Genomic DNA, 141,055 nt, shown 5'->3' with positions numbered 1-141,055 from the left:
TATCAGGCAGACTCTCCTCTGGCCTCCCTAGAGCCTTCAGAGCCTCTCCTTCCATTGATCCTGCAAACGCCACCAAACCCGTCCCCTCCCTCACTCCCAGCCCACAGGCACTGTGGCACAGCGCCACCATCGCCATCCTCCATCCTTAGAGGTGGCTCATCCTGAAAATCAGCCATGCCTAAACAGAAGGCACCACATACGGTTCTGGGTGACAAAGGCGGATTGCTACCTCTTGGAGCTACGCTGTAGGAGGGGAGATAGGCACATATATTTACCTGGTCACATACTGTATATGTTATATGACCTGCAAAAGACATATATAGATATTGTCATGTACTTATGTAAAATACATAGTAAGGGGCAGGGGGAGTCAGGAAAGGAAAGGAACCAGGCAGTCAGGGTGGGCCTCGGAGGGTGGCATTTGAGCAAAGCCCTGAGGGGCAAGCGAGTGAGCTCTGTCCTCCCTGGGGCAGAGTGTTCAGGCAGAGGCATGATCACATGGGTGGACCTCCCCACGGGGGGCCAGTGTGGCTGGAGGGGTTGAGGGTGGGGCCTAGGAGGAGAGGCGGCTGGAGAGGGGTCCGTGGCAGGCGGGCAGATAATTGAGAAGTCTTTGGAGATCTGCCGAGGGCTCTTAAAGGCCTCCCCAGACTGTGTGTGGAGACCGAGCTGCAGGAGGCCGGGGCAGGATGGGAGGCCGGCTGGGAGGCTGATGTCGTCATCAGGAGGTGATGGTGTCACAGACCAGGCTGGCGGCTGTGGAGGCGGTGGGAAGTGGTCAGATTCTGGGAACAGTCTGAAGGCCGAGCCAGCATAATCTGCTGACATATGGGATGTGAGGTGTGAGAGAGTCTAGGGAGGAGAGCCTTGCTCATACTCGCATTCATTCAGTCTGCTCTCAGGCTAGCCAACCCCTCTTGGCCTCAGTTTCCTCATCTGGAAAATGGAGCGGTTGGATAAATAACATCCAAGATCTCTTGTGTTTTGAAAAGCTTGGTGAAGCTTTTGAAAGTAGTGGAAGGCTTTGTGAATGTAGGGTGGAACTTGTGCTTAAGAGAGAGAGGTGCTTGGGGTGCCTGGGTGACTCAGTCAGTTGAGCTTCCCACTTTTGATTTCAGCTCAGGTCGTGATCCCACAGTCATTGGGATAGAGCTGTGTGCTGAGCGTGAAGCCTGCTTGGGATCATCTCTTTCTCTCTGTTCCTCTCCCCCACTTGCACATGCTCTTGCTCTCTTTCTCTAAAATAAATAAAATATTAAAAAAGAGAGAGAGGGAGAGGCATTCAGTCAGCACCACTGTAGAGGCGGAAGGGCAAGAGGAACATTCTTAGAAGGGCAGATGTGCTGATGGGGAGGCAGGGCCACATGGCCTGTGAGGGATGCTTGAGGAGCGGTGAGCAGTCACCGTGGCTGGGACCCAGTACCTTGGTAGGAAGGTGCCAGGTGGGCTTACTACACCCTCTGGAATCAGCCAGGAGTTTCAGGGGCTGAGCAGTTTTTGCAAACACAGAGGCCCTCAATTTTGAGCATTTTCAGATGGACACGCTCAGGCAGGAAGGACCAAGACTTGGCTCCCGTCTGGGGAGAGTTAACCTTCTGGCCCAGCATTGCATAACCACAGAGTCTGCTGAGTGCAAGGAGACTCTTCTGTGTGGCAGCCAGAGTGGCAAGCCTGGTGGCTCCGGGCTCTGGCACCGTCCCGAAGCAGAACAAACAGCCCTCCCTTCCCAGATAATGGCCCTCATTGAGCATTGTGTCCATGGCTAGCGCCCAGCACAGGGCCGCTCAGCCTGGGTAAGTTTCCTCTCTTGGCTCCTTAGCAAAATATTTACACAGTGCCTTTCTAGTAAGATGGTGCCTAGGATCCAGCAGGCAGAGAGAGCTGGAGAAAAGCACCCCCCGGTGACCCTGCTCCCAGTTCCCACACCCCACGTGTGAACCTGGGCTGCTCATTGCTCTCCGGGGCTCGTTCATAAAATAAAGCACTGAGCTAGAAGGTGCTTGATGCTCTGTCCAGCTCCAAAGTCACTGGCATTTTCCCTAATTGAAGAATGAGGTCCATTTTCTTATCATGTGGGGGTAGAATCTGGTTGGTCTTTTTCTCGGGGAGGCATGTGTATGGCTTGGCGGGGGCTGAAGATAAGAACTTGAAACCCCACATACTTGGATCCTACCTACCACACCACTGACATCAGAAAAGATACTATCTCTCTCTCTGCGTGTCTTTCAGTGGGAAGGAGGTCACCCCAGAAGGTGCTGTATTTTAAGAGGTATCTGGATCAGCCTTAGGGCACATGCACCCATGTTATCAGAAGAACATTTGAGGAAACTAGGGAAGAGAAGATTGTCCTCAACCATCCCAGGGATTGTCCTGGAGACGAGGGGTCAGAGGTGTGTCCTCAAGACGGAATCAAACCAGTGAGTTAAAATCACATGGCTCATTCTCAGGAAGTCATGGCAAACAATGGGCCTCATAGCTATTCTCACCCAAAACACACACACCCTTTGACCCGTGGCCTCATTTCTGGGAACCTGGCCTATAGAACAATCGCGTCCATCTGTAAAGGTATGCATGCAAAGGATGTTTAACGCAAAATTCCAGTGGCAAAAAAATTAGGAAAAGTATATGAAAACGGAGCAGTAGAGAAAGTTTGGAGGTGTTGTATCCAAACCGTGGCCCATTATTCAGCTATTAAAAAGAACGAGACAGACCCTGAATCTGTTTAGGAAAGCATTAAAGGGCAATGATTAGGAACCCAGGGTCTAGAGACAGATTGCCAGTGTTCAAATCTGGATCCCACTACTTACAAACTGCTACATGACCTCTCTGACCATCAGTCTCCTCTTTGGCAAAGTAGGGATTATAATAGTGCCTGCCCTATAGGCTTGATGCACGTGAGGTGCTTATGACTGTGCCTGGTCTAAACCAATCGCTCAAATAAATGTCAGCCTGTGGCCTAGAAAGATTGTTCAGGAGAAATGCTAGATGCAGAGAAATGTGCATAGGGTGATGCCATTTTTATAAAAACAAAAAAATCATCCCCCAACCTTTTGCAAAAAAAAAAGAAAAGAAAAGAAAGAAAAGAAGACAAAGAAAGAAAGAAAAGAAATATATATATACATATATATATGTATGTATATATGCCAAGACTTGTCTTTTGCAGGCGAAGAACGAAGATATTGGTTGATGGCTTGGTTTTACAGAAACACTCGTGCCCAGATGGGGCGCTCATCAGTGGAGCCCTTGCAAATCCAGCTCAAGTTCTCCAATCGTCTTCTCAGATCACTTCTGTTTGTGTGAGCCACACCAGTGATGCCATGGCCAGGTTTGGGATGCACCCTCTGTCTTGGTCGGCCACAGTCATGCTGATTCACCCCTTAAGTGCCACCGGCTTTAGAAGTGGAGAGAGAGGTGAAAAGCTGAGATGACCCCCAGCTAGGGTATCCATGGAAATGAGAGCCACTTCTTGGTTAAAGTCATTTGAGCTGCAGCACAGAGGATTATATTAGCAGGGGTGTGTGGGGGGGAACCACGCTTGTTAAGGGACACTATTTATTTATATATTTAACAAATATATTTAGGTTTAAAACAAATATTTCAACCAAATAGTAACAACAAAATAGACAATAATATAACAAAGAGCAGAAAATTCACCACCCCACTTGAAACATGCTTCAGCAAAATACAGTTGGAAGTCACTGCACAATCTGAGGTCCCTCCCTCCCGCCCTCCCAGAAGTGATCATCATCCTGAACTTGGCAGTGACATCCCACCAGTGTTTTCTGAGCACCTGCTATGTGCCAGGCAGAGTGCTGGGTGCTGGGTTTACCCTGGTGAACAAAATAGACATGGTTTCCACCCTTACGGGCTTGCTGTGGAGTGGAGTGAGACCCCATCCGTGTATTAGCCAGCCCCCTTCAGTGAATTCCAGTCTTCGGTTATATAAATGCTTACCCATCCATCTGGCGCCGTGGTAAAGGGGCGGCTGGGACAGGTCCTGACACTGTCGCTGGCCTTGTGATTTGGGACAAAGGCCTTCTGCTCCCTAAGCCCCAGTGTCTTCATCTGTCACATGTGGGCTTTAAGCCGGGGCCAGTGCATGGCCCGTCTCCATCACTCCATCAGGTGGAGGGGATGAGGGGAAGCTTTGCTGTCCATAAAGGGAGATGTACTCCAGTGCTTCGTGAGCTCCACTAGTGGGACACAAACTGTTAGTAGAACATGAGGTGATATTTACAGGAACGTGGGTGAAATTCTCTATGTTAATAGTAATTTCTTTAATTCAATAAAGTCCTAGAGTTCGACCTATGATCCCTATTGCTTTGGTGGAGGCTGTGTTTTAATGAGGCAAGTTCAAGTCCATGTAAATGAAAATATTACATAGATAACAGAACAGATGGTATGTGTTTCTGGCAAAACTTGGGATGATGGTCACCCGGTGGCACAGTGTTTCCCAAACAAAAGCTAATGATGTAAATAAAGGGCAAGGCCCACCCAGTGTCTTAGATTGCAGCAGACCCAGCCCAGTGCTGGCACATGGGAGCTTAGGTAGTACTAGAGGAATGACCTCATGGATGGCTCCCTGTTGAAAACAGCATGAGACAAATTCCCTTCATGCCTTAGCGCCAAGAAGAGCTGTGTTTTTTTTCTGAGCAACTGGAGTGTTTATCATCAGGACACTGAGCTGTCCATGTTGTTCTTTCCTTTCAGGGCCCTGAATCTGGGCCACCATGTGGGGTCTCCTCCCTTTCTTTTTTTTTTTTTTTTGGCAGTACTGGGGGGCCTCTCCCCTCCTTACCCATGTTCTTCTATCCTCTCTGGACTAAGCCTTGTGTCTTCTATTTCCCCTGGATTGATCTGTCATTTTTAATTCATGCTCCTATTTTGTTTTCATAAACCGTACCAGATCCCCTGTGGAATAAAGTAAGTTAAAATTGCAAACAAACCAAAAAGCAAAAAGAGAATTAACTATCAATTAATTAATCAATTCACGGACAAACTGCCTAAGACCAAAGCGTTCTTGGCTCCGCTCAGCCCGTTGGGGTTTCCTGCCAGGAGCCACTTCCCCGCTGAAAGAGAAGGTGGTGGAGCAGTTGAGCCAGCCACGCCGTGGGGACCCACACCTTTGGCTGAGCTTTGAGACCATCTTAGAAACGGGGCTCTCCAAGAAGAGTCAGAATAGCAGGTCCAGGACTGGTGGCCTTAACCCACCTCTCTCCCTACCAGAGAAGGTGATTTGCAAGTAGCTGCTCCCTTGGGCTCTCCTGAGGACACCAGAGGGGTCCCACCCCACAGGGAACATTCCAAGTATGATCCCATGCCTGACTGGTTCCTAACCACTGGTTCTGTTGCTGGCCTCAGGCTGTCCGTGCTGTGACTGCCATTCAGCTCCCAGACCTCTGCTGCCAGATCACATGCTGTCCTGATGGTTCCTGGTGGCCGGCCCCAACCAGTGTGTCACACAGGCATTATGGCCTCAGCGCCCCTGGGGCCCAAGATGCTATGAGAAACACCTTGAAATACTGACTTTTTTTTTTTTTTTNCCTATGTTTGTCACTGATCACATTGCCTCTTGTGTACTGTTTTGAATAATTTATTGTCAAGTTGGTTTCCATATAACACCCAGTGCTCATCCCCACAAGTGCCCTCCTCCATGCCCATCACCCCCCTCCCGCTCCCCCCACCCCATCTGCCCTCAGTTTGTTCTCAGCATTCAAGAGTCTCTCATGGTTTGCCTCCCTCCCTCTCCCCAACTATTTTTCCCCTTCTTCTCCCCCATGGTCCTTCATTAGGTTCCTCCTAATCCTCCTATATGTGCAAACATATGACATTTGTCCTTCTCTGCCTGACTTATTTCGCTCAGCATAACACCCTCAAGGTCCATCCATGTTGCTACACATGGCCAGATTTCATTCTTTCTCATTGCCATGTAGTATTCCATGGTATAGATAAACCACATCGTCTTGATCCATTCGTCCGTTGATGGACACTTAGGCTCTTTCCATGTTTTAGCTATTGTTGAGAGTGCTGCGGTGAACATTGGGGTACATGTGCTCCTATGCCTCAGCATTTCTGTATCCCTTGGGTAAATTCCTAGCAGTGCTATTGCTGGGTCAAAGGAGAGTTCTATTGTTAAGTTTTTTGAAGAATCTCCACACTGTTTTCCAGAGGGGCTGCACCACTTTACATTCCCACCCATAATGTAGGAGGGTGCCTGTTTCTCCACATCCTCGCCAGCATCTAGGGTCCTCAGATTTGCTCATTTTAGCCAATCTGACTAGCGTGAGGTGGTATCTCAGACATTTTTAAAGCAAACGACTGAAAACATTATGCTAAGTGAAAGAAGCCAGACACAAAAGATCACAGATTGTATGATTCCATTTATATAAAATGTCCAGGAGAGGCAAATTCATAGAGACAGGAGGTAGATAAATTAATGGTTGCCAGAGACGGGGAGGGGGGAGGGGAATGTGGAGTGACTGCTAAAAGGGACGGGGGTTCTTTCTGGAGTGATGAAAAAGTTCTGGAATTAGATAGCGATGATGGTTGCACAATCTTATGAATATACTAAAAACCACTTCATTGTACATTTAAGAGAGTGAAATGTATGGTATGTGAATTATACTAGATGCCACGTAATGTAGCAGGTTACAGAAGTTGTGTTTAGGAGAAGGACACTCAACATTTAGAAAATTTTATTCATTGGGGTGCCTCAGTGGCTCAGTTAAGCATCTGACCTTTGATTTTGGCTCAGATCATGATCTCACAGTTCATGGGTTCAGGCCCTGTGTTAGGCTACCCACTGACAGCATGGAGTCTACTTGGCATTCTCTCTCTTCCTCTCTCTCTCTCTGCCTTCCCCTCCTCACGCTCTCTCTGTCTCTCTCTTTCAAAATGAATAAACATTTTTTAAAAAAAAGAAAATTCTATTCATTAACAGACTGATAATACTAGTTTCAGAGATTAATATATGTGCTGCCGAAGCGAGCACCTAGTTTCAGAGATTAAAATACTCCTTTTTTCCAGAAAAGAATTAAGGTCACTTCTGTAAACTACTCATTAACTAAGGTTTTCCACAATTATAACTTCATTCATTCATCCATCCATCTGCAACCACCTGTAGGTGCCTACAGGGAGGACACAGTGAACATAAAGGTAATTAGAACATGGCCTCTGCTTCTAAAATCTGTAGGTAAAGATATAACAAGTGAGCTATTAGCTCAGTGAGGGGACGCAGTATAAACTGGCTCGCGCCCAGCCCTGTGCATATAGTAAGCAATCTAGAATGTGCCACTGTTGCTGCCATTGCGAGGGGAGCTAGATATGCCCGGGGCAGGAGGGCAGGGGTGTGATCCTGTCTGGGAAAGAGAAATCACTGGCTTGGGCCTGACATATTGGGAAACCCGTTTGTAGAGGATTGTAGCGTGTGTTAGAGGATTTGGAAGTTCCAGGAAGGGAGCAGGAAGTCCCTGCAGGTGAGTGAGCAGGGCTGGCACTTTGGAGACATGACTCAGCACCCAGCAGTCCTGGCTACCCTCTAGCACTCCCTCCCCGGGCCACCTCCTGGCTCCCTCTTCTAGATGCCCTAGAGCCCGCAGAGGCATGTCCTGCTGCATTTAACCCTGCTGGACTGGTGCTGGCCCACAGTAGGCCAAAGGCTACCCCATTTCTGCAGGATACACAAGAAATGCCATTGGGTCTTCTGAGGTTCTGAGCAAAGGAAAAGGCACCAGAGTCTCAAGGTCCCACCTCTGCCCACCTTCTCAGGATCAAAGGTGAAGGGTGGAGGCTGGGGCTGGCATTGTTAGGCTCTGGAAGGAGATACTTCAGAGGATAATTCTAGGCCCTGGTGAATTCATTGTTCATGTCAGTAAACCCTTCCTGGTTCTTGAGTTCAGGATACCATATTTGTCAGGGAGAATGGAGGCCAGGAGACAGAAAATTTGGGGAATCCTTGGGGTGCCTGGGTGGCTTAGTCGGTTAAGCGTCCGACTTTCGCTTGGGTCATGATCTCACGGTTCGTGGGTTCGAGCCCCGCGTCGGGCTCTGTGCTGACTGCCAGTTCAGAGCCTGGAGCCTGTTTCAGTCTGTGACTCCCTCTCTCTCTGACCCTCCCCTGCTCACGCTGTCTCTCTCTCTCTCTCCTAAAAATAAAAATAAATAAAACATTAAAAAAAAAAAAGAAAAGAAAATTTGGGGAATCCTGTGGGCACAAGTGGGAGGGAGTGGGAAGGAGGAGGTTGGGAAGCTGGAGAGGTGTGGGGCATGGGGCATGAACATCACAAGCATGTGGGAGGGTGAGATGAGGTCAGGTCCTGGGGAATAAACCTGGAATGGCAAGAAGTGGGAATCTGTCCCCACACAGGCCTTGCTGGAGGGCTGGATGTGGGCTAGCATGAGGCTTTCTGGGGTGGGCAGGCCACGGGGTAGCTGACAGACCCAGATAAGGAGCAGCGGACTCCAGAGCACCAGGGTAGGTAAGGTCCCCCAGAACCCAGCTGACAGCAATACCCTCTTTTTCAAATATGGGAATGGACAACACAGATCAGGGATGACTGTCCAGGAAGCACAGTGAGGTAGGTAGGGACAGAGCCAAGTAGCTAGATCCCCAGGCCTGAGTCCATCCCCTTCACCTTGAGCGAAATCCAAGTTTTTCCGTGTTTCCTTGATTAAATGCTGCCAGTGCCACAGGGGGAGGTGGTTAGGAGCACACCCACGGGTGCCACCTGCCAGCCTTGACTCCCAGCCCAACCCTTTATTGCATGTGTGCCCCTGGGCAAGTCATCTGACCTTCTGGGCCTGACTTGCCTCATCTGTAAAATGCACTTAAAGACATTACCTACCTCATGGGGTTACTGTGGGGGTTCAATGCACTTCAAGTTCTTAGGTCTGGTAATGTCAGCCCCCCTTGTAATGATCCCAATTGGTTCTCAGTTTGTCTTCTTGTCACAAGATGTGATTCATCTTTTTTTTTTTTTTTAAGTTGATTTATTTTGAGAGAGAGAGAGGTCTGGGGAAGGGCAGAGAGAGAGGGAGAGAGAATCCCAAGCAGGTGCCATGCTGTCAGTGCAGAGTCCAACATGGGCTCAAACCCACGAATTGTGAGATCATGCCCTGTGCTGAAATCATGAGTCAATGGCTCAAGGATGCCCCACAGTGATTCATCTTTCTTAAGTCTCCAGTCCCTTTGTCAATATATAGCTTATCTTTTCTTCTGGCTGTGTTCCTCTTTCCTGAATTAAAGGCTTTTGGTCCTGGTTTGTTCTGTAAGGAGGAACTGGTGGTGTGCTGTCCCCCATTCATTTTAGCATTTGTCTGTTCCTTCACTCATTTATTTGTTCACAATGCACTGGGTGACAGAGACCTGTACCTGGAGATCTGGGAAATGCAGAGTGGTATTTTCCCCTCCTGCCATCCTCAGCTCATGCCTTCCACCAGGGTAGAATTTCAAAACCACCTGGTTTCAGTTCGGAACGAGAAAAGGATGTAAGGAGGTATGCATTGCAAGGAGCCTTTGTTTTGTTTTGTTTTGGTAAGTCAGCCTCAGAAAATTCTACTTGACACCATCTTCTTGCTTGATGAAGACATAGCTAGAGAGATTGGGGGAGCAGGTAACAAGCTAGAAAATGCAGAGAACTGCTCCTCTCGAGGTCACAAATAGTGCATTCCCCAAGTGTTTTTGGAGCTTAGCTGTCATCAACAAAGGAAGACCAAAGTGAGAATTCCTGACAAGACATTGGGGTCAGAATTCCATAGATATGGAATGACTCTGAACTCCTGGGTAGGGCCAAAGAGGCTGGACTGGTTGTAGGCTGACTCCCCGGGTCCTCCCCTACATTGAACTAGTACAGGCCCTTTGCTGAACTGAATTTCGGAGGGGCTCTATGAGCCTGGCTTTGGGGAACTATTTCTCTTGTTCCTCTCTGGCCTGTCTTACAGGGTCCCTTTCAAGGAGTTTGACCTGATTCCCTCTACACAGTGGGACTTCCCTAGGCCACCTGCTTTAGTCTTCTCCTGTTCTAAGTATTTCACCTTCCCTTGGACCAACATTAGTCATTAAACACCATTTATTTTTGTGTCTGCCACTGTGCTAGGTGCTAGGAATATAATGGTGCATGAGAGAGACTCCTTGATCTTAAAGAAGCCTGTCTCTTTGGAGGAGAAAGGCCTGTAAACAAAATACAACACAGTGTGAGACATACAGAGGTATTTGAATGTTAGAGGGACACGGAAGGCTTGCTGGTGGATTTTTATGTTTGAGGTGGTGTTACACTCAGGGCTCTACAAAGAAGTAGAAGTAGAAGGTTGTAAATACATATATTTGGGGGAGGGGGTGCGGGGGAGAGGGAGAGAGAGAAAGATTTATTTTAAGAAATTGGCTCACACAATTATGGAGGCTTGGAAAGTCCAAAATCTGCAGGGTGGGCCAGCGGGCTGCAGACCAAAGGGAGTCATAGTTTGAATCCAGAGGCCATCTGAGCAGAATTCCTTCTTGCTCAGGGGAGGTCAGTCTTTGTTCCATGCAGGCCTTCCACTCATTGGATGAGATTCACCCACATTCTGGAGAGTATCTGCTTTACTCAGAGCCTACTGTTTTTAATGTTAATCTCATCTACAAAATACCTACGCAGAAACATCTAGAATAATGTTTGACTAAATGTCTAGGTACCATGGCCCAGCCAGGTTGGCACCCAATATTAACCATCGCAGGTAGGTTTGAAGGACATGGAGGAGTTTGTTACAGGTCTAGGAGGGACAAGGCATTTTGGGCAGTGAAACAGTGTGTGTTCTGAGAAGTCAACAGCTCCTTGTGGTGAGCACACACAGGCTGAAAGGAGAAGGGGGGAGATGAGCCTGGAGATGGCAATCAGGAGTCCCTGAAGAGGCCTTCAGAGCTATGCCATGGAGCCTATACTATGTAGGGAGCCTACAGGACCTTAGGGAAAGGAACTATTGGGGACTAGAGAGCCTCTGGGCAGGCTCCAGGGGATGAGATAGAACCCCTTTCTCCCCGCTCTTAACACAAGTAGCTACGTGACTCTCGGATGGCAAGGTACAGAGCACTGGGTGGTCAGCTACCTCCAAAGGCTCTTCCCAGAACCTGAATGAGGATGAAAGCAGCATGCTAGGTGCTCATACAGTGGCTTGCAGGCCCCTTGGGCAGTCTGGTCACTGACTACTGCTGGGTGGACCACAGGCTTCCCGGACAAGCAGTATGAGCTGTTCCAGTCCTTCATTGAACTGGTTGGGTTTTGCTGCCTCGGTGTTGGGACCACTGAATGCACACTCCACAGGGGCGGACCCTGTGGGGTTCTAAGATGATGGCCCTCAGCTGGAAGTACCCATCTTCCCTCCTGATGTGTCAGTATCCTGAAAAGGGCATTGGCCTCTCTACCAATGAACCACAACGCGTGATTTCCTAACCACCAGCACATAGGTGTCTAGCTCTACGTCTCTTCTAGAATTGTCAGATGATAAAGCCAGTTTTGAAAGGGTGACATATTATTGGTAAACAAGATAGAATGTGGACACAAATGTTGCTAGATCCTAGGAAGATAGGAAACCCAGAAAGTTGCATAGACAGAGAAATCAGAGCAGAGACCCCAAAGACCTGAGTGGTTTTTTTTTTTATCCCAGAAAAGCAAGCTTTGTTCCAGCTGAGAGCCAACAAAACAAAGGGTAGGAATGGGCTGCCAGGGTTGCAGAGTCCATTGAAGAACTTTTCAGAAGAGCAAGTACAGCTCAACCCCTCTCACTTTCTACATGGGGAAGCAGGTGGCCAGTGGCAGGCCATCCCAATATTAGAAATACTGTCTAGGTACCATGTGTTTGCACATTTAGGAGGATTAGGAGAAACTTAACAGAGGACCATGGGGGAGAAGAAGGGGGAAAATAGTTGGGGAGAGGGAGGGAGGCAAACCATGAGAGATTCTTGAATACTGAGAACAAACTGAGGGCTGATGGGGGTAGGGGAGAGGGGAAGGGGGGTGATTGGCAAGGGGGAGGGCATTTGTTGGGATGAGTGCTGGGTGTTATATGGAAACCAACTTGACAATAAACTATTTAGGAAAAAATAAAAGAAAAGACATACTGTCTAAGGAAAGTGATGGTACCAGGGTCTGAAAGAAGCCCAGCTGAGGGAATCCAGACTCCCTGCCAACCTGGTGTGGAGGCGGGGAGCACATGGGTGGCACGGGCAGCCTGCCTTCAGTGAAGTCTACCACCACACCCACCACAGGAGTCCCCTGGCTGGCTTCCTCCCCATAGTCTTTACAGGGAGACTTGCCATCATAATCATCTGCCCTCTTACATAGAACCCCGCCCTCCCCCAACAGGATGGGCTCATGATTTAACTATTATATTCAAGGAGAAACCTGTCAGAAAAATAGACCAGAAACCACACAGGAAGCCCTATCCAGTTAATTGTTTCATCAATATCCTTTTCCTCTTCTTCGTAGTGATAAATATTTGATCAGGGCACATGGCCACCCAGTTATAGACTACATTTCCAAAGGCCTTCTAGCAGTGAGGGGTGGCAGTGTAGCTAGTGTGACCTGGAATAACGTGTACAATTCCCAGGCTTGCTATCCCTTTTCCCTTTCCTGGTGACCAGAATATAGACATGATGGTGGAAGTTGGAAGCTAAATGCTGTAGATGGCAGAATAGCAAGATCAAAGATACCCACACTGAGAAGCCACCCTATCAGCCCATGGCCACTTACACTCAGACGTACACAAGACAAATAAACCCCTGTCTTGTCTAAGCCACTCTTACAGCTGGATCCTTGTTGCAGGAACCAGAACCTGTATCCTAGCACTTATACTAAATTCACAAGGTAGTCCTGCATTCACAAATATGTATGGACAACCAGAATCACCAAACATTTGTGGGGAAAAAACGAATAGCAGAAAGGGGTGGCCTAAAATGGAAAAAAGAAAAAAGAAGAGCTCATTCCAAATGAAACAGATTTGTAAAAATAAGAGAACCCTAAAATAAATAATCATTAGTATCCATGGCAAGAATTGAGATTATTTCATGTAATAGTAAGGAACCAGTTGCTTTGAAGTGGAATAATCAAAGAAAAGGAAAAAATTATTGAAAATTTAAAATACAACCCCTGAAAAAAATTCAGTGGGTTAAATGAATGACACAGTCAGTATGGATGAAGACCAAGCTGATAGTCTAGAAGTTAAAACTAATATCCCAGAATGTAGAGCAAAACATCAAGGAGAAAAAATTTAGATCCATAGAAGGCAGATTTGGAGGTTCAGTAGCCATCAAATAGGAGATCTAGAAGTAGAGACTACATACAATGGCAGGGGGAGAGGGAGGGATAGAAATAGTCAGTGATATAACAAAAGAAATTCCCCAAATTGAAGAAACACCTAGAGATTGAATTCAAGATAGGAATTAATGAAAAGGAACATTTAGACCCATCTTGTTGAAATGTCAGAATATCAACAATGAAAAACAAAATGCTTCCAGCAAAAGAATCTTACATCAGCATTTCTCATCGGTAAAACAAGATGCCCAAGGACAGTGGAGCAGTGATTTTAAAACTGTAGAGGACATTGATTTTGAACTAAGAATTCTATCCTCTCAAACCTTGAAATCAAAATAAATATTTTTTATGTGTAAGAGTTCAGAAAGTTCATTACTCAGGCATCTATATTTTTCTGAAAAAAGTAAAAATGAAAAACTCCTGAGGTTATTTCTCTCAATCAAAAAAGGTAATGACATGGAATTCACAAAGAAGTGAGGGAAGCCATGAATACTTTATAGGAAGATGTATTGGTTCTTGACTTATGGTAGACTTTTCTTGTTATGAAGTTTCAGTCATGTGGAATTACATTTCTTTTTCTTGAGTCTATTCATACTAATTAGCTCCCCAGGGAGTGGTATCTTCACAATCACATTGTTGATTAGCTTCAATTTTTAAAACTCACCTGAGTCTATAGACTAGACTTAATTATAGAAAAAATGTGCTATGAAACATCGCAATGTAAGAGTAATAATATATAACTAACAAAAATTTGAAAGTAGACAGAGGAAAGGAGGTGGAAAGAAGAGAGTGGGTACACATTTCTTCATTGTTCATAACAGATAGTGGATAGATATTGTCTAAAGTTGACAAGGAAACAGCCATTTAAGGATATTATTTGAAGATGTTAAAGGAAACTGCCAGAACAACCAAAATGTAACTGTCAAAAATGGTGAGATGGTTGAAAGGAAGTTGGGGAGAAGATACATACAAAAAGTTACTCGGCTTTCATAGCAGAGAGTCAGCACCATAATTGAGTGAGGATGATTTCAAATTATGGGGCCTGGAAGACATTAGACTTTGGGGAGATTAATTACAGGAGAAATGGACTTCATGGCCACACTAGTACTGCATCTCATCAGTACTTGCACACAAACACACCTATTCTGTGACTCCAGGCATCACATGTGTCATGACTGTGGGAAGGCTCATTCATTCAACAAATGTTTATGGAGAACTCATTGAAATAAACATATTAGAAGCCTTATTTGATTCATGTCCTCAACGGCTTCCCCCATCACTGTGCTCTGAACACCTGACACTCTAACAGTGCTGGACTGCCCGCCTCCTCACACACTCAAGGTTTACCTTAGCACCATCCTGCCTTTGCCACACTGACCCACACCTTGACTTTTCTGGTTGATCAAATCCCTTTGTCTTTCAGAGCCCAGTGTACCTTCCCTAAAGCCTATCCTCATGAACCCTTTCTCCACCCCCAATCTGTACTAAGAACCTATTACCATCATGGCATCTACCACACCTTATTACCTGGTTTTGTTTGTGTCTCTTTCCTTATTGGCTTTGTACCTTTATGTGGAAAGTCCATGTCTTTTTTTAAATTGAGGCATAACATACATACAATTATGTACGCATACCTTAAATATACAGTGCAAAGAGTTCTTACATATATACACCTATGAACATATTCTTACATATATACACCTATATATGTAATCGTATCAATATTTGGAACATTTCTATCACCCCAGAAATCTCCTGCATTTCCTTTCCTAGTCAGTACCCACCTGCACCACCAGAGCTAAACTAACCACTATCCCAATTTCTAATACCATAAAATTAGTCTTGCCTATTCTTAAACTTCAATTAAGTGGAATTATATAGTATATAGTCTATTGTGTCTGAATTCCTTACTTATTATAACTTTGAGATCCATCTATATCTTTTCTGCAGCAGAACTTCATTCTTTTTTATCGCTATGTAATCATTCTTGTATGAATATACTGCAATCTACTCATCCATTCTATTCATTGTTGCCATTTAGGTTTCTTCTAGTTTCTTCCTATAATGGATAAATCTACTACGAACATTGTTATTTGTGTTTTATGACAGATAGATATATGTACTTATGTAGGATCTCTTCTTAGAAGTCTTAGGATTCTTCTTTGGAATTTTGGGGATGGTGGGGCAGGTGTGTGTTTGGCTTGGAAGAATTTGCCAATTGATTGTCCAGGTGGATGTGTCTATTTACTTTCCCACCAACAATGGACAAGAAGAGTTCCAGTTGCTTCACAACCTTGCCAACATTTCATACCCTTTTGTTTTTTTCGTGTTAGTCATTCTGGTGAGTGGGTGGTAGATTTAATTTCTATGTCCCTAATGAGTAATGGTGCTGACACCTTTTCATAGGCTCATTGACCATTTAGATAATCTGTTTGTTTAAATCTCTGTTCAATTCTTTGGCCATTTTTAAAAGTTGTGGTAAAATACATGTAACATAAAATTTACCATCTTAGCTGTTTTTGCAGTTCAATAGTGTTAAGTATTTTCACATTGTTGTGCAATGTGAATGAATCTCCAGAATTCTTTTCATCTTGCAAAACTGAAGCTCTGTATTCATTAAGCAACAATTTTTCAACCCCTCCCCTGCCCCTGTCAACCACCAGTCTTTCTGTCTTTATGAATTTGACTATTCTAGTATTTCATATAAGTGGAATCATATAGTATTTGTTTTTTTGTGTGACTGGCTTATTTCACTTAGTAAAATATCCTCAAAGTTCATCTATGTTGTAGAATGTGTCAGAATTTCCTCTCATTTTAAGGTAGACAAGATAATATTCCATTGCATGTATATACCATTTTGTTTATCCATTCATCCATAGTGAACACTTAAGTTACTTCCATCTCTTGGCTATTGTAAATAATGCTACTATGAACATGAGTGGACAGATATTTCTTTGAGACTCTGACTTCAGTGTTTTGGAATTTATTCCCAGAAGTGGAGTTGCTAAATCATATGATAATCCTATCTTTAATTATTTTGAGGAAGTGCCATACTGTTTTATAAAAGCTATACCATTATACATTCCCATCAACAGTACACAATGGCTCTCATTTCTCCACACCTTCACCAACACTTGTTATTTTCTATTTTTTTTATAGTAGCTATCCCAGTGTGTGTGATGTGATATCACATGGTTTTGATTTGTGTTTCCCTAATGATTAGTGATATTGAACATCTTTTCTTGTGTTTATTGACCATTTGTATATCTTCTTTGGAGAAATGTCTCTTCAGATCCTTTGTTCATTGTTTAATGGTTGTTTGGTTTTTGTTCTTGAGATGTAGGATTTCTTTATATATTCTGGATATTAACCCCTTCTCACATATGTGATTTGCCAATATTTTCTCCCATTCAATATGTTGCCTTTTCACTTTGTTGATTATGTCCTGTCATGCACAAAAGTTTTAAATTTTGAGTAAGTCCAGCTTATTTTGACTTTGATTGCCTGTGCTTTTAGTGTCATATCCAAGAAATCATTGCTAAATCCAATATCATGACACATTCCCCCTATGTTTCCTTCTAAGAGTTTTATAGTTTTAGCTCTTACATTTAAGTCTTTGATACATTTTGAGTTAATTTTGGCCATTTTTAATTGGGTTGTCTGCCTTTTTAAATTCATTTTTAGGACTTTCTATATTCTAGATGAGTCCTTTGTTGAATATGTATCACAAATATCTTCTCCCAGTCTGTGGTTTGTATTTTTACTCTATTATTCTGTTCTGATGAACAGAAGTTGTGTGTTTGGCTTTGAAGATTTTGCCAATGTTCAGAAAGTTTTCTTCAGAAGTTTTTCATTTTAATGAAGCTGAATTTATCAATCATTTCCTTTATGATGATGTGATTATGCATTGTGTAAACTGTGTTAAGAAATCTTTGCTGGCCCCACGTTAATGAAAGTATGTTCTTATATATTCTTCTGTAAGTTTCATTACTTAATCTTTTGTATCTAGGCTAATCATCATTTTCACATTAACTTATGTGTATGGTGGGAGTAGAGCCCAAGGTTCATTCTTTTTCCACATAGATATTCAATTGCTTCAGCACCATGTATTGAAAAGATTACCATTTCCCCCACCAAATATAATAGTATCTTGGTTACAAATCAGGTAATTGTATATGATGGGGTCTGTTTCATTACTCTGTTGTTTTCATTGATGATTTTTCTTTTCGTCTCTCCTTATGTTGGTAGTACACTGTGTTGATTACTGTAGCTTTATAGTAAACTCTATAATTTATATCTGTTTTCATATTACTGGCCTGGCATTGAGAAGTCCCATGTAATGCTTGCAGAATGAGTGAATAAATGAACAAATGAGTTGTAAAGTGATCATTATAACTCCTGTATCACTACTAGTACAATTACATTCATTCTGCCATTTGGGCAAGAATGGTAGGGACCATAGGTAGTCCCTACTTTTGTCATTGTCCAATTTTAGAATGCACTATATATGTTGCCCAGCCTCCCTGGTCATTTTTCATTTATTCTATAATGTGTGTGTGTGTGTGTGTGTGTGTGTGTTATAGTGTATTCTATCAATTGCCCTTCATGGTAGACCAAAGAACCTTAACAACCCAGGAGGCTTGTAGACAGGAGCACCTTTTATACCATGGTCATTTGTGTAGAAACAGAAAAACCACCCAAGGGACAGCCAGAGACCTTCTGGAAACTAATGAGACACAGGCCACAGCCAAGTGTGGAGTGCAGGTGTTTCCTAAGCAGTGTTGATGACAGACTGGCAGATGCAATGGCCAGAAGACAAGTCTGCCTGACCTGGCCCAAATCTCACTTCAGACTTTGTTCTTCCCCAAGCCCTTTGACCTGCAAGTACTTCCTGGACCACTTCAATAAGCAGGTCGAGTTAAGTTCAGATACTCACCAGTTCTTACGGGCATCCAGAAACCTCTTTTGATCTTTACCAAACAAAGCAGATATATATAAATGATGAGTTAGGTAAGTGGATAGATAATTAGATCTATAACAACAGAGAACTTAGTAGTTGAATGAACTACAAGCATCTGGGGTTCACCAGGCCCTTGCAGAGGCCAGACTACAGCCCCTCACTGTGATTCATTTTCAGTGTCAATGGCAGCAAGATTTAAACATTATGGATACTTTTCTAGGTAAAGGAGGAAACAAATCTCTTAACAAGGCCAGCCCACATGATGGCAAAGAAGGCTACTAGGAACAGGGTTTAGTTACCCACGTGTTAGGACTGTGACTGGAATCTGAGTTCTGTCTGCCAAGACTCTGCTGCCTTAAAGGGTCTCTACTGCAGAGGTCACCCAATGGCCCCAGTTTAGGTTCTGGCTGTGCCATTACCAGCTTCGTGATTCTGTGCCTGTGTTCTCATCTGTAACATGAGAATGATAGCAGTCCCAGCCTGATAGAGCTATTTTGTGCAGAACACTAGGCAAGCCCCAACACACGTTAGGAGTTCAGCTGTCAGTCTAGACACAGGACATTGGTTAGGACTCATGCCTGAGTTGTCACAACCACACACACTCAGGACTAAGTCTGGCCTTCCACAGTCCTGGCGGAGCAGAGTTCTGCCTGCATTATTTCTTGGTCTTGACTGTAAAACATGTTCCAGCTTTCCTTAGGGATGTTGCTGGAGACTTTGTCTGTCCTTTGATGTCAGTTCCACCCTGGTCCCTGGGCACCCTGGCAGGAAGACGAACTGCAGCCCAATGTAACTCACCCAGGATTGTCTAGGTTTCTCTTTGTTATGAATAGCCTTTGCTCTCTGACCAGTGTGCACAAATTCCAAGCCCTGTTTGGGTCTTGGGGTTAGGGAGGAGGAGAGGGAAAAGTAGGAATGCAGAGACCACATAATCCAAGGGAAATGATTTGGGAGCCTCCCAGACAGTGAATAATGTACTACTCACTGGAGGGAAGGCATTTATCAAGAAATTCAGCCCTGAAGTTAGCAGAGTCATGCAGAATGGTTTACACACGGGAAAGAGAATTTGGTGCAAATGGAGGTGGCTTTAGTTAACCAGGGAGACTTCCTGGAGGAGTTGGGGCTCTGGAAAGGAAGATGAAATCCATCTGGGCCCTTGTGATCAAGGTCAGCACTCTTTGGGGGTTGCTACGTGGCAGCTTGCTCTCAGGGATCGAAGTCTACCTCTGCCCTTTCTTGTGTCAATGAGTATCTGAAGCAATGAGTGCCTCTTCATTGAGCCTTGGTCCTCTCATCTACGAAAATGGGGACCAGAGTAAAGATCAAAATGTTAATCTTTAGTTTAGTCTAGGGACATGGTGGATGCTCATTTAAGTATTTTGAAAATATTTTCAATATTTTACTCAGTGCTGGGTCCAGTGCCAGATACTAGAAATATGAAATATGAAGATGAATAAAGCCTAGTCTCTATCTAGTCAGGGAGAGATGTTTGCTGGGAAGATGCTGATGAACTGGTTAAGCCACAAACCTGACATCTCAGGCTTCTTTAAAAATTTTTTAATGTTTATTTATTTTTGAGAGAGAAAGAGAGAGACAGGACACGAGTGGGGGAGGGGCAGAGAGAGATGGAGACACAGAATCCAAAGCAGGCACCAGGCTCTGAGCTGTCAGCACGGAGCCTGATGCAAGGCTTGAACCTATGAACTGCAAGATCATGACCTGAACCCAAGTCAGATGCTTAACTGACTGAGCCACCCAGATGCTTTATAAGGAAGCCTCACTTCATCCCAACCTAGGCAATCCATCAGCCCCTGGTAGTGCTATTTTCCATGAGTGAATCCAAGCCAGAGCATGTGTGTGTGTTCATGTGTGTGTGTGTTTGTGCACGTGCACACGCGCATTTGTGTGTGTGTCTGTGTGTGTATGTCTGTGTGTGTGTGGTTGCTCTAAAAACTTGATCCAGCCAGAAATCACCTCTGGCCACCCAATGGAACTGACTTTGACCACCACCTGTTTTCCAAGGGCTGAGGGCCAGTACTAACCCCAGCTCACTTAGAAGATGTGTGGCACAACTGAGCCTTCACAGTTTGGGGCCTTTTTATTGTTGTTGTTATTCTAGGATGTAGGAGGGAATGTGTGGAAGCTTCTGCCTGTGCCCTGAACTCACCCCAGCACAGTGTGTGGTCCTTGCCCGGACATTTTGGGCTCAGGAGCCCCAAAGCCCTGGCTGGGGTAGAGGCCACAAACTCAACATTACCTGTGGCAATGTTTCAGCCTCCTGTGCTCTGCATATGTTGTACCTCCCCCCTGATTAGAATCCCTTCCTTCCAAATCTAACTATCAATATTTTCCCCATCTTTCAAGACCCAGCTCAAACACATCATCTTCTGGGCAGCATTCCCTAGTGCCTCTGTGGGATTAGCATTCAGATTCCTTTCTCTGTTCCCTGGGCAACAGCAGTGTGTAAATGTAGAGAGGTCAAGAGCATGCCAGTTAGAGGTGATACACAGTGAGAGTGCAGGATGGGGAGAGAGGCTGGGAAGGCGGGTGGGGCCTCTTAGAGCTGACATACCCATGGCTGAAATCTCCCTACAGTGGGGAGCTATTGAGAGTTCTTGACAGAAGGGAAGGCTGCTTGAGGTTGGCAACTGAAGACATTTCTCTTTCCACAGTGAATGGTGGGGTGGGGAAGGTTGGGAGCCTAGAGGCAAGGTGATTAGTTATAGGATACACGTAGAGGGGTTTTGCTGTAGAAAAGAACAGTGTATGTCCGATTTACATAGAGAGATTTGTAAAAATGTGGATTCTGGGCCCCTTTACCCAGAGCTTCTGTTTTGGTGGATCCAGAATGGAGTTAGAACCTGTGCTTTTAGAAAATGTCCCAGGACATTTCAGAAGGGTGGGGGTGGATTCTTCAAGAATGGTATTAGGACAACTGGATACCTGTATTGGAAAAAATTTAGCTTAACCCTTCTTCCTTCCTTATACAAAAATAAATGCCAAATGGAACCAAGATTTGGTTCCTTCTAGGGGTACCTGGGTGGCTCAGTCAATTGAGCATCTGACTTTGGCTCAGATCATGAGCTCACAGTTCATGAGTTTGAGCCTCATGTCAGGCTCACTGCTGTCAGTCTATCAGCACAGAACCTGCTTCAGATCCTCTGTCCTCCTCTCTCTGCCCCTCCCCCATTTGTACGCTCTCTCTCTCTCTCTCTCTCTCAAAGTAAATGAAATGTTAAAAAAAATGTCCTTCTAAAGGAGTTACAATGTTAAGTAAGAAAGTGTTTATGCGAGTCTGAATTGCATGCCATTCCAAGTCTGAAGCCTTCTCAGTTCTCAAAGGTTTGCCCCATGTCTGTACCCACGGTTCCAGCTGCCCCTTCCCACTGCCCCTTGTATTAAGAACCTCAGACCTATCATGAGGTGCAGATCAAGGCAGCAGAGAGCACTGGCCCGGGAGCCTGAGGGTGAGTGTGAGTCTGGACTGGTCATTGCCCAATGTGGCTCAGGTGCCCTCACTGCAGAGGGAAGGGGTGGGCCTTCCACCTCACAGGTCTCACTGACTCCACAGTGTGAACACACCCTAGTTCTTCCCCCCACAGAGGGTCCAGGCAGGAGGGCCCTCTCTGTAAGAGCACCAGGCCCAGCTCACAGGTAGAGTCTGGATGCTGACCTGGGCACATGGTATTGGCCACCTGATGACCCAACAGTCACCTGACTGTCGTCCTCATCCACCCCTCTCCTCCTACCTGGCCTGTGTGCTGCTCCAAACCTCAGCCATTGGGATGCTTCCTCACCTGCCCCTGGAGAGTCTGAGGCTGGGTGAGGGGAGAACTGCGGGACTCAGCAATGTAGTGTCCTCCTTGGCCAACTGACCCCCACTCAGACTCAATCACACACAGGTTCCTTCCATCCATCAGAAGAAGCAAAGCTTACCACTAACTAGTATTTGGGGTGGGGGTGGGGGAACTTTGACATCTTTGCATGAAAGGGTCAATAGAAACAGTAAGTATAGTAATCCCTTTATTGTCCATACATAGAACATACATATTGCCCAAGGGCCTCCACCAGGTGCAACCAGGCCCAGGAGTTCCAGCCAGGAGAATAGTTCTCTCTCTGCACTACAAATTACCTCTGCCATGTCCTACCCTAACTTAGATAAAGTGAGGCCCTGGGTATTGCCGTCATGATGGTCTTTGCAGCCTTAGCTGGACTCCCCATTTCTCCTGTCCAGCAGCCACAGTGGGGTTAGAATGTAAGCTGGGAGACTTCCTTTGCTGTTAAGCCTCTCAACACCTGCAGATACTCTCCAAGCCAGTGCTTTCCTAGAACATGCAGCCATAGACCACTGTGCCCATTGAGTTGCAGAAGCCATAGAGGGCATTTATTCATTGAGGCAGGGGACAAGCCCTGGCCGGCGGTTGGGAGGCACAGGGTGGTCTGACCCTGCCGCCATCCCTGTGCAAATTTAAAGGAAAATCACATCATCCTCCTGGCCTCAACCTCTTCCTATGTCAACTGAGGGATCTGATTAGACACCCAATCCCTAAGAATCCACTAGGAGGCCATAGTGTGACTTTAGCCTCCAGAGCAAAGCTGGAAAGTTTCTACCAGACACCCTGAGATACCATTTGTGTCTGGTTTGGGTTACAAGGTAACTGTTGATTGTAAGCGAACCCTTTGTTCCAGTTTGCCTGGGGCAGCCCTGGTTGGTTCCTGTTGCTTCTTCATAGTTGGTAGTAGTGCCTCTTTCACTCTCAAAAATGCTCCAGTTTGGGTGATATCTTACCTGGCCACCCTACTGACGGTGAGAGAGAAACAAGACTCCTCTGCCTTCCCCACACTCAGCCTGACCTGGAAGGATACCTCCTCCACCTGAGTTAAAGGATGCCTTTGACTTGCTCAAAGAATAGCCTTGACTGAATTGTGACCTTCTGTTGACAAAAGTCAGTCACTGTGTTTGCTGGGATGTCATTTGAAGATGGAGGTGACCTTGTGCACCATTCACTGCCCCTGCCTGAAGTGCCACATGAAAATCTCTTTTCAAGCAAGACTTTGGTTCCAGCAAAGAACTTAGATGTTTCTTCCTCTCTGGCTGTAGGGGCTCTGTGATGGATCACACCTCCCTTTCCTCTTTGGCTGCTGGGAAAAGCTGGAGGAACCTGCCAGTGTGATCCCCCTAGCTATTTCTTGATGGAGTAGTCATGGCCGTGTTAGGCTATGAGCTTGCACAAGCTGGAGTGGTGGTTTTAGCTTCACCATGAAACCCAGGCTTGGATTAGCAAGGGAGATGCAAGCTTGAATGGTGCCCCTCATGGCCACCTTCAGAGCCCAGGCTAGGGTTGGAAATAATGCTAACCTGAGAAAAATCTATCCCTTGGAAAGCTCATCCCTGAATAACACACTGGCATCTCCTCCTGCACTGCAACCTGCTGTCGGACGAGCTCACTTTGTCTAGTAGCATCCATATCTGTTATCATGTTGGACTCCATCATAGCTCTGAGGCACAATTGAGGCAGGACTTGATATTATCCCATTTTATAGATTGGGCAGCTGAGGCTTTGCGAGCTAAACCTGCCTCAGTTCTCAGAGGCCTCCCATCTCCAGCTGCCCTGCAATTCCCAGAATACCACTGGTGGCATTCAAGTCACCCAACACCACTGTGAATGCGGGTGAGGGAGGTTCGGACCATTGCTTGGGTACTTAAGAGTCAGGGGCTGTGACTTCAGGTCAAATCTCCTTGGTTAACCTTTTAAGGATATCAGCACATCTCACAGAGTCCAGCTGCACAGGCTGTGGATAAGTTGCAGTAACTCTCTCTTCTCTTGTGTGTGTATTTCTGTGTGTGTGCTTTCGTCAAACAGAAGAGCGTGAATTCCCCTCTGCGGCCGCTGATCTCCAACACGGGACCAAAGGGGAGCAGGGGCCAGACAGAGCTGCCCGAGGCACCCAGCGTGGCTTCTCTAGTGTGGGGACCAGGGATGATCGTGCCGTGCACGCAGATGTCTCCAGCCTCCAACCGTTCATATAGCACACAGGGGACTTGTGGGTGGCCACTTGCCACTGCCAACTGAAACAATAGGATGGCAATGTTGACATCCTTCATGACGTTTCCACGACAGACATTCAGGCAGAAAGTGCTGGCGCATTTTCTGTCTTCAAAGTAGAGGGCCATGCCTCACCAGTGTGAATAGTTTGGGCCCCGATGACCTGCTGTGAGTCTACTCGCAGCCAGTGACACTTGCAAAAAAAAAAAAAAAAAAAAAAAAAAACTCCCAAAGTCCATCTTGGGTTTGGCTTCTGCAGCTCTTGACCAATGTGGCCAAAGCCAGAGGCCTCCTTGGGAAACTTGGATTATTCATAAATGCAGCCTGCCCCAGCCCTCCCTGAATAGCATCCGAAGTCTCTGTGGAGGTCATGGATCCTGAACAAAGTGTCAAGGGCACCAAGAAGGCTGAGGGAAGTCCCCGGAAGCGGCTGACCAAAGGAGAGGCCGTGCAGGCCAGTGTTTCGTCCGGCGCCCCTTACCCAGGCAGCAGCACAGCTGCCCCCCCAGAGGGCCCCCTCCAAGAGCTCCTAGCCCCGCAGCCCTTCCCAGGCCCCTCACCAGTTCTTAGGGAAGGCTCTCAGGAGAAACCAGGCCCTAAAAGGTCCTCCATTGACACCTCTGTCCCCATCTCGAAGCTTCCACAGCACCCTCTGACACCAGCATTCATGTCGCCCGGCAAACCGGAGCATCTCCTGGAGGGGTCCACGTGGCAGCTGGTCGACCCCATGAGACCTGGACCCTCTAGCTCCTTCGTGGCCCCTGGGCTCCATCCTCCAAGCCAGCTCCTCCCTTCCCACGCTTCCATCATCCCCCCCGAGGACCTGCCTGGCATCCCCAAAGTCTTTGTGCCCCGTCCATCCCAGGTCACCTTGAAGCCCCCAGAAGAGGCGCCCAAGAAGGAGAGGAAACCGCAGAAGCCTGGCAAGTACATATGCCAGTACTGTAGCCGGCCCTGCGCCAAGCCCAGTGTGCTCCAGAAACACATCCGCTCACACACGGGTGAGAGGCCCTACCCCTGCGGCCCCTGCGGCTTCTCCTTCAAGACCAAGAGTAACCTGTACAAGCACAGGAAGTCCCACGCCCACCGCATCAAAGCCGGCCTGGCCTCCGGAGTGGGCGGTGAGATGTATCCCCCAGGGCTGGAGATGGAAAGGATCCCGGGGGAGGAGTTTGAGGAGCCCACCGAGGGGGAAAGCACAGACTCAGAAGAGGAAACAGGCACCGCGTCTGCCCACCCCGCAGAGCTCTCCCCCAGGCCCAAGCACCCTCTCCTGTCCAGTGGCTTGTATAGCTCCGGGAGCCAGGGCTCCAGCCATGACCGATGTTCCTTGTCCCAGTCCAGCTCAGCCCCATCGCTCGAGGACCCCACTCCGTTCACGGAACCCTCATCCGAACACCCCTTGAGCCAGAAACCCGAAGACACCCACACGATAAAGCAGAAGTTGGCCCTCCGCTTGAGTGAGAGGAAAAAGGTGATGGACGAGCAGGCATTTCTGAGCCCGGGCAGCAAAGGGAGTACAGAGTCTGGGTACTTCTCCCGCTCTGAGAGCGCCGAGCAGCAGGTCAGTCCCCCAAACACCAACGCCAGGTCCTATGCTGAGATCATCTTCGGCAAGTGCGGGCGGATCGGGCAGCGGACCGCCATGCTGACAGCCACGTCCACGCAGCCCCTCCTGCCCCTGTCCACCGAAGACAAGCCCAGCCTGGTGCCTTTGTCTGTGCCCCGGACGCAGGTCATAGAGCACATCACCAAGCTCATCACCATCAATGAGGCTGTGGTGGACACCAGCGAGATAGACAGCGTGAAGCCGAGGAGGAGCTCGCTGTCGAGGCGCAGCAGCATGGAGTCCCCCAAATCCAGCCTCTACCGGGAGCCCCTGTCGTCCCACAGCGAGAAAACAACGAAGCCTGAACAATCACTGTTGAGCCTCCAGCACCCACCCAGCACCACCCCCCCTGTGCCTCTGCTGAGAAGCCACTCAATGCCTTCCGCCACCTGCACCCTCAGTACCCCCCATCACACCTTCCGAGGTAGCTACTCCTTCGACGACCACATCACCGACTCCGAAGCCCTGAGCCGCAGCAGTCAAGTGTTTACCTCCCACCCCCGGATGCTCAAGCGCCAGCCAGCCATCGAACTACCTTTGGGAGGGGAGTACAGTTCCGAGGAGGCAGGGCCCAGCAGCAAAGATACAGCCTCCAAACCCGCAGATGAGCCAGAACCCAAGGAAAGTGAACTCACCAAAAAGACCAAGAAGGGTTTGAAAACGAAAGGGGTGATCTATGAATGTAACATATGCGGTGCTCGGTACAAGAAAAGGGACAATTACGATGCCCATAGAAAGTACTACTGCTCGGAGCTTCAGATCACAAAGCCCATCTCTGCAGGTGCTCATGTGTCCCCAGAAGCTGAGAAGAGTCAGGCTGAGCATGAGCCCTGGTCCCAGATGATGCATTACAAACTGGGGACCACCTTGGAGCTCACTCCATTGAGGAAGAGGAGGAAAGAGAAGAGCCTCGGGGATGAGGAAGAGCCACCTGCCTTTGAGTCGGCTAAAAGTCAGTTTGGCAGCCCCGGACCGTCTGATGCTGCTCGGAACCTTCCTCTGGAGTCCACCAAGTCACCAGCAGAACTGAGTAAGTCAGTGCCCTCCCTGGAGGGACCCACAGGCTTCCAGCCAAGGACTCCCAAGCCAGGGTCTGGTCTAGAGTCAGGGAAGGAGAGGAGAACAACGTCCAAAGAAATTTCCGTCATCCAACACACCAGCTCCTTCGAGAAGTCCGACTCTCTGGAGCAGCCCAGCGGCCTGGAAGGGGAAGACAAGCCCCCGGCCCCGTTCTCCTCACCCCCGCCCGCCCCACATGGACGCTCTGCCCACTCCCTGCAGCCCAGGCTGGTCCGCCAGCCCAACATCCAGGTCCCAGAGATCCTGGTGACGGAGGAGCCCGACCGGCCAGAGACGGAGCCCGAGCCACCTCCAAAGGAACCCGAGAAGACAGAGGAATTCCAGTGGCCCCAGCGCAGCCAGACGCTTGCCCAACTGCCGGCCGAGAAGCTGCCACCTAAGAAGAAGAGGCTGCGCCTGGCAGAGATGGCCCAGTCATCGGGGGAGTCCAGCTTCGAGTCCTCCGCTCCCCTGTCTCGCAGCCCCAGCCAGGAGAGCGGTGTCTCTCTGAGCGGGTCCAGCCGCTCCGCCTCCTTCGAGAGGGATGACCACGGGAAAGCCGAGGCCCCTGGGCTCTCGTCCGACATGCGCCCCAAACCCTTGGGCACCCACATGCTGACCGTCCCCAGCCACCACCCGCACGCCCGAGAGATGCGGAGGTCAGCCTCAGAGCAGAGCCCCAACATTTCCCATTCTGCCCACATGACTGAGACACGCAGCAAATCATTCGACTATGGCAGCTTGTCCTTGACTGGCTCTTCTGCGCCGGCCCCAGTGGCCCCGGCAGCCCCGGCAGCCCCCACAGCCCCACCAGAGAGAAGGAAATGCTTTTTGGTGAGACAGGCCTCTCTGAGCAGGCCTCCGGAAGCCGAGCCAGAGGCTGCCCCCAAGACAGGAAGACAGGAGAGTGAGGAGTCAAAGCCCTCATGCAGTAAGCCTTCCGCCAAAAGCTCATTGCCCCAGATTTCCTCCACGGCCACTTCGCATAGCGGGCACCCAGGAGGCAAGAGCCAGGTGCAGGACAGACCCCAGCTGGGGTCCACCCCGCCCTACACAGAAGCACTCCAGGTGTTCCACCACCCCATTGCCCAGCTCCCCCTGCACGAGAAACCCTACCTGCCACCACCCGTCTCCCTCTTCTCCTTCCAGCCCCTCTTGCAGCATGAGCCGGGACAGTCTTCAGAATTCTTCTCCACCCAGGCCATGTCCGGCCTCCTCTCTGCCCCGTACTCCATGCCGCCGCTTCCTCCCTCCCTATTTCAAGCCCCGCCACTTCCCCTCCAGCCTACTGTTCTGCACCCAGGCCAGCTCCACCTCCCTCAGCTCATGCCTCATCCAGCCAGCCTCCCCTTCCGGCAGCCCCCTTCGTTTCTCCCTGTGCCATACCCCACCTCGTCAGCACTCTCTTCTGGATTTTTCCTGCCTCTGCAATCCCAGTTCTCGCTTCCGCTCCCTGGTGATGTGGAAAGCCATCTGCCCCAGATCAAAACCAGCCTGGCCCCGCTGGCAACAGGAACCGCTGGCCTCTCCCCCAGCACAGAGTACAGCAGTGATGTCCAGCTGTCCCCCGTGGCTCCCCCGGCCAGCTGCTCGGCACCCACATCAGCCCCTCCACTGACTCTGCCTGCCTGTCCGGACACCATGGTATCCCTGGTTGTGCCCGTCCGCATTCAGACCAACATGCCGTCCTATGGGAGCGCCATGTACACCACCCTGTCCCAGATCTTGGTCACCCAGTCCCAAAGCAGCTCAACAACTGTGACTCTTCCCAAATTTGAGGAGCCCCCATGCAAAGGGACAACTGTGTGTGGGACGGATGTGTACGAGGTCCGGCCTGGGTCGGCTGGGGTGAGTGAAGAGCAGACCAGAGGTTTCCCGACTCCATACTTGAGAGTGCCTGTGACATTACCTGAAAGAAAAGGCACTTCCCTGTCATCAGAGAGTGTCTTGAGCCTGGAGGGGAGTTCTTCAACGGTGGGGGGGAGCAAACGTGTCCTTTCACCAGCTGGCAGCCTTGAACTTACCATGGAAACCCAGCAGCAAAAAAGGGTGAAGGAAGAGGAGGCTTCCAAGGCAGATGAGAAACTTGAGCTGGTAAAACCATGCAGTGTGGTGCTCACCAGCACAGAGGATGGCAAGAGGCCAGAGAAATCCCACTTGGGCAGCCAGGGCCAGGGCAGGAGGGAGCTAGAAACACTGTCCAGCCTGTCCTCAGATCCATCTGACCCAAAGGAAATCAGTCCCCTTCCTCACTCCTCCTTGTCCCATGTGACGGCCCCAGGCTCAGAGGCTTTGAAGGAATATGCCCAGCCATCCGCTAAGCCTCACCGAAGAGGACTTCCCTCACTGAGTGTGAAGAAAGAAGGTTCCAAGGAACAACCTGACCTCGCTCCACTGGCACCTTCAAGCTCGCTGCCTCTGTCAGAAACGTCCTCCAGACCAGCCAAGTCGCAAGAAGGTACGGACTCAAAGAAGGTACTGCAGTTCCCCAGCCTCCACACGACCACTAATGTCAGTTGGTGCTATTTAAACTACATTAAGCCAAATCACATCCAGCATGCAGATAGGAGGTCCTCTGTTTACGCTGGTTGGTGCATAAGTTTGTACAACCCCAACCTTCCGGGGGTTTCCACTAAAGCTGCTTTGTCCCTCCTGAGGTCTAAGCAGAAGGTGAGCAAAGAAACATATACCATGGCCACAGCTCCGCATCCTGAGACAGGAAGGCTTGTGCCATCCAGCTCCCGCAAGCCCCGCATGACAGAGGTAAGTTTGCCTTGTTTTCCTTCTCCTCGCTGTATACCTAAACCATGTGTTGAGCTTTTAAAGCCACATTCTCCTCAAGGTCTGGTAGCATAACTAGAGCAAAACGAGCGGGCAGATTTCCTCTCTGTCAGCTGTGACTGAACACTATATAAGAAAACGTACTTATTGGGTTTCTTTATCGTTGTGTCCCTCATCGTCAGAGTAGATACATTTCAATAAAATAAGCTTTAAAGTGATCCTGCTTTCCCGTTAGCTTCTTATGTAAAATCAAAGACACCATCTGAGCCAGGACAAAATATAAATTCTCCAAAAGACTGAATTGGAAAACTTGGCTGATGGGAAAGTCTGCAGCAATTTCAAAACTTTATGCCACTCCCCATGTTCCTCCCTTGTCCTGTTAGTCTTTTCCTGCTTTTCTTCTTCTCTACACCTGCTATTTCCAGTCTCTGGTTACCACTCCAAATCTTCCCACTCCCAGAGTTTTTAGAATTTGGCACAAACAGCTCCTGAAATATTTCTTCTTTCTTTTCCACTAGCAGGAGAGCAAACTCAGCTTGGCTGTAGTGTTCCTCCTCACCAATAGGTGGCAAGACCACTCACAGCCTGACCCAACTGTGTCATGTAGTAGCGCCTGGCCCTGACTAAGGGTTCACATTTACTCCTCCATGCCTTGCCTCTGATCTGAGGCTGCTCCATATCAGAGCTGCTCCAAGAGCCATAGAGTGACCCCCTGCAAGTTCAGGAAATTTGAAATTTGATAATTCCAACTTTGCTTCAGATACACAGACAGCTCCATACCCTGATAAGACCAGCCTAAGGACCCAGGCCGTGCTATGTATGCTGACTTGGTGTTTGTGGAATAACAGTTGGTCGTTGATTGAGTCACCTCAGTGTGCCAGGTGCTGTGCTGGGCCCTTGAATCCAGTGTTTATTTCTACCTATGAGACAGGAGGACCATCTCCATTCTATAGATGAGGGACCCAGGGGTCAGAGGGTGAGAGAAGTCAAGGCCATATGGTAGATATTTGGCAAACCCAGAATTTGAACTTAGACCTGACTCCAAAGAACCCATTTTTCTTCTTCCAAATATTTGAGAAAAGAAAAACAGAAAAGTGACTGCAAATTTTAAAATCTTCATCAGTGTGTCTTCAGACCAGACACTGATCAAATCCAGCATAAATCCACTAAACTAAATTCATATTACAGATATATGAATAAAACTGTGTTCTGAAACTTCTCCTATATTTGTGTCCTTCTCTTTTATCATTGAGTGAAATCTGTGCACTGAATTTGTCCTTACTCCGCTGGATACTCTTCACGGGATTGCTTCCCGGATTTATCCTCTGAGTGTCCTGTCAGTATACAGACATCCCTAGATGAGATGTCCACTTTTGCCATAAACACCATGACTGATTTGCTCTCCAGTGTATCTTACCAGCTACAGCTACTCCCAAGATGGTGTTATACTTATGTTCCCTCTTACAACTTTCTGTCTACCTGCTGCGGGCAAGGAGTATGCTAAACTTTACTTCCATCCTCACAACCACCTTGAAATTTAGAGTACTATATCACCATTTTATGGATGAAGGCCAATGCACAGAGAAGTTAAGTAACCTGTACAGGGCTGCACAGGACATGCCAGAGCCTGGATTCAAAACTAGACCTCACTCCAGAGCCCTTTCAAATGATCTGGACTGCCTGTCTGCTTTGATGACTATACACTAAAAGTCCATTTAAGAAAAAGTAAGAGTTAATTTAGCTTAATTGGGTTCAGCAAACTTTTGCTTAAAATGCTGCTTTCATAAAATGAACTGAAACCTGCAAACTTTTTCTTGGAATAATTCAGTAGAGTCACTGGCAGGTTTCCTACCGGAAGTGCACCAATCTGGTGCATTAGTATTAACTGTATGGCCCACTGCCTTTCTACAATTACACCTCTCTCTCTGGCCACTGCTTGAATATCTCCAGTGATGGGAAGCTCTCACCACCTCTTGATGCAACTCAACTCATCTTTGGACAGTGCTCCAAGAAAGTTCTTTACTGTACTGAGCTAATGCTTGTCATCTTGTAGCTTCTGTTCTGTTAGTGGCTCTGAAAAAGCCCTTCAGGCTATCTAAGCATTTTAAAGATCTTCCAAACTGTCTTCATATATGTCTAGGCCACCCTATCAGATTTGAGTTTGGTCATAGATTTTCTGTACATAAGCCCTGGAGAAACTCAAGCTTCGCAAAAGTTCACTTTGCAGCCATATTCCATTCACTCCCCAGGTTTCTCCTGCTTTTTTCTCCTTGGGGGTCATTTTGAAAACCACATATTGCAAACAGATTAGGAGCAAGGATTCCAGTGCCAGGTTTCCCAGATTTGAATCCCACTGCCTCATGTGGTAGCTGTGCGACCTTGTGCCAGCTACCTATTCTCTCTGTGCCTTGGTTTCCTCATCTGTAAACTAGAGATATTAAAAATACTTAGCTAGGGGCACCTGGGTGGCTCAATCGGTTAAGCGTCCGACTTTGGCTCAGGTCATGATCTCATGGTTTGTGGGTTCAAGCCCCGCATCGGGCTGTGTGCTGACACCTAGCTCAGAGCCTGGAGCCTTCTTCAGATTCTGTATCTCCCCCTCTCTCTGACCCTCCCCTGCTCATGCTGCCTCTCTCTCTCTCTCAGAAATAAATAAAACATTAAAAAATTTAAAAAAAATACTTAGCTCATAGGACTGTGGAAATAAATAAGTGGGTTAAAATACACAAAGTGTGTTTAGAACAGTACTTGGCACATTGGCACTCAATAATCATTTTTATGATTTAAAGACAATTCTATTATTGTCTTTAAAAGCCAACATAGATTCCTGGCCCCCATGCTAAGTCCAGCAGTGTTCCCTGACACTGGCTTATTGCCACCCAAACCAGTCTCCTCCAACTTAGCCCAGACATCACAGCTGGTTGTGAGAGAGAAGTCATCCATTGGCCTGTGGGAGGCCCCTTGCTCATTCTGTGGATGTCCCAGATGGCAGGCCCAGATAAGAGTGAAAACAGCATGCTCTGGGAATTCATGGGTATTGCACGAAGTCAGCTCCCTTCTGCCAAAGTGGCAGTCCATAGCCTCACTTGGTTTCCACTCCCCATTTCCAATTCTGAAGAGACTGTTTGAGTGGATTCACTGAGTCATAGGCATTGGCCCTGATGTGGATCTTCAAAATGATCTAAATCCCCTCAGAGGTGCACTAAACCCAGAAAGATGAAGTAATCCACCCAAGAGTGGCTCAGCACACAGTAGCCTCTGTGGTGCCAAAACTCAGATTCCCTGATGGCCAACCAGCTACCTTTCTGCTCAGCCCAACCCACCTTTTTAGCAACAAGTGTCATGGCTGCCACAGGAGCCTGGGGTTTAGATTGCTCCGGCACTGAGAGACATGGTGGCTTCTCTCACTGGCTGTAAACCTGAACTTGATTGACAGCAGCATAAACTAGGGTGAGAATCTCACTCCTGGCACTGCGGGCCCCAGCCCCCAGCCCAGCATCACTTCTCCCTATTCAAGGGTATGCCCACCCACTACTGCCATCAGAGGGTCTAGAGGACCTGTTATTCTCATGAGCCAGCTCTCACCACTGAGGCCTACAGCTCTGTGAAGAGATTGGGTTTCCTCAGACCACCAGCCAGAGCCTGTATACCCCCTTCCAGGTGCATGCCTATCAGTGAGCATGGTCAAGGCCCTCAGGAAACTTAAACTCTGCTCCCAGCAATGTCCTTAACTTGAAAGGTTGATTTTCTGATCTATAATAGACAACTGGTCCAGTTAATCTCCAGGATGGAGTCTTCATTTATTTGCTCAACATTCCTTACCCATCTTCTCTAAGGCAGGCCCTGTTTTGGGTGCTGGCATGACCGAAGACACCAAGATAAGGACCTATGACCAGAAGGTCCTAGACTAATGTGAAAGGAAAAGCAAACACAGCTCTTGTAGGAAAGCCTGGTCTTCCCAGGAAAAAGGACCTGGTCGGAGTCCCAGTTTTGACACCAGCTAACCACATGACTTGAAGAAGGGGCTTCACCTCTCTGGGGATCAATTTCCTTCTTTCTGTACACTGGAGCTACTAGCACATCTGCACAGGGTAGAGGGAAGAGTAAGTGAGCCCCACACAATTAAGAGTAAGCCATCAAAGGCACCGTTCTATCACTACTGTGTAACTGCAGTGATTTTGTCATTCTGCGGTGGGCCAGGTTCACCTCCCTTCGCTGGTTTCCCCGGAAGGCCAGAAAGATCTACCTAGAGTGCAGAAGTCAGAAGAGAAGCGAGGGAAGCCGGAGGAAGACGCTCCTGCCTGCAAGAGAGGGGAGCCAGCGAGGATCAAAATCTTCGAAGGAGGGTAAGAATCATGTATGCTTTGCAATATTTCATTCTGCTTCCTTGGAGTAAGAGATGGTACCATCCGTATTGAGAGGCCGTGATCATCTCTCTCGGCTGGGCTGTGCTCACAGGTGCTTGCCAGCAGATGCCAACGTTCGTGGGACTGACTCGAAGGCCACCTCTGCTTCAGAATGCCAGGCTCTCTGGTGGGGGATGGGAATGGGGTGTCTGCTGAGGACTGGAGCAGTCTGGGTCTTTCTCCGGCCCCTTCTTTCTTCAGATGCTGGCCTGGTTTCCAGTCCCTGCATTGGGGCTGATAGTGCGTCTGCCAGGTCCTGTCTGGACTGCTGCTTACCTTGGTGCATGTTCCCCCCCAAATCACCTCTGTTCTGCACAAGCAGCCACCTTGGCATGCCTGGTGTCCCACAGGGGACTCGGGCTCTGCCCACAGGCTGTTTGCAGGGCTGATAATGAAGGCACTGCTTACACAGCTGTCTACACCCATCTCCATTCTGACTGGTCGGGGTCCGCTACTCATTGGTTGGTCAAGTTTGGTATATCATCCCTGGTTTTTTACCTTTGGTGCTTGTCTTTGGAAACCTAATAATCCAACATCTCAGAACTCACACCGTGGGGGCCCTCTGGGCTCCAGAAGGGTTTCTTGTTTCGGACTTGCTTTGTGGAAGTATTGTGCAAGCTATGTTCTATGTGACCACGTGTTTGCTACCTGGGATGTGGGTGTCTGTAAGCAGGTCCTGTGGTGTCTGTCTCAGGGTCCTGTGTCTGTGTCCCCAATGTGATCAATGCAGCCCTCCTCCTGCCCAGTCCCGAGGGACAATGGCATGAGGGAAAAACCTACCTTCCAAGGAGGACAGTCCTCATGAGCACTAGCCAACATGGGTTGTCGCTGGGGGCCTGCCACTGCCCAGCACCTGCAGGTGCCGAACTCACAAGGTCAAAGTGGGAGGCGCTGGACTCTTCTGTTGGTTGGAGAAAGCAGAGATGGCCAAGTTCCCGGCAGCCGTGGCCAGGAGGGGCTCTCAGCAGAGAGGGTGTTTGGAAACAAAACTTGGGGAGTTGGGTTGTCGCGGTGACATGGAGAGGGTCAGGGATGACAAAAAACCCAGCAGTGGTAGGAATCCCAGAAACATCCCACTCAGAGTTCCAGTCGTGGCTCCACTGGGAAACACTATACCAAAGATTTTTCAAAATACTAACCCTCTTTTCAACTGGGGACAGACCAGTTTCCTCTCCTGCTATTTGAATAGAGCGCCCTCTTGTGTCTCTGTGTTCTCATATCATTGGGTACTTTAAAGGCCCCCTAAGACTTCATCCAAGGATTGGTGCATCTGGTCACAATGAGTTGCCTTCTTTCCTCTTGCTTCAAGAACCATCAGTGAGGGGTGCCAGGGTGGCTCAATCCATTAAGCATCCGACTCTTAATCTCAGTTCAGGTCTTGATCTCCAGGTTGTGAGTTTAACCCTGTGTTGGGCTCTGTGCTGGGTTCTGCACTGAGCATGAAGCCTACTTAAAAAGAAAAGAAAAGAAAATCTCCTTGCAAAAGAATTGTCTGTGAGGCCCTGAGGGGCTGCTGAGTGATAGCTGGTGTGCACAAAGAGGCCTGCTTCTTCCCTAAGAAGCAGCTGTCCCCAAACTGGAGGCCGGGTCCCAGAAGCGGCTCCCTGGTGCCCTTGTTCCCCTGGGAAGCCTGAGCCCCGGAAGGGAAGCCTGCCCCGATCCCAGTTAGTTCGCATCTCCAGCTGCGGACTGGAGTCTTTGTCACATGGTCTGCCTTCAGCTGAAACATGGTAGGTTACACCTGAGTCCCCCTCTCTTCCTACAGCCTGAGCATCATGCCCCCCTACCCCCACTGTCCCATCCAGGTTACCATTTAGTCCCACCTGCTCTGTTCCAGAATCTCCCTCTCTTTCCAGATCCATCCTCCCTGCCCCTCCCACTTACCTCTCTTCTGCTCAGACAAGCCCTCAAGTCTGCAGCTCTGTTTCCTCCTGTGTTAGAGGGAAAAAACAACATGCTCTGTGGATTGGCAGAGAGTCCTGTGCTGCGCCACCAACGGACCGTGGTTCGTGGCGCTGAGCATTCTGTCACTACTGTTCCCATCTCGTGTGTCTCCCTCCAGGATGATCTCCTGTTCTGAAGGCTGGGAGACATGTCCTCCTCACTCCCTCAGCTTGTCACATCCAGTGTGAGCACTTCAGGGTCATGTAATGTTACCCGTCAGATTCTCTCCTGCAGCCCAGCTGTCCCATCTGGGTCCTCACTGCACCTCCCATGCCCCACTTCTGGCGGCCCCTCTATATTCATGGTTCTCTCGGGGCAGGTGTCATGCCCCAGGAATGTTTGGAAATATGGTTGCCATATAACTGGGGGCACCTCCAGCATTTCATGGATGGAGCCAAGGAGGAGACCATTCATGCAACCAAGCACAAAACCACTCAAACTGCTGAGGATGCCCCCCCCCACCCAGAAACTGACTGAACCCTTCAAGCAGGCCCATCTGAGGTCACCACACTTTTGTCTTAGATCCCTGTCTTCCTTTTCCTTTTCCTTTTCCCCTTCTCCTCCCCCTCCTCCTCCCCCTCCTCCTCCTCCCTCTTCTCCTCCTCTACCCTCTCCTCCTTCTTGCTCTCCCCCTCCTCTTTCCTCTCTTCCTCCTCCTCCCCCAGACATTTACATTTCACTTCAGGACACATTCAACAAGGGGCTCTGTTCCTAAGAACTACTGAGACATCTAGAGTGACAGCCTGGGAGAGGAAGATGAAAAATAGCCAGTTATGCACTGGCTCTTACAGCTTCCACCCAGAAGCTTCTGTTCCTATTGCAATGGCCAGGGCAAGCCCCTCAGCCTCACCTGCCTTAATGAAAGTGAAGGAGTACAATCCTACCGGGCACATGGGGGAACCAGAGATACTTGGTAGACAGCACTGACTACTCCAGTGGCTTTAATATACATCTACTACTTGTTTTTACTCAACAGTGTTTTCGAGATGTATCCCTGTTGATTCACATAGATCTGATCCATAGCAATAAGTGGAAAAGCCAGACACAGAGAGTAGATACCATGAGCCCAACACTCATGAGTCTTTTTATCACTATTCAAGCTACTCAGTAGTCTGTCTCCCCACCCTTCTTCATGACCTCCAACCCAGAAATTGATCAATTAATCAATCCATCAAGGCGGGGCCATTTATTCAGTGTCTTGTGGGTACTCTGTGCCAGAAGATACCAAGAGTCAGGGGGATAAACCATGGTTCTGCCCTTAAGGTGCTTGGTGAATGGTGCAGGTAGCAGCGCGAGGGTAAGGTGTGCATTGCTAGTGTTGAGATGCTCACCGCAGACAGGGATCCCTGGATCCAGAGCAGCCAGGAGAGGCTTCCTGGACAGGGTGGGGCTAGGCCTGGAAAGGTGGGTGAGACTGGGACAGACCAAGAGAGAAGGTAGCTCGGTCAGTAGTCTGAAAGTGATGGTGACCCCACGTACCTGGTCAGTCAGACTGATTTCTTTAGCCCTGTAGTCTTCTCCCTTGTCGTGACTTATCTCCTTGGTTTCAAACCTTGTTACTGCAGCAGTGACACTAAATCTGGGTCTCCAGCTAGAGCCTCGTTCCTGGACTGTACACCCTTGCCTCTGATGCTTCCTGGGCCCCTTGATTTCAGCATGTACTGACCAAGCCAACAGAATCTTCTACATCCAGATCTCATATGATGTACCAGTTCATACTCAAAACCTTCATATCATCTTGGACACCTTTTCTCCTGATCCTCCCCACCTTCCAAATAGTCCCCAAATTCTGGTGTCCACACAGAGTGGTCCACGATTCAGCTATGATCTCTCTTCATTCCCTGTGCTGTGTCTCTGGCCTCGCTCTCTCTAGCCTCCCATGTTGGTGCCATTGAGTGCCTTTGATCATGGTTCTGCCTATTACACTTTGGCTTCAGGGCCTTCTGTGCCTGGAATTCATTCCAGGACCCCTCTTGACTTGGGCCCTAGGGCCTTGCTTTGTACACTTATGTATCAGTTCCTATTTTTTGCTGGTGCCCAGTGCTCGCCCTTCATTCCCCATCACTTCCATACCTGAACAAAGCCTTTTCCAGACAGCCTCTGGGAGCACCCATCAGGAATGAGCTGGCTCTCTCAGCCAGCACCTATGCATTTGGCTTGGTTGTCTTAGAAGGGCTCCTTTGTTAGGGAATGTTGTTTTCACACATACAAAGTTATATTGTTCATGGAGCGTAATGCTTATATTGTCCTTACTCAAGTTCACTTGTTGCAAGGAAAGCTGGAGCTTAGCCCCAAGGGCTGGTGTGGAAGAAGGAGAGACTGGAATCCATAAGAACTACCCGGCTGCTGAAATTAGTCATCCAAGTTTTGAGGATGGGGAGGTCGGTACTTAGGTCTGAAGGGAATGATGAGTTCAGACAGTAAGATCCAGGGGGGCCAGGCCCAGCTGAGGTGGGATATTCATAAAGGTGCCCATGGGAAGGAAGCAAAGGATTGATGTGTATGGACGGGAGGAGTGTTTAGAGGTTGCACAGTGCTGCTCCTTTGCCCTTAGGCATTTATCAGAACAAAACCCATCCCGGACCCTGCCAACTATAGGACTTAGCTACTGAGCTGAAAGACCGCCTGGGCTCCTGTTGGAGGGTGCTGGATCCCATCTCTTCCCACCTACCCCAACCTACCCAACACATCACTCCAGCCCTTGGTTCTCTCCTGGCCCTTTCAATTCAGCATATCCAAACTTAAAATTTCCCACCTTAAAATCACGCCTTTGACTGAAGGGTCTATATCACCAGATTTCTCTGCTTCTCTTTGAAGAAAAACTCCAGGAGTTGACTATACTTGCTCACCTACATGTCTTTCCTTCCATTCTCTCTCAGTCCATTCCCGTTGGGCCTTTGGGCTCATCACACCTCAGAACTGCTCCTGACATGATCAATAGTGCCCTCTACCCTGTGGAATTCTGTGGTCAGTTCTCACTTCTTCCCTGACCTCTCAGTAGCATTTGGCACAATTGGCCCCTCCCCTCTTCCTTGAAACACTCTGTCCATTGGTTTCCAGGGTGCCATCTTTCTTGATCCTCCTCTTCCTTTGCCAGCGGGCACTGTCTCATCATCTTTGATGATTTCCCATCATCTCCTGATTTCTAAACATTAGGGCTCCCAGGACTCAGCCCGTGGTACTCCACCTTTACTCTGTCTAAACTCCCAAGGTGACTCTATATACGGTCTGTGGGCTGATGACTCCCAGATTCGTATGTCCAGCTGGACTTCTCCCCGGGGCTTCATGTAGGTCTCCAGCCATCTGTGTCATGTCCACTGGTGTGTTCAGTGAACTCATCCTTAGAACAACACATGCAGATACTGAAGAGCCACGGTGACTCGTTGGGTTCTTGGTACAATTGTTAAAGAAATTAAATTTTTACTTAATTCAATATTGCTCCACTTGAGGGAGTTCTATTTTTAACAGATGTGCTTTTCTGCCTCATGTATTTTCATTTCTAATAGCTGAATTTCTTTTATTCAAGCCTAAGAGTTCATGCAATATACCCAACACACGTTGTTTTATGGTGCACTTATAGTTTTTAAAGTGTGTGTGTATGTGTGTGTGCATTTATAAAATACTCACTTAAAGAGAATAATTTTAATTTCTAAAAATGTAAACGTCATTTTCTTTCTCAATAATATTTTACAAACTCATTTCTTCTTGAACTTCAAAGCCTACACATGTGTCATGATTTTTCACCCTGAATTTCTGAATTTCTACTCTGTCTAGCCTCATCTTTCTGTGATCTCCAGATTAAGGATGATGTTGAATTATGTCTTTGGTAATAGTTGTTATCTCTGTATATGTTTTGAGGAATATATTGATTAAATTACAAACTAAATAAATAGTGATGAGTTGGAGCTTTTTGGATAGGTAGAAGCAATAAACTATTCAGGTAAACCACTCTAAAAATCTAAACTCAGGAGCACCTGGGTGGCTCAGTCGGTTAAGTGTCTATGTTTTGGTTTTGGCTCAGGTCATCATCTCATAGTTCATGGGTTCGAGCCTCACATCGGTTCTGTGCTGACAGCACAGAGCCTGCTTGGGATTCTGTCTCCCTCTCTCTCTGCCCCTCCTCTGCTCACTTTCTTTCTCTCTTTCTCTCTCTCTCTAAAGTAAATAAACAAACATCAAAAAATAAAATAAATGAAAATAAAAATCCAAACTGGAACAAAAAAAAAATGCATACTGGTGAAACGTTGGTAACGTAAAGGCTGTGATGTATAACATAGGCAGAGAAACCGTGTACATCACCCCACACTTGCTGAATGTCCTTTTGCAAGTCCTGTTAATGGCCAAAGGAAAGGGGGGTATCTTCTGAAGAAGAGAAGCAAAGTCTCTTGTTCAAATTCTGCATAGGTAACTTTATTTTCCCATATGTTCAGGCTCAAAACTGCTGTCTCATGTGCATTTGCAAATCTTGTCAACTCAACCTTTGAAACCACATCCAGAAGCTGCTTTCTTTTTTTTCACATCTCCTTGGTCAAACCACTGCCTTCTCTCATCTGGATTGTCACAGTGTCCTATAATCTCCTGCTTCCCCCATTTCCCACCACGGTGTATTCTCAACCCAGCAACCAAAGTGATCCTGTTAAACATCAACAGACCCTGTCACTGCTGTCCTGTGCCCTCCACAGCCCTCAAGTGGCCTGCTTATGTGGTGGACCCACCTCCTCCCTGGCCACTGCTTGCCACTCTACCCCTGTTCCCTGTACTCCAGCCAGTGGCCTCTTTGTTTTTTGTCTTCTGCCTCAGGACCTTAGTACTTGCTGTGCCCTCTGCCCAAGACACTTTTCCCAGGAGTCCCATGGCTCCCTCACTTCTTTCAGTCACCCTTCAGTGAAGCCTTCCCAGACTACCTACCCACTTGTGCCCTTTCCTGGCATTTCTTATTTCCCTTCCCTGCTTTATTTTTTCCATGGTTATATACTAGTTTGTTTCTATTTTCCCCACCAGAATGTAAGCTCTGTGAGAGGGCAGGAATTGTGTTTCGGTCATCGTTGTATCCCTGACACTGAGAAAAGTGCCTGGTACATAAGCAAGGCTAGAGAATGAAGGAATCTCCCTATAGCGTGGGCAGGAGACTACAGGTGAGGGACAGGTCCCTGGACTCAGCAGCTCTCAGAATCCATGAATAGGACTGAGGCTCTGGATCTCAGAAAGGAGCAAAGACAAGAGTCTGGACTGAACCAGTCTGGGCATCAGGCTTGGTCTGGAGAAGGTAGTCAGATGGTGTCAGTGATGGGGCCAGCGTCTGAGATTGGGAGCCAAGGTCCTTTACTTGCTGACCTGCTCTGCAAGTGTTAAAGGTCAAAATGAAACATGTGATGCCAAAAAGGGCTGGCTTGTGGGCAGCAGGCTCTCGGGCCAGGACCTGCTCTGAGCAGACCTCTTGTGTCCTAGGGGCCCAGAGAGAAGTGGCCTTGGGTGCCCTACTCTGGATGTGGTGCTCGGGTGAGTCCAGGCTGCCAGGGCCCTGTCTTCTTCCTGAGAGGGTCCCAGTGCCCTGATCCCTCCTTCAGTCTCAAACTTCTCCCTGGAAGTGTGGATGTGCAGCTCCAAGTGTGGCCCCTGGGGGCTGGGGAGTGAGTTGTCCAGCCCCATCACACGTGCCCACACTGGGTTTTATTCTCATTCTCCTTTTTCCCAAATCCTCCTCCATCTCTCCTAAGGAATAAGACCTGGACTTTGGGAGGGGTGGGGATGAGGCCTGGGAGGGCAGGATAGGGCAGAGTCCACGTGAGACATCCAGTGGCTGAGACCAGGAAGGTGGCCGTGAAGAGTGTAGCTTCAGGGAGTGTAGCTAGAGGACTTCTGATGAATTGAATATGAAGGTTGAGAAAGAAACTTGGACTCAGGAATGACTGCCACACTTCCGGCTTGAGTGACAGTCTATGGATGGTGGTGTCCTTTGCTGAGATGCACAGGCATGGGAGAGGAGAGTACAAAAGAGGTTTGGGGAAGGAGAGATCAAAACTTGGTGGACATGTTAATTCTGAGAGACCAGCCATAGATCCAGGTGTTCAGGGAGGTGTTAGGCAAACCAGTTAGTGAACCTGGGAATACACACTGGGGATATGCATTTGTCAAAGGATGGATACTATGTAGAGGATCGGTTTGGAGAGGGTCGCCTGGGGAGACAGAATGAGAGAAAGTAAAGGACAACAGGACTGAACCCAGGATCCACCAGCAGTTAGAAACCAGTAGGGATAAAGCTGCAAAAGAGCTTGAACGTTGGGGCACCTGGGTGGCTCAGTCAGTTAAGTGTCCAACTTCCGCTCAGGTCATAATCTCATGGTGGGCAGGTTCAAGCCCCGCATTAGGCTGTGTGCTGACAGCTCAGAGCCTAGAGCCTGTTTCAGATTCCGTGTTTCCTTCTCTCTCTGCTCCTCCCCCAGTCATTCACTCGCTTTCTCTCTTTCTCTCCCCAAAATAAAATTAACACTAAAAAATATAAAAAATAAAAGAGCTTGAAAGAAAAGCCAGAGGAGGAGGAGAACACCTAGCAGAGCAAGGTCACTGGTGATCTTGAGTCTGGGTCGAGGTGGAATCCTGATGGCATGTGCTGAAATGAGGACTAAGAGACTGGCTATGGAGGGAAGCAGAGAAGATGGGGTGAGCGGGGACTGGAGGGAGTATAAGGTGGAACACGTGGGTGTTTAAACGGGGGGATTCTTGGGGGCGCCTGGGTGGTTCAGTCGGTTAAGCATCCAACTTCAGCTCAGGTCATGATCTCACAGTTCATGAGTTTGAGTCCCACATCAGGCTCTGTGCTGACAGCCAGCTCAGAGCCTGGAGCCTGCTTCAGATTCTGTGTCTCCCTCTCTCTCTTCCCCTCCTCTGCTTGTGTGCAACTTTCTCTCTTCCCAAAAATAAATAAACATTTAAAAATAATAATAACAGTAATAAACTGAAGGATCCTTGTGCTGCCTGCATGCAAGCAGGATTGGTGGTTTGAGCTGGGAATTAGGAAGGGCTCTTTCAGACCCAGTCCAGGCTCTAGGTCTTCACCAACGGTATATTTGAGAACTGCCATTTTGAAAACAAGGACAAGAGGGGTACCTGGGTGGCTCAGTTGGTTAAGCATTCAACTCTCAGTTTCAGCTCAGGTCATGATCATGCTTTTCGCGAGTTCAAGCCCCACATGGGGCTCTATGCTGACAGTGCAGAGCCTGCTTGGCTCCTTTCTCTCTCCCTCTGTCTCTGCCCCACCTCTGCTCGCTCACTTGCTCCCTCTCTCTCAAAATAAATAAATAAACTTTTTAAAAAAGAAAGGCCAGAGTGCCTGGGTGGCTCGGTCGGTTAAGCCTCATGACTTCAGCTCAGGTCATGATCTCACAGTTTGTGGGTTCAAGCCCCATCAGCTGTCAGCACAGAGCCTGCTTCGGATCCTCTGTTCCTGCCTCTCTCTCTCTCTGCCCCTTCCATGCATGTTCTCTGTAAATAAATAAACTTAAAAAATTTTTTAATATTTAAAGATTATCCCCTCAAATAAAAATACAGACATCCCTGGTTTTACCGGGCCTCATTTTATGCGCTTTGCAGATATTGCTTTTTTGTAAATTGGAGGTTCATGACCTCCTTGGAGGAAGTCACTACAGACGTGGTAGAGAGAGCAAGAGAAGGACCTTCAGAAGTGGAGCCTGATGCTGTGGCTGAATGGCCGCAACCCCGTGATGACACCTGAATAACGGCTGAGGGGCTGCTTCTTAGGGATGAACAAAGACCGTGGTTTCTTGGGGGTGGATTCTCCTACATACTCAGTGTTGAAATAACAACACAGGACTTAGGATATCAACTAAACCGAGCTGGGAAAACAGTGGCAGAGCTCGAGAGGATTGACTCCGGTGTCGTACTAAGTTCTGCCATAGGTAAAATGCTATCAGACAGTGTCACACGCTACAGAGACCTCGCTCGTGGAAGAAAAACCTGGTAAATGCAGCAGACGCCATCATTGTCTTCTCCTGGGATGTTACACAGCCACCCCAACCTCGAGCACCCCTACCCTGACCAGTCAGCTGCCAGCCACACTGAGGGGTGACTCTCCTCCAGCAAAATGATTACAACTTGCTGAAACCTCAGATGATGGTTATCATTTCTTTAACAATAAAATGTTTTTAAATTAAAGTATGTACATCTTTTAGACATAACGCTATTATTACACGCTTACTAGATGACATACAGCACAGCATAAACAGAAATTTGTATGCACTGGGAAACCAAAGCATTCAACTGGCTTGCTTTATTGCACATGCTGGAAGTGAATCTGCAATATCTCTGAGGTGTGCTTGTATTGGATGATAGTCTAGTTAGCTTGACTCTCAGGACTGGCCTGGCATCTTTCTCCTGAGCACTCAAAGGACCTCCTAGGGAACACTCACTCCAAGCATTAGAGAAAACTGATTATGTCACTACTAAACCCAAGTCACAGACAGTGGAAAAAAAATGCGTGAAAGCAAAATGGACAAGAGGAAAGACATATTGATCATGGGGCAGACTGAGTGTCTGAGTGGGCTGGGGCCAGAGTCCCCGGAGCCCTGAGGACTGTCGGGAGAAGACCTAAATGCATCCTATTAAAATTTAAAGGAGAATCCATTTCTTAAGCAGCCTCTGCCTCTAGGTTCCTGTAGGGGATCTATAGGGGCCCAGCCTGAGGGGGAGTGAGTGCAGGAAGTGGGCTCCTCACCCCCACACTCTGTGGCCCCTGAGAGCTCCAATTCAGCACCCGCTGGGCCTGGACAGCGCCTGCCTGAGTCCTGGCCTCTCCTGTCCTGGGAAATCCAGCCCAGTGCGTAGAAGGAAGGTGGCTTCTCCACATCTCTTCTTTGGGAGAAGTGGCCTCTTAGGAAGCTGTGGCATGCACTCGCTGCCTCTCATTTTTTTCTGTTTTTATCAAAGTTATACATACAGAGTTTAAGGAACCAAACATTTCAGGGGCACCTAAGTGGCATGGCTGGTTAAGTGTCCGACTCTTGATCTCGGCTCAGGTCATGATCTCACAGTTGCAGAAGTCGAGCACCACATCGGGCTCTGCACTGATGACGCAGAGCCTGCTCAGGATTCTGTCTCTCCTTCTCTCTTCCCCTCCCCTGCTTATACTCCCTCTCTCTCCCTCTCAAAATAAATAAATAAACTTAAAAAAAAAAAACTTAAAAGAACCAAATATGTCCATAGATTTTGTTATGGAGAAGAGCAGTACCCTCCCTCTTTGTTTACTTGTAGATTTCCACCAAGGGGCCAGGGCCACTACCATGGTAGGGCATGTCAGCTTTTAGCATAAACTAGTGATCTGAGAGCTCTCCGCATTCCTCACATGCCCCCTCATTTCCCCACCTTTTATTAGAGCAGCCCATACATAATTCACAGCTAACTCACATAATGAACTGTGGTTCCTTTTTCTTTCCTGTATGTTTCTGTTTTCTCTGCAGATAAAAATTGTGTGTGTGTATTCACTTATTTTTCCATATATTTATTAACAATTCAACCCTCAAATTCTCCCCTCACCAAAACGGCTACACAGGCACTCTGTGAATTCCATCTTGCTGACACTGGCCCCTTCCTGTATCATCCAATGGCTCCCTCTGCCTGGGGCACAGCTGTCCCCAACCCCCTGCCTCCCACTGGATATCCCTTCACCACCCACCCCACCCCACCCCCCTAGTCCCTGGAGATTCTCTTCCTCCTATATTGGATCTCCCCTCTATGGGAACTCACATCTTCCTTTTCCTCATTTACTTCCTCATTTTTTGCAGAGACCATCCTTCCATATAGTCTTCTGGAGAAAGTCTCTCTGACAGATCAGATTTTTGGCATTTGCAGTGATTGAAGATGTCAGCATGTGTTTATTCTGTTACCCCATTGATTGAAGTGTGGAATTCCAGTTGGAAAGCATTTTCCTTCAGAGTTCTAAAGAGGCTGCTGCCTTGTCTTCCAGCTTCCGGTTGTTACCACAGGTTCCAGATCCATTCTGGTTCCTGTTCCATTCTCTGCCGCTGTCTCCGGATCTTCCCTTCCCTCTCGGAGCTGTGAAATGTCATGGGCGTGGTTCTTGTTGTGGGCTGTCTGCATCCGTCTGTGACTCTTCCAATCTGACAACTCGGGGGGCTTCAGCTTTACGAAATCATCTTGTATTGATTCCTTGATGACCTCTGTCCCCTCTCTCTGGGTCTTCCTGTGGTTCAGAGCTGGGACCTCCTGGCTTGTTTCTCTGATTTTCATACTTCTCTGTCAGATTTCCTATCTCTTTGTATTTTCACTCGACTTTCTGGGTACTTCTCTCCATCTTGTCTTCCAGCCATTTTGTTCATTTCTGCCATCACATTTTTAACTTTCAAGAGCCCTTTTTTTCTCTGAATATTTCTTTTCAATAGTATCTTGTTCTTATTTGATAGATCCCAGTACCTTCGCGTATCTCCCAGAGACTATGAAGTCATTTGTCTTTGGTTCCTGTTTTCTTTTCTACATGATTTGTTTCCCTCAGGTTCTCTTTGATTCACGTTTGTCCCTTTTGTCAAGTGCCTTCACTTGTTGAAGAGTGGGAGGTTCAAAGCTGACTGATAGCTCCGGGTGTGAGAGGGGCTCATTGATGTGCTCGTCCCAGCAGATGCCCATGTAGGCTGTTTTCCTGGGGCCTCTGCAGTGGCAGTGTCTTCAGGCCTTTCTGCTAGAGCAGAGCCCCCATGAAGACTCCAGTTGCCTGACCGAAGGGTGTAGGGATTCTCTTTTGGGAGCCACAGAAAGAAAAGGGGGGGGGGAGGTGGAGGGGAGAGGAATCCCAGCATCCAGTTGGGCATCCACTTCATCCCCTCACTTTGTTGTGGCGCCCCTGCCTGCCCTCAGCTTCATGACGCCCTCCTAAAAGACCTCCCGTTCCATCATTTGCACAGAAACTTCCAGACTTTCCCTGGGGTGGAGGAGGGGTGGTCTCCTGGCTGCTAGAGTTGAGAAGGGAAGGGGGCTTAAAAGCAGTCATCCTGGGAGGCATCTACCTGGCTCATTGGTAGAACATGTGACTCTTGATCTCGGGATTGTGTGAGCCCCATGTTGGACAAAGAGATTACTATTTAAAGTTACAAATAAATAAAAATAGGGGCACCTGTGTGATTCAATTGGTTAAGCATTCAGCTCTTGATTTTGACTCAGATCAGTCTCATGGTTCATGAGATCAAGCGTCATCTGTGCTGACCACAAGGAGCTTGGGATTCTCTCCTGCTCTCTCTCTGCCGCTCCTCTGCTCATGCTCTCTCTCTCTCACTCTCTCTCTCTCTGTCTCAAAATAAGTAAATAAACATTAACAATAAAAATAACAATACATAAATAAGTAAAAATAAAAATAAAAGCAGTCACCCTGGGGTGCCTGGCTGGCTCAGTCAGTAGAGCATGCAACTCTTGATCTCTGGGGTTGTGAGTTCAGCCCCATGTTGGGAGTAGGGTTTACTTTTTTAAAAAAAGAAATTTAATTAATTAATTAATTAATCACCAGCTCCTGTCACTCCTCTGTCCTTGCTTTAAAAATATAAATAAATAAATACGTAAATAAATAAATAAATAAATAGATAGATACATCGGTCATCCTTATCTTGGTTTCCCCCCCACACATCTCTAGAGTCCTTGAGGGATCCAATGGTGTATGTTTGTTTGGTTCTCATATTCCCTACTGTCAATTTAGGATTCCATTTTCTTGAATCTGGAAAGTCTTTTTCAGCCATTCATCTCTTTCCAGCTTCTGAAAGCTTTATTGCCAGTGTCCTCTCCTACCCTTCCCTTCTTTGTGGGTTTATTATGCCAAAAGGAAGGGAAAAAAGCGAGAGAAAGGGGGAAAGAGAGAGAGGGGCAGAGTAGAGGTAGGGGGGGTGTGAGGGAGGTATAAGAAAGAAAAAAAAAAAGAGTGCTTTCTGCCCCATCTTTAATAACAGACTACTAGTAGAGTTGTTTTTAGATATGTTTTAGCCTGTGGAACTCATTCTTCTGAGGAACCCCAGGGAAAGCCACCCTCTCAGTCTCCCCCATAGGCCCTGGGAGCCCCTATGGTACCTCCCTAAACTTCTATGAGTTGGAGGAGCACAGGGCAAAGTGCCAGTTCTAGAAAGTCTAGAAAGTCTTGGGGCACCTGGGTGGCTTAGTCGGTTAAGCGTCCGACTTTCGCTTAGGTCATGATCTCGCGGTTCGTGGGTTCGAGCCCCGCGTTGGGCTCTGTGCTGACTGCCAGCTCGGAGCCTGGAGCCTGTTTCAGTCTGTGACTCCCTCTGTCTCTGACCCTCCCCTGCTCACGCTGTCTCCCTCTCTCTTTCCTAGAAAAAAAAAAAAAAAAAAAAAAAAAAAAGAAAAAGAAAGTCTTTAGGCTCTGGACTGAGATAGAATCAGATTTCAGCCCCACTTCCAGCAATTACTGGCCAGTCCTTAAAGATAGGGTCCGTAGTATCTACTGCACAGGCTGCTTGTGAATGAATGGCAAGATAACTCGGGCTGTTTATCAGTGCTTGGCATCCAGGAAGTGCTCAGTAAAGGTGCTTCTTCCTTCCTTCCTTCCTCCTTCATGTTTCTTTCCTTCCTTCCATCTCACTCTCCTTCTTCCCACCTTCCCTCCCCCAGCACGATTCTGATCTCCTCTGGGCTACGGTACTCTTTGTGCCCAGTCAGTAGAGCCACTGAGGCCTGTAAGCTAGGGTGTCTTCAACGGCCACGTGTGGACCCCACATCAGAAGGGGAAGGGTTGGAAGTCGACTCCAGTTCCGTGATCTGGATCTGGTTGATCCAGGGACAGTAAAAATGAAAAAAAAAAAAAATGTAACACACGGACTGTGGGGCAGATGGAGCGTGCAACACCAGAGTTGAGTGTGGGTCCACCTGGATTTTAGTCACCTCAAATCACTGGAAACTCTTGCCTTTGCCGCCGTTGTTTGAAATGAGGCCCCCTACAGGGAAGGAGGTAACCCGGTGTCACCCCGGTCATGGCAGGTGTGGGTAAGTCTATCCTCTCTCTGCATCTCAACTTCCTCATTGGTAATTAGAGGATGTGGGAAAGGGCATGAGTCTGGGAGTCGGGGCTGGGGTCCCAGTCCTGGCTCTGTCGTTGCTGGCTCTGAGATCATGGATGGTGCCTTTGCTCGTGGGGAACCTCGGTTCTCAACCGTAGAACGAATGCTGGCCACATGGTCTGGGTGAACCCTCTCTGGCTATCATGATGTCACACATAGGATGAGCTCATTTAGCACTGCACTCAACACTGAGAGGAGATGTTGCTCAGACCCAGTCTTCAGGGAAAGGCCTAGGCCAGGAGCCGTGCAGGCCACTGTACGCCCTTGTCTCTGCCTGAGAAGTTGGCCTCTTCCAGCGCTCAGGGAACCTAATCCAAACTTCTCTGCAGAGCGGCCCCCACTTGGGCAGGAGTCTTTGGCCGTCTGCCCCAGCTTGAGATGGGACATCTGTTGGGAAGACTTTCTTCCAGAGTCCAGAGTTGGGTATTGGGTATTGCTTGTCTGAGCTCACAGGTGAGGGGGACGAGGAGGGCAAGAGAGTTTCTAGGGTTCTCCGGCCCCCCAGCTCAGACAAATGAGAAGAGAGTTGCTCTCCTCCTGTGGTCTGGAGTCTCTTGAAGGAGGGGTCTCAGCCACGGTGTCTCCCCATCAAGCATCAGTGGCTCATTGCTGTCCACAGGGTGGGGGCCCAGCCCCAGGAGACACGGATGCCTCCAGCTCGCCCTACGCCGCTGCACTGTGTCTGCCCGCCTTGCTCTTTGGTTCTCATGTGGTGTCTTTTCCACTCTGGAGGTCGGGAGGTTTACCAAGGCTGTTGTGAACGTTAAATAGGATCATACACGTGGAACTCTCGCCCAGGGCCTGGCACACTCTGCCCCACCCATTGCCAAGCAGAGAGAATGGGAAGCATCCTTCGACCCCTGCACTCAGAGCAGAGCACCCGTCTCAGTTTGGCAGTAGATCATGGTAACAAGAACACCCTAGACCTGGGTTCAGATCCTGGCTCTGCCGCTGATAAGAAAGTCACTTCACCTCTCAGGCTTCTCGGCTGGAAAGTGAGAATAATAGCAGCTGTTTGTCAAAGTTGTTGAGGATACAAGGAAACAATGTTTGTAAGTGCCTGGCACAGTACCTGGCCCGTAGTAGGGTGACCTCTTATTCTGCCATGAGTCATCAATATTTACTTATATGATTGCCTCTTCAAGCAAAGGGTAAATTCCTGGGATCTCGCGCCTTCTACAAGCACTTTGTGGTAAAGTGTAAACTCAGAAGCCAAATGGCCTGCATGGGAATACTGGATCTGTCAGGGTGACCTTATGTTAAGTAAGTTAGGTAATGCCTCTGTGCCTTACTTTCCCCACAAGCTGCAAACTGTAACAGTAGCTACATCTCAAAAGGTTGGCATGAGGGTTTATGAAGATACTCCACGTAAAGAACGTCCGGTGCTTGGTGGATAAAAAGTACTCGGTAAAAGTCCCCTGCTATTGGCATTATGAAAGGGTCCCTAGAAATCATTTAACCCAAATTCCTTGCTTTGCTAATGAGGAAACTATGGCCTAAGGGAGACACTAACACGGCATGTTAATGACAGAAGCCGTCCTGTTGACCCCCACTCAAAACATGCCAATGGGAGGAAGGAAGGAAGGTGGTGTGATATGTGTGCAGGTGTGTGTGAGGTGTGTGGCTATACTGATGGCAAGGAGATGGCTCTGGTATGGTATGACTTAGAAACGTGCAGTGCCTTCAGCTCCCACGAAGAGAAACGGCCAACCCCACAGGATTCCTTTGGTTCTGGAGATAACATGAGGTGGCCCGGTAGGGGGGCCTCAACCCACACAGGTTGAGGAGAACACCTCTCCCGAGGGGGTGGGCCATGCCCTGGGGCCAGTGGAGCCTGACCAGGCTGGGGAGGCCTGGCGTGGCCTCGGATGGAAGAAACCGGCACCGAGGCGTTGGGGGAGGATAGGCCACGGCATTGGCAACCTGCTCTCAAATGGTTCAGGGAGAAAGTCTTTTTCCCCCACTATACTTTTAACTTTTCTGTATGTTCGTAACAGTTCCAGAATAGGAACATAAAATAAAAAAGAGAGAGGATAAATTTAGCTCAGAAGAAAGGAGGCTGAGGAAGCCAGAAATCGAGGAAAGAGTTGAAAAGGGATACGGGCTGTCAGGGGCCGCCGGGCGGATTTCTGGACAAGTGGTGTCAGCCAAGGCCAAGAGGGGGAGCCGAGGGCATCAGACCAAAGAACAGTGGGGCCTGAACTCCGGGCAGAATTTTGGACCCGTGCTGTGGACGGGTGTCATCTGTCACCATGGGTGGCTTATAGACCAAAGAGGGACAGCCCAGCTGGCGGGAAGGTCGAGGGAGGCGTGTCCTGGGGCAGAGCAGCCAGCAGAAGACAGATTGGGCCGGAGCAGGGCAGCAGGGGCCTGACGTGCCAGGCAGGCAGGTTCCCAGGAACATGGTGTCAGCAGACCGGGCAGGACACAAGAGCCAGAACGAGCCTGAGGCAGCCAGGAAGGGGCCAGGCTGTGAGCGAGGCCTTGTGACCTGCTGGCAAGTACGGCTGGCAGCCTGGGGCCGGGAGGCGGCCAGCCAGGGGCCAGGCAAGGGCTTCCGGGGACTGGAGCCAGGAGCAGGGAGGGCATCTCCCCGGGGATGGTGGCAAGGACTAGAGGCGGCTGGCAGGGTCTGGGGGACCAGGGAGGCTTGTCCATAGGCTGTGCTGCTTGGTCTGGGGCTGGATCTCTAAGGGGTCCGATAAGAAAGTGTGTTCACCCAGTGGCAGCCAGATTGGATGCAGGCTGATTCAGAAGCAAGGAAAGCCATCCCCTAGCAAAGAGAAGGAGGCCAGTTCCTGTAGACTTTCAAACGTCAGCAGATCCGGCAGCTGGGCTGCCTCCGGTCTGTCTCTCAGAAGGTTCTGGGACTGCTTAGCCTGCAAGCTCAGGGGCTTATTCTAAGAACTGTGATTTTCCCAAGGGTTGTAACCCACTGGTGGTGGCATTCTGTGGACTCTGGGCTCTCACCATCGCAGCGGGTGGTGAGCCCTTCCTGTGAGGAAGGCAGCTGGGGGTTGCGTCTTCTCTGTGATCAACAGGAACCCCAGGATGAAGCGGCTAGGTAGCTCCGTCGGTTAAGTGTCCGACCTCAGCTCGGGTCATGATCTCGCGGTCTTTGAGCTTGAGCCCCTCATTGGGCTCTGTGCTGACAGCTCAGAGCCTGGAGCCTGCTTCAGATTCTGTGTCTCTCTCTCTGCCCCTTCCCTGCTCGTGCTCTGACTCTCTCTGTCTCTCAAAAATGAATAAATGTTAAAAAACAAACAAACAAACAAACAAACAGGAGCCCCGGTGGCTAGAGCACGAGTGGGGTTTGAATGGCTCTGGACCCAGGGAACCCATGGTTCCCAGGGAGTCACAGGCTGAGCAGTGACCCAGGAACTCCCAGCTGGATGGAAGGTGCAGCTTTCTGGCTGCAGCCTCTGCCAAACAGAGAGCCGTTGTCCGCCCGGACCCCAGCAGGATGTCCCGGGGTCTGGCTGCTGCAAGAAAGAGCAGAGCAGGCACCCGCATGTGTCCCCACACTGATCTAGGCTCTCGCCCTTCCCTGTTTTAGAGGCCTTAGTCTCCACATGCCTCTGAATGGCCCCTGAAGGTGGGCTCTCCTCTGAGGCAGAGGAGAAGCTGCTGTGAATTTAGTCAGGTTCTGCCTGGGGTCCGACCTGGTGGGGCATCACGCCTGCCCTTCCCCTCACTTCCTTGGGTCTCTTCTGCCCAGGGTGGCATGGAGCCCTCTCAGGCCGAACAGACACTGAAAGCAGCAAGCTGGGCTTCCCCCAGGCTCGCTGGCCTCAGGCCACACTAGTACAACGATGAGATGGATGTCAAGTGCTGGGATCTCTGCAAGAAGGCCCAGAGGAGTCCCAGCAGCCTCCGCAGACAGGAGGAGACCCGGAGAATGCTCCCAACACCCCACCTGCTGGGTGGGCCTAGGGGACACTGTCCCTCTCCTCCCGAAGAATCACAGCCCGAGCTCATGATGCTCGGAGCTCTGCTTCCATCCTTTCGGGAATTCTCGCAGGCCGTGTTTCCTCCCTGGACTCTTGGGCAGCTGGATCCTGCCAGGGTCGGCCTGCTTTGTGGCAGGTGCTTTGTGTCTCCAGCTACCAGGGTGACAGCCTCCCGCAGGCTGTGATGCAAAGCATCAGGGTGATTTCAGGCGGCACCCAGACAAATGCTCCTCATTTCCTCTGTCACGTTTTATCTTAACGTGTGTTAGAAAAAAATGTGAGACAGCCCGTGAAACCTGCGGTTCCATGACAGTGAGGTCTTAGGGTGATGCATTGTGGGGACAGGACACACAGGTGAGCACGAGATGTGGTCCTCAGGCTGGGCTCTGAAACACCAGCCCAGGAGCGTCACCACAGCCCTTTACAGAACTCATAGGAGATCACTTCTGGTGGCTTCGGGCATGGCAAGAATTGGAAGGAGACAGTGCTGAACTGGAGGTTGGGCACTCTGGGTCGGGTCCTCTTCTGTGATTTCAGGGAGAATCACTGCGTCTGGAGTCCAGGAGACCTGGCAGTGGCCTTGGCTCTGCCCTGATGGGCCATGTGATTTGGGGCAATCTGTTAGCCCACCGGCGCCTGTGGCTTTTTATCCAGAGGGTAGCAGGCTGCTGCCTGGGACCGAGCTGAGGATTAAATAAGGTAGTAAGATTCAATAGGACAGGGGTCCTGGGAAGCGTGGAAGCCGCCTGTATATGGAAGCAGAGCAGTGGCTGTGGGCAAGCTGGACACAGGCCGGACTGGGGGGTCCAGGAGCGCAGCCCCGAGCCAGCCCACCTGGGCTAGAGTCCCTGCTCCCTCACCTGCTGGGCGCATCACCTCTGTGCCTCCCTTTGTCACCTGCAAAGTGGGGAGAGCATGAGGGCTGTTGTAGGACTGGACGTGTTACCACGCGTGTGCCTGCACTCACAAATGTGCAGTGAGCGCCAGCTCGGGGGGACCCTGTCCCTCCAGTCCTACTCCTTCTGGATGGCTTTGCACAGGTGGCCATCAAACAGGAGGACCGGGCACCGCCCGGGAAGCACCTCTGAGGACTAGTAGCAGTTTGACAAAGGCATGGGGAGGGGCGGGGGGGTGGGGTGGGGGAGGGGGGATTGTTCCAGATGAAGGACCTGGCAGAGGGGAAGGCTGGAGGCTGCAAGAACAGGGAGCTGGTGACACCGGAAGTGGCAGTGGTGGGGGGCAACCAGAGAGGACGAGAGAGGTGGGGAGGTGGGGGAGGGGCCTGGGGGCCTGCGACAGCCATCTGTTGTGGGTGGGGAAGGACCTCTGTCCCTTTTCATTGATTTCATTTTTGTGAGAGGACATAGGGGATGAGCAAATAGGAATTACTGTAAATTGTAAACACGTTGTGCATTCGGAGCTATTTTTAAATCCGCAGCCCTCGGTATTTCTACGACTCTGCCACACAGTTGGCCCTGGAGCCTGGCTCAGAAGGAGTCCTTACCAGTGCCCCAGTTCCCTCCAGTTCCTTCCAAAGCCCTGCCTCCTCAGTCTCTTCTCTCTGCCCCAGCCCCTCTGTGACCCATGCTTCTCTGCCTCAGTGCCTTTGCTCATGCTGTTCCCTCCACTTTGAAGGGCCCCTCCCCCCTTTCATCTCCAAATCCTCACGGCCTACCTGTCCTTCAGAAATTGGGTCAAATGCCCCCCATTCCATAGTGCCTCCCTGACCTTCTCCCACCGTGCCACTGCCTGCCAGACCTCATTTCTCCTTCTGAGCCCCCAGGACCTGTTATCTTCCCTTAACCTGACGTTTTTATTTTCCGTTTGGTTCAGACAAACGGATGTGTCCCCTGATGGTCAGCCTTAAAGCCCCCAGGCAGGGGAAACCCATTTAATAAAATCCATGCATGGTTTAAACATGTACGTTTAAAAATGTCGGCAGGGGGCACAATACGAGGGATCTTTGGTGTGATACAGTGCCACTTACTAGCTGTGTGGCCGAAAGCAAGTTACTGTGCCTCCCTGAGCTCAGCGTCTCCACCTCTAGAACGGGGACAACCATCTCTGTGTCACAGGCTATTGTGAAATCCGGGGGCCGAGGCTGCTCTAGCGGCTGCCCCCTTCTCAGCAAACACCAGGGGATCCGCAGGAAATGTTAGCAGGCTCTGTTCTCTTCCAGCCACTTAGAGCTGACTCTGCATCTCCTCTGGACTTAGTTCTGTAGCCACAGGGTCACTCTGAAAGGCACCGCGTGCTGTAAATAGCAGTTGTAAGTGACACCCGGGCCGGGCTGGGCCAGCGCTGCTGGAGGGCTGCCCATGGCTTTCTGGAGACACTGTGTTGACTCAGTTCTCCACTGGGCATCGGGCCAAGTGCGGGGAAACGTGTGGGGAAACGTGTGGGGAGCGACCCCAGTCATCTGTAACGAGGGCATGCCCAATCACATCGGCCCCGCCTTGGGAGGCAGGAGTCTTTGGTCGCAGTCCGGGCTCTGCAGTCAATGTCCATGCAACCTTGGGTAAGGTGCACACCGCGTACACCAGGGGTCTCCTTACTGAAAGCCTTCCTGGTATATCTATTCTATCAGTGCAGCTAGGCCCTCTTGAGAGCCTTCTCTGTTCTCTGTCCGGAACTCTTCTCAGTCAGCTCTCAGCCTGCTGAGAAAAGCATTGCTTGCTTTCCTGTGCCCTGGACTGACCATTCTCTGGGCTCTGCGGGGAGCCCGTTTCAGCCCCCCCACCCTGCCTTGTCCCCAGCAGCCCTCACCATGCATGCTCAGGAGGGACCCCAGGTAACTGACTTAAGCTCTACTGACCACCGGTTGAGGTGTAGCATGCGGCCCCTTGGGCTGAGCCCTGTCCTAACAGCAGTGCACCTTACCCCCATTGCCCGCCCTTTACCTCCATCTGCAGTAACAGTGGTCATGGTCTGCTGAGTGCCTGCTGTGCCCCCTAGGAATAGAACTGAGCACTAATATAATTTCTAATCTTCATCACCACCTGCTAAGCTATATTTGTATGTGTATACACACACATGTGCGTGCCCATTCTACAGATGGGGGGTGGATCAAGGCTCAGGGAAGCAAAGGAACTTATCTATGGCTCAGATAGTGAGGAACAGAGCTGGGATTCAAAGCCAGCCCTGTTGGTTTCAAATCTGTGCTCTTCCCGCCACAGCCCCACTGGGGCGCCCTACTTTCTGGGTCCTCTGCTCTGACTCTCTGCCACCTACATGGCCAGCTCCTGATGGGACCCTGTTGCTGCCCCACTCTGACCCTGAGTGGACCCCACCAAATGCTTGTGCATGGAGATCATGATGATGGTGGCACTTCCCTAATGGCCATGGTGAGGGATGGATGTCTCTCCCCATTCCCTCTCTCCTTCCACGCTCTGGAGAGCAGTCGCCCCATCACCAGTATCATCTCCAGCCATGAGAGCTGGAAGGGCATGTGAGCCAGAGAAGAGCGTTGGGGGCCCAGTGTCCTGCCTCTGCTGCTCACAGCTTGTGTGCCCTCGGGCAAGTGATGTTACCTCTCTGAGCCTCCCTTTCCTCATCTGAAAAAGAGGAACCACATGATACACCTCACTGATTTCTAGGACGAGATACTTGAGCTCCTTGTTCGTGCTAAAGGATCAGAGATGTTCAGTTTGTATTCTTGTTGTGGCTGTTGTCCATCCAGTGCAAAAATATAGCTCAACAGTTGTGTTGAGCCCGGTACCCAGAGGCAGAACCATCCTCAGCAATTCCGTCGGACTGGAGACTTTCCAACTTCACCTTGACCATAAAGGTGGTACAGAGCTCTGGTCAACAAAGGCATTGCTTCTTACCCCCCAGAAGATAAAGAGGCATCTTCTGAGGCTGGGTCAGAAGCTGTGATCTTTTGAGGCTTGCAGCCCCAAGGTGAGACAGGGGGTCACAGAAGCAGGGTACCTGGCCCCAGAAATGAAGGCTGTCAGGTGCCTGAGAATGGAGTGTGAGGATGGCTCAGTCTGCGGTGCAGTTTCCAGTCCATGAGAAACTTTTCCAGGGGGTTAAGAAGCTTCCACATCCCCTTCACTGACATTTGAGGATTTCAAAAGAACCGTGTGCATAGCAGCCTCCCCTCATTTCGTACCCTGGGTCTGCTTTCACAAGTCCAGTACCTGCTCGTGGTCAGCTTGACTGTGCCAGAGGCAGATGATGTGGTCTCTGCTAGCTGGTCCGTGTACCTTTTCATCTCAGACAAGACCTCATAAAAATGGCATTTCTGAAGGATAGCCGAGCTGGTAGTGGCAGGTCTCGGTCTGATCTTCACAAATGAGCTCTGGGCTGCCTCGTTCCCCACCCTGCCTTCCTCTGTGCAAAGTACCCCTTCCATCTGTCATACTGAGCACTGCCCAAAGTATTGAACATTTTAACAGAAGGGCAGAAGGGATGTGATCGGCACGCGGGAGCTCAGATGGTCTGCGATGTGACCACTCCAGCTTGTAGCTATTGCCACGACCCCTCCCCTCCACGTTCCCCTGGTCGTGACACTAATTCAGCTGTTGTGACACTAATTCAGCTGCAGTATTGAACGGTCACACGGTTAAGGTTAAGGTGATGGGTCGGAGACAAGCGATGTGTACAGTTAAAGCTGGCATAGCGCCACCTACAAGGGGAGTCCTGTTTTGCAGTTTTCAAATGCAAATAACCAAATCCCTTTATTTTTAAGCTTGGAATTCCTTTGAAAGATCTTATGCATTTTTGCATCTGTATTATCCCAATACGGTTCCTAAGGGTTTGGTTAACTTCACTGAGGCTTCTACTGTTCCCGCATGTTCTTTATCTGGACCTTGATCCTTCATCCTACTGATTCCCATCTCAGAAGTGTTCTCATGTGGACCGCTAGAGTCCAAGACTGGGCACGCGCCCTATTGTATGCGTCGTGTGACATAGGGGGAGTTGAAGCTGCCTTCGGCCATGGATTCAACCGCGAAGTTTGGATGATGGCATGCTTCCCGTTCCAAGTCAGCAGCTCCGTCTTCAACACTGGAACTAGTTCCTCACTGCCATCACCTTGGCTGTGGTCTTAAAGGGCTTCCCAGGGCACCCACATCCCCATCAGCATGTTCTGGGTTCCTCTGCAAACCTGACCTTTAAGGCCAGGGAGGAGGGAGGAGGCAAAGGAGATGAGGGGGCAGAGCCTCCATCATAACTGCTTACTCTATCCGCTGGTGCATGTGTGGCTGCAGATGGACAGTTCTACCTGCATTGTTAGCACCAGACCACTGGCATCCTTTCTGATTTGTGTGAGACAGACGTCTCCAGGCCTCTCAGTCTATAGAAAACCAAGCCAATCGATTTTCCTTACATTGTTGAAGAGTAAATTAAAAAATTTTTTAATGTTTATTTTTGAGAGAGAGAGAGACAGAGACAGAGTGTGAATGGGGGGAGGGGCAGAGAGGGAGACACAGAATCTGAAGCAGGCTCCAGGCTCTGAGCTGTCAGCATAGAGCCCAATGTAGGACTCAAACTTGAGAACTGCGAGATCGTGACCTGAGCAGAAGTCAGACCCTTAATGGACTGAGTCACCCACGAGCCCCAAGAATAAATTTAACTGTAATGAGTGCTAGCAAGGCAAAGTGCTAGAGAGAGCAAGTACTGACTGAGCCCTCAGTACATGCTAGCATGTAACTTGTGTTAAGGAAGTTAGCCTCACAATAACATATACTATGAGTATATACGATTATTTTTCAGTAATTTTTCAGTGGAAACCTATCATACATAGAAAAAGCAATCCAAGTCACAAGTATACAGTCCATGAGCCATGATGCAGTGAATACACCCAGGAAACTAGGCTTACTTACCCCTGGGTCAAGAAGTAGGACATTATTGCCATTTTACAAATAAAGAAACTGAGGCACAGGGAGGTTAGGTAACCTACCCAACGTCACAGAGCTAATAAGGGGCAGAGCCTGGTTTCAGCCTTGGGAATTCTGGCTCCTACAGGTGATTCTCTTCACTGCTGCCCTTCACTGCCCCCTAGGAAAACTATTACGAGAGGACACCTTACCAGGATGAGACCTTGCGTTCATTGTGAGATTTGAATATGCTTCCAGCCTGCTCTCATCGTATTTGCCTCTCAGCTTCTATCTGTCTCTCTGTGCTGCAGGAGAAACTGAGGCTTTATAGATCATGGTGGCCTGGCAGTCAATAGCCATTGGCTCACAAGCATTGCTCAGGCACTTAGTGCATACACATATTTCGGCAGCTGCTACTCTAAGACAGCCTTGGGCTTGCGCCTTCCAGCTGTGGCCCCACTGCAGCCCCGGCATGTGCTTCCAGAACACAACTCAGACTGAACAGCCTCCCCATCCCCCACTGCCTGCCAGACCCAGGTCCGGCTTTTGTGCTGGCATCTGAGACTTTCCTAAGCCAGCCTCAACGTGACCTCCCCACCTCAGTTCCTGCCACGTCCTACAGAATTGTGTCGTTGATCCCACAGCAGAACTCCTGGAAAGAACACCTGTCACAGACTCAGTGCTCAACAAATGACAGCCCTTTCTTCTTCTGGGATGAAAGATTACACCTCTGACCCTGGCTGACTTTCTTTTTGGTGCTTTTTCAGTAAAGAATAAGACAGGTATTCAATCTCCAGGATCTGGTCATGTCCCCATTCTGGGCCTGCTTCCTGTCTGGGGAAAAGGAAGGGAAGCTGGAAGAGCTGAGTGATCATAGTCCTGCTTTCGCTGGGCTGGGTCCAGCCCCACCCCCACCCCAGGACCCTGGGCGCTTATGGGCCATTCCATCTTACAAAGGACAACCTGGAGGGGCCTGGGCGGGTCTGGGGAGGAATTGGCATCCACCTGAGTGGCATAGCTGGGACTATGGCAATGACAGGCCTGGAGGAAGGCAGTCTCGGGTGGGTGGCACCCTTTGGACACTGTCACGTGGAAGCAAGTGGCACTAGCCAGAGCTCAGACTCAGGTGGGAGCCCAGGTTGATAGCTTTGGCTTCATGGGAGAAGAGCTGCCCAGAAACCGTGGGACCCCAGGTGCCAACGCGTGTGCACCCGTAGGACGGTGTGCACCCACGGACCTGACAGTGACCACAGCAGAGGCTGCACCAGGCCCCACCCACCCTGGAAGTCAGAGGTTTTAAGGTCCTTCTAAACATGGATGTTCCTTAACAGTAATTTTCAAATTGTTTTTAAGTTCACAGAACTGTTTTTTTAATGTTTGTTTTTTGTTTATTTTGAGAGAAAGAGGGAGAGCCCAAGCAGGGGAGGGGCAGAGAGAGAGGGAGAGAGAGAGAATCCCAAGCAGGCTCCATGCTGCCAGTGCACAGCCCGACCTGGGGCTCGATCCCATGAATCACGAGATCATGACTTGAGCTGAAACCAAGAGTCAGAAGCTTAACTGACTGAGCCACCCGGGCACCCCACAATTAACAGAACTCCAAGTTCAGTTTACACAGATGCCTACTCTGAGAAACAGCTGGATGTGGAGGGGGAGGAGAGGACGCAGAACCCCGCCACTCAGCCTCCCCACCTCCCTGAGTGAAAGTCATTGTTCTAGAACCCTGCGGGCCAGGGCCCTGCTGAAGGCTAGAGCAACCCTGTATAATGTGCACCGTAAGGAGTACGCACCTCTCTGGCGGTTTCACTTCTCCGAACACGAGAGGCCCAGCTTCTGGCTTCCTGCCCCCCTCCCTGGTCTCTTTGTCTGGTCGGAAACAGGGCCCGTGGCCACAATCTCCTGACCGAAGCTGGCATCAGCCCAGGCGTGGTGCCTGCTCGGTGGTGCTGGGCATCAGCGCTTGGCTGTTGACTCCACAGTATCTCCACCAACCCACCCCACCAAGTGTCTTTAGAATAAAGGGCACCTCCTATTCTTAGATCTGTGCCTGGTCGGTCCCCAGAGCTGCTGCTGTCCCCCAGGCAGCTGGTGCTGTCCACTGATGTGCCCCTAGAATGACAAACCGTGACGGTAAACTCGGGGAAGGTCCACGGCACAGATGCAAGCCTGCAAAATGGACGAGGGCTCCCGTCAGTGGTGGGAGTCCTTCCGGAAGGTGGAAAAGAAGGCTCCCCAACCTAGTCTCCCCTCCCGCCTCTGTCAGGCCACCCGACCTCTGGAATCTGTCTTCTTTCCTCCTTCCCCTGCCTCTGCCCTGGCTTGGGCTCCATACAGTTACCAGATGAAAAGCATTTCTTCTGAGAAAACCGCCTGATGCCCCACCCCCTTGCTGGTCTACCCCCCCACCATCCATAGCACTTTGTACAACATGGGGCTTCTGTTTCTCTTTGTTTTATGATCTTTTAAGTACCTGTTATGCACACTTGAGACCAAGGTCAAAGTCTTATTTGGCTTTGTGTTTCTGGCCCTGGCCCAGCCTCGGGCTTAGACCAGGCCTTCGTAAGTATTATTGAGTAAATACACAGAGTAGCGCTTAAAATAGACACTCCGCAGGTGTGTTACACACGCGCTGTGGCATTCCCGGCCCAGCAGGCCTGTCTCTTGACTGCCTATTAAATTCCCCTGACCCCAGGTGCTGTGATGTAATGTCGTCTCTGCAGAACCTAGCAAAAGGAGAATCTAGGCTGTGCTCAGAACCCAGAGAGCACCTCCCCTGTGACCCACAGCTCAGCCTCCCATTTATTTTTCACCAGGCTCCACCCACCCTGGAAGTCAGAAGTTTTAAGGTCCATCTAAGCATGAATGTTCCTTAACAGAAATTTTCAAATTGTTTTTAAATTCACAGAATTCTGTTTTTTTAATGTTTATTTTTTGAGAGAGAGAGAGAGAGGGAGAGCCCAAGCAGGGGCTTGGCAACTGCCTCTTGGCAACTGAGTATTTGTACCAAATACACATCTCAGTGGGCAGTGCCACCTGGCACTTGCTCCTCTTCCCGCATCCCTTCCTTCTGAGCTCCCCCAGGAGCATGTCACTGCAGACAAGCTGATGGGCTCCCTGTGGCCAGACCTCATGGGGACACAGTGACCTCCAGGAACTGACTCTAAGCCTCACTTCAGAGGATACAGGCTCCCTGCAAAAGTGGGACTCAGAGCGACGGTGTGCGCATTTCCTATCACATCTTGCTCTCCCTTGGTGTGATTCTTGGCAAATTTGGAGGATTGGTGGGAGTTTAATGATAAAATATCAATAATATATGGAGAAGGTCAAGAACATTCCTGCAGAAAAGCCTCATAGGATCTCAGGTTAGGAAGGTGACTGGGAGGCCATTGAGTTCACCCCCTCATTTAAGAGAAAAATGCAGCTTGGTGGAGAGAAAGGTCATAGACATGAAGGTCAGACAAGCCCCTACCAGCTTCATGACCTTGGGGAAATTACTCTGAGCCGGAAGTTTAGCTCTGGGCTGGATCTGCCTCTTTACTTTATTTGCCTTGAAGTGTCTCTTTTAAAACAGGTGATTTCATAGCTGTTAAGCATCCAAAATTTGTAACATGTGACGTGAGTTCAAATTCTAGCTGTTAACATACTGACTGTGTGGCCTTGGGCAGGTTACTTAACCTCGCTGTGACTCTGTTTTCTCAGGTGTAAACGGGGATGCGTACAGCCCCTGTCTTAATGGGCCGCCATGCGGTTTAAACGAAGTAATGCCTAGAGAGCTTTTTAAATGGTGCTTGGTACCCAGAGAGAGCTACATAAGGGTAGACTGATAGTATTCATTTCTTAAAAATCTGTATTTGTGGTTTTCTGGAAGACCCGGAAGGTCTCCCCACATCATGCAACACATGGCTGGAAAGGTGTAGCCACTGTCCCTCTAGAGAGGGACTGTACCCTGCTTTTCAGCCCACTTCACCCCCAGCGCCTGCTACCTCTGCTTCCTCAGTCCTGTTGCCACCTTCCCCATCTAGTGCCCCGAGCCTCCATTTGTGCAGGAATAAATATATCTACTTGTTTTTATTGGAATAAACATGGAATATCGAGTGGATAAATATGCTCATTTTACAGCACGTCATACAGTAGCTGTTCTGGACGTGTCACAGGCATGCAGGAGCCATGAACTGCCTCGTGCTCCGGGTCTCCCAGCATGTTTATCTTCCCTCTGGGTGAACAGTGCTAGTGACAGGGAGCTCACTACCTCGCAGAGAGCTTCATTGCTCGATCTTTGTCACATGCAGAGCCGAGAACAACTCGCCCATCACCTTGACTGAAATGCATTTAATTTCCACCACATCCCCTGTTCTGGGACCCGGAGCAGAGTGACGTGCCACATACACCGAGTTCCAATGCGCTTGGTGGAAGCTGCAGTTTGCAGAAATGCCTGCAGAGTCTAGAGCTGCAACTCGAGGTGTCACGTGCCAAATGCTCGCAGTCCGGGCGCTTGGCATCAGCAGGTACAGGATTGGAGGAGAAGCCTCCAAAGGCAGGAGGTCATACCGTGTCCTGTGTAAGCCCACTGGGGTCAGATCTGGGCTCCAGGCTCTGCGTCGCCACTTTCTGGCTGCCTTGTAACCTTGGCAACTCAACCTCTCTGCGTCTGCTTCTCTATGAGGGGGATAGAATAGATGCTCTTGAAGATCCTGGCACCTCCACACCCCTCCCGTCAGCCTTGTTCATTGCTTGACCTCAGGCGGCAGAACTGAAAGCTGCATCCAGGCGGGGGTCTGCGACCGCTAGTGCCATGGCCATTGTCGGACTTGCCGGCTCTGCAAGGCCCCTTTGCTGCATGGCCATCACAAGTCTGGACCTCAGCTAGTTAAGCTGTCTGGTCTCAAGATCCTTCTAACTAAGACATTCTGGAACTCATGGAAGCAGCTGTTTTTCTCTAATAACAAAACTGAACATTTCCCAGACTGGCTGATACCTCTAGCTTGTCAAGGAGGCAAAAGACAGGCAGGTGGTAGGGCTCAGAGAAAGTTCTCCCTGTCCTGGGAGCTGTGAGTCAGCTACATCCAGGCCTGTCTGCAGGGACTGTCTTGTGGCCCCAGAACAGGCAGGGGGGTCCGTCACTTCTCCCCCTGGAGGAAGGGGAGCCTTAGGGAGACGGGGAGGGGCCAGCAGACCAGGGAGGCAGGACCGTGCCCCTAGAGGCCCCACCACGGCTTTCTGGTTTCCTGCCCCCGCTCTCTGCAGGGCACTTTTCTATAGCTGTCAACACCTGTGGGTCCCACCCAGCGCTGGCGGCCCTTTCAGGAAGGGCTGGGTGGAGAATGACGCTGTTCTTGTTTGTCTGCAGTGTTACAGGGCTCTGGAGATCCTGGAGAAGGAAAATGCTAAGGAAACCTTGAGCAACATCATTTAAAAGTATTTGTGCAGCAAGTCTGTGCAGGGATGGGGAGCTGGGCAGAAAGATCGCTGATGGGCTGATCTTGGCCACATCACTTAAACTCCTTGGGCCTCAGTTCCCTTTTCTGTAAAATGGGGCCAATGGTATAAAGTGCTGATGGAAAGACTGGTTGAAGTCAGGCATGTGGCAGTGCTTGGTGTATCTCAAGGCAATGAAGACAGATTGTTTCCCAGGGACAGGAAGTGACCTGCCCAAAGTCACCCAGCAAGTTCAAGCAGGAGCCAGAACTTGGACCCAGGTCTCATACTGACCTACTTCCTGGGAGCAGAATAGTTGCTACTGGGGAATGGGGAGTGTTCGCCAGTCCATCACGGCTGGGCGGGCCTGGCCATGTGCCGTGCCCGAGGGGAGGCCTCAGCACTGGGCTGAGCCTGTGCTCTAGCCTCCGAGAGTGGGGATGTCAAGGCTGAGAGTCTGATTATAGCAGACCTGGGGAAAGAAGGCCTGGGTCTGGCTTCCTTATGGGCAGCCGAGATGTGCTGAGCACTCGCTGGGAGTCAGGCGCGGTGCTAGGCCCTGGGGATATGCCAGCAGCTGAGGCAGACACGGTCCCTCCTTCACGAGGAGAATGGGGACCACCCTTGTGAGAAGACCAGAGCTTGACAGTGTGAAGGAGGAGCAGGTGGCACCCCCAGGCTCAGAGGTGGAAGAGAGGGCTCCAAAGGAAGGGACCTTTTGGCAAAGTCCTGAAGGAGCAGAGGAGCTGGTCAGATGGAGGCAGGGGGCGGAAGACCAGAGGAAAGGGACTCTGAGGCTCCGTGATGTCTGGCATGGTTGGGAGTGGGGGTGTGGAGAGGTAGCAGGGGCAGGGCTTTATCCTGAGGTGGGGGGGAGCGTCGCCCCCAGGCTGTGAGGAGGACTGTGTGTGCAGGGAAAGCCCCCTGTGGCCGCTCTGTGGAGAAAGGACGTGGCCGCATTGGGGAGAGGCTGGTGGCCCTGGCTAGTCGGGGCAGGAGGCAGGACTCCTTAGACCACACTTGGGTGGCAGCGTGGACTGAGTATCAGGAGAGAAGGCAGCGGAGACACTGGGGGCGGGGAGCCCAGGCTGCCGGCCTCACCAGCCACAGAGGTGTACATTCCATTTATGGAGAAGGGGACCCAGGAGGAGATGGTACTAGAGGAGGGATGTGGGGTTCTGGGCAGGTGGGTGCGAGGTGCCTGAAGACCACCAGGCGAGGTACTGAGGGGACAGCTGGATGTACAGCAGAGAGGCCAGGGCTGGAGAGAACAGGGTATTGGCACCTGGTGGCAAGTCAGGTGTTCACAGAGGGGGTGCACCTGGGAGGGGTGAAGAGAGGGGAGTACAGGCTGGCACCTGGAGAGGGGTAAGGAAGGAGCTTGCAGAGAAGGGTCGCCATGCCAGGCAGGTGCCTCTGGGAAGCGGGCACAAGGGCAGACAGGAAAAGGCAGCTGTCCTTTGGATTTAGCAACCTGGGACCTGGGCAAGGACGGCTGGCCAGGGAGGCTGGACTGTGGGGGCTCAGGAAGGGGGATGGTGGGGAGGCAGAGACAAGCAAGCGTGGACCATCCCCTACAGGCTTGGGCCGAGGAGGGAGGCAGAGGGAGCAGTAGCTGGAGTGGGTGCGGGTCCAGGGAAGCTTTGAGGTTGGTTGGTCGGTTAGGGACAAGATTGAACTGAGTGTGTGGTCCATGATGGCGGAATGTGCCAGAAGGCAGAGGCCAAGGCCTCTTCTTGTTTTCGATCCTGTCCTGAGTGGTCATCTTCCTCTCCATGAACCAGCACGTCCCAAATGCTGATTCCCGAGGATTTCCAGCCATGGTCTGGGCATTTCTTCAAGCCCTCCCCCCAGGCATCTCATACTCAGCAAAGGACTGGAGCCCTGCATTGCTTCCTTCCAAGCCCACAGATGGTATCGCTTGAGCCAGCCAAGTTGAAAACTCTGATCTTTGCTTCTGCCTCACTGTGACCCCTGCCACCTCCAGATGGCCGCCTGCCCCAGGACATGCGCCTCTTACAGGGACTCTTCTCCTCCAGACCATGCCCGGTGCTGCCAAGGAAGCATCTTCTCTCAAGACTTTATTTTTAAGACAACGCTGATTGAGTCTAAACTTCTTAGCACCGCATTCAAGGCCAATGGAGATGGTGATCCGGTCGGTCCTGCCCAACCCACCTCATTTGCCTTCATGCACCAAATCCTACAGGACTTTTAACAACCTCCTGCCTTTGCCCCTGGTCCCTATTGGGACCAGCCTCCATCTCTCGCTGTCCATCCTGGCCCCTCCCAGCAGGCTGCACCCACATTCCATGGTCAAGGCACAACCCTTGAAGGTTCAGAATCCTTTCTGTGTGTGTGTACGCATAAGCGTGCACCTGGGGAGACCACTTGTGTAGGCTTGCTGTGGAGGAAGAAATGGGGGGTCTGGGAGTAGCCTCGGTAGATGGACTCCAGTACCTGATTATGAGTTGGCTTGAGCCTAGGGTGGAGCCCAAATACGGTAGAAGTCAGAGGGGCTACGGGGCTAGTGCACAGCGCCCACCACAGCAGCGGGGTGGAGGGAAGGGGGACACTGAAGGATGCCTGTGTCAATGGAAGTTGGAGCGGAGGGAGGGGGTCATGGACCCGGCGAATGGGACTGAGTGGAGGTTGATGTCCAGGTGGCAGCGGGGCCTCTGATGCTAAGAGACCAAGGCATTCTCACTTCTTTCTTCTCTGGCTGGGAAAAAGGGCGCTCCGTCTCAGAGTGGGTCCCGGGGGCAACAGAGGGACACAGGAATTGAAATCGGGTGTGGGTAGCTGGCTGGGGTCCAGGAGTCCTGCTCTCTGAAGGTGAACCTCTGTTACTGGGAGACAGACGTCCCCCGTTTGCCCATAGGGTGCCCTTCACACGAGCGACAAGAGTCGGGTCTCCCCACCAACCACCCCCACTTCATTCCTCCCCCTCCCCCCGCTGAGCACAAGATACCACGTCGCCTTGGATCAGGGGAGTTGGCCCCTAACTGGAAGGTACTTGCAACTGGCCGGTCAGGGCCTGTAAGGGGAAGAAAAGGTGGTTTCAGACAATGTAAGAGGCATCCGCTGGCCAAAGCTGAGGTGACAAAAGCCAGGGCCCATAGGGACCTGTGGACTGCAGTCCATTGTGAGAGAACGTGTGTGTATGAGTAGGAGTGTGTGTGGGTGTGCATGCATGTGTATGTGTGAGCACACACGAGAGCGTGTGAGTGTGAGAGTGGGGAGGTGGTGTGAGTGTGTGTGTGATGTGACCCCTCTGCCGCTGCCTGCTGGCTCCCTCCCTTGAGTCCCTTCTTCCAAGTCATCCTGTGACGTCCTGTCAGCCATAAGCCGATGGCCCCTGCAGAGTGGGATTGAGTCCCAGCTGCCGTCCCAACTTCCTCACCTTGTCCCAGCCTCCTCCCTGCCCCTCTGCACCTGTTCGGAGTTTGAGTACTGAGGCCCCTGGGCAGAGACATAGCATGCAGCGGGAGTGAGGGGCACAGGCAGGCCTCTTGCGTGATGCTGGGGGCAGACTCAGCCCAGCAAGAGGCCACACCTCCCCTAAGGCACCCATGCCATCAGACCCGCACCGCCCCCCCAGGAGGCGCTCCCCCAGCCCCATCATAGCCTTTCCTGCCCCTTCAGGAGACGTGAACCTCTATAGCATCAGGCCGACAGGACATTTTGAGGAGGGTCGTATCGAGTGAACCTCCAGGGCTTCCTTCCAGGTGGAAATAAGAGCATTCTGATTCAGGTCCAAGAACATTGGTGGCCCTGACGCCGGGCAGGGGGGGCTGGCTGCCCAGGAGCCACCCTAGGAAAGCTCTTGGCCCTGCTCCCGTGGCCCTAGGGGATCTCTGGACACAAGGTGGCTGGAATCTGGGTTCTGAGAGCTTTCCGGCTCATCTGGGGATAGGGTCGCAGAGAGAGTGCAGGGCTCCTGGTTTCTCGCTCTGAGAACAGGGAAACGACGGCCGTTCCTCATACCTCCCCTCACACCAGTGTTTTTGGCACCTGTTGCCCCTTGTGAGAGGTGGATAGTCTTTGGGGCAGGCGGATTCAGATCCTCCTTCCATACCTTTCTGGCGGTGGAAGCTTGAGCCCAGAGCTCCTAAGGGCTCTTGCTCGTGACTGTCATTTAATTTGTGTAAAGTGCCCAGCACAGAGTGAGCACTCGGCAAATGGTAGCCGCTAGAGCTGTGGTCATTACCTTCTGTCACTCTTGTGTTACTCCGGTGGCCCCGAGTGGCTGTCCTTTGTGGGCAGAGGCTGGTGCAAGGCTGGCTGGGGAGCAGCGGCCCTCTGCCAACCGGGGGCTTCACTTCCCGGCAGGAAGCACAGGGTCTGCTGCCTCTAGAGGGAAAAGAGGGGGCAGCCCTACCTGTCGGAGCGCAGGGCAGGTTCAGGGGGTCCACGGTGGATCCTCGGGGCGACCACCTCCACCCCCGCCCTGAGGTTTTCTCTCGTCCCGCGTCCTCCTCTCCCGACATCCGTCACGGGCTGGACGCGGCTAGGAAGCGTGTGCATCTTCCGAGGTGGGAACCAGCCTCTTCTCCTCCTTTTTTTTCCTTTACCATGACGCCTGTTGCTCATAGGTACAAATCAAACGAAGAGTATGTATATGTGCGAGGCCGCGGCCGAGGGAAATATGTTTGTGAGGAGTGTGGAATTCGCTGCAAGAAGCCCAGCATGCTGAAGAAACACATCCGCACCCACACTGACGTCCGGCCCTATGTGTGCAAGCACTGTCACTTTGCTTTTAAAACCAAAGGTAAGAGACAGTCAGCTGGGGCGCTGCCCCTGCCCGCTGTAGGGAGCTCCTCTCTGGGAGCCCTAGCACAGAGCTCAGGGGTCCAGACCTCTCCGCCTGGGGCCTGGGGCACCCCCCACTTCCCGGGCTCCCCAGTGGCAGCACAGACGGCTCCAGACTGGGCAGCGGCGCCCCCTGGCGGCCGCAGCCTGTCACTTTGGATCCCACACCGCTCCTCCACCTGCGCGCTCTCCCCCTCGCCGCCTGATGGCGCTCTTGCACACGGTTCCTGATTTTGATTTTTCTCTCCTCACCCCGTCCTTCCGCATGTCTCCTTAGCCCTTCGTCCACCGATCTGGTGAACTCCAGCATCTACACTTGTCACCGCCACTCTTGCGTTTGGAAATCCATTCCACTCCGAGCCACTTAGCACACTCGCATGGTCACTTCTCATGGCAGAGCTCGCCCCTGCCTCCACCCTCCTCACCACTCAGACCATGTTCCTGCCCACCCGGCTCCTCTGCAGCCCTCGCCTCCGCCCCGGCTGGCAGCCCTTTGCGTTGGGCCCTGGCCACACCCCGAAGCAGGGTCAGCACGGGCCCTGGCAGTCATCTGAGAAAGGAAGAAGGACCGGCCATTGAGGGGATGGGTTCCGCTGAGCTGTGATAGGAGCTGGCGGTGGCCTGGCCGGCCGTGAACACGTGGGGCCGAGTCCCCGACACTTGGATCAAGCCCTTCCCCTCCCCCCCTTGCGTTGACTGTCCCCGCAGGCCAGGCAGTGAAGACAGTGCAGCTGGCCCATTGCTTCCTGGTATCGGAAAGGGCGGACAGAGGGGAAGCCGAGGAAGGTCTGGGGCGCTCAGACACCCTCAAGGGCTTCAGCTTCTTGCGCGTTGCAGATTCTTGGGTCAGGGTTCTGGCATGAGGGCCCTTGGCTTCTCCTGCCAGCAAGTGGGGGGCCTCCATGCTGGCCCCACCAGAGCCTTGTGGTGTTTCTGCAGAAAGACCTGGAGAGCAGATCCAGTTTAGCCACCCGTTGACCTTTCTTCTGTTGGTAAAGCTGCGCCCAGCGAGAGACGTTGGGCCGCAGCTTTGAGGAGGCCCCTCTGAGTTCGCCAGCCTTCCTCTCTTCCTCCACCCCTTGGGGGCCCCTTCCGTTCTCTCTCTTCAGGGTCAGGGGGCAGCTCACCACATCCCCTGGCTCCTGGCCCCTCTCTGACCGAGTTCTATCTCTGGTCTCCTAACCCCGTTCACCGAGCCCTGCCCTCCTGTGCCCTCTGGCATTCTCAGGGGACCTCGAACTTTCCCACCGAGACTTGGGTTGGAATGGAGGCGCCCTCCCTCCCACTTTGTTTCTCTGATCTTCTTCTCTCTTGGCGTCCCATAAACAGTGTTCCAGAAGGTCCCCAGAGGGCAGATAGGCCCGGAGCCCGGCCCCCTCCCTCATGGTGCCTCCAGTCCCAGAGCCCTGGCATGTCGGAGGCAGCACAGCCCCGCCTGACTCTGCCCTGGGCGTGGGCTCTGTCTCCCTGTGTCCCCTGCAGCCTCACTCCCTCTGGCCTTGGGCAGCCAGTGGACCTTCATGGAGAAGAGAACTGGGAATAATTAACTGATAATCTAACAGAGTAAGAAAGACCTCTTGTCCCAACCCCCCTTGAAGGTAAAGAAAGTGATCCCTCCAAAACCAAGTGGCTGTTAACACTAGAGCTGTAACTAGAACCCAGGACCCCTATCTCAGGGCATCACCACCATCACCTTCCTGTCTGGGAGCAGACCCTCCTCCGTTCGCTGGAAGGAGCAGCAAAATCAGGTGGCTGATCACGTGGCCTCTGGAGTGGGTCACAACTGCTACTCCTATTACCAGGGTGCATCTAGGGGACCCCATTGTTCTGTTCTCAGTGTGAGGAGCCCCGTCTTGAGGGTACATCCCAGCCCAGGCCCGTTCGGAGCACCCCTGTGCCCAGCACACAGAGAACCATCTCGGAGAGCCTTCACCTCCCCACGTGAGACTAGAAAGCCCTTCCGGCTAAGTTCTCAGCCAGAGCAGTCTCTCCAAAGAGGGGTCCCTCTTCAGGCCCCCCTGCCTTTTTGGAGAGAGAAGGTCTGTTTTTGTCAGGGATGAGGGAGGCCTGGTCCCTGGCAGGACTTCTTTTCCAGCAGCTCTTTTCATTGGAAGACATGCCAAGCCTACCCACAGTCCCTACCCTGGAGGGACCAGAGGGTGTAACCTGAACATAGGAGGGCACACACCGCATGCCCTGGGGTGTGGGGTCCTGGGTGCGAAGGTTTGCCCAGGCTGCCCCAAAGGCCAGGCCCAGGGGACTGTGTCCCCAACCAGTGATCAGGAAGGGTTCTGAGCTCTCTTCAAATGTTCATTGAGGCTTCTGGAAGACAGTACCTTCAGAGCCGAAGCAGTAAGCGAATCTGAAATGGTAGAATCTCAAACTCTGTGACTTCAGAGAGGGATGGGTTGGGGGTGGGTGACGGCAAGCTGCAGCAGAGAAAGCTTGCTGCAGGCTCTCTTTGCGCACCTGGAGCGGGGGAAGAGCAGCACACGGAGGTTTCTGTTCCTAAGGGCCGTGTCTTCCTGGAGGCGTGGCCTTCAGCCACGCCAAAACCTCAGGAGTCTTCTCTTGGCTCTTGACTTCCTTCCGGCTGCCACCCCCTCCCTCACCTCTCACCCTTGGGCTCCGGCTGGGCCTCAGGACCCTCCATCACCACCACCTGGCTGCGTCCAGGCCCGGAGAGCCCTTTCTGTCCGTCTCTGTCTGCCTGTCTGTGTCTCCGTCTCCGTGTTGGACATTGTGGTGGCAACTTGGGCCTCTGGGCGCTAGCTGAGGCGCCTCAGTGGGTAGTGCCGGGAAAGGCTGCCGGGATGTCCCTGTGGAGGTCCGGGGGTGGGAGGCCTTTCCCCTTCTTAGATGGTTCCCAGATGCCAGCAGGGTGTGCTGTGTACAGGCCCTTGCGCCGGTCGCCGCAGGAGATGGAGATGATGGCTCTGGGCAGGCCTGTCTGTCAGGCCTGCAGGGGCGGGAGGAGGGTGGTTGGTTGGTCAAAGCTGAATGAGGCAGAGTCATTGGATGATGCTCTCAGTGGAAGTCCCACCTCTCTTCCAGACACTCCTCATTTTCCATCCACTTGCCTTTCTTCCTTCACTCCGGGCCTGTGGGGGCTTCCAGTGAGGGGTGGGACAACTGTAAGGAGCTGGGGACTCTGCCTGGCAAGCCAGGGCTCTGCCCCTATGACAGAGAAATGGTGTCCACCAGAAAAGATGTCTGCTGCCACTTGATACCCCTCCCTCAATTCACAGAAGAGGTCCAGGGAGGGGAAGTCAGGGCGGGCACCGGATAACACTCGGGGCTGCTCAACCAGCCTCCTCTCCGATAACCCACACAGCCTGTCCCGGCAGAGTCCCCTCAGACTCCTTGACTCCTCCCTGTGGCCTCCAGGGGCCACTGACACCCTCTCCTGGGAGCCCCTGAGCCCAGCCTGGAGGATAAAGCCATTTGCATCTCCATTTCAGCACCTCTGTCCTCCACACCCAGCATGGTGCGTGGCACAGTCCCTGGTGCTCCATAAAGAGTGACCGTCATGGGGGGTGGGGGCGGGCACACAGTATGGGAGGGAAGGAGGTTCCTCGCTGTGAGCGTCTGCTCTCTGCCAGGCACACCTACAGCTACTCAACATGCGCTCTCTCATCAGCTCCTCCCGGCATCCCCGAGAGGTAGGTATTACTTGAGAGTTGCAGGAATTGGGGCTCAGAATGTTAAGAAACTTTCCCAAGAGTGCACAGCTATAGCACGTGGCAGAGCCCAAGCTCAAACCCAAGGTCCATACGCTCCTAGACCAGCCCGGGTTGACTCTGCCAGTACGGAGCAAGCAAGAGCCCTGGAGTCCTGAAACCTGGTTCAAAACGGGGCCTTGTGCTAACAAGGGGCCTCGGCTGGGGGATTCATTGTGTCGGTCCATGGGCACCCTCCCATGACATCCCGGCAGCTGAGACAGTCAGTGATCTTCTCTAATGGCATCACCAGCCCCGGGGCCCAGAGTTAGAGCAGAAGTAACAGAACCCTGGGCTTGATGGGTTATGTGGCCTGAGAGGCTCCTTCCAACACTTTGCTTCTGAGATGAGGAGAGCACTTCCCACAGGCGGCTGTTGTGCACCCATTGTGTGCTTGGCACCCAACTTGGTGAAAAAGAGACCTAAAGCTTCCTGGCAGAACACATACAATAATGTCACAGCCATAATGAGCAGTGTTCATAGTCCTCTGTGGTCAGGGGCATGAAGGGACAGTGGGCTGGTTTCAGAACCTGAGGGAACCATTGGTATCTCTAGCCCATGGAAGCCCCCAGCTGCCTTTACCACCCCTTGACGTCCTACTCAAGCTTTGCTTGCTCGTGACAGTGAGGGCAGAAGCCCCTTATATTAGATAGGTCCTCTGTGGGGACCCTCTGGCTCCAGAATGTCTCTGGAAGTTAGGACTCTGCTTCCCCTTTGGCCAGGAGTAGAAGATACAGGTTTCTGTCTGGTTATATGATGAGAATCTTGGTTGGGAAGTATACAAACGCAGACTAGGAGTAAAGGGAACAGCGAGGGAAGAAACAAGTGTCCTTCCATCCCTGCTGCCCTTGACCTCAAGGAAGCCCAGGTTAAGGTTCCCAGCAAAACAAGTGAAGCTCCTTAAACAAGCAAACCCCTACAAGTTCCTTAAAATTCTCTGAATGATTATGAAGCACCCTTCAGTTCACCCATGGGCTCTCTCCTACTCGCCTGCCCCTCCATCCGTCTGTCTTCCCATCCACCCATTTCTCCATCTACCAGTTTGTCTTCCTGTCCATGCATCTTCCCATTTCTTTTCTCCTCCTGTCTGCTCCTCCCTTTCTCACATTTGTTTTACCACCAATCCATCCTTCCATCCACCTTCCCCATCTTTTATACTCCTGTCTGTCCCTCCTGCATGTTTATGTGCATGTAGCCATTGGCCAGTGCAACCCAACCAGCCATCCCCCCATCCGCCCATGCCTCTCTCCTCCCCTCCAGTGCTCCAGCTGCCCATCTGTTCATTAACCCATTTTCCAACTATCCTTCCATTTCTTTGTTTCATCTAACCACTTACTCCCCATCTGTCTATCCATCTGCCTATCAAATCATCCAGTGTCCTGTCCATCTGTCCTTACTCTTCCCGTTCTTCTTTTACCCCGTATCTCCTCTTACCCACATACCCGCCTACCCATCCATCCATCCATCCATTCACTCACCAGTCTCTCAATGCACCTGTTCAAGCATCCATTCTTCTCTCTTCCATCCATCGATTCAAACTTGCGGATCCATAAGCTTAGTGAGACAGACCGCCTAACTCAGGGAACCTATGGTTATTATATGAACGATCATGTGGACATGTAGCGATCTGCAGGGCAACAGTGAGAACAGTTTGGAGGTGGCCTCCGAGCCCAGAGGAGGATCCTCCTAGAGCTCTGCCTCTCCTTCACAGAGTGCTCCTGCCCACAGAGGATTAGGGTGTGAAGTACCGTGCACACACGGGATGAGCTGAAGGTGTTGCTACCTTTCCCGATTCCACAGAACTTCTGCCCTGCTTATCAGCTGTGGGGCTGGACTGCCCACGTCGGGCTGGAGTGGGCAGAGCTTTTGCCCAGCCTTCTCTGTCTATACCTTACCTGTATCTGCACTGCACAGTGACCTGGGGGAAACTGAGGCCCAGGACACGACTCCTCTAAGGAAGTCAGGGCTTGAGCCCCAGCTCCGTGGCTCACGAGTCTCTGTCCAGCAGACTTCAGTATACCTTCTGCCCTTTCTCCATTTCTAACAGAAACTTTGTCCTGGGTCCTCTTCCCACACCCTGTGGGCTGCCCTCAACATGGCCGCCGTTAGAAGGGCATCCTACCCACCACATCGGTTAACAGGAGCCCTCCGTCATCCAGTGTCTGAGAAGGCCAAATATTCTGCCCCATGAGTGCCACCAGCTCCTGGGCCCAGAGTTAAGCCCCAACCCAGAAAAACCTATCCCACATGAGTTGTCTTTTAATTTCTTTTTTGCTTGTTTTCTAACCAGCATCTCACCCCCTCATTATGCCCTCTGTCCTCGCACAGACCCCATGCCCACCCTCCCCCAGCCCCCGTCTGCTGTCCTGAACGGCGGCCGTGGTGCACGTCTGAGCGCCCAAGCACCTGGGCAGAGGGATGGCCCGGCCCCCGCCCGGCCCCTGCGGCCAGCAGGGCCCTGACTGGTCTGCGAAGCCACAGCCCGCCAGCCAGGCACTGCCTCTGCGAGCCCTGGGCCTGCCCTGGCCCCTTGCCCTGCGGCCAAGCCTGAGTCTGTTCTCATTTCTTTCCAGGGAATCTGACTAAGCACATGAAGTCAAAGGCCCACAGCAAAAAGTGCCAAGAGACAGGGGTGCTGGAGGAGCTGGAAGCCGAAGAAGGTAACGAGCCCGCCAGCTCCCTCCTCCCCCTCCTCCTCTGCCTGCTCTGTCCACCTGTCCCTTCTCCCCCCTTCCTTGCCTGCCCTCCAGTTTCCCACCTGCTGGCTGATAAAGGTTAAATTCACAGAGCGATCGCCCCTACTCTCCATGCACTTGCCGTTCACACTGTGCAGCCATGGCTCGTGTGCATTACAGTCTACCTGGCAGGGGGTGGGGAGGGGGAGTTGCTCAGTGAATGTGTGCTGAGTGCACAGGTGCTCAGTGAATGTGTGCTGAATAAACACGTGAGCAATTGTAGTCAACATTGACCGAGCACCCACTATCCATCAGGCGCGTTCAAAACCACATGCCGCGAATTGCCCCACAAATCCTCGCGGTGGTGCTGTGAGGTGCATACTCATACCCTCCATGCCCGCACTCTCACCTACAGACTCAGGGCGTGGGCCTGACACCTGGACCTTTGAGAACTTGAGGAGCAGGAGAGCCAAAGCCAACCCTGACAGACCCTGTCACCTCCCGGCCTCATCCCACATCCCAGCACTGCACCCCAGCCAAAGTCCTCCACCAGCAAAAGGCATTTTAGAGCCCATTTCTGAAAAAGACCCAGCAGAGAAGTTGAAGTTCAAAGGCCCTGCCCAGCCACAGCATCCATGGAGGGGGGTGGAGGGACTTTGGCGGGTGGACAGGCAGTCCTGCCTGCAAAGGGAGCTCAGGGAAGCCAGAGACATTCCTCCTGTCTGTCCCTGGAAACTTTTTGACCAGATTCCCTAAAATCAGAATCAGGACTTGAGTGTCACAAAGAGGAGTGAGTGAGTGTGTTTGTGTGTGTGCACACGTGCGCACATGTGTGTGTGTCTGACTTCAGGATGTATTTACAGTCTTACAAAAAGAGGAAAAGCACATTTCCTTTTATTTATTTTTTGTTTGTTTTTTTTTAAGCTTATTTATTTTAAGAGAGAGAGCGTGAGCAGGGGAGGGGCAGAGAGAGGGGGAGAGAGGATCCCAAGCAGGCTCCATGCTGTCAGCGCAGAGCGGGCCCCAGGGCTCAGACTCACAAATGGTGAGATCATGACCTGAGCCTCAGCTCGGCTCAACCAAGAGTTGGATGCTTAACCAACCAAGCCACCCAGGCGCCCCGATTACATTTCCTTTCAGGTGGAATACAGCACTTTTACTGAACTAAACCCAATGAATGTGGGGCTGTTCCCCGCAAAATGAGAATGTAGGGTTACCATATTTGTCAAGAATGTACATTAGGCCACTTACACGTGTTGTCCCACTGAGTCCTCGTAACTAACTAGTGGTAGAAGCTTGTGTTCCCCATTGTAGGCTAAGGCAAGGAAAGCTCAGGTAAAGGCAGTTGCTGAAGGTCACACAAAAATGCCAGCTCCACACCACCCCAATGCCTGGTGGGCTAGACTTGGGGGGCCTGAGCCCAGAACCCTCCCCAGGTGAGAGTCAAGAGGTTGCAGCTGGCCCCACACACCAGGGGCCCACTGAGGGGCCCAAGGCTGGTCCCCTCTCCCAACCTCATTTTCCCAATGAGGCAAAAAAGGACAACCCTACCCACCTAGTTTGAAGATGAAATCAACGCATTTATTCTAGAAATATAACTGCTGAACACCAGCCCTATAGGCCCTGTTCTAGGTGCTGGAGATTCCACAGTGACTACAACATAGTCCTGTCCTCTGGAAGCCCACATTCTCAAAAAGAGCCGGACAATGAACCAACGTGGAATAGCACAGGGGCAGTGAATAGGAAGCAACAACATAACTGAGTGAGGGGCTGAGAAGTGTAGGGAGGGATCTCTCTGTTAGGATGGTGTGAGGAGAGGACATGGAGGGAGAGGTCAGGAAGCCAGGTGGAGAAGGGCTCTCCCCTTAGAGGGAGCAGAAGGTGCAGAGCCCCTAAAGGATCAGAGTGGGGGAGATGAACTCAGGACAGGGACCATGAATGGCAAAAGAAGAACTTGGTGATGCAATGGAGTAACGTCCCCCAACTCTCAGTGACTGTGTGCAGAGGCGGTTAAGAAGAGGTGCCTCTGTAGGCAGTGATCAGGCTGAACACATGTTGGCTTGGACTGGGTGAGGCGTGGCGGGGAGAAGTGGAAGGATTCTGGAAACATTCTGCAGGTAGAGCCGACAGGTTTTGCCACCACGAGGGGGCGCTGGTGGTGCCATGAGAATAAAGGAGCCAAGGGTGATTCCGAGGTTTATGGCCTTAAGAAACCGTGGAAGGACGGAGATGCTACTTGCCGTGATGATGACGATTCAGGGAGGAGCATGTCTGTTAGACGCCTAGTGGCCTTGGGGAGCACAGCCTAGGAACGATTGCCTCCCGGTGGCCGGGCCGCGCTGCAGCCTCTGACAGTGAGGAGGTGAGGCACCAGCGCCACCGTGTGGCCAGAGCTCCTCGGTACCCTCGAAGGCATCTCGTCTTTTCCGCAGTCCCCAGGCCCGCTCTGGGCTTTGTGGAGCCTTGATGGTGATCCCAGCAGCAGACTGGCGGCCCCATGAGGGGTGCTGGGAATGGGCCGCCTGGGCAGGGGCACCCTATACCCCTGCAGGAGCCCAGACATGGGGAGTAGGGGCCTGGAGAACCCTGTTCTGGGCAGAGGACCTTTAGCTCCCATCATTTCTACTCTGGGTACCTAAGGCAGGCCACTCTGGCCGCCACTTACTCACCCCTAAAGAAGCTGATTAGGAGCCCTCCCTGGTGGATGTCAGGAGACACTAGTCTTGACTCTCCTTCACCAGTAGTACTACCTCTCTGACCATCAGCTGTGAGACACTGGCAGTGCTGCCTGTCCACTAGGGTACTGGGGTACTTGAGATATTTGCTAAGTTGTCTTGCATACTTAATATGTGTCAGCCCCTCATGATTCTCCCACCAGCTTCATGGGGGGGCTGTCGTTGCTCTTACCCCCATTTTACAGATGAGGAAACTGAACACAGAGAGAGAAAGCCGATTATACATCATACAGCAAGGAAGGGTAGAGGAGGGATCCAAACCCAGACCATTTCCTGCTTCTCAATGCATACCATCACTTTTATACTGGCGGTGTAATAACGCAAAGGTTGTAAATCTTTGTCCTGACTCAGCCACTTCTCCCTGGGTGACCTTGGGGAGGAAGCACTTGCCCCCCTGGGCCTGGATTTCCCCATATGTAAATGAGGGGTGAGGCTAGGGGAACTTCTGGGTCTGAAATAGGCCCCACTAAAGTCCTAGGTGAGGCCTGGGGCAAACCTGCAACTGTGTGTTTTGCACCCTCCGCCCCCATCCACATCCCTATGGCCTTCCCCTCTGCTCCCAGCTGCCCGGAGACCCAGCCCTTGGTCCCTTGGCCCGCCCTTCACCTGCCAAGCCCAGGCCCACCCCATAGTTTTTGACCCTCTCTCACCTGTTTCATGCATCTTCCTACCACGTACTGAGCTATTTAGAAGCATGGATGCTGGGATTCCCAGCCCCGGGACAGCTGGACATGGTGGAGTGTGAGAGCCTGGTTGCGTCAGTGGCCAGGGTCAGTTTGTCTGTCCAGCTTTTTCGGTCAATGGGGGGACAGGTGCGCGTGTGTCCAGGCAAAGCGGTGGGGCTGGCGAGGTGCCTGGAGACAGGCCAGCAGGACCCAAACCCTCAGGAGCCCGACAGGTGGGCCAGACGTTAGCCGAGCTGTCCCCGGAGTCTGCTGCCCATAGCAGAGAGGCCCAGCTAGACTGGTGTTGTGGGAAAGGTGACCTGGATGGGTGGGCCTCCCCCACCAGGAACCAGACCAGGAGGCTAGGACTTCAGGGCCCCCCTTCCTCCTGGCTGGGGACAGCGTCCGTTCTGCCCAGTGCAGCAGGTCCTCCAGACCAGAGTGGCTGGGACAGGGCCCTGTTCCGCAGGCGTCGGCCAGCTTTGCCAAACCACCCCTAGAGGCCAGGACCTGCCACCTGCCAGATGCTGTTGCACCTTCCAGCGGCTGCCTGGCCACGGTGGCGGATGTACGCGCTGCTGGGCCGGGCGGCATGGCTCCTGTGTCCCAGAATAACAGATGTCTTTAGGACGGTATGGAGCGGCCATAATGGGAGCCATGTCTCTGTGTGAGGCGTGTGTTTATTCCTCGTAGCAAGCCCTGTGAGGTGAGGCTGCCCCATCCGTTTGACCCAAGCACAGCAAAGTGACTTACATGGCTCATGGGGGAACGAGCACTGAAACACCCACGAAAAAACAAACTGACAAAAAAGGCTTGTCTTTTCTGCCCTGGTTCAATCCCAGCCCTTCCACTTACCTTACCTGAGCATGTTACTTAACCTTGCTTACCTTGGGTCCCTCGTTTGCAACATGAAGATAAAAACCATGCAGATCGCACGGGATCATTTGAGAACCAGCCGAAACAACACACAGGAAGGCCCAGGAACTGAGCCTGGCCCAAAGTAGATCCAAGGCAACTTTCGTTCACCGCGATTACTTACAAAGCGTTCCCATCCCTGCCACGGCCCCCACCCTCTCCCCAGTCTTGTGCCACTGACATAACTGCGAGGCCCGGTTTGCAGACAAGGACACGGGCGTAGAGGGCGGTGGCGTAGGGCTGGCAGTGACCCCAGGGTCTCCTGTGTCTCCCCCTCCCCACCCCAGGAACCAGTGATGACCCGTTCCAGGACTCGGAAGGGCGAGAGGGCTCAGAGACCGTGGCGGAGCACCAGTTTTCAGACCTGGAGGACTCGGACTCGGACTCAGACCTGGATGAAGATGAGGATGAGGATGAAGAGGAGAGCCAGGACGAGCCACCCGGACCGGCCTCGGAGGCAACCCCGCCTGGCCCGCCAGCCCCTCTGCCGGCAGACTCCTCCCCCGCCCGGGGCCCTCGGCCCCCAGACGCCACCTCTGGCAACCAGGCCACGCGGGGCAGCTCGGGCTTGGACGCTGAGGGCTGGGCAGCCAGCAGCTGCCCTGCGTCCAGCCAGAGCGTCCTGTGCCTCCCCTGGCTGGGACCGGCCCCTTCGGGCCCCCTGGAGAAGGACACAGCCTCGGCCCTGAGCTCCAAGGCTGTGTCCCCAAGAAGGCCGTGGTCCCCAAGCAAAGAAGCAGGCAGCCGCCCAGCACTCACCCACAAACACTCACTAATCAAAAGCAACTCGTCTCCCCAGCGACACTCACCGGCTGGAGAGCCACAGGCCTCAGCCTCCAGCCCGCCGGGCCCCCAGACAGGCCCTCTCCCTTGTGGGTCTCCAAGACTCGAGCTGTCCCCTCTCACCCCCCGCCCCCTGGGAAGGGAACTGAACCCTGGAGTGCATCCACCCCCCGAGCGCAAGGGGGCCCCGGATCCGGGCCCCCCCAGACACTCGCCCACCAGGAGACAGTCCCCGGGCCAGGCCGAGTCACCGCCACGGTCAGCGCTGCCAGGGAAGTGGACCTGGGCTGGGTCAGTGGGCGAACGCGGCCCAGGCTCGGGGCTGGCCCCGTGGGCCGTACACCCGCCCGCGCCTCTACCTCACAAGCTTCTCGGCAGAAGCCCCGAGACCTGCGCCTCCACATGGGTGAGTTCCTGCCCCCGAGCAGCTGGGGCGTTCATCCCCGGTGGGTGGGGGGCCACGGTGTGCTCCCCCCTGAGGCATCAGACCCGTAGTTACACAGCCCTGCCAGTGTGGTGATTGCTAATGACATAGCAAACGTCGGGGGGCCCTTCTGTGCCAGCCACCGGGTAGCCAGCCAAGGCAGGCTCGGAGGCAGCAGAGCACGGACGTCGGGCCGGCCTGGGAGGCAGGCGTAAACCCTTGTGCCATTCCCCTCCCATCTCCCCAACCCCACGCCTCCAACATTGCTACCATCAGCACCCCCAGAGACACCACAGCTGACACCACCATCCCCAAGGCCACCTCTGCCATTGTTACCCTAACACGCTCTTGTCACTGCCAGGCCAGCCCCCTCAGTACTGCCACATCAGCAGAATGGCACCATCTTGTCACCACCTCTGCCGTGCGACAGCATGACTGTCAACTACCCTTGACCTTCCAGTGCCTTTGCTGCCACCATATTGTCACGGGCCAACACCACCACTCACTGCCAGCAGCATTGACACTGTCACTCAGAGACTTGAACCCCCAGAGGAGCACGGGCTAGGAATCTTCCCTTGGGTTTTAATTTTGGGGTCACGTTACCATGCCCTGTGGGGGGAGAAGGTAGAGAGAGAGCATGGAGTGGAAGCTCACGTGCAAGGGTGGAGTTGGCTCACGATGGTTCTAAGAACCCGAGAGAGGGCCAGGCGCCTGGCCGACAGGCTGAGGCATGAAGCCCGCGGGGCCTGCTGTGCTCGTGGTCATTGCGGGGCTGGGGACGGCCCCCAGCAGCACAGTGCAGCTCGTGGGCAGGGAGTCGGAGCTCCGCCCTGCCCAGCTCGGGCAGGACTCGCTGTGTGGTATCGGGCGAGCCCCCTCCTCATCTTTAGGCCTGGGGGTCTCCGGGTGCCAGCACGCAGCCCTTGCCTTACCCTGTCTTGTTTTATGACCCCAGCAGAAGGCGGCGTCCCGGAGTCCCTCCTGCTCACCTGGCCCAGCTCATCCTCCCTCCTCCCGACCCTTCTGGGCCCCCCACGACTTCCACGGCCACACCCCAGCCCGGACCGAGGAGAACATCTTCAGCCACCTCCCTCTGCACTCCCAGCACTTGCCCCGTGCCCCGTGCCCCCTGATTCCCATCGGCGGGATCCAGATGGTGCAGGCCCGGCCGGGGGCCCACCCCACCCTGCTGCCGGGGCACACCGCCGCCTGGGTCAGCGGCTTCTCGGGAGGTGGCAGTGACCTGACAGGGGCTCGGGAGGCCCAGGAGCGAGGCCGCTGGAGTCCCACCGAGAGCTCGTCGGCCTCCGTGTCCCCTGTGGCTAAGGTATCCAAGTTCACACTCTCATCGGAGCTGGAGGGCAGGGACTACCCCAAGGAGAGGGAGAGGACGAGTGGGGGCCTGGGCAGACCTCCTGACTGGGAGCCCCGAGGGGCCGAGGTGCCCGCAGAGCCTGTGCCCACCCACAGCCCCCACACCCCACCTGAGGCCTCACCCCGGCTGTCCCACGGGCGCAGGCCAGAACCCTGGACCCCCCGCTTGGAGTCACCGCGCACGCTGGCCAGCCCTGCGGCCTCGGCCGCCTCGCCCCTGGACCGCAGCAGTTCCGTAGGCTGCCTGGCAGAGGCCTCTGCTCACTTCCCAGCCCGGAGGAGAAACCTCTCCGGGGAACCCAGGACCAGTCAGGGCTCCCCCGAGCCCTCAGGAAGTGGGGGGCCTGGGGCACCTCCACATCAGCCCAAGGACGGGGGGCCCCCAAGCACTTAGCCTCTCTCCGACAGCTTCAGCATCTGGCTTCCGGTGTTCGGCAACAGATGTTTCCAGCCAGCTTCCTCGAATCATCTTGCTCTCATGGGCTCCCTGTCCCATCTGTCCGTCTGTCCAAGCAGCTTCTGCTCAGCCCCCAACTGTTCTGTCTTCCCACGTATGCAGTTACCTGTGCCTTTTTCTATACCTTTTGTTGCTTGAAAAGAAACAAAACACACGCACACATAAAAAAAAAGAAAAGAAAAGAAAGAAAAAAGAAACCCACGAGGAGTCAGAGGCTGTGAATATATTGTGCTTTTTTGAGAAAGGGTGCAGGTGGGGGCCTCACCCTGGGCCACTGTGGTCTGCAGCCACCACCCCCCCAGGCTGGCAAGAGGTAGCCATTTGCTGAGGGAAAGGGGGATTCACTGGAAGAGGGGGAAAAAAAGCAAGAAACGTTTAAAAACATGCATTAAATGTAAAAGCAAGCACTCCTATGTACAGATGTTTATGTTTCCTATTTATTGCAGCTTTATTCCACCCCAGCCAGTGATCACCCTCCCTGCCAGCAGAAGGGCCAGTGGCCCAAGGCAGAGAGACACCGGCAGGGGGACCCCACTCAGCATCCACGGGCAGGCCCAGAAGAAACCCCAACTTTCTTGTTCCTGGGGAAAAAGGAATGTTACCTTTCCTAGGACTTCGACACAAATTCTAGGAGCAGATAGATGGTAGGAGCTGGTCGGTTGCGTTCCCCCAGGGCTCCCTAATATCCAGGGGGTCTGAGTCACGGACCCCTCCTGGCATCCTGACAAACTCCCCCAGCCCCCTCCCCTCCACCCCTCCCCTCTACCCCCTACCCCCAGCCCCTAGGCTGCCAAAGGAGCCCTGACTGTTCATCTCTTGGGTCCTGAGCACCTGACTGAGGCCTTGCTTCAAGGATCCAGCTGCAGGCTGCCTCCCTTATTCTAGAAACTACCCACAAGGCTGAAGTGGCAGGGCCCAGCCCTTAGGGGTCAAGATCCAAGGTGCATCGCCTTGCCATTCCTGAGGCTGGGGCTTGGGTTTCGTTTCATGTCTGGTCCCTAAAGTTCAAAGGGCCCTAATTCCTCCATGGCTGGGCTCTTCCAGTGCTCAGCACTGGAAGTTTACAGGGACCTGTTTGTGGACTTCTCTTCAGTAGGACTAGATCCTGCCCCCTACCCCCGTCCCCACCTCACCCACTGTCAGGCCTCCACTACTCCCAGGAAGTACCTAAAACCATGACCGGTGGGAACTGTTTTTAAATCTCTTTAAAAATCACACACACACACACACACACACACATGCGCGCGCGCGCACGCACGCACGCACACACAAGAGAGAGGATGGTGTTTGGGACTTCTCCTAGCCCCCTCAGATTCTCTTGACCTAGAAGAACTGTCCTAAGCCCATTGAATTCTTCTCCAAATCAATCAGTACTAGCCAGTGTCTCCTCCCTCTTTCCCACCTCCTCCTTCAAGAAGCCTTCCTGTACTTCCTGGAGCAAAACCCTGCTTTGTAAGAAAAATTATAGGACCAGAAATTAAAATCCCACGTTGACATGTAGAGCCCTTGTTTACCCTGTCCTGAGAAGGCTGGGTTTTCTCCCATCTTTCCAGAATTTTTTTTCTTTAGTTTCTCCAAGGAAGAGAAAGCACGGGGACCATGGTCCTGGCCCACCCAGGTGAGGTGCGGATGCCATGTTACAGAGCAGGGGACTCCCTGACCACTCCCCCGTCCTCAGCCAGGTGAATCCTGACCTGGTGGAGTTGTTTAGGCAGGACCCTGGATGAGGCCATGATTCCCCCCTCTGCCAGTTCAGGGTCTTTCTCTGCTTGGCCTCTGCTAAGTAGACAAGCCAGCCCAAGTTCAGCCTCAGACCACTGTCTTGTTTCCCTTAGGCTGCTCTCAGAGCTAAGACACAAAGGGACCAAGAGGAAAGGGCGCCCCCTGGGGGTCTGGTGGGCTCCGGGGTGCTGGGGGTAAGGTTAGCAGAGGTGCTCAGCTCCCTGGGCCAGAGTCCAAGGCTCCCGCCCATCCTGGGAGAAGGCCAGCAAGCCCAGCCTTGACCATATGGGCACTATTTTGGCCTCAGAGGAAGCGGGAAGGTACCAGGGCCGGGTTATAGCCCAGGCTTTCCTCACCTTACCTCTCTGCCCTACCCTTGGAGGCTTCTAGTGCTGGGGCCTGAGAGCTAGATAAAGAGCATCACTTCAGCCCAAGTTTGAAACCTTCCTGGGCAAGATTCTCCAGCGTAGACTTACAAAGTAGTAGACAGGGACCTCTGCTCGATGAGCCCCTGACCTTGCGAGTGGCCACGCCCCTCTCCCCAGCCATGCACCCCCAGCTCCCCTGTTTGCAGACAGTGTGCCTGCTGAGGTCTCCTTCCTGGGAGACCCAGTCACAATGTGGCCGACAGGTGGGAGTCCTCGGGGCCACTCCGGCCCACAGGCACAGGCAGAGGGGACAGCGACCAGGTCACAGGGATCCATTTCTCAGTAACAGGGACACGATGCATAAACAGAACCTGGCCAGCGGGCTGCTGCCCCAGACGGCTCCCCAGAGGGATGGAATCAATGCCACCAGCCTGGGACACATGTCACCAGGCACAGTGCTAATGCCTTCTGCCAGACCCTGTCCCTGCTCCCCCAGCAGAGACCCCAGCACGTGCGTGCGCACGTGCGCGCGCGCGCACACACACACACACACACACACACACTCCTCCATAATTTTGGAAAAAGACTCTCACTCCATGCTGTCCCCGGGGCCCCCTGTCCCACTTCCAACCACATCCGCATTTACAGTTGGTCTGTGAGCCTGCTGTCCCTGTTCAGAAAGGCAGAACAGAAAGCAGTGCCGATTGGCTGCCAAAGACACCTGTTGACGCTCTGCCAAAATGTGCCGGGCGGCCATTCCTTGGTAGTACCGGCCCACTCTGGTCCTTGGGTGCCAGCAGTATGGCAGGAACCAAACTGCAGAGGGTTCAGAGCCAGCCCTCGCCTTCTGTTGGGGAGTCCAAGACACTTGGCCCCCAGGCCTCCCCTCCAGGATGCCCTTCGCCCTCAGCAAGTTCAGGGTCATTCTGGGTACCATCCTCATTCCCCTCCGAGGCACCTTTTCCCAGGCCCTCCACCCTTGGCTTAGACTCTGGCCCAACCACTGAGACCCTCCAGGACGCTGACAGCAGCAAACTGCCCACTCTCCCTTTTATGTCACCTCCATCCTCCAGACCCAGAAGTCCCTCTGCCTCCCTCCGTGGGAAAACATTGGAAAGAATTAGCTTCCAGATCCCTGTAGCCCTGTTCCATTCTCACCCTGCACTTCTGAATAGGAGCCAGCAATATATCTGAGCTGAACTGCTCCCCAGCCCTTTCTCAGAAAGAGAAAATCCTTCTTAAAGCAAAAGTCCTGCCTTGGAGACAGATCTGCTGCATCAACCAAGGGGAGAAAGTTCCCGAAGACCTGTCCCTAAAAATTCTGCTTCCGTGTTGTGGCTCCAGTCTGCTGTCCATTAGAAAACCGCTTCGGCACTTACGATCACTTTACTAAACCTAGTGTTGAAAAAAAGAAGAAGAAAAAGAGAAAAGAAATAGAAAAAAGAAAGGTGTAGGCAAATGTAAGATACATGCTCTCTGTAAGATAAATATTTGCCTTTTTGTTTTCTAAAAGGTGTATGTATTCTGTATGTGAAATTGCCTGTAGAGAGTTTCTATGTTCTTAAATGGCAATACATTCCAAAAAATCGTACTGTAGATATGTACAGCGGCCACACTGGGATGGGTAGTTTTGCCTGTAATTTTATTTAAACTCCCGTTTCTACCCTTGCATCTTGCAATGTCGGTATGGTATATATCAGTGCAGAAAAAAAAAAAAAAACTCAAAAAATCCATGCAGGTCTAAAGCACAGAGTCCCATGTACAAAAGGAAAAAAAATGCTCAGTATTGATGTGTGTGACCTTTGTTGTAAATTACATCTGTACTGTGAATGAGAAGTTTTTACAAGTATAATAATTGCCTTTATTACAGCTCTGGCTGAGTGTTCAGCCTGAGGATATTTTTTAAAAAAAAAAAACATACACAGCACGTTGGAATAAATTTGAAAATCCCAACATAGCCCTGCTTGCCTGGCTCACGGTTCTTCTGGAATGTTGTGGAATATGTCAGAGCTGGAGGGACACTTGGTATCCCAGTGTCTATTTTACTACAGAGCAATTGGGCCCAGAGGAGGCAGGTGGCCAAGCCACGGTCACACAGCCTGGGACTCCCCGTGGCCCCTGGTTTTCAGGCCTGGTGTGGTGCACCAGATACCGCACCGTGTGGTCTGGGGTCTGTGTTTCCTAGGGCTGTGGTAACCACTGGCCACAGAACAGGCAGCTAAAAACAACCGAAGTCTATTCTCTCATGGTTCTGGAGGCTGGAAGGCTGAAGTCTAGGTATTGGTGTGGTTGGTTCCTTCTGGAGGCTCTAAGGGAGAGTCCGTTCCACGCCTCTCCCCCAGCTTCTGTGGCCGCAAGCGATTCTCGACGTACCTCGATTTGTGGGGCCACATCGCTGGGATCTCTACTTCCGCCTTCCTGCCACCTTCTCTGTACTTTCCCTACTGGCCCCCTTCTCTTCTAAGGACACTGGGCATGGGATTTGGGGCTACTCTATCAAAGATGATCTCATCCCTAGATCTTTAATTGAACATATCTGCGAAGACCCTTTTTCCAAATAAAGGTCACACTCACAGGTTGTGGGGACTGGGGCATGGGCTTCACTTTGGAAGGCCATCGTCCAACTCGCTACAGAGTAAGACCTGGAATCAGATCACGAAACAGCTACTTATTGGCTGTGTGACCTTGGGCAAATCACACAACCTCTCTGTGCCTCCATTTGTCGACTCTTAACATGGAGGGTGGCGGTGGGGATTAAATGAGATCGTATATGCAGGGTGGCTAACGGAGCCTTCAACAATCTTCTCCCAGGAGGCCTTGCTTGGGGTGCTAGGGATACCAGGGAGAAAAGACAGGCATAGGTCCCTACCTTTTGCATTCCATAATGATTTGCTGATGGCCAGTGAGAGGCTGCTGGTTGGATACAACAGTGAGCAAATCCATCCCATTTTCAAAGAGCTTACATCATAACACATCATTGTGTGTACATTACATCCTAATGATGGCATTAATGACCCAATCGCAGTGGCCATAATTGCTGCGGTGGGAGAGAACAAAAGCTCTCGTCCAACTGGGTCTGAGTCATCCTAGAGAACTTTCCTGGAAAACACCTAATGGTCAGTGGAGGAAGGGGAAGCCACGAGAAGGAGGAGCCCGGAGGTTCAGCGCTAAGAACCTAAGGAGCTCTGTTTCAGCAATGAGGGGGTCACTGCTGATTTAGAGAAAGGCTGGCCTAGCCCAGTGCCTGGTGCATAGCAGTGTGGGAAGCAGGGACGGACGCCAGATCCAGACACCCTCCCAGGGGAGAGTGGAGCAGTAGCTGGAGAGGCCCCGGGGCCCGGGGCAGAAAAGACTTGAGTGTCCTGGGGGGGTGGGTACTGGGGGGGGGGCAGTGTTGATGGGAAGGAGATGTGAGAGTCAAGCCTCGGCCAACCTGTTATGACCCATGGGAAGAGGAGAGGAGGAAGTCAGCGTGTCTGCTGGGTGAGAGGAGATTGAGGGCATCCCTGCAGAGGAATTTCCTCTGTGAAATGGAGTGAGGGCACCTGAAGATTACAGACTCGAGAAGGTGTGAAGGGCCTTTGAGGGGAGCAGGAGAAAGCCACCCAGAGGAACCAGGCACTGAGGGCCAGGTGCTCGACTGCAGCACCCAGCGGCCTCGGTGGGAGCGGGCGGCCAGGTCGATGCATCAGGGTGGCGGTCCTGCCCGGCCAGGGGACAGAAGGACAGCAGGGTACAGAGATGAGAATATCAGCAAATGAAGAGGTGAGTCATGCCTCAACTTTGCGGGCTGGGAAGCAAACGGGTGGCTGATACAAGGAGAGGCCAGCAGTCAAGCGGCTGGGGATTTGAATGAAAACGGAAAAGGTTGGGAGTTGTCTTAGCTCATTATTTCAGAGGCGAGCCACTTGTGGCTGCAGACAGTTGACCTCTGTCCAGTGTGACTGCTGAGATACCGTGAAAGAGAAAGCCGCTGCAGAGGAAGAGGCCAGGAGGCCAGTGGCCAGTGCCTGGAGGCCACGACCTCAGGGCTTGGGTGCGGATCGGGGCTCTGAGCTGGGGTGTAGCAGTCAGGAAGGGGCTGCCTGCTCCATTCACCAGCAACCCAGAAACCCGGAGGCTGACTCAGCAGAAGCTTTTTTTTTTCCCCTTGGCCACTCGTTCTATGTGGGTCAGCTGAAGAATTCTACTCAGCCTGATCACTTAGAGACCCAGACTGATAGAGGCTTCACCTTCCTGCTCCCATGACCTCAGAGGCAGACGATAAGAGCGCGGTGCTCCCTTACACGGACAAATAAATGCTTCAGCCAGAAACAGACCTCCCTCCATTCACATTTCACCGGCCATAGCAAGTCACAAGGCCAGGCCTAAGGAAAGAGACCAGGAGCACCTGTTAGCAGACCTAATGACAACTGCACAAAGTTCGGACTTGTTGAGATCAGAAGTGCCCAGGAGATGAGCACATGTCAGAGACGGCATGGGAGGAGAGGGGGGGAAGGGAGAGCCTGATGAGATGCTGGATTTTTCCAGGCAATGAAAACAGTGAAGGTCTAGAAGAGGCCCCAGAGAGGAACGATGGCATCTGGCATTACAATCATGGGGTGTGGAAGGACGAGGAGCCCCCAACAGAGAGGCAGCCTGAGAGCAAGTCCTTGAGGGGAGCCTAGGTCTCAGTCTGGGCCAGTAGAAAAAGTCTGAAACAGCCCCAACGAACTTTAGAAAAGCATAGCACAGGCCAGGTCCAGAGCCCAGCATTTGACAAACCTGATTCACAACAACCCAGGACAAAGAGTTACTGTCCTCGTTTTTAGAGGAGAAAACAGAAGTTCCAAAGGACCCCCACCAGCCAAAAGTGCTCAGCTGGTCCGAGGCAGTATGAAGACTGTCTCCTGTCTGCCTGCAGAGCAGGCCCTCAGGGAACCCCCGTGTTCCTTCCTTCTCTCCACCTGGGTCTCAGACAACTCACCTCCTTCTGTCCAGGGAGAGGTGGGACAAGGCAGGCCCTGCGCTGGGGTCTCCTCCCCAGCGGCCGCCTGGCTTTTCAGCAGGGCCATCCGGTAGCCACGTGGGGTCCCTGTGCCTGACGCCACAGGCCCAAGGATCGACCAGCGGGCCCCATGGTTTGGCTTCCCATATGTGAGTGTGTGAAAGCTGCATGTGAATTTTCCGCGGGACCAGCCACCTGCCCTCACCCACCTGCCGCAGGGCCCAAGGTCCCCTGCCACAAGCCTCTTTCAGCTGCTCTCAAGAGGTCAGGAAGTACTTCCCCTTTTGAGAAAGGCGGGATGGGGAACACACCCCCATTTCACCCCCAAATCACACTCTGGCAAGTGGTAACACTATTGACCTAGGTACACGTGACCCAGAGCCTCAGGGGGGCTTAGGCTGTGTCTGAGGCCATGGAGTTCTTAGTCAGGCTTTCCCTGGCCTCCATCTAGGACTGGGTTGATCCTGCTATCACCCCAAGGCCGGGACCCTCTCTGGGCTCAGGACCTGCAGACTCCTGGGGCCAGGCCACCACAGCTTCAGACGGCAGGCCAGCCTGAGACGGGCAAACGTGGAGGCAGCTGAGAAAGCGGCCTGGGGCTGACTGCATGGGCTCCTCACAGGGCGGAGTGCTTGTCACCCCATCCCCTTTATGGAGAGGGAAGACTGGGACTCAGACCCATGCTGCCGCTTCCCAAGGTCACCGTGGCAAGTGTCAGAGCTGGGATTTAAAACCAGGCCCTTACATTCTGGGAGCCGTTGGCTTCCTATGGAAAGAGAATCTGCCTCTTTGCTACAGAGCAGCCCTTGAATCTGGGTTGGGTTTGGGGGAGCCCAGGTTACATATCCCCTGATCCCATTGAAACCTCAGCGACTTTCGGGAGACCTAGCTGCCAAATGCCCCCTTTTATAGATGAGAAAACTGATGTCCAGAGCTGGGAAGAGCTTGGCCCAAGGCCAGGGCTAGAATTGCTGAACCCCGGGCATAGCCACCTGCACACCCTGCCCACCCCTCCTCTACCCCAGGCCCCGGTTCACCTGCCTGGCTCTCCTGCCCGGCTCTGCCTTTTTAGGAAAGGAAAAGAGCAGCCCTGGTGGCAGGCGGGCGAGTGGGCAGGCGGCCATGCTAATCCAGCAGCTCCCGGCGGCTCTGGTTACCGTGGTTTGGGGCCCCGGCAGCCCCGGCTGGGAGTGCCAGCCCAGCCAATGGGCGCCGCCAACTGACCTACCCTACCAGAGCCATACAAGGCCTTGCTGCAGCCCGGTCGCAATCCAGCATAGGGCAGCCCCAGCGCTGGCACCAGACCCGCCCATGAGCCTCCCAGCCCGGCACGTCCTCGGACTCTGCCTAACCCAGCCTGGGAACAGGCAGGGCTGTGGTGCACGTGCACCGGGCCCAGGGCTCCCCAGGGTCAGGGAGGTGGCACCACGGGGCAGAGGCCAGAATCGGGGCAGGGGCCGAGCTGGCAGTAGGGAACCCAGCTGGGGTCAGGAGGAGGGAGCCCAGGCCTGGTCCAGGTGAGCAGTCCCTCAACAAGATGCCCTCTGTTCTCATTATCCCTTGGGCTCTACTGGCCACCTGTCCTGCCCTCACCGGGAAGGGCGGGAACACAGTATCTGGTCCTTTCTGGGGTCTTCCCAGGGTCTAGGCCCCAATTTACCTAATCTATCCAGAGTATAAGCTATATGCACCTCTCAGAACTAGGGGTGTCCGTTGGTGTGTGCATGCTGTGAGCGTCGTGCACATATATGTCCCCATGCAGACCTTGTGTGGTTCATGGTCACTGCTGGGTCTGGGCCTGGAGAGTGGAAGCAGGTAGGGACAGGCGGCCCCTCCCCAGCCAAGCCCACCCCATCTGTCAGCACATAGTGCCTCCAACTCAACGCTCACAAGATCCCTGGGAAGCAGGAAGTTTGGGCCCCATTTGACAAGCAAGGAAACTGAGCCACAGGTCATTTCCCAAGGCCAGGGTGTCGGGATTCAATCCCAGAGCAGTCTGACTTGAGACCACTGGACCATGCAAACTTCCTCCTCCGGGAGAGTTAGATCCTGGAGGGATGGAAGCTGCCACGTGGACCACAGTGCCTATGGAGGAATGAAACTGATGAAGAGGGCCCTCCATTCCTGTGTGAGGCAGCGCATCCCCGGGCCCCTGCCGCACCACCATTGCCCAGGGCCATGGCCACGGCTGCCCACGTGCTCAGAGGCCCACATGGAGTGTCCCCGACCACCACTGGCAATTAGATTCATCATGGAAGCCACCGGGTCTGAACATCCCTGTGTATCCTACGTGGGCCAAGCTGAGCTTGGAGCCAAGACTGCGGTACTCTCCAGGGCCACCCGGCAGGTGAGGGAAACGTGCCGGCACGGGGGGTGGCGGGCCAGGCTGGCATTGGGCTCTGTTTGCTCACCCAAGAAAGGAGGAGATAAATATAGACACAGGATTACTCAGACACAACCTGGGAAAACCGGCTCCACACCTTGACTTCAGCCCTGGACCAGCCTCACCTTTCCCTGCCTGCCCACTCCATGCCTGCTGCCAGCCCTGCCCCGCCTCCTCCCAGGACTCCCCCCCACCCCCCCACCTGGGAACTCTGGGACAGCCCTTCCCACCTGCTCTCTGGGGGCGGGACAGAAACCGAGGCCCAGAGAGAGCAGGGCACTTGCCTCAAGTCCCCCAGCAGGTCAAGAGCGGGCAAAGCTAGGACCACCCCTGGCATTAGAGGTCGTCTTTTCAGGCCCAGGCGCTCTCTGTCCAGACTCAGTTTCCCCATCTGTGAGATGGGGGCCTGGCACACCCAGCCCTCCATTGCCATGGGCCCGTGTGTAGGATGGGGCTGGAGACCACACAGCAGAAAGGAGATGAGGCTGGGGTCTCATGCACGAGCAGATGCCGGCCAGAGTGGGATGTATGGCTTGGGCTCTCATGCTCTGGAGCCTGACGGCATGGGCTCAGATCCCGGCTGTCCATCTTTCAGCTGCGGGACTTCAGGCAACTTACTTAACATATTCATGCCTCAGTTTCCTCATCTCTAAAAAGAGAATAACAGTAATCGTTATTATCATATGTTATGATATAATATAAATATTGCATTTAATATAGATTGTATACATATAGCATAATAATAATAATAGCCCAATAATGGCACCAGCCTCCCAGAGTGTCAGGGAGGTTTAGATGAGTTACTGCATGCAAAGCACTTATACCAGGGCTTGGCACAGAGCAACGGCTCCATGAATCTTTATTATGATTATCCAGCCGAGGCAGGCAGGGACTGTGATACAGGGGCCCGGGTGGGTGGCTCTGAGGCTCCCACCTGCCAAGGGAACAGGCTGGTCCTGGGCTGGACAGGGCACAGGTCTCTGCTGTGCTGAGGCCCCTGCAGCAGCTCCCCTCCCTCTCTGTTGCCTGCAGCTTCCGGACTCAGGCAGACACGGACTTGAACGCAGGCTCCACCACGTACAGGTTGTGTAGGCCTGGCAGAGTGAGTGGCCCCCTCCAAGCGTCAAATCCCGCCTTATCCCTGCAGGGACTGGTCCGAGACCTACCTAGGGGAGGGAGTGTGTGGGAGACACACAGCTCAGCGGGGCAGGTGGGCTCTCGCACCTGATCTCATCCTGCCCTCTTTCTCTCACTTCCTCCAGCCCCAGTGGCTGTGCACTGAGCCTGACAGAGGCCCTACCTAGCTATGTGACCCTCACACGTGCAAGGGCCCTCTGATATGGGAGGCACGCATGACACTCTGACGCTGTGCACGAGCGCAGGTCCCTGCCTACAGGCCTGTGGGACCCCGAGGGATCCGTCAGCTCCCCCCTGCACACACAGCCTCCCTGCACCCCTCATGCATGCACAAATGTCCCCACAGGTGTGTGTGCCCTCTCCCGTGCCTGTTGGCACACACAGACACGTCCATGCACACACGGGCACCCAGCGCATCCATGTACGGGCACAGAGAGGCAGGTGCCTGCGGGTGAGTCCCTGCACATCCTCCCCAGCACGCACGCTCCCACTCGGGGGTGTCCCGGCCAGGCCCGGCCCTAAGGTGGCCGTCTTCACAGCGGAGGAATGCAGACAGCTTGGGGATACTCTGCCAGCGGACGTGAGGGAGAGGCCCAGGGGAAACCACACGGGCAGGAATCCGGGCAGGCGTGCCAGGCTTAGGCGGGGCCCTCGGGTGCCAGGAATTGTGCTGGGGTGGGGGGACACGTGCAGATACTGCTCACCTCCCTCTCTGCCATCGCCCAGTGTCCTCACAGCCTCTGGGACCCCAGGCCCAGGGGTCTCACAGACCATCATCCCCCACCCGGAGTAGCGCCCAGGTCCTCCCTGCCTGCCACACAGAGCCCCAACCCCCTCTGGGGCCACACCGGGTCTTCCTCACGGGGAACCAGGAGAACCTCTGACCACACGTATCTACAGGAAGAGGAGTGCAGTCACTGACTCTGCTCAAGGGAGGTGACGGACACGATGCGGAAGTCACTAGAACTCCTTGAGCCCTGACCCAACAGCCACCGTGTGCTGATAAGGCACTTGCATCTGCCAGCTCCCCGAGTCCCTCTTCCCACTTACAGATGTGGAACGTGAGGTCTAGAGGTGCAGTGACCTAGCCAGGTCCCAGAGCAGGCTGACTCTGGAGCCCAGCACCCAGCCATCGGGTGCGTGTGTGCGTGTGTGTGCGTGTGTGCATGTGCGTGTGTGTGCGTGTGTGTGTGTGGCCTCTGCCAGCCGGCGCATTTTGCACAGCCAGTGGAGAGGTCTGCAGGTGAGGCCGAAGCACGGCAGGCGGCATGCAAACACTGTCCTAGATGTAGGGACCCTGGGCCCTGGGGGGCACCAGGACCTGCCAGGGCCCTTGCCACACCCACCTCCCCCAGGCTGTGGCTGCACCACCCATGGGTAGGACCACGGAGATGGGGGTGGGGGGCTGGCGGCCAAGAGCCACCTGTAGGCTTCAGCCTCTTCTGCCAGCGCCCAGCACGGGGGACCAGCTGAGGCTGGGCGGGGGCCGTGTTGGCGCAGGCGCTACCATGGAACAAGGCCTCTGCAACATCAGCACAAGGGTGGGAAAGGTCAGCCCCCCACTCCCCTGTAAAGAACATATGGCCTCAGAGGGACAGAAGCCAATGAGTTCCAGAATAGAATGAGCAAGGGGAGGGACCCTAGTGAGGACTCACCCAGTTGGGGAGTCCCTGAGACCAGACCTGATGGCCACAGACCCCTGTGAAACATCTCCAAGCTAACTGGGTCTCCCCTGGGCCAGCCCTGATGGCGGGGGGGGGGGGGGGGGGGGGGGGGGAGGAGGACAAGGGGCACTATGCCCTGGTGTCTAGGACCCTGAGGAGAAAGGAAGGGGGGAGGAGGGAGCACTTGACCAAAATCCCATCCAGAGAACACTTGCTGGATGGGCCACCCTGCGAGCCCCCTGCAGGCTCTACCCACACACAGGCTTGGCTACTTCGTTCCTGCGGAGGTGAAAGTGGGAAAATGACACTGGATTCAGGGGAGGGCCCAGCAGGCACGTGATGTGTCCAAGGCCATCCAGGGTAGGAAGGACTCTAACTCCCGCCACTACTGCTCCTTCTGAGGAGAGCCCAACGTGGAGTCACAGCAGCGCCTGGCAGCCTGGGGTCTCCAGCCCGCCCCTCCAGCCAAGGGGCGCGTCCACACCCTTCAAGAAGAAGGGGGCCCAGTCTCACTGCCCGGGGGCTCCCACCTGCTCTGCCAGTGTTACAGGGTGATGGTGGTAGATGACTCCGCCTCTCTGAGCCTCGATTTCCACCAGCAGATCCACCCACCACTCAGGGTTGCTGTGACCATGAGGCTGTCACATTTAGAAAGACCCAAGCAAAGCCGGGCACACAAAGGGTCTCACCGTGGCCATCTGTCCTTTCCAAAGACTTCTCAAAGGCCCCTGCACTCCTTTCCAAAGCACGCCTAGGTCTGAGACATGACCCAGCACGGGGCTCTGGAGAAGAGCAAGATAGCCGCTGTCACCCCACTTTTCAGCTTCCCAGGCCCAGAGAGGTGCAGTGGCTGGGGAAAACACACACAGCCAACTGGAGGCAGGGCTCGGAGGACTCACGCCCTGCTTCCTCTCCCAAGACAGCCTCAAGGTGGAAAAGAGACCACGCGCTGCCAATAGTGTCCCAGCCGCGTGGTCTTGTGGCTCTGCGGCCTCTCTCGGTACCCCTCTCCCCGGCCGGCCCTTCCAGAGCTGAGGCCTTCCTCCTGCTGGGCAACCCTTTCCCCTGTGACCCACGCAGGGGAGCATGTAGAGCCACAGTCCCAGAGGCTGCAGAGGGGGCCTGGCCTCCTCCGCGAGGTCCCAGAGGGGGAGATGAGAGCCGGGCCCGCCGCAGGGGGCGCATGTGGAGGCGCTGCGCGCGCGGTGATGTCAGACCCCGCCGCGCCCCGGTCCCAGCACGTTCGTTCTTCCGCGGAGCAGGGAACAAAGCGTCCTGCGCATTCCTGCGCGCTGACTCACCGCCGTCACGTAGCGCCGCTGCTGCCGCTTTGCCCAAAATTGGTCGGGAGCGAGGGCGGGCCGAGCGCGGCTATCTCCCCGCCCCGCGCTCCCTGCCACCACGCATCGCTGGGTTCCGGCCAAGGATTTCCCAAAACGGGCAAGAGAGGGAGCGACAGGGGGGAACCCCGGCGGCCCCCGCGGTGGCCAGGAGGGTCAGGCAGGGAGGGGCCCGCCGCGTTGGGGTGGGAGGGTGAGCAGGGCGCAGGCAGCAGGCTGGGGTGAATCCTGGCTGGGCCAGAGGGCACTACTTGTCGTGGAGCCTCAGTTTCCCCATCTGCCAAATGGGGCTGCCCAGGGTCCTGTTGTAAGCGCTTGGTGAGCTATCTCAACTAATCCTTACACCAACCCAATGAGGAAGGTATATTATTATCACTGTTTTACAAATAGGGAAACTGAGGCACGAGCACTGATTGCTTGAGGTCCCGTACTAGTGAGTGGCAGAGCTAGGCTTTGAATCCAGGTTATGAGGCTCTGGAATCTGCATGTATCCCCTATAGGCTGAAAATGTAACGCAGCGCCTGGCAGCACTGGGGGTATCGTCCCTGCCCCCTCACCCTCCCCGCCCCTTGGTATTGCGACCAGGCCCCTCACTTCACTAAACCTCCACTCCCTCACCTAGAATGTGGGTGCCTGCGGAAGGGCGCCCTCCAGGGGCTTCCCGGGAAATCACAAGTGAGGATCCAAGTGTGGGAACAGACCAGGCGGATCTGATTCAACAGGCGCTCCTCACCGGTGCCCAGTGACCAGCTGGGCCAGCACCAGAATACAGAGAAGAGCCAGACTAAGCCTGGGGACCCCTGCCAGGCAGGGTCACACTGGGGGCGGGGCTCCAAAGGGCAGCCAGGAGGCTGGGGGCCACTGAGCTGCCTGTGCTCCTTGGGAAAACGAGGCAGTGGGAGGGAGGGTCCTTGCCACGGTCCCTCTGCCAGCCTGCCCTCTTCCCCCATTGCAGGCTGATTTCAGAGAAGGTGGAGCTCTGTGGAACTGTGGACTTTGCAGGAGTGAGATGGCCAGCAGGTGGCCGTGCTTGCCCCAGGCTGTGGTGTCACCGCCCTGGGGCTCATCTAAGAACCAGGGACCTCTCTGGAAGGAAATCCCTTCCCCTCCCCCCAGCCAGCACTGGCTTGGGTCCCATGTCTCGGGCCTCCACAGCTTAGATGTGAGCTGCCTCTAGTTTCAGCTCTGGGAAAGGCCAGCCCCCAGCTAGAGCTGCAAGGCCAGCCGCCCGCAGCCTCCAAGCTCCTCTCCCCTCACAGAGTCCCTCACACGGCTGCCTGCAGCTCCAGGGACAAGCCATGCCTCTCCATGCCTGCCAGCCTGCTCCTGAGCTGCTCCCTCTCCCAGAAATGCTTTTCCTCCTTCAGAGCCTCACTCAGATGTCTCTTCTGCTGGAGAGCAACAAGGCAGAGAGAGGCACTCGCTCCTCTGGGGTCCTAGGGCCTCCATGTCTACCCTCCCTTTCAATGAGCACAGAGCCAGGCACAGAGCACAGTGGTCCTCAGGCCCAGAACCTTTATCACAGACCCTCCATGCTCCCAGGTCCCCATATCCCAGGCAGGTATGAGGTCCCTTTCCCCACCCAGTTGGGCCAGAGACCCACTCAGCCCAGCAGAGCAGCCTCAGCACCCTGGCTGGCTGGCAGCAGAAGGCACAGCCCAAGGGCCTGGAGACCCATCCCTTTGGCTGCTGGCTGTGTGGCCTTGGGTAGCCCATGCAGGCCCTGCCTGCTCCTTAAGCCTGTTTGGAAGACTAGATGAAGGAAAGCCGAGAGAATGCTTGGCAAGGGGACGCGGCGCCCCACACAGCTGTCATTATCACCGGGTCATTATGACGGACCTCCCTCATGCCTGAGGCTTGGGTGCCGAGGCCGAGCAGCAGGCGGACGATGAACTCAGCAGCAGCCCCGGCCCCTGGCTGACTCAGGTTGAGGAGGCACCGGGACAAGTGGGTGCTTTATGGTCAGCTCTGGCCCACCCCTCCCCACCCTAGGATTCACCCAAATCCGAGGCCATTCTGGGTTTCTTATCTGGGAAGATAAAGGCCCCCTCCTCCCTGGATGATAGATCTATTCAGCTGGCTTCTGTGTGACCTTGGCACCCCCCACCTTCTCTGGACCGGCCTTGGGGAGTGCCAGTGGGGGGTTAGGCAGTGGCTTCACAAGCTCCCAGGGGTGTCTTCCAGGCAGGCATGGTTGTGGGGAGAGGGGCACCCTCACTGCTTCTGGGCCCCTAAGGAAAGGGTCCTGCTCTCTTGCTCCTCATTTTCTGGCCCAAGGTTGTGGTGGGAGATTCCAGAAACCCTGTAACATCATCCTTCTGAGAGCCTGGGGTTTATTTGACACATAGGGAAACTGAGGCACCAAGATCAGAAGGCCTTTACCCCAAGCCACACAGCCAAAAGCCAGATCACTGGTGTGTGGGTCCGCCAGCACAGTCGGACCCCTTTTGCTACAGCTGTCTGTTCTCTGGGGGCTTCTGGCTGGTGGTGACTGTCTCTGTCCCTCTCCACCCCCAGGATATCAGTTTGGACAAGAATCAGCTTAGGAGGCCCCCCCATAAATCCATAGGACACAAGAGGTAGACAAAGCTCAGAGAGCTGGAATTGCTGGGCCCGGGTCACACAGCAGAAGAGGTAAAGTGAGATTCTATCCCTTCTATCCCTGTTCTGTGCCCTATGCCGGCTGCTTTCCCGATCTGCCAGGGTTTCCGGACTCTACCAACACTAGGCCTCAGGTGGCATGCTGGGAGACCCTCTGGCCTCACAGACATCCCCTGCCCTTGGGTGGCCCAAGAGGGTGTGTGCCCATCCTGCCAGGGTGGGCCCACCAGGCCTGCCTGGGCCCGAGGCTCCTTGCCAGGCTCAGATGAAAGTGTGAGGTCATTGGCCATCCCAGCTCCCTGTCCCATCTCGCTGCGGTGACTCAGCCCTGCCGTACCCAGACCTCCTCCTCCAGGGGACCCCAGCAATGGCCTGACCTGGCCTGGGCTGCCCCCACTCCCTGTCTGCCTGCTCAGGGCCTCCCACCCTGAGTCACTGCTCACCTCACCACCCAACACGCTGCTCTCTGCATAAACAGCCTTCTCCTCTCCTCCAAGCTCCCAGAGTTCCCACTGCTAAAGGCCCAAGAGCCAGGCTGAGGGATAGAGGGCCCTTCCTACTACCCTCAGACTCAGGCCATGAGGTTGACCCCCCAGGACCCCCAGGACCTGCTTTTGGGGGACTCTCTCGCCCTGACCGGAAAATCTAGAATTAAGGTTAGGAGCTCAGACCAAGGGCTCAGGCTGACCTGGGTTCAAATCCCAGCTCCTTCCTTGTTAGAATGGGTGACCTTGGATAAGATGCCTCAGTTTCCCCATCTGAGAAAGGAGGGTACGATTAATAAGCTGCATCCCATGCCGATTCTGTCTGGCATCACATGTACCAGGATGGTGCTTAAGAATGCAGGCCGTGAGGGGCGCCTGGGTGGCTCAGTTGGTTAAGCATCTGACTTCAGTTCAGGTCAGGTCACGATCTTGCAGTGCATGAGTTTGAGCCCTGCTTCGGGTGAGCCCTGTTCTCTCTCTCTCTCTCTCTCTCTCTCTCTCTCTGTCCCTTGCTCACTTGCACCCTCTCTCTCACAAAAAAAAAAAAGAAAGAAAGAAAGAAAGAAAAGAAAAAAAAAGCAGACTGGAAGGCAGGCATTATCTCGATTTAAACGGCTGTGTGACCTTGTGCAAGCCACTCCTTCACTGCTCTCAGCCTCAGACTCCTCATCTGTAAAATGGAAATAATAAAAAGAGTACCCCCTGCTGTGATGATTAGCTGTGATAACATATATAAAGGGTCCGTGCATTATCAGACACCTGGCACCAGATGTGGGTAAATGTTTACATGGGTAAAAGGTTGCGATGATTAATTCTTAAAGTGCCAGGTACTTAATAAGCCCAGGATGGTTTCTGTGAATGGTGGAAGGATGGAGAGTACCTGGTCCTTGATGCTACCCCAGGGGAGGGCTCCCCACATACTGAAGCTCCAGAGTGTGCTCTTTGCAGGCTGGTCACCATACTTCCCTGGGTGGGTCCAGAAGGCTCTTTGAAGATGTCCTTCTGGGCTGTGGCTGACCTCATGCTCTACAGCCTCCAAGGTACACACAGAGCACCTCATTTCGTGGAGACCAAAGTTAATGCTCAGACAGAAGGGGCTTGCCTGCAGCCACCCAGCTGAAAGTTCCATGCCCCCTCTTGGCTGCCTCCCTGGACCCCAGGACATCTCACCTCTCATGTTGCAGATGGCACTCTGGGCGAATTACAGAGCTCATCTACCCTTTGGAACCTCTTGGGACCCTTGCTGGAAGCCCAGTTTCCCAAATCCCTTTTGCAACTGAGTCCCACCTACTACCAGTGTTTCCTTGGGACATACTATAGGAAACGCTGGGCTGGGCTCCATCAACCCATGAGCCGTTGTCTTTATCTTGGCCTCACTTGGGGACTCAGCGAGCAAGGGCTGAGGCCAGTGGTGGACAATGTGCCTGACTTCTCCATTTCCAATTCAACAAGTATTCACCAAGCAAGCATACAGTCTGGATAAAGGCACAGAGGCTGGGGAGGTCATATAGGTGAAGACAGAGGGAAGAGCAACCTCAGTGACCCTGAGTTCGATAGACCTGAGTTTGAACCCCGGCCACTACAGGCCAAACTATCCAACCTCTCAGAGCCTGAAGTCTCATCAGAAAACATATCGGCATGCCTTAGAGGGTTATGCTGTAAGGTGAGAACAAGAATGTGACTCTGCTCGGCAATTAAATGTGGCCAGTAATGGCTGCCATAGCCACAATACTATGATTATACCCATGTTACAGATGGGAAGACTAGGGCTCAAAGAAGGAGTAAAGGGCACATGTAATGAGAGGTGGGCCTCTGATACAAACCTAGCTCAGCCTGATACCAGAGTCCGAGCCTTTAGCCAAGCCTGCCCTCAGAGACCCAGAAAAAAGCCAGAGATTTATAGCCTAGCATGGCTATGAACGAGAACCACGTGGGTGTTCAGAGGATGGTTAAATCTCATATCTTAGACGGAATTGGGAAGGCTTCCTGGGGGAGGTGACATTTGTGATGGGCTGTAAGGACGGGCAGAATAAATCAGGTGAGAATGGAAGGAGGCAGGGAGGCCCCAGGTTGTACAGAGGCAAGGAGACAAGAAAGTCTGTGGTGTATCCTGGGAATGAGAAGCCGTGTGGTCTGGTGGGCTAAAGCTTTGGGCATCCCGGTCATGGGTGGAATGAGGAAGGACAAATAGTTCAAGGTCAGACCCCAAGCAGGCAGGACGCCAGGGTGGGCTTTTGGGCTTGGTGAGTTGCTTTACCCTGATACCCTGCAACCTGGGTCCTGGCTGCAGACTTCAAGCTAAAGCCTGGGTTTCCTAGACAGGTGGCTTTGGCCCAAATCTGGACACACTTCTTGTCTGGGGTGGCGTTCTATGGTATGCCAAAACAGATGTGGGTGTGGGGGACAAGCCAAGGCGGCCAAGTGCTCTTGGAGGGACTATGTGACCCAGACTAGTAGAGGGGCCACTTCTGGGGGATCTGGCCCATGGGATGCAGATAACATGACTTTTAGTAAGACCCCTGACCCTCACACACACACACACACACACACACACTGTTCCTTTCCAGGAGCGTGTCTATACCAAGAGACTCACATGCACCTTGCAGCCCAGAATAAAAACGGGGATAGAGACTGGCTGACAGAGCCCCCCTGTGTCAAGTGACAGGTCAAGTCTTCCATTTGCTCTGCCACAAAGCCTCCCAGTAGCTGGGAGGTGGGACTTTTCTTCTTAGACACCTTTGATGGATGTGGCCTCCGACACTCAGAAAGTGTCGTGTCCCCTAGGTCACATGGCCGGTGAACAAGAGAACCAGCCTCAGACTGGCCGGCCCCTGTCCTGCACTGTTTCTGTCCTGACACAGTGCTGGGCATTTGTCCATAGGGGGATGGGGGCGGGGGGGACTCAAGCCTGAGTCACAGGGCTTTGAAGTTGACAGCTGGATCTGCCAAGCCACAGGTTCCAGAGGTGGGCTGGCCCCTGACTCACCCCCACACCCTGAGCCGGCCCCAGGCAGAGGCTTCAGCTCCTGACCACGCTCTTGCCTGCCAGAGCCCAGCTGTGCGTCTCCTGGGTCATTCATGGCTCAGGATTCCCAAGAGCTGGGCAGGAAGGCCAAGGCCTTCAGGCAAGGAGGTACCCTAGGCACACCTCTGGTCAGGAATTTCTGCCTGGAATCACAGTGAGAGCCCCAGGATTTGCCTGCCTTCTGGGCAGCAAGCTACCCTGATGATACAGGCACCAGGCACTTATTTTTAGCCGACATTTAATTCTAGAACCAAGTACTGTACTTCTGGTGGCCTGACCTCCTGGAGTCTCACCCCTTCCCAGAGGGGAAAGGCGTCCCCCTGGTGGGGCACTGGGTGCGCCTTGGAAAACATGGGTTCTAGGCAACAGAGTGGGTGTGACTCTGAAAAACTACCAGCTGCATGTCTTGGCTAGTGGTAGCAGTGGGACGGGGGGGAAGGTTGGGGTTCCAGCCCCTCCAAGTGCAGGGGCCTAGCAGAAAGAAAAGAATCCCGGCATCACCTTCAGTCTTCATGATTAGAACATGTTGAAGATGGAACCAGGCAGGAAAAGGGGACTAGATGTCCCTCATCAAAAAGATGTCTTTGTAAGAACGAGCTTTGTCTGGTGGGAAAGAGCCATCTTGTTCCATTTCACTGCAATGTTGCGAAGGGACCATGTGTCCAGGCCTGTGGTAAGCCCAGGGGTGGGGATTCCGGAGAAGACCATGTGTCAGCGGGCTCATTGGCTCAGCGAGGAGACACACCTCTCTCCAGGAAATAACCAAATATTTCCAGGACAAATGTAATGTTCTATTCAAAGCTTGTCAATGTTTGACCCTTCTAATCTCTCTAACCATATCTGTCATAAAAGAGGTGGATGCACAGGAGACTGGTTGTGTAAATGTATGGATAGAAGGATAGGTAAAAGGTTAGACAATGGATGCTTGGACAGATGGATGGATGGATGGATGGATGGATGGATGGATGACTGGATGAATAGGTAAAGGGCCTTTGGATATACGTGGTATAGGTTGTTAGTCCCATAGCAAATAAAGATAAGGGGGAAGGTTCCAACTTTGTCTTTTATCCATTGTGTGACCCTGAATAAGTCACTTCCTTATCTATAAAGTGAGAATCTTATCTGGAAAGACCTCATGTATATAGCGAGAATTACAACGCTAGGCTGCCTTCCAGGTCTATTGTGGGTATCTAGTGAAATAAGAATGAATTGTCCATGTCTGCCTAACAGCTGTGACAAGGGACAGACTTGTAGCCATGGGCTATAGGTTGTTTTTACTGTGGGGCTGAGGTCCCCCATAGACCCAGGTGGAAGGCCACTTCTACTCTGGGTGTCCCCACTCCCCCCGTCTGCATAGGGCTCTTTACCAGGGAGGCTGGCCTCCAAAGGAAAGGTGCCACAGGGAAGTTCCCTATGGGCTGGGGAGCCAGGAAAGCACATGGAGGGCACATAGGGTCCAGAGTTAGGGCTTTGAAGTTACACAGACTCATTCGGTAACCTTGGCTCTGCCCCTTTCTAGCTGTCCGACATTAGGCAAGTCCTGAGCCTCAGTTTCCTCATTTATAAGATAGGGACTGATTACGGTACCCACCTCTTAGGTATGGGGTGACGGTTAATGGAGATAATGCATGTAAATTAGTTAGCGCAGTGCTTGGAATATATTAAATACTCGGCAAGTGTGTGTTTACCCCACACCCCTAAAAGGATAAGTGGGGAATGGGGCCCTTAGCACTTTGGAGGTAAGTCAGAAACTTTGAGTGCAGAGATTGTCACCCTGGAGGCTGAGTCCCTGAGTCGGTTTTCTTATTTGACAAAGTTCGGCAGGACTCTCACGACCTCTTGACAAGGGTCCCTTGACGGAACAATATCTGCTTTCGGCTGAAGTTCCAGCAGTTCTGCGGGCCTCGCTGACCCTGTCCTGATTACCCCCAGATTGATAACAAACAGGGCATCTGAGTTATTCCTTTAAAAGTAGAGCTTATGTGGGAGATACAAATCTCTCCAAATGGGCTGAGGCAGAGGGAGGAGGCGACCTAGGAAGGGGGTGTCCTCCCAGGGAAGCCGTGGGCACCAGGCGAGCTGGTCTTGCAGGGCGGAGACTGCCCTTACGGAGACCCAGCGTGGGGACGATGGTGTGGGTGGCGGCGGGCCCTGCTGGCTCGGGTGAGCTGTGACCCGTGGCAGGAGGCCCAGCCCACCCACCAGAAAGAGGCCCCGAGGCTGAGTGGCCCCAGGCCTGAATGGGGGCAGCCCTGCCCTGCAGCCTTGGGGGCAAATCGTGATGGGAATGTCTGAAGCTCCTCAGTCTTGAAATCCCCAGCCCAGGTGGCTCCAGGGCCAAACCTTCCCAACCCCTCATCCCCTGCAGGCTCCAGACATCTCCCCCTGGCCAGCCCTGTCTTCCCAGCGGCTCGCTCTGCTAAACCACCTGCACGGTGTGTGCTTGCAAACCAGACGCTGTGTCCCTTCCACCGGGGCCACGCAGCGAACTTCCTGAAAACTGGTGGGGCCAGGGTGGTGGCAACAGGGAAGCACCTGGTTTTCCAGAGAGGTGAGGGAGCAGAGGGTCTCAGGCTGGTGACCAGAGGCTACAGGGCTGTCCGGGGAGCTCTGAACTCTGGTCACATTGGTTCTCAATGCCATAGGATGTCAGAGCTGAGAGCGCCAATCTCGGTCAATGGGAAGGCAGCAGACATGCCTCCCAAGGAAGCCAAGGATGGGGCAGGACTTGCCCAAGGCCACACAGGGTGAGGAGCAGTGCTGGGAAGGAGCTTGCTGCTTCTGCAACTGCACCAGGCACCAGCTCCAGCCCATGGTGCCCTGTGGGACCACGTCGCCATTTAACCTTCACCCCTGTGCACCCTCTATCCCACACAGTGGCCATGGCTGCTGGACAGCCGAAGATATTTGCTCTTAATCCAGAGGGTATGGAGGGAGCTTTGGGGGGAATTGGGGGTGCACAGGAAGATGGCCTAGCCCCGGCCCATGGCCCCGGCCCTCCTGCCACTGGGTCTTTCCCAGCACCCCTTCCCAAACAGACCCAGGGGCTCAACTTGGACCTCTAGGTGTGCTGGAAAGACAGGCTGGAATAGTAGCCATGAGAACATGTGTGGCTCCATCACTGCCTTGAGCAAATTGCTCCTCCTCTTGGACCTCAGTTATCTAATCCAGCAAATGGGAGCAGACACTGTAGAGAATAGTTTCTGGCACAGCGTCTTACCCAGAAATATGCCTCAACTTCTCTCTCCCGCCAACCCGCCCTCCCCACCAATCTCTCCTGGGATTGGGCCAGGGTCAAGCATGAGTGGAGCAAAATATTTTGTGTGCAGAACGATTCCCTCCAAATCCTGACGTTGGGACCTTCGGTGGATCCCTGTCCCCTGACCTGCAGCTTTACCAGCTCAGGCAGGGAACAGAGCCACGATGGGTCAGGGCAGTGCCACAGCTGCTGGCCTGGGGCCACTGATGGGAGCCAGAGCAGTGGGGCTGGGGGCCACACAGTCAGGCCACTGGGAGGGGCAGAGGCGACCATCAGGGCCAGGCTAGAGAGCAATGGAGCTGGGGCTGGGGCTATTTTTAACTCAGCTTAATTTTCTCTACCTGGAAACCAACTCTTGCCGGTGGGGTAGCGCCGTTCCGGGAACGCTCTCACCCCCGAGGATCAGGGCTCTCTCAGGTTCCGGGGCTGGCCCTCTCCATTTCACAGGAGCCCTGTCTGCCCAGCCCGAGAGCTGCGCGCAGGGCAGGAGGGGAACTGGAGCCAGGCACAGCTCCCCGCGCTGACCCCGCGAGGCCCAGGCGGTGGCCCCTGCCCTGTCGTCTTCCTCCTTTCACACCGGAGAGGGATCCTGTCTCCTGGTCCGTTTAATTCTTCTATTATGTTTCCCAGACTCGGAGCCTCTGGTTCCCTATTGTCCTGAGCAGCACTTTGCATTTGTGTAAAGATTAGACGCAGTGGAACCTTCGCTCTCCTTCCAAATGGTCTTTCTCTTTTACTTTCTCAAATCCGAGTTCGTTTTCTGGCGCTAGGCTCTGCTTCCTTGTCCTCCCTCTCTCCCTACCTGTCTTTATCTGCCTCCCTGTTTGTTTTCCTCGCCACCCAGACCCCCTCCTGCTCCCTGCTGACGGGCTTGTTCTCCTTTCTTCTCTTCATGGTTCAGTAGTTTGAATTCTCTATCCACCCCCTCCCCCCACCCTAACCCTGCTTAATTCCGTATTTATATTCTCTCGGAGGCTAATAGAAATGACTAGGAGTATTGCTCACCTCATTCCAGAAATACTCTTCTAAATTCTTAGAGAGGCACCTTGCGGGGGAAGGCAGTGAGCACTGCGTGGGGAGTCTCTGTTTTTGCTGGAGAGACCGAGATCTGAGACCCAAGTCCCTGTGCCGGCTCTGCATTTACCAGCTGTGTGACCTTGACCTGACAGGGCTCTTTTCTGAGTCTCCATTTCGTCCTGGGCAGTCGGGGAGCTCATCCCAGATGATAACAGCTACCTTCCCCGGGGCCACGATGGAGAGAAGGTGAAAATGCTCTGCACAAGCGGCCGCCTAGGGGAAGGAAGGTAACTTGAGAGCTATCTCCAGCCTCAGGTTCCGTCCCTCTGTACCAGGATGGCACAGCATATGCAGACGTCCATCCGTGCTCTGGTCATGCCCTAGGAAGAAGAAGCCCTCCTGTTCTCTGTGGCCGTCTCTTGTCCCCTTCGTAAATAAACAACAGCGATGACAAACTTGCTGCTGAACCCAGGAACTAAGACTCGAGCGCCCTGGGCTCCTGGGGACCTAATTTCCACAGTTGAAAGCCAGGCGCATATCCATCCATTCCCCCTTCCTTGGAGAGCCCTCCCCCAGAGGGTTCCTACTGTGTAGCAGGCAGGCTCCAGGCCCTGCGTTCTCTGGAGTTCTGGACCTCAAGATTGCTGGAGAGATAAACCCAGAGTCATGAGTCAGGCAGGCTGGAGAGTAAGGCTCCCGGAGTTCCGAGAAATGAGAAGGCTTTTCCTGTTGTGCCTGGAGACAGGGTCCCTGGAAGACATTGCGGGAGGTGGACTCTGAGGCAGGGCGGGCCAGGAACAGAGGGCGACTGTCAGTTTCACGAGGGGCTTAGTTCAGCACCAGCACATCCCCGCTCTGTCTCCGGCAAGACCTGGCTTCTGAGCCAGTAGAGGGACAGAAGCAGAATGCTATCCCCCAGGGCACACCCCCACTGTCTTGCCCTTTTTTTTTGAAAGAGAGAGAGAATGTGAGCGGGGAGGGTCAGAGAGAGGGGGACAGAGGATCCCAAGCAGGCTCTGCGCTGACAGCAGCGAGCCCAATGCAGAGCTCCAACTCACCGAGTGCGAGATCATGACCCGAGCCGAAGTCAGACACTCAATTGACTGAGCCACGGAGGCACCCCTGCCTTGCTTTTTCTTTTCTTTTCTTTTTTTAAATATTTATTTATTTTTGAGAGAGAGAGACAGCGCATGAGCAGGGGAGGGGTAGAGAGAGAGGGAGACACAGAATCAGAAGCAGGCTCCAGACTCTGAGCTGTCAGCACAGAGCCCAGCGTGGGGCTCGAACCCACAAACTGCGAGATCATGACCTGAGCCGACTTAACCGACTGAGCCACCCAGGTGCCCCTGCCTTGCCTTTTTTGAAGGGAGTACCCACCGAGGTGAACCAAGCACCCTGCCATGTCCAAGGTGGGGGACCTTTCAAGGAGTGCTTTGTATGTGTGCCCACAGGGGCAATAGATTCTAGAAGGGGCCAGAACTCCTATCCCCGGGCCCTGGGAGGAGGGATGGGGAAAGAGGGAAGAGGGACACTTCCTGAGTGAGGTAAGGATGAGACAGCTCTAGGCTGGTCAGAGGTCAGGGGTAGGGGTGAGTTGTGTCCTTCACTGAGGAAAGCAGGCCCAGAGAGGGATCTGACTTACCCAAGGCCACACAGCTTTGAGCACCCCCTTTCCCCTCCCACACGATGGAAAGAGCATCCTCAGCCTGGTTGGCAGTAGGCAGGTGGGACAGCAGGGTCTCTTCTAAGGAGAAAGCAGGTTTTGCTCATGGATGTCCCTTTCCCAACTCTTAGCTCTGGGCAAGAGCTATGGAACAACCACGCAGAGTGAGGAATGGGACCCAGAGCCCTTTGGGGATGACTTGAGGAAGCCCCGCAGCACTGGGAGAGGTCCCTGGGCACTGCAGGGGCGCTTCAGTACTCCAGGAGGTGCTCCAGGCACAGAGGGAGGAGCGGGGCCTTCCCTCCCGCCTCCGCCCTCCCCTGCCCCCCCCCTCCAACCGCAGAGGCTGGGGCGGGCCGGGCGCCCGGGGAGGAGGCGCGTCCCTGGCTCTCCTGTGCAGCAGGGCAGGGCTGGTCGGGCAGGGGCGGGGCTGTGCCTGGTGTTATAAGAAGCAGCCAGGGCACTGAGGCAATGAGCTATCGGCTCGGCTTGGCAGCAAGACGCTGGCAGCAGGCAGGCTCCCTGCTCTGGTCCAGCCTGTGCGCTCCACCGCCGCTACAGTCGCCATGCCCGCTGCCTGGTGCTCCATCGCCCTGGCCCTGCTCCTGGCCCTGCATGAAGGTGAGCTGCCCTGGCCTCACCTGCTGCAGCAGCACTGTATCTGCAAGTCAGCTGGGAGCATGGGGGGAGGGGGAGCCCCACAGCAGCGGCAGCTTCAAGGGGCTCTGCAGGTAAAGAGGTGCTGCAGGCACAGGATAGCCGCCAGCCCTTCCCACCAGGGCTGCTGGGGCTTCCCCCGGCCTGCCTGGAGCTCCTAAGCAATGAGAATGCCAACTTCCTCAATTATGCAAGAGGAGGAGCCTGGCGGGTCCCCCCATCCCACTGTGCCAGGCACCCTGACCCACCTCTCGGCCTCTCTCTTTCTCCTGTGCATGCAGGCAAGGGCCAGCTGGCTGCTGCCCCAGACCACCCTGCACCCTCACCCCGTGCCCGAGCCTCCCACCTGCGGCCCCGACGGTGCTCCTGTAGCTCCTGGCTCGACAAGGAATGCGTCTACTTCTGCCACCTGGATATCATCTGGGTGAACACTCCCGGGTGAGCCACGGTGGGGGGCCAGCCAGGGCCGCTAGAAGCGGGGCAGGGGAGGGGGACTCTCTGGCACAGTGCAGCTCTCCCTGGACCTCCAGACAGGATCACCGAGCTCATTTTAATAGTTACTGGTTATTGTTCCAACTCCCACGTGGGGAATGCCTAAGTAATCTCGTGAGAATTCTCACGGCAGCCTGGTAAGAAAGTATTGGCTCCGTTTTCCAGATCAGAGTACTGAGGCTCAGAGAGGTTGGGGGCCTTCCCCGAGATGACACAGGAAGGAGTAAATGGTAGACAGAGGCTCCATCCCAGGCCCACAGGTGCCATGCTGCCTCTGCACCATCTTCCAAGAATAATACAATTCCTGACAGTGCCCATGTCTCGGCCGTGCCAGGCCCCATGCCAAGCACTGCTCATATGTCATCAGCTCCTGAATCCTCCCCGTGGAGCAGGCAGTGCTGTTGTCCCCAGAGATGAGAAACCTGCCCTATGTCACCTGGTGGAGCTGGGGTGGGAGCCTAGTGCTGTCTGTTCTGTCTGCACCCGCACTGCCTCCGGGCCACTGCATACTTCAACTTGAAGTTTCTGTGTGTGTTTGTGTTTTTTTTTTTTTTCCCTTCCCCAAATTGCAAAAGGCAAGAGAAACCCTGCACGTAAGCGTGTGTGGAGCTAATCCGCATCTAAACACTCGCTCAGGGCGGGAACCTTGCCAGTCCCTGCGTGCTGGGTCTACCTAGAGTCATTACAACTCCAACCACATCGTCTAAAATTAGCTCTGGCACCCGAAGGTGCTGGTCCAACCGGCCACAGGGCCCCGGCCCTGCCCCCAGCCCGCCTTGGCCAGACTTTCAATCTGAAATCAATCCCACCAGATCTCACATACACACGCATGCACACGCAAGCACATGCACACACCGTTTTTAAGTCAGAGCTCTAAGGCACATTTATCAGCCCTCCAGGCAAGTGGTGGCCAGGTGAGGGCAGCTGAGCTGCGAGCGCGTATGTTTACTGCTGTCAGACGGTGTTTTCTCCCCTCCTCCAGGGGTACTAGCTAGGATCCCTCCTTCAGCTTGAGTTCTAGCTGTGAGACAGGAAGAGCTGGGAGGACTCCCCACTATCCCACTTAGGGAGGGAGCACGGTTCCACCCCCTCCTCCCCATGCTGGGTGTCTTCCCTGGCAAGGCCAGAGGTGGGGAGTGGGGAGTGACCGAGGCCCAGAAAGGGGAGAGACCTTGTCCAGGACCACCTGGCACCCAGGAAGAAAAATGCACAGAGGCTTCCTGAGGTCGGGGGTGGGGGGAGGGGCTGGCAACCTCTTGCTTCCAGCCTGGTGGCCTGGTTGGCCAACCCAGTGTGCGTCGTGGACAGTCTCTGCCTGCCAGTGGTCGTAGCTCATCTCATTGTCTCTCCCTCTCCCTCCCCCTCCTCTCTCTCTTCACCCTACACCACTACCTTGCTGGCTGCCTGCCCACAGACAGACAGCTCCTTACGGCCTGGGAAATCCGCCAAGACGCCGGCGCCGCTCCCTGCCAAAGCGCTGTGAGTGCTCCAGTGGCAGGGACCTCACCTGTGCCACCTTCTGCCATCGAAGGCCCCGGTAAGTGTGTGCCCAGCCTGCAGGGGCCAGGGGTGGCTGCTAGCCTGGATGCCCCTGGAGAGCAGGGGGTCTGGAAGATCAGCACAGGAGCCGAGCGACTAACAGTGAGGGGTGGGGACAAGGTCCTGGGGGCCCATAGGCTGCCCTGGGCCCATGGGTCGTGCCCCTTTCTGTGGGTAACCAGTCACCCCAAGTTCCTCCTACTCCCCAGCTCTGGGGTCTTCCAAGAGCCTCCCTCCCTCCCTCCTCTCTAGGTGACAGCTAAAGCAGCTCGGGCCTAGAGAGCGGGCGGGACTTCTCAGGACACACTGCTAGTCAGAAGGAGAGCTGGGCTTTCAGACTTAGTCTGTCTGACCGACAAGTCCAGGGGCTTTGGATTCGGAACTGAGGCTCAGAGGGCTTTGGAGCTTCTGTGCAGAAGTGACATCTGGAGTTGGGAGACTCCAGCACCATCCCAAGGGTGTCACAGAGTTGCTGAGGAAGGGGGCGGGCAGAGGTGCTCAGCCACATCTCTTCACTCTCTGCACCTCAGTTTTCCCATCTGTTAAAGGGGTGGGAGACTTTGTTCCCTCCCTCGTCCACTCGGAGGGTTTGGGGAAAGCAGAAAGCGGCTTGACAATCTCAGACCTCCCATCCCCGTGATGGTTTATGAGAAACTCCGCCTCTGAGACTCAAATTGTGACTCCACCCCTGCCTCAGTTTCCCCTATGAAAGGCTGTGCTCAGCTGCAGGTGGCTGGATTCTGGGAAGGCCGGGCTCCCAGCTGCCTCTTTCTGAGGCTAAGACCGTATTCCCGGTAGCTCAGTTTTCCTCAGTCCCCACCCCGCCTGGGAAAGGAAGGATGCCAGGTGCACAGGGGTGGAAATGGATCTGCTGGGGCGGGGGGAGGGGGGGCACTGGGCCCACAGCCAGGTGCTCTCAGGGCCCCGGACAGCCCCTCACTCGGGCCCTCACGCTGTTCCTTCAGGCCTGAAGCCGTGGGAGCCCCCGGCAGCGGACCCCCTCCAGGCGTGTCGCAGGCTGGCAGGATGTGGCTATCGGCAGGAGGGCTCCTCCAGCAGCTGAGGTAAGCGGTGCCCCCGCCGACAGAGCACCTGCCGTCCGCTTGCACGTTTCCGTCGTTCTCCGTATGAGACAGGACTGGGTCCTTCCTGGGCAGCCGAGAGAACTGAGGCTCAGGGAGGTTACGGCATTTGCCCAAGGTCACAGCACCCTGTGGCATCTGGCTGTGCTCTCGACCGCTGTTCCCACCAGGCTGAGAAGGGGACTTTCTTAGGCGGGCTGAGGGACTGTGACCACGGAAGGCCCTCGACTGTTCCTTCGGGTCGTGTCTGAATGAAGCACCTCTTATGTGCTGGGTCCCGAGTGGCCGACCACCCAGCCTGTCCCCTCCCCGCTGTCCCAGACTAGATCCCCTTCCTGGCAGCCTCCGCAGAGCTCAGCTCGAGGCCTGGCACACGGGAGGTGCCCACGAATGTCCGCCCAACCAAACTGACTTGAGAATAGAGACCGCATCTGGCGGTGTAGACAGGTGGCTAACAGGGTGGCTTCTGAGCCAGCTCTGTTGCCAACAAGGCTTTGTGACCTTGGGCTTGTCCCTTCACTTTTCTGTGCTTCAGGCTCCCATTTTTGAAACAGGGACAGCAGTGCAATCCATCTGTAGGGTGTTGTTGTGCGGGTCGAAGAGTTAACCTATGTGGGGCACCTCAAGCAGGGCCTGGCTCCCCATGGGAGATTTGGAGGTGTCGACAGTCCCGACCTCTGTCCCTGAGGCTCTCGGAGCTGGATGGGGCCCAGCTTGGCCCCTCAGGGTCCCCCATCTTTGTGGAAGAAGGCTGAAATGTAGGAGAAAGGGCAGCATGGTGGGTTGGGAAAGACCCAGCATATACTTCGGAACTGTCTTTGGATGAAAGAAAAGCTCAAGATTTAGACTTTGCAAATGCAAGGGCACCTCTTGGTGGGCAAACAGCTTGCTTTTGCCCTATTCAGGCCTCGTTCAGGCCTATTTTTATTTCACAGATTGAGAGAGGGGCTCAGAGAGGTTGACGCACCTGCCTGAGCTCCCAGAGCTGGGAACTGAAGCCAGCCTCTCCAGTCGGGGACACTTTGAGCCTGGACGAGACCACTTGGATGACGTCAGAGTCCCTGCCAGGGTCTCATCCCGGTTCAAAGGGAAGCTAGGATCCATATTTGTCTGGGTTGAATGACCTGGAGCTGGACCTTGAAGAATGGGAGTTCTAGTAGGTTCAGTGAGGGTGAGGGGAAGGTAAACAGCCTAGAAGGAACGGCATGAGCAAAGGTGTGGACGTGGGCAGGCAAGTCATAGCAGACACTTGGCCCTCTGGTCCTTCCAGCAGTATTTGATGTTGAACATCAGCTTTGTCAAAGTCCCCCATGGACAATCAGTGCAGCTTCTAGGCCGGGTCTGGCCCATCCTTGATGCACAAACTTTGTTTTCAGGGTCAGCTATGGCTGACCTCTGACCCCAGAGCAACTATAATTAAGGGGGCCAGCTCCTATCACTGCTGCCTCTCACTGGGAATGCATGGGCAGTCCATATCTCCTGAGGTGCTAAGTTGACCCTTCTTGATTCCAGGGACATTTCTGCAGCCAAGAGCCACTTTGCTGGGCAACAGCAGGTGGCAGTGAGGGAATCGAGGCCTGCACATCCCAAGCGGAGGAAGAGATAACGCTGGTTGCCAAGGAATGCCGGAAAGGAGCCTGTGTGGAGCCCGGAGGAGAGGGGCAGCCCAGGGCCCACCTGCTGGGATGGCACGCGCTCTGGCCTCCTCGTGCAAGTGAGGGAACTTCCCTCCAGGCAGCTCGTGCCCTCACACTGCCCGGGAAAGCCTTCAGCCACGTCCCACTGCCCTCATCAGCCCCAGCCCCACATGCCGCCGGAAGGAACCGCATGAGGAGTGTGCTAACCTGGAGGCCACGTCCCGAGAGGTTTCCTGTCTGTCGGCTCTAAACCAGGATCAGTGTGCAGCCGTGGACAGTCAGACCCAAGCCAGCCCTGGAGGCTGGACAGGTCTGCCTAAGGGCTGGTGTCCTGGGTGCCGCCCCCCCCCCGTCTGACCCTTCCAGCTCTGCCTCCCCAGAGTCCTCATCCCCTCTTACCCTCGGGATGCTCCTGGTGAGAACAGCCTGCTCTACTTCACCTGCCTGTATATAACTTATTTGCTCTAAGAACTTGGAGAATCCCACTTATTTATTTTAACGTATTTTTGTAGACTCAACTGTTTACCTGTGGACTTGTATTTGTAATAAACAATGAAATGGTACCCTGGTATTTTGTCTTGGCTGAAGCAGAGGTGGGAGGCGCCTTGCAGGAAGGGGCTGCTTGGAAGTTAGGGGGACCCAAGAAGGAGAGGGAAGAGGCCTGTGGCAGGCGGCCGGAGCCCTGCGTTCCACTCCCCAAGCTCCTGCTGGGGACCTCTGGCTGCTACCCCAGCCTCTCTAGGCTTTTGCCTGTCACGTGCCTGGATAGCCATTTGTGGCTTTGACACCCAGGATTCCTGGAGCTCTGACCCAGCGGGCTGGTCCCTACGGCTGGGCCTTTCCCAAGAGCATGTTTGGAAGGAGTCAAGCCTATGAGAATACCAAGAGCCACTTCTTGTCCAGCTACCCTGTGCCACTGGGAGCTGTTGTGAGGCCCAGAGCCAACCTGCCCAGGGAGGGCTGGGGCCAGATGGTTCCCGAGACAGTAGCCAGTGATGGGTGTTATAGTGGAGCCCTGGCCTCGTCCCTTGCCTTGGATCTTGCTCACTTTCTGGACTGAAGAAGCCCAGGGCTCTAGGATTGGGTTGGCCAATGCTCAAGGCCCAAGAAGCAGCCCCCTGAGTCCCAGAGGTAACCGGCAGCCACGATCGCCCCTGCTGACACTTCCTGGACCCACAGCCTGCATTTCTGCCAAATCTCCCGGGGACAAGCAGTTCCCTTTTCTCCTGGCTGGCCTGTGCTGGGAGCAGCAGGTGGCCCAAGCTGGCTACTGAAAGATAACAATTTACGTGCTACTCTGATCCTGCCTTGTCCGTGAAGCCAGCCCTGACACCCTCATGGATGAATAGCGTACTGACGCATATTCAAATCCTACTGTATACTGGCATTGAAATCCTACTGTATACCGGCACTTTACTATATTGATTCATTTCCTCCTCATCACAGCCCTGTGACATGGGTACGTGTATTATCTCCATTGTAAAGATGATGAAATTGAGGCACAGAGAAGGCAACTAACTTGCCCTAGGTCGCATAGTGAGCGAGGGGTGGTATCAGGATTTGAACCCAGAGTCTATAGTACTTATGAATATACGTATTTCATAAATATTATGGATTGAAGTCATGGATCAGCACTGCAGGGGGACCCAGAACAAATCTCTTTCTGGGCCTCAGTGTTTTTCAGTCTATAAAATGAGAAACAATAGTCTCAACCTTGTACAAACACTGAACAGACTGCTGGGCTCAGCCCTGGGCCCAATAGGAGGCAGAAGCTGCTTGTCAGTGCCATCAAAGGGGTTATGTAATGAGCAGAACAGCCCCAGGGCTGAAGGAAGAGGTGGGGTGACGAGGGGTGGTCAGAGAAAGAATCCTGGACAAAGGGGCTACTCCTATAGCCTCCAAAGATGAGAATGGCTCAAACAAATAGAAAGAAATGTGGGAGGGAACTCCAGCCAGAGGGAACAAGGAGATGAAGGCAGGGATGGCAAAGGAGGGGATCCACGGAGGACCCCTAAGTGGCCGGAGCCCGGTGAGGGAAGAACAGCAGGAGACGACACCAGAGAGTCCTTGTGGCCAAAGCGAGGAGGCTGGACCTTCTCTCATGGGCCGCAAAGGGTCTATGAGTGCCAGGGGCCCTGGTCAGAGCTGGGCTTCTAGAATATGCCACCAGAGGGCTGCACAAGGCCAGAGTGAATGGGGAAGCAAGTTCACCACCCCACCCCACCCCACCCTAACCCCACCCTCAGGGGTCCACAGAGCATCCTGGGTGGTGAGGGTTGGGGTAAGGGAGCCCAGGGCCAGGGAACACCTCTCAAATCTCAGCAGAGCCCGATGCTGGAAGACTCTCCCTCCCCGGCAACCCAGCATTCCATGCAAAATGGCCCTGCCTCCCGGGAAACCCAAGAGCAATAGCCAGTGGCCAGGCTGGGCAGCTGAGCAGGGCCACCCCAGGACGGCAGGTGTGATGGCAGCCTGACAGGAGGGTGATGAGACACTGGCGGAGGGCATGTCAGAGGCCCGGGGAGGCAGGCACGGGCCCCTGTGGCCCTGGCCAGAGTTCAGAGATCAGAGGCTCAAATGATTAAGTCACAGAGATGATTAAAGGGAGAGGAGGAGGCCCAGGAGGCAGGAAAAGGCAAGGTGACAAGGCAGTCCCCAGGATCCTGACTCCTGGGGACTGAGGGCTTCCTGCACTTTGGGGGGATCCTACTGCGGCCTTCCTCAGTCGTGCCTCTCTCTGCGGGGCAAGAGGTTTGCAAGGCCAAGGTGGGGTGTGTGCCCCTAGTCTGCGCCTGCTACCAGGTCACCCTGTGGAGCTGGGGCGCCCGGAGTACGGGGGAAGGAGGGACAGTGCAGAAGGGGCGGAGGGAAATCTCTGAGGAGCGGCTCCCAAGTCAAAGGAAACCCTGGGAAGCAAGATGTCAGCATTTGGGGAAGTTTGTCTGGATTTTATAGGACATCTCCCCTTTTGCTGCCTTCTTCTGACTTTTCCATAAACACTTAACAGTTTTGTCAAGGCTTTTTGAGTCCAAGTTAGGTCCCTTTTGGCTAGAACACCAGGCAGAGACAGGTCAGAAGGGGGCACAGAATGACCCAGGTTCACTCAGGTACCATGTACAGATGGAGGCTGAGGCAGAGGGGAGTTTGGTTCCAAGTCCAAGACCACGCAGCCTGATACACACCCAGGCTGTAGACTGGGTCTTACCGTCCCCTCACTCAGGAAAGAACCCCAAGGAATGAGCCTCTCTCTCTCTCTGATTAAAAATGGAGACCAGGTTGTTGGGTTTCCAGTTCAGAAATGTCATCTGCTAATGAATAATCACCTCTCAGGAGACTCCTGTGAGCAAGACAGACACAGCTCTGGCCCCGCAGGCCAAGAGGAGAGCCCTTCAAAAAACCACTATTGGGAGCACCTGGGGGTCTCAGTCAGTCAGTCGGTTAAGTGTCCGACTTCAGCTCAGGTCATGATCTCATGGTTCCTGAGATCAAGCCCCGCGTTGGGCTCTGTGCTGACAGCTCAGAGCCTGGAGCCTGCTAGTGATTCTGTGTCTTTCTCTCTCTCTCTGCCCCTCCTCCACTCACATTCTCTTTCTCAAAAATAAACATTTAAAAAAATTAAAATAAAGTTTAAAAAAGCACCATTAAATATTAAGATATAATAATAACAACAAAAACAATAGCTAGCATTTACTGAGCACTCACTAGGCGCTTTCTGGATATGAATTCCTTAGTTCTTTACAACAACCTATATGGCAGGTTCTACCATTATTATTCCCATTTTACAGAAGAGGTAACTGAGAGGTAACTGAGTAACTTGCTCAAAGTCACAGAGCTACTGTATGGCCGAGCTGGGATTTAAACCTCAGGCTCTAAACTTCTATGTCTTACTGCCTCTCTGTTAGGACATCCACACTGTGATGGAGTTCCTGGGGCGAGGGAGCCCAGGGTGGCTTCCTGAAGGAGGTGACATCTAGGCCAAGCTCAAGGGAATCAGTCAAGTGAAGGAGAGTAGACAAGAGTGTTCCAGGCAGATGGAGCAGCAGAGGTGAAGGCTTGGTGGGGGGAAGGGAGCTCTGCTCAGGAGCCCCCTTTCAGGGAGCCAAAGAGGAAGGGGACATGGGGAAGCCTGGGGAGGGGGAGGCAGGAAGGGGAAGCGCCCTCTTGAGCCCCAGGTCAAGCCTGAGCACCTAGCATGGGAGAAGGAGCTCCAAGCAGAGAGGTCTACAGAAGCTGTCACTCTCCGTCACAGCCTCAGACAAGGTCTCCCAGGAGAATATGACTGTGCCTGCAATACCCTCCACTTGTGCTTCGTGCCTTTGGAGGCGCCCACCCTTGCTGCCCTCGAGGGCTTCACAGGCTGGCAGGGAAGACAGACAAGTCCGAGGGAAGGGACGGGAGGTGGGCTATATTACGGACTGCCCTTCCAGCTGGGTGCGTAGTGGAAGAGAGTGGGTAAGGTTTGCACAAGCTGGAAGAAGGGGAAGGGCATCGTGGCTGGGGGGAAGGGCATGAAGGGTGTCTGGCCGGAGCTTGGAAGGATCTGAAGAAAGGCAGCCGGCCTGATCAGCATGGGGCCAGGCTGGGAATGGCAGCCAATGCCAGGAATTTGAACTTGAGTGATGGGAACCAGCAGAGGCGGCTAAGCGGGGAACAGCGAGGGCAGGAGCTGGCCTCGGGCAGCGGGCTTGTCGCTGTCCCATCCTCAGCCACTGCTCGCAGTTCACCAGGGCCCTCCCGGCCCCTCTCAGGGGAGAGCAGACTGTGGGCCGTGCCTGCCAGGGACCTGAGCCAAGAGCCCTCAGCAGCTCGGAAGGGGGCCGTGTGCAGGCCCGCCCCGGGAGCCCTGAAGAGGAATGTGGCTTAATTAATTCTCCGAAGCTCAGAGGGCCTCGCCTTGTGGGAGCAGCTGCCGGGGCAGGCCTGCCAGGCTGCCACTGGCCCAGCCTGTCGATCACTCAGTGCCGAAGAGCGTGAGGGGGACAGCAGGCGGGGGGGGAGACAAAGGGGCTTGGGGGGCCAGCCCCTCACCTCCAGGCACACACGTGTCCTCCGACCCCTTCACAGCTAAACGCTGCAATGACAGTAGTAGTAACAGTGCTCCCCATGGAGCAGCCACCGTGCTAAGCATGTCTAGGCTCTCTCATCTAATCGTGGCAAGGACCAGTGAGGTGGGGACCGTTAGCTCCATTTTGCCGATGAGCTAACCGAGGCTCAGAGCGGTAAACTTGCCTGCCCAGGACCGCGCATTCAGAGACATCGGAATTTGGACTCAGGGACTCTGGGTCCCAAGAGCACGTTGTCATAACCACCATGCTGGGCTGGCTCAGTGGGGGAAATCAAGGCTCCAGGGAGGGAGGGAGGGAGGGAGGATTCCTTCCCCAAGGACAGCTGACTAAAAAGGGGGCCCCAGGATACTAAGTTACTAAGAGGAATAAGGGTCGCAGAAGGAAAGGCCACACCCCTGGCCTCTGCTTCGTTAGCCTCCGCCAGAGGTTTCCCTATGGGACCGCCAGGGATGGGTGGCTCACTGCTGCAGGCAGGGGAGGCCTGAACACGTGATCCTGTCTCCCCCAAATCTAGCCATTTGGCACCGGGTCTACCGCCTGGTGCTGTCCCAGAGGCCCTGTAACAGCACTGTGCACTCTGCGGCTCCCCTCCATGACCCTATTCCCCTCACAGGTCGGAGACAGAGGCTAAGGGGGACTCAGTGGGTCAGTGACAGGCTGGACCAGGGCTTTATGGCTAGAAAGCGGCAGAGTCAGGACAGGTACCCAGACCCGAAGGAGGGCAGCGAGGCCACATTGCATCCTGTCTCTGAGCCTCAGTTTCCCCATCTGCCGTGCAGGGACGAGATGGCCGTTGCCTAGGCCCATTAATTACAGTCCACACTAATGCATTCCATGCATCAGGAACTGTCCTAAGTACTTTGTATGATTTTTAAATATTTTCCAAAATAAGATTTTATTCATACCTACATAATATATCATCATAAGGCTACAGCATAATGAGTCTGTTACCTCCTAGGTATATCTTTAACGTTGTCCAATTTCCCACCAATAAAATAGTGCTGGGTGCTACATTTGTCCATAAATTTTATATTCATTCCTAATTCTCTTTTGCTACATTTTTTTTTTTTTTTTTTACAAATAGTTTATTGTCAAATTAGTTTCTACATAACACTCAGTGCTCATCCCCAAAGTGCCCTCCTTCATATTTTTTTTATTGGGATATAATTCATACACCATAAAATTTGCTCTTTTAAAGAGTACACTTCAGTGGGTTTTAGTATATTCACCGAGTTATACAACCCACCACCGCCATCTAATTCCAGAACATTTTTATCTCCCCGGAAAGAAATCGCCTTTAGCAGTCATTCCCCACATGCCGGTCCCCCCCAGCTTCCGGAAATTACTGATCTGCCTTCTGTCGCTATGGGTCTCCCTACTCTGGACATTTCACATGAATGAAATCGAACACGGTGTGGCCTTTTGTGCCTTCTTTCACTTAGTATCAGGTTTCCGAGGTTCGCCACGCCAGAGGTGTGTTTCAGAACTTCACCCCTTTCCGTGGCTGAATGATATTCCACTGTAAGGATGAATTACATCTGACTTATCCATTCATCCACTGACGGACATTTGGGTTGTCCGAACTTTTTGGCCCAAGCACGTTTTAGCCCTCAACAGCCCCATGGGGAGGTGCTATTATGTCATCAGATAGACAAAGAGACTGAGTGGCCCCTCCCAGTTCCCTTAGCCTGTAAGCAGCCATGGAGAGGCAGCTTTGCCCCAGGAGTCTAGTTCTGGAGATGGTGGCTTTGGCCATTGGGCCAAATACTGCCTCCTTAGTCAAATAGGGTAGAGCAGCACGCATAGGAAACCACAGTAGAGGGGACACCCACTAGGCTTTAAGCAAAGGGTGGCATTTCCCAGCTGCGTTTCTGAAGGTGGCTAAGCCAGGGTGTGCCAAACAAGGGATGTCAGAACCTCCAGTGACTTAAAAAAAAAAAAAGTACGCTTTTGGCACACAGGTGACTGTTTCAGAAATGGGGACATCTCTTCATGCCTGGGTGGGCCTGTCCCTCCCTGCTGGGCATCACTGACCTGCAGCCTAGAACCCATGTGTCCACCCATCCCCACCTAGGAAGGCCTGGCTCCCCTCATGACCCCGAGGCCCTGCCACTGGGTGGCAGAAGAAGGATTCTGGGTGAGGCCAAGGTCAGAGGTACAGTCAAGGTCATACACAAGTGACCTTGGGTGCATCTTTACCTCCTCGGGGCTTTCATCTATTAAGTAATGGAATAAGAAATCTAATGGTAAGGCAACGCATACACCAAACCTTGTGGCTTAAAAAAAATGAAAAAATATAGAAGCATCTAGAATAAAAAGTAAGACTTCTCCTTGCCTCTCAGTCCAAGGTAACCACTCTGAGATGAGGTACACAGGCTTTTTCTATCGACTCAGACATATGTTTTGTATCTAACTTTTTAGAAGCATTTGAAATAACAAATGGAGACATAAGTGTCTCTATTCTACAGCCTGCTTTCCTCACTCCAGAAGCATCTTTCCAGACCAGCACACACAGATCCACCCCAGGCTTAATTTTAACAGGTCCCTGGAATGGTCAGACAGACTGCTGTTCATGTAACCATCCACCTGCTAAACCCTTTTGGACCACCTCCATTTATTGTTTCCATAAACACGCTGCAGCAAATATCTTGTTTACATGACTTGCCCACAAAGAACAGATTTTTAGGCGTGAAATTGCTGGGTCGAAGGACATGTGCATTTTAAGTATTCTGCCAAGAATGAGGTTTCAATTTGCACTCCTGCGCTCGCTGGGTATGAGTGCCCTTTTCCTTACATCTCTTCCAGCACTGGCTGCTCTGATTCAGAAACCTTTCCTTTCCTTTCCTTTCCTTTCCTTTCCTTTCCTTTCCTTTCCTTTCCTTTCCTTTCCTTTCCTTTCCTTTTCTTTCAGTGTATTTTTAAAATTTATTTCTGACAGAGAGAGAGAGACAGTGTGAGCAGGGGAGGATCAGAGAGAGAGAGACACAGATCTGAAACAGGCTCCAGGCTCTGAGCTGGCAGCACAGAGCCCGACGTGGGGCTTGAACCCACAAACTGTGATATCATGACCTGAGCTGAAGTCGGATGCTTAACCGACTGAGCCACCCAGGCACCCCCAGAAACCTTTTCTTCACAAGGAATCTGGGGTGCAACAGATACATCTCTCGCTGCCTGGACTGGGAAGGATGAGGGGTCTGGCAGGACTCAGATGTCCCGCCCACCCCTCCCAGTTGGTACAGAGGACCTTGAGGGTTCCCCAGTGCTGGGTCTCTAGGATCCCATCTGGATCCCATCCCTGTCCCCCTGGGGCCAGTATTAGTTCCCAGCCTCGCAGTTGGTCCCCTGTGGAGCTTAGGGAGGGAGCAGAGGTTGGCCAGTCTCCTCCCTCGGCTGCCCCCGCCCTCTCCTAACAAATGTGCCTTGGGAACGTCCTTCTACCGACATCTTCCCCAGAAAGCATGTGCGACGGGAGACTTTAGGCACTTGAATGTGTGGGTTTTTTAAAGACAGGGAGCCTGGATCATCCTTGTCCCTTCTCAGACTGTGATCCAAACTAGTCTTTTTAAAGAGACCGGATCCTGCTTTTGCCTCTGCTCAGACCTTGCTGTATAGACCCAGGCAGGCTGCTGACCCTTCTGGGCACCAGGCTCCCGGCTGCCAGGCTAGGGAGATCCTTCCCAGGGAGTTGGCACAGAATCTGCCCCCTCCAGAGCCTACTATGTGTGCCCGCACGAGGATGCGTGTGTGCCGGTAGGATGTGCGTTCAAGTCCAGGATGATCGATGACGGATGTGTGGGTGCAAGAGCGACATGAGCGCACACACAGGTGCATGTGTGTATCTGGGTATGTGTGAGAACACGTGCATGAGTGTCAGTGAGTGTGGATTGAGGGTGCGCATTAGTGTGAACACATGAGGGTAGATCTAGAGGTATTTCAGTATGTGTGTGGCCATTACCAGACATGGAAATACTGGACTCCTCTGGGTCTGTGAACCATCATATTTTCTCCGGGACCCACCTCACCTTGCCTGGACCTCCCTCCCCACTCACGCTAAGGACAAAGCAGAAGCACTTTGTCACCGTTTAAACTCTGATTATCTTGCCTCATTAACAGGCAGATTAAGTGTTTTAGTAACAGTAAGTCATAAACTTTATTGATCTTAAGAACAAACATGGGTATATCATAGATGCAAAAATCATATGGAATTTGAACCAGAAGCACAGAAGTGGAGGATTTCCCACCTGCTCCCCCCGCCCAACCTCCAGGGAGCTGTTAGTGGCCTGGGCTAACAGTGTTGGATAAGTGCATACTGCGGGGTCAGGAAGGGAAGGCGAGGGAGGAGCCGGAGCAGAGAGCTCTGCCTCAGTTTCCCCCCAGGTCCCACCACGGAGCTCCATCCCCACCCCACACCCAGGTAGATGATTGTCCTGGGCCCGGGGGCCCCCAGCTCTGGCTCAGGTGAAGGTGGAAGAGTGGGGGTAGCAGGCAGAGTCCTGGCCAGACCCCCGCTCTGCCAGCAAATGGGCAAAACACAGCCCCTCGCAGCCTCCATGTCCTCATCTGTAACCCAAGGGAAACCCAGGACTTCTAATGCAAGGACCCTCAAAATACAAGGTCCTATATCTGCCTGCTTTTCTTTGCTCTCCTCTCTCCTGCCCCTAGAACGATTTCTCTGCCCTCCCCACCCTCAGCTCCTCCGGCTCCTTGCTCGGCCTGCCCAGCCTGCTTGCCCCAGACACAAACTTCTACCTACCTGTCAACGCCCCTGCCCTTGTCACCACCTGGCTACATATTTGTGTCTTCCTGACTGGACTGTGAACTCCCAGGGCAAGGACAGGCTCGGGACATTCCTGGGTCCCCAGAGCCCACCCCAGCCTGGCATGGCTTAGATATCAGTCACTATTTGACTTTAAAAATAGAAGATAAAGAGGGAAGGGGAGGGAGAGGACGGGATCTAGAAGCAACAATGTTTAGTACACACCGCAGGTTGTCGGGTGCCTCTGCACTGGTGAGTCAGCCTGACCCTTGCCCTGGAGGAGGGAAGAAAAAGCTCCAATTATCAATCTCCACCCCGTGCAGGCACCACTCCCGGCCACTTGCAAACCTTATCACTTTGGATCCCCACTGCACACCTGGGAGGTAAGCAATATTTTTATTCCCATTTCATAGATGCAACAACTGAGCCTCAGAGATGAGACAGCAACAGCAGAGCTGGGACTTAGGCCCTCCTGACCCCGGGACCTTCAGGCTCCCTCCTCCCAGATCCCTTCTCTCTGTTATGAGTTCCCTCCCCACTCACCCATTTCCCATGGCACTTAGCAAGTGTCTGTGGGTGCGGGGGTCTGCCGAAGGTGCCTATGGCCTGTGCCATGAAGAACAGGGTTGGTGGACAGATGCCTCAGCTCTCTGGTCTCTTGATTTTGAGACTGGTTCTTCATGTCCCCTGAGCTCCAGGCCACTCCTGCTGCTTCATAACTTGCCTGATTGCCTTCCTTCCCTATTCTCACTTCACATCCTTTACGGCTTCCTTGAATCACCTTGCAGGTAAACTCCGTGCCTTCAAATCCCAGTTCAGGTCTGCTTCTGGGGATCCCATCCCCAAACGGAGGGGCAGCTGCTGTGGGGCTGTGAGTGCCCAGGTGGCCAGGAGAGCCTGGCCCCAAAGGGGCCCCTGTCTCAGAGGCCATGGGGCTTGTGTGGGTGTGAAGGAGTTGTGTGTGTGTCCCGGGCCAGCCTGAGGAGCCCTGGCGGGCAGGAGGCCCGGGACCGGGTGTGTGCAGTGTCAGGCCAGGGTGCAGGGCTCTGTGCGTGCTGGGGGGACAGAGGGTGTAGGTGTGAGCACAGCAGCTGATGGGAGGCACGGCTTGTCTCAGAGCCCAAGACCGCACCCATGCATTTCTCCCTTCTGCAGAAGCACACCTCAGACTCAAACATCCGTCCCAGGTAGGCCTTGGGTCACCCCTTGCTAAGAGCCCTGAGGAGGGGGTGCCGGGGAAGGGAATCCTCAGCCCCCTCTGGCCTGAGTCCTTCTGACAGAGAGGGGAGGCTGCAGTGTAAAGCCCTAGGTGTGAGTCTGAGCAATCCAGTGTCCTTCCCTGGGCCTCAGTTTCCCCTCTTCATCAAATGGTGTAGGGCCTGGGTGGGGGCGAGGAAGTGAATGAAGGGAGTGGAGTGCCCATTGAGGACCCCTGCTTTCCACTTCTGCCAGACAATCATTTGCACCCCCAATGTCACATGTGGTGCATCTTGCCCCTCATTCCTGCATGCTTTCAGAAAAGGGTATTACTTTATCCAGAGGAGTAAATCTCTAACAATGGAAGCTCAGGCATTGGAAGGGACATAGCCTGACTCTGGGGGCTGGCCTTCGTTACACCTCTCAGATAACACCATGTCAGCCACTAGGCAGGCAGGCAGCCACATCGAGTGGGAAAAACACAGGCTTTAGAGCCAGACAGACTCGGGCTCAACTCCCGTGTGACTCAGAGAAGCCCGTTAACCATTCTGAGTTTCAGCTTCCATGGCTGTGAAATAGGCTGACGATGCCCCACCAGTCAGGTAATCATCTTCAATCTCCTTTAATCCTCAAGCTGGTGAGGAAGCAACTCTGAGCAGAAATTGACAGAAGAGGAAAGAGGGGCCTAGAGAAGAGCAAGCAGGCACTAAGGAGGCCAGCCCCTGCTCAGGCAGGCACGGAGTGGTCCGGGACCTGCCTGCCTCCCTCCCCAGGAGACCCTGGGCCTGGGCTGTGCCCTGTCTATTCCTGTGTCCTCTTCCTGACCTGGGTCTGACCCGACACTCACCCACTGCCCAAATCATGCACCTGGCTGGTGGAGTAGCTGAGGCTGGGCTTGTAGTATCAGCCCTTCTCTGGGTACCTTTGGACTCATGAATACTGGGAGCTGGGCCAGGAGGTCCAAGGGCCCACAACCTGATCCTACTCCCTCGAGAAGCTCTTAGAGCCCCCATGGCACCTGGGATAGGCAAGCATGCCCCAGCCACAGAGGGAAACTGAGGACTTCTGACTTTAGCCCGGAGAGGAAATCAGAGGCCTCTTTGGTTATCTTCAGGACAGCAGAAAAAATGAAACCAATATAATTGCACTTCTAGGGGTGCCTGGGTGGCTGGGTTAAGCATCCAACTCTGGATTTCGACTCAGATCATGATCCCACCATTCATGGGATCAAGCCCTGTGTCAAGCTCCACACTGAAAGCAAGGATCTTGCTTGGGATTCTCTCTCCTCCTCTCTCTGCCCCTCCCCCACTTGTGCGCATGCACACACTCTCTCCCTCTCTCTGTCTCTCAAAATAAATAAAATAAACTTAAAAAATTCCACTTCTAGGTGTATACCCTACAAAATGTTCACAAAATATTCATGCTGTTGTACATACACGATTTGCACACTTCTCTGTATGAATATTTTGCTCTTGAATTTCATGTAAGTTAAATCCTATGGTATGTTCTCTTTTGTGTTTGGCCTCTTTGGGACCACATTGTATTTTTGACATTCATTGATGTTACGTGCAACAAAGTTTCTCCTTTCTCGGTGCTCTAGAGGATTCCATTACATGACTAGACCACTATTTGTTTATTCATTAGGCTGTTGTTGGAAGTTGGGCTGTTTCCAGTCGGGAAGCCATTACAAATAGTGTGGCTTTGAACATTTTTGCAGCTCACTGACCACTGATTCTGCCGGGGTAGCGGAATTTCTGGGGGTCCTGGGGGTAGGATTGCTGGATCATGGGATCGTTTTCAGCTTTATTAGACTCTGGTGAATAGTGTTCCAAAATGCTTTCCCATTTTGCACATCCGACAGCTTCACAGTCTCAATAAGCACTGGTATGGCCAAATTTTCCCCTTCTGGCCATTGCTGCAGGTGTGGAATGGTATCATGGCTGCGGCTGTATTTTGCATTTTCCTGGCGCCTGATGAAGTTGAAGGGAACACCTTGGTTTGCATTCCCTGGTTGCTGAGAGCCTGAGGCAGGGATGCCAACAAGTTGTTTCACTGGCAAACATATTACTCTCCTAGGGTTGCTATACCAAAACACCACACACAGTATGGCCGAAAGAAGAGACGTTTGTTATCTCACAGTTCTGGAAGCTACTAGAGACCCAAGATCAAGGTACTCTCAAAGTTCATTTCTGACAAGGCCTCTCTGCCCATCTTGTGCTGTGTCCTCACATGGCCTCTTCCCTGGGCATGAGTGGAAAGAGATCTCTGGTGTCTCTCCCTTTTCCTATAAGGATACTAACTCTATTACATTGGGGCCTCACCCTTAGGGTCCGATTTAACCTTCATCACCTCCCTAAGGGCCCTGTCTCCATAGGTACAATTCAGTCCATACCAGCGGGTGATCCTAGGAAAACTCATCAGGGTGTAGAGATGCAAGAGAGGGCAGGAGGAGGCCACTGAGGTTATGTGTCAACCAGCAGGTACAGCCTTGGGCATCTGGACTTTCATCCCGCAGGGAGACTCTGGGAAACTGTGTAAACCACACCTCAGAGTGAGGCAGCTGGGCCAGTGGGTCATTGGCTGTGCGCTGTTTCAGATATGGGACGGCTTTGACCCCCCGGCACTTCCCAGGCTGTGTAGAAGCCCTGAAGCTCAGAGCAGGAGGCACTGGCTGGAGCACACTCAGGAATGGTCAAAGGTCAAATTCCCAGTTGCGTGCAGTGGCTTCTTGATCGCAGTGAGATTTTGAATACTGCATTCCAGTATTTTGAATAATGGTATGGACAGATGCCCAGAGGGAGGAACGGTATTGTCCAGCCTGGGGCGATGAGGGAAGGGGAGGCAGGTGAGACTGAGGTGGGGTTCAGCAGAGCCCCTACCATGCAGGTCAGATTGAAAGTTTCCCCCTTGGGGCTCTGGGAAGGGCAGGTTCCCCCTCTCCATGCCTATCTGCTTAGAAACTCTAGCCAGGCTATGTTCCCGAGACCATCCCCAAATGCTGTCTTCCAGCCACCCCCCCACAGTCCTCTGACTCTCCCCAATCCAACCCTCAGCACAGCAAGCACCCCAAGATCACAAGAATGCCTCATGCAGCCCTAGGAGACACCATTCCCAGCAGAGAGGCAGCAAGCCAGGCCTGGGGCCTGGCCAGACAGCAAGGATGAAGGAACAAGCCTCCCCAGAGTGGACCTTTGGCTAAGGCAGATATGCAGAGGACCACTGAGTGTTTAATCTCATGCCATCTCACTTCAGACGGTGCTGCTTCACTGGGTCTTCTCACGGGTCGGAAGGGCTGTGTTGATTTGCACTGTCTGTGGAGCCTGCATGAGAGTCAGGAAGAGCCTGGGCCCGGGGGCATAGGTTTGAATGGGCACACCCCCCACCCCCACCACCATTTTAGCCTGAGGGAGACTAGAAAGTAGGAGCCTAAGACAGGCCTGAGCAGCGTCCAACTACTCTGCATAGCTATCAGTTTGGAATCCAGCCATAGCCAATTCTGTATTCAAATAACAAACACCTTCTCTATAGACACAGGTGTAACCTTGGCGAAGGCCAGACATTAGAGGCACCTGTTTGTCAGGCCAGACTTTCTTTGGCGAACCACATCTCCCTCATTAATCCTGCTCTGTCCAGTGGCTCAGGTGGGGTTCTCTCCCCCCACGCGCTCAGGCAGGGCAACTCATGAACCAGGATTGGCCAACTAGAGCATCTGCCCCTCCTCCCAGGCACTGTGATTGGCTCGAGGATAAACACGTGACCCAAGCCAGGCCAATAGGAGTCTTCCCTGAGACTTCAGCCAGAGCTCTCCAGAAAGTCTCTCTTCTGAGACTGTGAGCTATAAAGGTGAGGCTGTAGCCACTGGTGGACATCTTGCATCACATAGAGAAAAATCTGCTTGGAAAAAAAACAAAGACAGGCAAGCCTAGCTGAGAGATAGAAAGATAGTCTTAATGGCATCAATTAAACACCTGGATGCAGCATGTCTGAAGTGCCTCAGACTTGTCATTTGCATGAGACAACACATTTCCTGCCTTGCTTACATTTCATCAGGGTTTCTGTCACTTGGAGTCTAAAGGGTTCTGATTAAAACAGCAGGTGAGAAGACAGCCAAGCCCTTTCTGCACCTTCAGATCCCAGAAATACACAGAGATATGCAGGGAGATTTTTTTAAGGGCTGTTGCAATTAGAATGTTGCAATGAGGCGAAGATCCTTGTCCTGCTGCCCTCCTTCGAGAAGTGACAATAGACTAATGAGGCAGAGTGAATTCTGGCGGCAGGTTATGTTCAAGAGTTCAGAATGTCACTCACATTGGAAGGGCTGGGTCTCAGCAAGCTGCCTTCCACCTGACTACCCAGAGTGCTCTTGCAGGTGGCAACGCCTGTGGCACACTTTCCTGACCAACAGCTCTGGGGCCATGGCATTCGTTTTTCATTTGCTGAAGTATGAGGGGCAGCGCTGCCCAGATTTAGGAGAAAGGGCGGAAGAGATTGCATTCTTGCAACACCGACACAAATGAGCATTGTTGCACGTTGCTCCAACTGATTCCCTTGTTAATGCCAGTAAGTGCAACAAACCACCAGAACGGTCACCCGTAAGGGGTCTGAGTAAATAAATGAAAGTATTGTAGATTTAAAAAGAAGTAAGGTAGCTCTAAAATATACTGACATAGAAATACGTCTCTCATGTAGGAAGTGTTAAAAGCAATTTGCACAATTGTACTTGAAGAAAGTGGTATTTTTTTAAAAAAAAGCAATTTGTGGAATAATATGTGTAGCATATGCATATTTAAAAAAACCTGGCAATCCCATCGTTTGCAGGAGGGATATAATTTATATACTCAGATGTGGGGAAAAAGGAAAAATGGATTGTTTGCAACTAAAGGTAACTCATTCACTTTGGGAGATTCAGTTGGTGCAAACTTCAGTTCCCTATCGGGACTGTCTCCCTATCCTAAGCGGTTTCCCTTAGGGGCTAAGATCTGTAAGCTTCCGTGTACTCGTGGCATCAAGGAAGGGCCCCTCTTGGCCTCATGTCACCCTCTTTGGAGTGTCTCATTCTCATGGTTCTGACCCTGATTTCTGTCCCAGCTGTCGTTACCTGTGCAGCCAGTGGAACCCAGGGTCTGTTCTGACTTCCAGGGGAAGCCCAGAATTGCTGGGCTGACCCAGCTCCACAACAGTGAATCCCCTGGGGTCTGTCGGCTACCAGAGGGGCATCATGTCCCTGTCCAGGGTCCTGACTGGTGAGTGACCCACCAGGGGCTTTCTGTGTCTTTCTTTTACTGGGGGGCTGGGAAATTGGGGCATCCCTTCCACAGGGGACACTCTCCATGATCTTCTTTCTATCTGAACACCTTGTAGTGAGCTGAATGTTGACCCCCAAAACGATACGCCCACATCCTAACCCCTGAAATTTGTGAGTGTGATTCCACCAAAAATATAAAGGTCTTTGCAGACATAATTAAGGAATTCAAAATAAGATCACTCTAGATTATCTAGGTGGCCCTAAATCCAAAGACACTTGATTTTATAAGAGAAAGTGATTTGACATGGAAGGGAAGCCTCAGAAATGGAAAAGAAAGCTGTTGAAGGCAGAGGCAGGGATGGCAGTGACCCAGCCACAGGAATGCTGACAGCCACCAGCAGCTGCAGGAGGCAAGAGACAGACTGTCCCCTAGAGACTGGCCGCTACCATGATTTCAGACATCTGGCCTCCAGAACTATCAAAGAATATGTTTCAGTTGTTTTAAACCACCAAGTTCATGGCCTTTTGTTAAGGCAGCCCAAGAAAGTAATATATACCTGCTCCTGCCTTTTCTGCTCCAATGGGGGCATGGACCAAACATCCTTTAGGAAAGCATCAAACAGAGTTCTGGAGTTCTAGAAGTGGGCAGAAGCCCCCCTCTGGGGTTTTTATGTTTTCTACAACCCCTCCCCAGGCTGGGGTCAGAGAGAAAGGTGGGGCATGGGTCCCTCAGGCAGCTCTTTGTCTCACACTTGCCTGCTCCAGATCTGTTCTTCTAACTCCCTAGGGGCTCTTCTGAGAAGTGGAAACACTGCCCACTTCCTCTCAAGATGGGCAGGAGTTTCCTTCCATCTCTCTACCTGTGCCCTAGAACTCCAAGACTGACTTTTGATGTCTGCAGGAAAGATCTGGGAACAGGGAAATCTGCTTTCTCTCTCACAGCAGATGGTGTTGATTCTCTACTCATCTTCTATTTCCCTCCTCCTCTTCTTGACAATACCTGTTTTCATTCTGAAATCTACCTTGCCTTCGCATCACCTTTGTGCTTCAGGGGAAGATCACCCCAGCTTGAGCTCCAAGGGGCTGTGCTGATTGGTGTCATGGAATCCCATCCCACTTGCCAGGGTGATGGTCCAGAAACCCAGGCCTGAGTACCAGTACAGGATACACCCCCGACCATAGGAACCAGTATGTGACTCTAGCCAAGATGCAAGGGAGACTTCTGGGAGCTTCCAGAAAGGTGTTTCCTTGCTCTTAAGAATGATCTACCATAAGAGACATGCTCTCCCTTTCTCTAAGTATCATGGTCATGAATGTGTAGCCTAGTCATTGGCTTTTTGAGGGAAGACAAGCCATGGATGAAACCATCAGATAGAGGACAGCACAGCCAAAGGAATGCAGAGAAATGAGCTAGAGTTGCTGGATTAAGCCAGACCTGAAGCATACCCTATATCTGGAGTCTGGCTAATTGAGCCAGTACATCCTATTGTAGAAGCCATTTCTGCTGGGCTTACTGTTATCTGCAGCCTGAAGCATCCTAACCAACATGTCAATGTAAAGCCAGTTTCTAATACTATTATCTTGCTATAAGCTTTGAGGTCTTATTTGGGGAGTCAAAAGCTAACTAAGCATTGTTCTTTGTTCCTATTTCTATTACTTTTCTATTTTAATCCTCCCTGAAGAAAATGGATGCCTCTGGCTGAACAGGAGGAAAATGTCACATATGGAAATATGAGAAAAATACATGCTACTGTATTTCAAAGAAATTATCCATGCTGCACTGACATTCACACAAAACTCTGGGGCAAAAACCTCTAAACTGTTAACAGCAGTTGCCTCTGGGGAAAGGAATTCAGGGGAAGTGGACCTCCCTTTCTGAGTTGGGTCACTGTAACATTTGGATTTTTAGATCAAGCATAAATTACACTTATAATTTAAAATCCTGATGATTTAAAGTAATCCAAGTTACTTTAACTCAAAGCATCCACGGTTCCCTTAAGTACCTGTTATGCCTCACTGTCAATTATGCAGGAAGTTTTTCTGTCAGAAGAATCAATGACTCAAGAAGGGTAGTAACAATTTTTTTTTTTTAAGTTGAGAGTTAGATTTTTGACACCTGGCCCTGGCCATCTCCTAGCTGAACGAATGTTCCCTGCCCCAGGAAGATCTCATCCAAAGCTTTGCCTAATGACAGTTTGCAGGACTTTGGCATCTCCTGGGGATCTGAAGATGGACCACAGCTCTGTCATCCAAAGCCTGGCCCTCCCCTTCCTTCTATCCCAGAGTCTGAGGACAGAAGGCACCCGCACCTGTCTGAATGTCCCAGTCTGGGCTCCCATTCCTGCGGTAATGGCGCCACATCCTCCTTGGACAGAGTTGAGGGCCCTCAGCATCTCCGGAGGAACCTCTGGGCTCTGGGCACCAGTGACCACAGCTTAGACCCCAGAGCACCAAGAGCACCTTCTCTGCCAAGGGTCCCCATCTCTCCCTAAGATCTTGGCTTCGAGGTTCTCTTCTTAGCTTGGTCCCAATGCAGCATTCAAGTCCAGCAGGCCTGTTTCTGACATTCCTCCAGGCTGGTGCCAGGAGCCCCGGGGCGGGTGGAAGGAGCCTCTGCCCTTGGCCAGGAGAACTCCCAGGACTGACCCTGTACCCCTGGTAAGGGTTAGAGAGGCTGGGCTTTGAGCTCAGAGCTTGGAGAGGAGAGGAAGAAAGACCAAAGAAAGCAAAAGCTGGAGAAGAGGCAGGTTCTCTGGGACCCACTTGCCCCTTGCCCACCATCCTCTCCTCCGTGGCGTCATCCCTCTATGTAGCCCCAGACTCTGTTTCCTCTCCAGAGGCCCTGTCTCCAGGATCAGAAAAAGCCTCAGTGTAGACCCCCAGAGGGCACCACATGGGCCCCACTTTGAGAATCTCATCTCTCAGAAAGGCTAGCATAGGGTCCCTCCATAGTCCCCTGCCGCCGTTGCCTGGAAGTGGGGTGGGTCTGGATTTCTCCCATGCTCACCTCCCCTGGGAAGGACTGGCCCCCTGGCAGAAGACCTTCTGTCCCCGCTAGGTGTTCAGACCCCTCTGGACCCCTCTTCATCCACCCCTGACCCCAGCCTGAATGGGCAGCAGCTGCCCCAGCATCTCCTGCCCCATTCTGACCCCCTGTGGCTTCTTGGTTCCCCAGGCCCTGAGCCGAGCACCGGGCTCAGAGAGGAAGGCTGACCCCAGCCTCAGGCAGCCTGCTGCAGCAGGTGGATGAGAGCCCAGAGGAAAGCACCGCAGGGACTCTGCCATGGTCCCACAGCTGCTCAGCCCGGTGCCGGCTGGGTTGTGATACTGAATCGAAGCCAGTCACTGCCCTCCACAGGCAGCTCATGTTCCCAGCAGGGATCTGTGGGTACACCCTCCCCAGGCGCAGCATCACACACCCATGTTGCCTGCTCAGAGAAGTCCTCCCTGAGGACCCCCTGGCCCAGGTTCTTTAAAGCACATATTGCCTTGTTTTTTGGTTGTTTCTCTCCCCACACTGAAGTGTAAGCTCTTTGAGGGCAGGGTGTCTGTGTGGTTCATGCATCACCTTCCCCTGGGCCAAGTAGGCATTGACTGTGTGTTCAGTACACCTGGATGAAGGGTGGGAATGGACCACAGCTCTTGTCCCTCCTTCTGCCTCCCCAGTCACCTAGCCAAGCAGTTCCCAAGTCCTACAGAAAGTGCCTCTGCCCCGCCCCCTTCCCTCCCCTCTCCCCAGACTCTAAGCCCCACCCTGCCGGCCGCCATTCCTTGGCATTTCTTCATCTCCAAGGCCAACTCCAACTGCAATAGCACTGATAACCGCTTGCTTCCGGCCTCTCTCCCTCTGCACCTCAGGCACCTGTTTGGTTACATGTCTGTGCCCACCTCCAACCACTGTCCCCCAGCCCCACCACTGCTCCTGAAACAGATGGGCTTCTGAGCTGGGCAGGGGCCAGTTTCTCTCCATGTGTGTCCAGGGCCCCCACAGAGAGCAGGACGGGGTACCACACAGAGCTCAGGAAACGCTTGTTCTAAAGGAGTGGGTGAAGAAATGAATGGATGCGCTCCCGTTAGTGAGCCGGAACATGAAGGAGCAGGCAGATGCCTGAATGAACGAGGGAAGGAGTTACTGAGTGAATGAGTCAGTGACTGGGGGAAGGAGGCGGAGGGAAGAGAGAGTAACCTGTGAAGAAGAGCGAGCCCAGAAGGGTTCCCAGCCTTTTCCAGCAGCCCTGGCATTAGAAAGTCCCCACCACCCCTGGGTTCATGGTCTGTGCCAACCAGACCTCACGATGCCTCCTCCCAGAGCCAGTTCATGTCAGTGCTGCTTAGCACATGCTCCCTGATGCTGGCCAGACCCTGGTTAGGCCATGAATCAGACAGGGCCCTGCCTTGGGGCTCCCGGGACCGGGGGCAGACAGACAGCCTCATAAATAAACCCGATGCCATGCTTGGCAGACATTTGTTTCTGCAGAGCGGTGAGCTCAGGGCTGGCTCTGGAGCCGGGGGTGGGGCAGAGCCGGACAGAGGGATCTGTGGGAGCCTCAGGGGGAGGACCTCAGAGCAGCGCCTAGAAGGATTGGGAGGGTGGAGAAAGGGGGGGGGGCAGGAGGGACAGCAGCAGCCACAGCAGAGCAGCTTGAGGACACAGAGCACTGGGAAAGGGCAAAGGGTAGATGTAGCGGGACAGGACCTCGTGAATGCTGGGGCCCCCTGCCTGGGATGGGGACATAGCAGGATGTAAGGCAGGTTATGGGCTGGCAGCCCTATGTGATCCAGAAGGAAGATGGGGGTTCCAGAGAAGTGCTACAGGGAACATTCCAAGGAGTTTCCAGGGTTTTCAGGGGTGAGGTCTGCTAACAGCTTTTACATGATTTAGCTTGTGGCTTCTCTCTGTGAAGACATGGCCATTATCCTCCTAGCCTGAAGACTCCCCATCAGCAGCCTGAGACACTCAGTGTTCCCAGATTGGAGAGGTTATTTGGGGGGAGTAACACTTACAAGTGGGTGTTTATAAGTCAGGGTTGTTTTGCAATGGCTCCCATCATGGGGGAGGCTCTGGGGTTCCTGGAACCAATCAGGAAACTTCAGGGTTCATCAGGGAACCTCGAAACTGGGTGAGCGGAGGCCAGGAAAGCAGCTGACTGTCCTACAAGGCACAGCACGGCCTTCCGCAGCAAAGAATGTTCCAGTCCGAAACGTCAACCCCACCAAGGCTAAGCAAGCCCACTGTAGAAGCCGAGAGAGCTGAGGACGCTGGATCAGAAGGGGGTCCCCACTAATGCTGGGAGCTCCTCCTGTGTGCCAGGAGCTACACTGGCCATCTGCCCCCATCAGCTCCTGTAACCCAGTCCCGCTTCAAGGATGAGGAGACTGGGTACTAAGGAGGTGTGCAGTGGCTTGCCTAGGGGCACAGAGCTGGTGGGTGCTGGGGGCAGGAGTGTGGCCCAGGTCATGGGGCCCTGAAGTCCATGCTTTTGGGCGTGACATCTCGCAGCCTCAGCATTTGGGGCAGAGCTGGGACTTGGGCCAGGGCTCCACTCTCCAGGGCAAATGCCCCTAGTGCTCTGCCCTGTGCCCCTGTTCCATGTGAGGGTGTTGGGCTTCTCCGCTGCAGAAGGGGAGCTCTGCAGCCGCAGCCGGGACCTCAGTTTTTCGTGGATGCAGTGGGAGGGCAGGAGGTGGAGCCCCAGGACAGAGGGCCTTTGTCTGCCTGCAGATGGGCAGGCAGGCCTGGGCTGTGCGGCCAGGCCCAGGGGCCAGTTAGCTGCAAACTCATTAGCCGGCTGCTAGGGCCGCCAAGGAGACAGGAACAATTACAGGGCCGAGCTCCAGCCAGGAAGGGGGAGCCGCATCAGGGGAGCCGCTGAGCTGTCCGGCCTTCCACCATGGGCCCAGCTCCCTGGGAGTTGAGAAGCGTGTCTTCAGGATGGCTACAGGAGCCGCGTCCTCGCTGACTGAGCCCACCTGGTGCTGGGCTGGGCACATTTCACTCTCCTTTCATCTCTAAACGCCCTTGGGGTTGGAATGATTAACTCCATTGCTCTCACTGGTCCATCCACCCATTCATTCAACAGATATTTAGTGAGTGCCTACTACGCGTCAGCACTGCGCTGGGCCCTGGAGATACAGCAAGGAACAAAACAGGAAAACACCCTTGCTGTCATGGAGCTGACACCCAGGAAGGGGTTGGCAAGCAGTGAAAAAGGAACGGCTAACTACAAGCTGGGGTCAGCTCTGTAGCAGAAATGAAGGGGTAGGTGGATGGAAGGCTGGGGAAGGCCACTTGGGACAAAGTGGTCAGGGAAGCCCTCTCTGAGGAGGTGGTGGAGGAGCAACCGAGGCTCAGAGACGAGAAGTGGCTTGTCCGAGGTCACACAGCCAGTGAGTGGAGGAGCTGGGACGTGGCCCCGGCCTGCTTCCTCTGGACCTGACCCAGCCTCTTGTCTCCCAGAGCAGGCCACTCCCCACTAGGGCTCACGGCCACAAGCACAATAGTGTGTGACATTGGTACATTGTACAATGTCACAATGGTGACATTGGTACAATAGCATGTGACAATTCTTCCCTCCACTGGCCTCAAGAAGGAGGCCATTTTCCAGGTGGTGGACAGAGACCTGCGAAAAGCCCAACGTCCCATGAGGCAGTGACAGAGAGGGAACTTTTGATCCCCAAACCTGTGTTCCTTCTGCCACATCACGGCCTTCCTGGCCAAGCCCTTAGCCTGTGCTAAGCACTTAGTAGGCCTGTAAGAAACAGATTAATGGACAGTTGTGCGGCCCTGGACAAAGCTCATCTTCCACTGGGGCTTCCATCCTTCCATTAAAACAAACATGAAATTGACCAGCTCTGACCACGTTCATCCTATTCAACCATCATCCCCTGAGAAGGGCTGTGGCCCAGGAAGACAGAGATGAAGGAGGCGCCCACAACATAGCCCCATGACAGACAGGGCTGTGCAGGGAAAGCACTCTACATGGAGCAAAGTGCAGAGCAAAACCCTGGAGGTGGAAAATGCACCAGCCAAGGGTCAGCAGGCATCATTTAGGGAGCGGGGAGCCATCTGGGACTCTTATCCAGCAGCCGCCCTCTGTTCCTCCCCGTTCCCAATGCCTGTGACCTGCATAAGGTCTCAGGCCACCACTGCTTCTGCCTTTTCTCAATCCCAGTCCTGGCTTGGGTACCGGAGAGTCTCCGGGGGGAGGGGCTGAGACAGGCTTCAATTATATCGGGACCACCAACTACACAGACCTTGGGACCTTTGTCAGGCAGTCATGCTTTTCCTGGGCATGAGTGTTCCTATCGGTTATCGGAAGAAAGCCGCATAGTAAAAGGTAGGGTTTGTGTGTGCTTCCTTCGCGTCAGGCAGCAATCCCTTAAGACAGGTAATTCTGCAGATTTACAGAAGAGACCTAAGGCTGAGAGAAGGGAGGTCACTTGGCCAAGGCTGCATGCTTGGACATGGCCCAGTGGAGATTTGCACACAGGTCCATCTGACTCCAGAGCTCTACTCATAACAAAAAGCTGCTAACTTGCGCAAGCATCTGTGCACTTTGAACCAAGTAACAAACTTGACCTTCGGGAAATAATACAAAAGAGCCAAAAAGGTGTCCACTGGAGCCATACTTACAAGAGGGCAGATAATTGGAAGCAAACTCAATGCCCAACCACAGAGCCCTGGTCGTATTCTGAATCAGGGGCTCCGGATAAACTGGCTAACGGAGCAGCAGCGCCTTACCAGTGTCTGCTCCTGTAAACCCCACCCCGACCCTGTGACCTGGGTGTTGCTTTTTCCATCCCTAGACAAGGCCTTGAGGTTCAGAGAGGAGGAGAGACTTGCTGAGGACACACAGGTGACAGGTGTAGGCACTAGTGGGGCTTCAGTCCTGTTCACAGCCATCCTAAGACGAGAAAGGGTAGCTCTCTTCTACCAGAAAGGAAGCTAAGATTCAGAGAAAGCAAGCCCCCCTTCAAGGCCACACAGCTGTTGAGCAGAGAGAACTGAGGTCTGAGCTCCGGCCCTGGGGCTCCAGGCGCTGGGGACCCTTCCCCACACCGCCACCGACGCGCTGGGAAACTGTGGATGAATCATGCAGCTTCAGCCTCCTCAGTTCCGCATCTGCAAAATGGGAAGGACGTCCACTGCATATGGCGGGTGTAGGGAGGATTAAGTGAGGGTCTGGCCAGAAGTGGTGCCACCACGTAAGCAGTGATAACAGAAGTGACAATTCCAATCCCCATCATCATCGCTGTTACAGTAATTGTTGCTACCCAGGAGTCAGCATTATGCTGGGAAAGGAAGCCTTGCCTAGAAGTTAGAAGTACCAGCTTCCAATCTCACTTCGGACATGGCCCTCTCCTCTCTGGGCCTCAGTTTCCTCGCATATAAGGGGGTGGGGGCGGTACGGGGTAGTCAGGGTGGGTCTGGGCTGAGGACACTGAGGACATGACCTGAAGGAGGACAGGAGGCCCTTAGGTGAGAGCAACAGGGTCAGACCAGAGCCCAGCACCAGGTCCACCAGCACAGCCCCTGGCCCCTGGCCTAGGGCTTACCTGGGAGACGTGTGCGGGTCCCTGCCACCCTCAGAGGAGATCCTGGGCCTCTGGGCAGCAGAGGAAGGCAAAGGAAGAACAGAGTGGGGCAGAGTGATTTGCATAACAAAAGGTCTAGAGCCAGAAAGAGAAAACACTGCTGAGGGTAGGAGGGGTGAAGAGAGAGTTTGTATATGATGGGGTGGGGCGGAGGGGGGAGAAAGAGAGACCTGGACGGGGGAGGGGATGAGATGAGGCCCGGCTGCAGACACAATGCCCTTCATTAACTTCAGTGGCCTTTTGGAAGCTGCCTATTTGCGTCTGGGGACTGGACCCTGAAGTCCTTTCATCCAGGTCACAATGACCCTGAGGACGCTTGCCATGGTGGCCATGCAGGCCCCCGGAGGCCTGGGGAAGTCTGCCCTATGAGAGGTGTGCTTCCCACGGCTCTCCCCTAGCCTACTCTGTCTTCCTGCCGGCCTGCAGGGAGGCAGGACCTGCCTGGGTCACACAGTGAATGCCGACAGCAGGGCCAGAAGCGGAAGCGGCTCTCCTGTGTCAGGGCTTTTTCCAGCTTGATGCTTCAGGGTCCCTCCGCCCCGAGCAGTAGCAGAAAGAGCTCTCCGGGGCCCTGACTTTCCAACCAACTGTGAGACCTGGGTCAGGCCCTGGCTCAGCTCCTGTTCATTCTCCAAGGTCAGGAATACGTAATAGATGGAAATGGCTTGGAAAGAAAGGCAATATAAATGTGGGGGGAGGGCAGGCCCTCTGTGACGCACAGCTTTGACTCCTGAGGGGGTGACGGTGGTGGCAGGGAACACAAGGACTTGTAGGGGAGGGCAGGTGCAGGGAGCCTGAACCCAGGACAAGATTCCACTGGGGTCTTAGTGGCCCCAGGCCGTGGAGGGCGGGTGGCAGGGAGGCAGAGTCCCCGGGTCCTTAAAGCTGAGCTCGGCAGCAAATGGAGGGGTGGCCAGGTGACCCACCTAGGCACCGTAAGGCAAGGAGAGGAGAGATACCGTGAGGGCCAAGCCAGATGCAGGTTAGGGCTTTCGCAAGCTCCCAGCCGCAGCCAAAGGCAGGAGATCAGTTTATAAACAGACAACAAAATCGCACTGAGACAAATACCCTCAGACATGTTCTAACACACCTCTCGGATGGGCACAGAGCTGGAGATGGCCAGCTCAGATGCCCCATCCCTCTCCCAGCGAATGGGCAGCTTCGCCTTGGTCCTGGAGAGGCCCGGGGCCTCCTTCCGGCCAGCCCTTCTGCTCCTTTCCCCATTCAAACTCCACAAATCCCCTCTGGGATTACCGCTTGCCCTCCCCGACTTGCCAGACTCCCCACCTGTCTGATGTAGACCCTGCCATCAGTGTTGCTGAGGCTCCCTCCCAAACCTTCCATGGCTCCCCATGTCTACAGGGTATAGCTTGGACCCTTGATTTGGCCTTCAGCATCCCTGTGATCTGATCTTGGGCCTCTGTGCCCACTGCTCCCCCTGTGCCCAGGTGATGACCACCATCTTGAGATGCTGTCTCCATGTGATCTGTTCATCCCAATTCCAGATTTGGCCTGTTAGGCTTAGTTTGGCCCTTGCCCATGCACTGCCTTGTGGTCAAGGGTGGGATCCCTGGTAGTGAGCACGCTTTCCTCTGAAAGATAGGTGGCCTGTGTGCCTACCCCACTCAGAGTCTCCATGGCATAAGAGAATCCCAACCCTGCCACTTCCTAGAAGTATGAACTTGGGGAAGGGAGCCTTGGTTTTCTCGTCTATAAAATGGGAATAATGATCCCTCCACAGGATCCAAAGCTCTTGGAAGTGCAGATCACAGAGACGATATGAAATTCACTTTAGCTATGACTCCCATGATCAATGCTGTTACTACTTCACGCAGCAAACATGTTAAACACCAAGCCACCAGCAGGTAGCAAGATTTCCAAACCATGTCACATGAAAATATTAGAAACACCACCAACCCAACTTAACTATGGGAAATTGGGGCCTGGTGCCCCAAAGCCAGCTAATGGCAGAGCTGGACTAGAGCTCTTGTTTCCCTAGCCAGAATTCTTCCACTACAAGCCACCGCTGCTCAGAATCAAGTTCAAACACCGAACCTTAAATAGGATCTCCTCTAAGTACACGGAGAGAAAGCCTCAGCCACATATAAGAATCTTTATTACTTGTTCTCACTTTTAACTTTCCCCAGTTTAACACTCCTGTGCGCCTTTAGAGAGCGCCTGGCCCCCCTCCCCTCCCAGGCAAAGCTCACTTCTGCAGCCGCTTTCT

General features: G+C 53.0%; 2 protein-coding genes and 1 long non-coding RNA gene across 3 annotated transcripts; 2 read left to right on the top strand and 1 right to left on the bottom strand.

Moving 5' to 3' along the window:
* Window positions 1-3,155: 3,155 nt before the first annotated feature.
* LOC120236104 lies at window positions 3,156-4,905 on the bottom strand. The gene is made up of 3 exons (XR_005529572.1): window positions 4,799-4,905; window positions 3,955-4,193; window positions 3,156-3,485 (listed from the first exon to the last, which is right to left on the bottom strand). It is a non-coding gene; the product is annotated as an uncharacterized LOC120236104 (long non-coding RNA).
* A 19,650-nt stretch (window positions 4,906-24,555) lies between these two features.
* HIVEP3 (HIVEP zinc finger 3) lies at window positions 24,556-83,640 on the top strand. The gene is made up of 6 exons (XM_039238735.1): window positions 24,556-29,721; window positions 33,940-34,085; window positions 68,948-69,123; window positions 75,457-75,543; window positions 80,161-81,062; window positions 82,036-83,640. Exons 1-6 carry the CDS (start codon window positions 24,661-24,663, stop codon window positions 82,846-82,848), a joined length of 7,185 nt encoding a protein of 2,394 aa, XP_039094666.1. The 5' UTR covers window positions 24,556-24,660; the 3' UTR covers window positions 82,849-83,640.
* Window positions 83,641-104,752: 21,112 nt separating this feature from the next.
* Window positions 104,753-113,938, top strand: EDN2 (endothelin 2). The gene is made up of 8 exons (XM_039238623.1): window positions 104,753-104,786; window positions 104,992-105,174; window positions 107,087-107,186; window positions 109,059-109,183; window positions 109,501-109,657; window positions 111,126-111,248; window positions 112,216-112,314; window positions 113,845-113,938. Exons 1-8 carry the CDS (start codon window positions 104,753-104,755, stop codon window positions 113,936-113,938), a joined length of 915 nt encoding a protein of 304 aa, XP_039094554.1.
* The last annotated feature ends 27,117 nt before the right edge of the window (window positions 113,939-141,055 follow it).

Source organism: Hyaena hyaena, unplaced genomic scaffold (genome assembly GCF_003009895.1).
Source record: "Hyaena hyaena isolate Hyena2069 unplaced genomic scaffold, ASM300989v1 scaffold_144, whole genome shotgun sequence".
Lineage (NCBI taxonomy): Eukaryota > Metazoa > Chordata > Mammalia > Carnivora > Hyaenidae > Hyaena > Hyaena hyaena.
Note: the sequence above shows the minus strand (reverse complement) of the source record. Positions and strands in the feature narration are given on the sequence as shown.

What these genes read in the sequence shown, in the direction of transcription:
- HIVEP3 (XM_039238735.1), top strand. Translation starts at nt 24,661, where the DNA reads ATGGATCCTGAACAAAGTGTCAAGGGCACCAAGAAGGCTGAGGGAAGT. An exon ending in ATCAAAATCTTCGAAGGAGG is followed by an intron (nt 34,086 to 68,947) that starts GTAAGAATCATG and finishes TGTTGCTCATAG; the next exon opens with GTACAAATCAAACGAAGAGT. An exon ending in GGAGCTGGAAGCCGAAGAAG is followed by an intron (nt 75,544 to 80,160) that starts GTAACGAGCCCG and finishes TCCCCACCCCAG; the next exon opens with GAACCAGTGATGACCCGTTC.
- EDN2 (XM_039238623.1), top strand. Translation starts at nt 104,753, where the DNA reads ATGGTGTGGGTGGCGGCGGGCCCTGCTGGCTCGG. An exon ending in GCACCTGGTTTTCCAGAGAG is followed by an intron (nt 105,175 to 107,086) that starts GTGAGGGAGCAG and finishes CGTCCTGGGCAG; the next exon opens with TCGGGGAGCTCATCCCAGAT. An exon ending in TTCTGCCATCGAAGGCCCCG is followed by an intron (nt 111,249 to 112,215) that starts GTAAGTGTGTGC and finishes CTGTTCCTTCAG; the next exon opens with GCCTGAAGCCGTGGGAGCCC.